Raw genomic sequence first — 141,911 nt, 5'->3', positions numbered from 1 at the left:
AATTCAGTGAAGTCTATTTGTATTTTGGCAAAAGGCCTGTGAGCTAATTCCCTTCCTCCCATTCAAATGCAAAATAATCCCTACTTTTCTCATCCAGGGGGCATGCCCAAAAGGCATCCTTTAGATCAATAACACTATACCATCGATTTTCAGGTCCCAGACAGCTTAACAAAGTATATGGATTTGCAACTACTGGAAACCGGGCCAAAGTCCTCTTATTTATTTCTCTTAAATCGTGCACCAATCTGTAGGACCCATCTGACTTTTTTACAGGCAGGATGGGAGTATTGAAGGGAGACATACAGGGCTCTAAAAGCCCTTTTTCCAATAACCTATCTATTTCAGGTTTTAGTCCTAATTTTCCCTCCCTAGGGATAGGGTATTGTTTTATTCTTACGGGTTTGCCAGGATCACTTATTTCCACTGAGAAAGGCTTAATCTGCAATTTCCCCACCGTTTCTGGGGTATACCACACCTCAGGATTAATTTTCTTTTCATCCTCCACCCTTAAAGGGCAGAGCTTTATCTGTAATTCTTTATTTATAACTTCTAAATTAATACCCAATTCTATTATCAGATCTCTCCCTAATAAATTGTAATCTGCTTCAGGTACCAGTAGTGAAGAACTTATACCAAATTTGGAATCAGTTTCTACCATCACATCCTTGATAACAGATACCTCAAAGGGCTCTCCTTTTGCCCCAATTACATGTACAGTGTCAGATGACTTTTTACATCCAAGCGGCAAGGCTTGCACCGTGGATCTTTCAGCCCCGGTATCCACTAAAAATTCCATCTCTTGTTGTTGGGGTCCCACTTTAAGCTTTACCGAGGGCTCCTTATGATGTTTCTTCCCCAACAAATAGAGCCCTTGACACCCCTAATCTTCCTTAAAGGCCTTCTCATCCGCTATCCGTTGTCTGCATCCCCTCTTCATATGTCCCTTCTTTCCACAGTAGAAGCAGACAATTTCACGACTTCTTCCTTTTCCTTCCCTAGAAATATAACTCTGCTCCCGATTCTCCCTTTGTTCTACATTCCTTGCACGGGAATTAGGGTTAGGCCCTTCCCGCACAACTGCAGCCATAATCCTCCTCCCTTCTCACAAAAACCTTCTGCGCTTCCCTCAAGAGCTCCTCTAATCCTCTAGTCTGCCGTGAACAAAATCCTTAGTATTGACTGTAACTCCTCCCATGTGTACACATTGGGCCCCAAAAATTGGTCCAACCGTTCTGCCACTCCTAGAGGATCGTCCAACAAATGTCCCATTTCCTTCTTAAAGTCCCTCACTTGCCCAGAGTCTAAAGGCACAGTTACATAGGCAACCCCTGCTATTTGGGGTGGCTGACCTTCCTGTCCCGCTTGGGGATTTGGGATCATACCAATGCTTTGTTCTCTTAGGGGAAACATCCCCAATTCCTGTTCCTTTTTCCTAGTCTGACTTCTAGTTACCCTACGATTGTTTTCCCTTGTTCCTCCACTCTCTGCCTCATCATCAGAGTCTGAAGGAGCCGTGGGGACCCTGGGGCCAACCGGGTCCGCAGGCAGCTGGGGATATATATTTTGACTAGCAGGGGGTGGGAGTGGAGGAATATATGGAGGAGGAACGTAGGGGGGCATATTATCTTCCTCCTTGTTTTTCTTGTTCTTTTCCCTGGCTGATAAAGCAAATAGTTTTGTCCTTGTCTCCCCAACTGTCCACAGGGAAGCATATTCGCTCTCTTCTGAATCAAAGGCTTCCTTTGAGTTAACATATATATTTAGAGCCTGACAAATCCAATCCTCAAAGGATCCGAATACCAGCCAATACAAATGGTCTCCCCTAATTTGTTTCCCCCCCGCACACTTCCATACAATAATGTATCATTTTAACTTTGTCTTTCCCTTTTCTAGATGGGAAAGCATCCCAATTAATTATCATCAAACCCAAGGGGCTATCCCTGGGAATCTGGGGAAGCTTAGCATGGGTCCCCTCTCCCATGGGACCAGAGGGCTTGCTTTTCCTCTGTCCCATCTTCCGGAGTGCACTCAATTTCTCACACACGTGCTCCCCTGGTTCGTGGCCCAGCCCCTCACGGGGAATGGAAAACGCACTAATACAGAGTCCGCACTCACTTGGTCTCCACGAGACCTCTCACACACAGCACTCCGGGAAAACCACCCCAAACCGAGCGGGAAACCGGCCTATACTCACGCGTCCTGCATCTTCGCTTGGTTCTTCGTGCACAAAGTTTACAGGGGTAACCGGTTCTCCTTTGCCCGTTACTCAATTTAGGTTTGTTGGTGGAGAGTGATCAGAAAGCCTGGGGCAGCCGGGCCGCCATAAGGGCGGGGCGCCTCCCGATCGTCCCGTAGCGACTGATCTACTTCTCCATCCGAGTCACGGCACCAAATTGTTATAAATTGTGACACGACAATTTGAAGTGTCTTAATTCAATAAAGCAATTTTATTTAAAATAGCAAGCGAGTAAGGCAGGCAAAGCACAGCGCTGGGCGGCCGGGGAGTCTCCTGCTCCACCAACGGCGCGCAAAAATGTTCTGTCCCAACCTTCCTTTTATCCCCCCCCTTCTCTTTGCAGGCGTGACTCTCCAGATGTAGTCTGAGTCTGGTCGTTGTGATAGCTTCTAAGTCTCTTCTTTTGAGATACAGCAAGCAGACCAGATACACACACCCAGGACTTTAATCTCAACCTCCTTATCACCTTGTAAGCAAATAAGCATTTCAAAGACACACCAGTACATTCTTATGCAAACCAAGGTAAGCAAGCATACCACAGTGAACAAATGATCTTCTACTTATCTCACAGCACAAATTCCAGCTCGGAGGAGGCTTCCCCAGAGAGGGCTCCAGCTCCTGTCTCAGCCCGAGTGTCCCTGCAGAGGAACAGGGCATCTTTCAGGCACTTCCACAAGCTCAGGGTTCCCATTTCATGGTGAATCTGGGATGCCAGGAGAGAACGCCGGGGCATGGCCGGCCCGGGGCGCTCGGGCAGCGCTCGGGGCCGCTCCTGGCCCGGGCCGAGCGCTGACAGCCGCGTCCCGCCTGCAGGGAAGGCGCAGGAGGCCTGGCAGGAGCGTCCCCGGAGGGGTTCGCTGCTGGGCAGCGGCGGCTGCGGCGGCGGCTGCGCGGCCATGCGGCTCTTGGACGGCGCCCGGGGAGCGGCGGGGCCGGCAGTGGGCACGGAGGAGGGGAAGGAGGAGGAGGAGGAGGGAGAGAAGGAGAAGGAGGAGAAGGCTGGGGCTGTGCGGGGCAGGCGGCGAGCTCAGCCCGCTGCTGCCGTCGGCTCGCGGGTGGCCATCAAAAGGGTGCCAGGGAACCGCGTCTGGCACTGGGGCGAGCTGGTGATGAGCGGGGCCAGCGGCAGAAGCCGGGCTGTGCCGGGCGGGGGTGAGCCGGGGCCCGGCAGGGTGGGAGCTGCCAGGACGCCTGGAGGGAGAGCGGGCGTGGGGCCAGCGCAGGGCGCAGAGCATCCCGGGCTGGCTGAGGGGTTCCCGACCCCCGGCACGGCATCAGCCCCACTGACGGCATCGTGCTCCTCCCGCAGCCCCACGGCACCAGCGCAGCCCTGGAGATCGCGCTGCTGGACAAGGTCTCCTCTGGCTGTGCTGGTGTCATTCAGCTCCAGGAGTGGCTTCAGCTCCCCGACAGCTTTGTGCTGGTGCTGGAGCATCCGGAGCGGTGCCAGGACCTGTCGGGTTTCCTGGCAGAGCGGGGGTTCCTGCCGGAGGAGGAGGCGCGGGGGCTGCTCCGCCAGGTGCTGGAGGCTGCAGCATCCCCCTGATGAACTCTGTCTGTGTTCCACAGGAACCCTGTCCTACAGCCCACCAGAGTGGATCCACCAGCAACGCTACCACGGTGAGGCAGCGACGATCTGCTCCCTGGACCTCCTGCTGCACCACCTGGTCATGGGGAAGCACCCATTCAGGAGGGGCCAGGAGATATCTGGGGGCAGATCTTGTTCCCAGGATGGCTCTCTCAAGGTGGATCCTCATCTCTGGGCAGAGGGGCAAAGCCAGTGCTGGGAGACAGCAGCAGCTCATGGGCGTCCTGCTCTGGCAGTTGCTGAGGAGGTGGCACATGTCCTGCTCTCCTGCTCTCCTCCAAACAGAGAATCCATGGGGAAGTTTAGGCCCAGCTCTGGGCACACCCAGCATGGCCTGGGAGTAGGGGGGCAACTTCTCCATCTGACTGGTGATTGCTGGTTTCCCTCCCCAGAGTGCCTGGATGTCATTAAGAGGGGTTTGTCCATGCAGCCCTTGAACAGGCCATCTATAGAAGAGCTTTTCCGTGATCCTTGGGTGCAGGGTGTTCCTCTGCCCTAGAAGGTGGGAGAGATCCATGTGCACAGTTGGATCCAGGAGCCAGGCAGGTAACAGCTCCATACATCTCTTGTCACTCAGTGGCAAAGCCAACCAGACAGGTTTTGTCCTGCCTGTAGCTCTGAGCAGGGGTCAGCAGAAGGGAACACAGCTCATGGGCTGGAGCTGAGCTGGAGACCTGGTGTGGCAAGCACTGGGGGCCACCATCCCCCTGGTTTTGCTTGCCATGGTTCATGGATGGCTGTGGCCCTGGGCAGAGCCATGACAGCCTGGTCTGGCCCAGGGAAGGAGAAAAAGCCCCTGGAGAAGCTGTCCCAGGTGGGGCTGCTCCTGCTGGGGACAGTGAAGATGATGTCAAGGATGACAACCTCTTGCTCCACCTGGTCTCTGGCATGCTGAAGATGATGGACTTTGATTCTGACACCTTCTCCAAAGCCAGGTTCCACAGGGAGTTTGCAGATGAGTCCACACGCAGGGGGATGCTCCCAGATTTGGGCATTGCACAGCCTGGCTGGGAACCAAAGGTTCCCCCTTTGCTGGGGCAGATGCAGCTGATCCTTCAGTCGGCTGCCAGGCTGCTTCTGGCAGGGCTGGGGGCATGGGCTGGGGTGGGTACGAAATGGGAGTGGGCTCCTGGCCCTGCCAACAGCCCCCAGCACCCACCGTACCCCGGGCTGGGGCTGGGCTGGGGCAGCCAGCCCGACACAAACAAACCCCCATGGTGGGAGCAGAGGTGGGACTCCAGACCCTGTGCAGGGGCTGCTTTGCTTTGCAGGCAAGGAAGGGCTTGGGCTGCTCCACTGCCCTTGTTTCCTTTGGGATCACCATGGGGGCCGTGCAAGGGAAGGGAGAAAGCCTGGGATTCCCTCACCCATGGTGGGTTTTTCCCTGTTATGCAGGGGTTGGGCCTTCCTTAAGGCCCTGACAGAGGTAAGATCTTTGACCTTTTTTCTTGTTCCCCTTTTTGTCTGTAACCTATTTTCCATAATTTGATATTTGTTTTTCTAGAGGAAGCGTTCCAGATGGGGTCCAGTCTGGATCAGGACGTGCTTGGGAGCAGCTGTGGCGTGGATGGGCCGTGCCCTTGGAGAATGCTGAGGGCATCGTTTGGGAGCAGCTTTTCTTCCAGCGGGGGATGGCGTGAGGTGGGTCCTGTCTGCTGGGGATGGTGGGATCAGAGCTCTGGGGAGATGGCAGCAAGCACAGGAGCGTCCTGCTCTGGGCAGCTGCTGAGGGCTGGAGGTGCCGTGGCTGGCTGCAGGCTGGGCACATGTCCTGCCCTCCTGCTCTGCTCCCAAAGGCAGCAGTGATGGGCAGCTCTGGGCACAGCTCTGGCACGGCCAGCATGGCCTGGGCACCACGGGCGGCTGGGACAAGGGGACAGGAGCCTTCAGCTGACGGGGCTTTCTGGTTTCTCTCCTTGCAGCCGGGCTCTGCGGGTGCTGAGGCTGCTCTGGGCTCTGCCAGGGCCCTGCTGGAGCTCAGCACGGGGCTGCAATCAGCCAAAGGAGAAATGGGGTGCCCTGCAGCACAGACTGGCTCGAGCATTTTAGCAATACAGCTCAAGAAAACATGCAGCCACCCAAAAAATAAACTTGTTCAATAACTTCTGAAATGAAATCAATCTGGGATGACCCCAAATGACTTTTTGCAGCTTGCTCAAGCAGTACCTCAGCCCTTCTCTGAATTGTTCTCTCCCCCACCTGCCTTTTACTTCCCAGTTGCTCCTTCTTTTTCCCCAGTGAGTTCCCAGCCCATTCCAGTCTCCATCACACTGTTGCGTTCCTTGGTGCCCCTCACCATGAGGAAGGCTGAGCCCTAAGCTTAGGGACTCATCCTGTCACTGGCTGAGGAGCAGCAATGTCTCAAGAGGTCTGGTGGGATTTTAGTGTCATTCAGAGCTGCTCTCCAGCCCCCAGCTCTCCTCACTGCTGAGTTCCCGCTCCCTTTTCCTCATCCTTGCAGCAGGATGAGCTCTGTGAATCCCCTTGAGCCTCCCCACTCTTCCCAACCCATGCACCCACCTCAGCTAGGTTGAAGCAGCAGCTTCTCTGTCTCCTCTGGCACACCAGTGCAGTCCCCTGTGAAGGGAGCCCCAGCCCCAGAGCACAGCACTCAGCAGTGCAGTTGGGGCTGGAGCAGATGCCCTGCAGCCCTGGCTTGGCTCTTTGTGGCAGGGAATGCTCCCTGTTTGCAGCTGTCCCTGCAGGATGGCCCCAGGGCAGAGCCCAGCCGGGCTCCCACTGCAGCCCCTGAAGCTTGGGGCAGACAGTGGTCCCAGAGCTGAGGTTCACGGGGAGCTCCCGGAGCTGTGCCTCGCACTCTGTTGCCGTGTCACCGTGCAGGCTGGCTTGTACGGGGTGAATGTACCAGCCCTGCTTTGACTGACAGGGGCTGGGCCCATCACATCTCTCCCAAGGCTGCAGGCATTGCCCAGGCCAAAATCTGAAGGGGCACAGAGATCAGAGCAGTGAAATCATCCAGACTGGGTATTTCAAAGGCCCTTTAGAAGGAAGGGCTTGAGAATAAACGTGCTCTGTTTGCCACATAAACATCAGGGTGAGTGGTCTCTTTGGCTCCAACCCACTTTCCTACCCGAGCCAAAGTTACCCACTCCCTCACACGTCCCCCCTGTGCCTTCCCACTGCCTTGTCCTGTCAGGGCTCCCACAGCCCCTCTTCCCTTCATGGCCCCGTCCCCTCAGGTTCTCCCCAGCCCGGCCAACCTGCCCGGCAGCAGCGCCGCAGCCCCACAGGAGCTCCAGAGGAGCCCCACCAAGAGGCACCTGGGAGCCCTCAGCAATCCAGCCAGGAACACGCGGGCAGGAGGACACGGATGGTGGTTCCTGCCTGGGACAGGGCTTGTGGCCATCTCCAGGCACTGCTCTCACAGAGATCCCCACAGCTCCAGCCCCTGCCCGTCTGCTCTGTGGGCAGCACAGAGGCTTCAGCAGAACCACCAAAGGCCAAGGGGCTTCTGGCCATTTTCCCTGCAACCCTGCATGCCTGGGCAGCTTGCTGAGCCCAGGAACCATTTTCTCCCTCTTCCCCTAGGCCCTGCAGAGCCTGGGCAGCAAAAGAAAGATCCTGGGAGTCTGTCTATAGCAACACATCCTATATTTCCACGCTAAAGAAAAACAAAAGAAAGAAAAGAACAATCTTAAAGAAACGAAACAGTCCTGCTGGCTCGGGTGGCCCTGCAGACAGAGCCTCTGGAATCAGCTCTGTGCAGAGCTCCAGCAGCGCAGCCAGCTGAGCCCCGACAGACGAGGCCGTCTCTTCCATGCCCTGCAGAGCCGATCACGCAGGTTGTCAAAGATGGAATATGGAGCTCTCTCTGCTTCCTGGAGAATGTACGATGTTTGAACTGCCAGGCTTGCGACGGCAACACGGATGTCATTTTCCATGCCTTCAAGGGCTGAAAGAGAGAGGAACAGAGCCATGGTCAGTTCCCACATGTGAGGGGACCCGAGGGGACTCTGTGCCAGGGCCATCCCAGCAGGCTCTGGCCATGGCCAGCAGGGAGCAGGGACCAGCTGGATCAGCCCAAAGCTGCTGGCCACGAATCCCCCAGGTGCCCTGAAAGATCTGTGTGCCCTGCCCACGCCGGCCCTGGTCCGCACAGGGAGCAGAGCCCTCCGCAGCCGGGGCAGGGCTCGCAGCTCCCCCGGCAGCCCCCGCTGGCAGCCCGCTGCCCTCACTCACCCTCAGAGAGGAGCTGGAGCTCTTCCTTCCTCCCCCTCAGGTGCTGCCCGGCCGTCCCTGGGAACACAGAGCCTGTCAGGCCCAGGGCACAGCTCCCTGCCAGCGGCGCCGCCAACCCTGTCCCCACACGCCCTCCTGGCCCGGCTTGTGGCTCACCCATGAACCTGACGGCCGCCTCTCGCAGGGGCTCCTGTGGGCTCTGCAGGTAGGACAGGGCCCGGCGCAGGTGCTCGGCCACGCTGCTGCTGTCCTCTGCCAGCTGGAGAGAGCGGCAGGAGGGAAGGGTTGGCCCCGCAGCCCCCCGGGCCGGGGCTCCACGGGCACCCGGCTGGGGCCGCAGGAGCCTGGAGCAGAGCCCGCGTGGCCTCGGGCTGCCGCAGCGGGCAGGGGCACAGCTGCCAGCCCGCACACCGAGCACCGCGCTCAGGGGCTGCTCCAGGCTGGGGCTGCGGCTTCCCGGCCCTCCTTACCAGGATCTCAATGAACTTCCACAGTTTCTCCTTCTTTACAGATTTTTCAAGATCTCTCCTGTTCAGGAATTTGGCCACACAAAGGAGAGTTTCCTGAGAAGCCTGGAGAGCAGTAGAGACACGGAAATCGCCCTACAGCCCAGGATCAGCATCCCTGTGCCAGGGCCAGGAGGAGGATCCAGCCTACTAGGTGCCAGGGCAGAAGGCAGCCAAGCCCCCTCCCAGGGGGACAGCAGCAGCCCGCGAGTCCTCACCTCTGCCACACACTGATTCTCATCATGGCAGTGGAAGAAGAGTGGGAGCAGGCTGTGACACACTTGTGTCATCAGGAGCTTTTTTCCTTCTTCTTCTACAGTAGACAGCAAGGTTCGAAATACAAACATGGAGATCCACTGCACATGCCTGTCATCCTGTGTAACAGGAAGGAAACAAGACCTTGGCATCAGCTGATTCTGGCCCACGTTGGTGCAGGCCTGCATCTCTACAGGGCACCAAGTGTCTGGGCAGCAGCCAGTGCCCATGGCTGAGGGCACAGAGCCTTACGTGTTCAAAGAGTGGCAGGAGCACCCTAGCCAGCTGCAGGGTGATGAGGCTGGGTATTGGGGCATCATTATCCAGGAACAAATCACTAACTAGAACAATGGCCATCCTGACCACATCACTGTCATTTTCCTGCAGGAGCTCCACGAGGCTTTCGGTCAGGCTCCACATTCTTTTGGCCTGTGCGGAGCAAAGGTGTGTGAAAGGCCACCCTGCTGCCACAGGGCCCAGAGGCCAAAGGCCTGTCCCGCAGCACTCGGGCAGCTGAAGTGGGAGGCAGGAGAGCTGGGAGCGGCTGCCCCAGTGCCTGAAGCCCAGCCAAGTTCCAGCGACTGCGTTCCCCAGCCCCACGCTGCCTGCACGGCTTCAGCTGCTGCCCCTCCTTACCAGCGAGGGATTATCCCTGAGCAAGAGGAGGGCCCTCAGAACCTGGCGGCGCATCTCTGTGCGCTCACTCAGCAAGTGCCTCGACAAGAGATCCATGATGCTGTCACTGCATGCACTCAAGTCCAGGCAATGGAGGACCTGGAAGGCACAGGACAGTGACAGGGGACCCGGCCGGCAGGAGCCCAGAACCGCACAGGGCGGGGACCAGGCAGCAGCACAGGGCATGGGCACCGTCCCAGGCAGCTGCGGCTACGAGAGGGCAGAGAGCTGGGAGGCAGCGCCGGCCTTCAGACTCACCTCCACAAGGAATGCCAGGGCAGGGAAGTTCCAGTATGGCATCTCTTTGCTGATCAACTCAAGGAGACAGCCTGAGATGCTTTTACACAAATCGATGGATTCATTGTGCATCTCCCTGGAAGGCGGAAAATGGCACTAAGATGTGGCAGCAGCTCTCTGGCCTCAGAGAGAAACAGACAACCTTCCCAGGCATCACCTGAGAAAGTCTGAGAAGATCAGAGGAAAGAATGAAAAAACATTCTTATCTTAACATGCTGCACCTGGTATTGTGAACATCCGAAAATATTACAGAGATTTGTCTACCTAAGCGTGATTTTTTAATTAACTAATGGTGATAATGTTTAGACTTGAAAACCCATTAAATCAATCTATATCATAACTATCTATAAGAACACTGGGTTTCTTAATAATAATAATTATTGATCGGACCTCTGAAATATATGGAGTTCAGTGATAATGATTACCCATCTGGGGGCCTGCTCCTACGACACTAAGACCCTGAGCCGGGGGGGGGAAGCCCCTCGCAGGACAGACTGATGCAGTTCTTGTCTTTACCCCCCACCCTGCAGGGGGACCTGGGCCCTTGGAGATGTGGCTGCTACTGGGCACCCTCCTCTCCCAGCCTTTCCCAGTCTGCTTGGCCGTCCCTCGTGCCTCTGGCCCACAGCCACAGGGACTGAGTGGAATACCCCAGACACAGAGCACAAATGCCGGGAGCAATGGGGAGAAGGGGGTCTCACCTGGCCAGCAGACCCACGGCATAAATGTGGGTGTCAGCACAGAGCAGCGTGTCCCAGCCACGCTTGCGTTCCATTGACAACACCACATCCTCATAGTCCATTTGGCACAGCAGGGACTTCAGGGTCCTCACTGCAAACCTGAGTGCAGAGCAAAGCCCGGGTCACACTGGGAGCACTGGCTCCTGCCATGGCCATGTGGCAGGGACAGAAGGACTGGGATAGAGCACCTGCTGGGGCTGGTGGCAAGGCCGTGTTCTTCCTGGCATCCCTTCCAGAAGGTATCCACCTCCTCTGGCATCTCTTTGGTGCTGAAGAACACTTGGAACAGCAGATGCACAAATAACTGCGGGAAATTCTCATCCACTATATCTGGGACACAGCACTCCTGGAGGATCTTCCATATTACCACAGTTGCCTGCAAAGGACGAAGCCCCCCAATACAGCGCTCAGTGCCGAGGTGTTCGTGTGACAGGGCCCGAGCGTGGCAGGGAGAGGGTCAGAGAGACACAGGGGGAGCAGCGGGCCTGGTGGCCCTGCAGCTGTCCCTAGGCCAGCTTTCAGGCCCTGAGGCAGGGAGATGCAGTGGGGGAAGGAGGATGGAGAGCTGCTGGACAGGTGACCTTGGGGCCAGCAAAGGCCACTGGCAGAAACTCACAGCCAGGACAAAGACACCCATTTTGTCCCCATCGGAGGTGCACGTGCTGTGCTCTGGCCAGCTCCCCAGCACATCCAGGAGTATCTGCTGTGCCAGCTCTGCAGTCCAGGGCGTGCACATGATGCTCTTCCACATGGCCATGGCAGCTCTGTGGGGTTAGAGATCTGTCTCAGGGGATCTCAGACACAGCACCGTGGCCTGGGCATCTCTAGGGGCCTGGGTTGACCGACGGCTCTGCCTCTGCCCACTGCCCCTCTCCAGCAGCAGCCAGGCAGCCCAGCCCTGTGGGGACAGGCCCCTGTGGGGCAGCGAGGGAGAATGGCAGCAGGCTCGGGGGCTGACGTGCCAGGGCTGGCAGAGGGAGCAGCCAGAAGGCCCTGGGACTCTCTGTGGGTCAGACACCTGGGACAGGCTGTGCAGGGTGATGGGTTGGGGTGATCCCTGAGCCCTCTGGGCAGGTGGGCCCCGTACCTGTCACAGGATGGGGCCACACGCAGGAGTGTCATTACTGTGTCATTTGGCTGCGCTTCTGTGAGATACAGCAGGGCGTTGTCCAGCCTGTGCTCTGCAGAATCATTGGCCATGAGCCACTGGTGGATGTACCTCACCATGGCAGGCACCTGGAGAAGGCACAGGGAGACTTGGAAAGCTGCCAGAGGGAGCAGTGTTCCCAGTGTCCCCAGAGAAGTGCTTCCTTTCCCACCACAATGTGATGGCCTCAAAGGCTCACAGGGCCCAGCACTGTGGCTTGGGAAGCCGTGTGACTCATGGGGGAATTGAAGCCTGGCCACAGCTGCCTACTTGCTCTGCTCTGGAAACACCCCTCTGCACAAGCAAATCCAGCAGGGCGGCACTGGTCTCATGTCCGAGGAGCTCTGAGTAGGCTCTGAGCCCAGGGCCCATGGCGCTGGTCTCTTCCTGCCGAATTCTCTTCATGAATTTGCAAACGAGCTGTAGGAGAAGGGCAAGAAGCCACGGAGTGCTGCAGGCGTGCTGCTGGGCTGAGCAGTGCCAGCAGGCCCAGCCCAGGTGGGGATGGCTGCAGGTACCTGCGCTGTTCTGCGGAAGCGGCCACGGGTGCGTTCCTGCTCTCGTGTGCGCTGCACGGCTGCACCTGGCAAAGAGCGAGCGCAGCCCGAGCTGAGGGGCTGCGGGAGAGGCCGGAGAACACAGCCCAGCCTTGCGCTGCCCAGACAGGGACAGCCCCACGACAGCCCAGGGCACGGAGCACGGCTGTGGGGTGTCTGCCCAGCCCCTATTCCATCCAGTCCATGGGCATGGCCCCAGGGGATGGCATGGCATGGCATGGCATGGCATGGCATGGCATGGCATGGCATGGCATGGCATGGGGCCAAGCTGGCTGCAGGCACCAGCCCTGTGGCCCAGCTCTGCCACTCACCCTTCTGCCGTGGCTGGAACTGCTCCACCTCTTCAGGCTGCTGTGCTGGGGCAGCTCCAGGGCCTTCTTTCTCCTCCTTCCCCCAGGCCAGCTTGGGCATGCTCGCAGGTCTGAGCTCTACGTCACTGCCTGGATTCATGGCTGCTTGCAGAAGGTGAAAAGGAAAAGGTCCGAGTCAGCAAGTGCTGCAGTCGTGCCTTGAGGGCACCTGCAAGAGTGAAGTCTTGGCAAGGCTACAGGACAGCAAGTCCTGCACTCTGGTCCTGGGGGCTCCAGCCACAAGGAAAGGAGACTCCTGTCAAGGATGGTGCAAATGCCACGGTCTGCCCTCGAGGGCAGCTGCAGAAGAGATGCCTCGCGAAGGCCAGGGGTCACCAAGTGCTCTGGTCTGGCCACGAGCTCACCTGCAGGAGTAATACCTTGGGAAAGCTCTGGGTCGGCCAGGAACGAGTGGCTGTGCGAGGGCTCCTCACAGCACCGCTCTCTTGCGTCCTCTCTCGTCGTGTGCACCGAGCACTGTGGAGTGTAACTGTAACTTGTAACTGCCAACACCTCTGCCAGAGCGTGTCACCAAGGGCCCTTGGAATCCCTGTCCTGTTCCATTCCACGGTGACCATGCTGCACCGTGTCACCAAGGGCCCTTGGATCCCCTGTCCCGTTCCATTCCACGGTGACCATGCTGCACCGTGTCACAAAGGGCCCTTGCACGCACTGCCACCTGCCCTGGGGCCACCCCCAGCCCCCCAGAGTGGCCCAGGGTGGAAGGAATGCCTTGCCCCAGGTGTGTCAGACAGCCCAACAGGATCTTTAGGAAGGGCTCAGCCCATCAGCAAATGCTGCCCTGCTCTGCGGGCTAAGAGCAGCAGGAGCCCCCGCAGCTGCCGACGCAGCCGCGGTGGGAAGGGCACGGGGCCTCCACAGAAGCTGGCACGGCCTCCTCGGGACACGTCCCACATGGTGGCCATCCTAAGCACGGCCGTGGGACACAGACCGGGAACGTGTGGGCCAGGGCAGAAATGCTGCTCTGAGCCCTGGGGCCCGGGCAGCGCTGACAGCAGCAGGTGAGGCACAGTCCTCGCCCAAGCAGAGTTCCCCCGAGCCCTGGCAGCACCGGTGCCCGTCTCCTGCCCAGAAACCTGTGCCCCAAAAGGGCTTCTCTGCCAGAGGGCAGCCAAAGCTGTTGTGCACTGGGGGCTGTGCTCTGTCCTACAGGGGCTATTGGGAACAGCACCTGGAGCATCTGGGGGCAACACTTGGTGCGTGTCAGATGTTGTTGCTCCTTCCTGGGATGATTTTTTCATGGAGGGGATTAGCAGCAGCACAGAAACACCAACAGCTACTGAACTTCACAGGACAAAGAGACACCACCGAAACACTGCCATGTTTCCTTGTGCTTTTGTGTCTTTCTTGCACTCTGAAAGAAAAGAATTGGCCCAAGCCCTGCTGTTCAAATCTCCAGCTGCTGTGTGTCTTCCTGTGGCAGCTCACTGCAAACACAACTGGCTGCCTGCTCAGCTGGGCAATGGACGGCCACAGACAGGGAGGGCCCTGGTGAACATCTCTTTGGTCTCGTGGGGCAGCGAGGGCACAGGAGACAAAGACTGCTCCTCCCGAGTTCATGGGGCAACAGAGAGATTTTATTTCCCAAGCCCCCCCTTACACAGGGCATTTGAAAGACCAGGCCTGGAAGCTCTCATTGGTTTGAGCTCCACGCCCCTTCAGGTTCTGGCCCGTGAGGTGCCTGCAGTTTTGGGAAATATTTGATTGGTCAAGACCCCTGTCAATCATGGTAACACCTCACCCTCCTTTTCTTTATAAAATTCTGTGTATTGTTCTCTGTCACCCATCTGCAAGGGCCCTTTGCCAACATGGTGACAGAGGACAGTGTGCATCTAATTTACACTGGAGCTGCAGCATTCCCCTCCAGGAACTGTTAGGGGACAACTCAGGCCACAGGCATAATGCTTCTTGGTTACAAATTGAACTTATCTCTAAAAGCAGAAAGCTATTTAACCCTGAGCCCATTTAACACTTAGAGAAAAACCCAATTTTAAAAAACAACCTTTAAGCACTTGATCCCTTGGGGAAAAACCAAACTTCCAGAAAACAATCTGTAAACAGAAAAACTGTTTGCAAACTTGAGAAATAATTTGTAAACAAATCAAATCCATCTATGAACTGTCCATGAGGCAGGTGATCATTTGTAATGCTGTCTGTGGTTTCCAGTGTCCATATTTTAGGCAGCTGTATTGTACTGTTGTAGGATTTATTGTAAAACATGAGAACAGACTCAGAGGGGAGGAGGGTGTACCCTCAATCCAACCCCTTTCCCCTTTTTTCTTTGTATAAAAATAATAATAGGAACAGAACATGGACTTTGAATACTATTAACTTATGCAACGTTTCATCCACATTTACTGAAAATATTTGTCTTTATCAGCCAGGTTCAGGGCGAAGAACTTGATTGGGAGATGTTTTGATCTGGGCAAGGAACTTGGTTGGGAGACATTTTCTGTATTTATATTTTATCTAGTGCAAACCATATACTTTTTTCCCTTTGTTAGAAGTTAGAAATTTTGTTATTGACTTTAATAGCTGACTTTTCACTTTTAAAATGATGACAAGTGGCAGAATGTCAGTGAAAATCTCTGCAACTGCAATTTGCTTATGATAAATCGATGTTCTATGTGTACCTCAGTGGATATTCTTTGAATCATACCAGTTTATCTTGAAGCAATGCAAGAATAATTACTCGAATATTAAGAAAAGACATGTTAATGCACATACTAGGACTTCTTTAGGACAATGATTTACTAAAATATGAATATCAATCTAATATCAATATCCAACTGAGATGCACAAAATCTCTCTACGGGTTTAAAGTTAGAAAGTGTATGTTTATTGAGTCAGCTGGGCAGTACCTGGGATAATTCCCTAATGCACACTGCAAAAATCACAGATATTACAAAGCTTTTTTATTTGCAGAAGTCTTGAATACACAAAATACGAATGCATATTCATATCCCTGTCACTTCCTCTGATCCGCTTCACATGCTAATTGGCAAAAAGGCAATTAAGCATGTGTAGTTCTGTTCCCTGAAAGGAGTCAGGGGTCCTTTTTGGGGAGGGGTCTCCAAAATGAGGAAGTAAAATAAGTCTTCCTCGTTGTGACCTTTCTGCCTTTCCCATGCACACATGACAAATGAATCCTTGCCGTTTTCCTGTGCTTAATGGATTCCTAAAGTATGGGAAGTCTGCAACTGTTTTTGTGTCCCTGAAATCTGTTTATCACATTCTGTTTCACATGATAAGCACAGCTACCCAAGCATAAAGCTGGCAAGCAATGAGTTAATAGATCCTGGATATCTTATCTAAGATCCAGCTACTGTTAACTATGAACAAAGCCCATTTATCTACTTCCGACAAGTCAGCAACATCTAATTTAACTATCATCTTAACTTTCCTAAAATTCTTAATTCTTCAAAATTAATGTCTCACCGGGATTGGGGACAGGGAATGGGAATGGGGACAGGGAATGGGAATGGGGACAGGGAATGGGGTATGGGAATGGAGACAGGGACTGGGAGTGGTGACAGAGACAGGGAATGGGGACAGGGACCAGGAATGGGGACAGGGACCAGGAATGGGGACAGGGACAGGGAATACGGTACAAGGATCAAGAATGGGGTCCAGATTGGGATGGGAGCAGGGTGGGAATGGGACAGGGGGGACACGGGAACAGGCAGGGGCAAGGGGAGTATGGAAGGGGAGTAAGGAATGGGGCAGCTGCTGCAGGTGTACGAGGCGTTTGGATGGGGGCACATGGGGACAGTTCCAGGGCAGGGGGTCCTTGACCAGCTGCCCAGAACCTCCACCAGGGTCTCCCAGGGCAACTGGAGCCGCTCAGCCTGGGGTGCCCAAAGCCCTGAGAAACTCCCAGGTCCCTCCCAGGAACCCCCAAGTCCTTCAAACCCAGCATCCCCCACATCCCCTGCAAGACCCCCCCATGTCCCCATCCTTGTCTTAGCTCAACATCTTTATTTTTACCTGCTTTTAAGAGTTTTGAAAGGGCAAAGAGAAATGAAAAGAAAATCCAGGCCACAGGGAGCCAGGAGGATGTGGAGCCCCTCCAGCTGGGTGTCTTCCCAACATGGATCAGCAGCACCACGGGTCACTGGGGCTCTGCCCACCGGGGCTCACTGGGGATCATCCAGCACGGATCCTCCCGAGGGGGATGGAGCTGGAGCAGTGCACAGAACTCTTCCCACACTGGGGCACTCGCAGGGCTGCCCTTCGTCTATTCTGGGCCAGGGGGACAGGTCGTGCCACCTGTCCCCTGCTGCTGGGCCAGGGAGACAGTCCGTGCCCCCTGTCCCCTGCTTCTGTGCCAGGGGTGTTATGGACAAATTCAATTGGGGAGGCTAATTATAGATAAATCAATTAACAAGAATTTATTAAGCAAGTGGTATTAAGCAAACGAACAGTGCTGGGCGGCTGGGGAGCCTCTGTTCTGCCACGGCACACCTTCCCCCTTTTACCTTTTTGTTTTTATAGTCCCTTTTTATTTCCTGTTGACGCATTTTCTCTCGATGCACTCTGCGTCGGTTCCTGGGGGGTCTTTTGTTCTGCCCTTGGTGGTCATAGGAATGAAGGCTCCTCATCTTCCTTGCAGATTGTCCTTGGCCTAAAAGTTAACTTGTATATAATTAGTTACACAGTCTTCTATGCTAATTGCATTCCCTACTCAGTTCAGATTCTTATCTCCTATATCGCTCGTTTTGATGAGCAAAACAATTTTTATTTATTACAATTCCCCCTTTTTCTCTTTACCAATTTGTTCATTAAAACGCTTTAACTCTTGGTAGCTTAAGACCAGGGTTTCATCTACTTCTAAGTCCCTGGGCAATGTTTCCTACCTATCTCTAATAAGTGTTAGATGAGCTGCCTCTAATCTTCCTTTTACAATGTCTATGATTTTATTAAAAATGTAAGGTCTGAAAGTTAAACTTAATAACAACAATATTACGGGACCTGCAATCTCCCTTATACAGAATTTCTCCTTGAGTGCCATACCCTGGAGTTTTGCACCCCTCAGGGTACCATGAGGTCTTTAAAAATTTACCTGGATGGGTGACAGCCAAGGCGGTTGCTATGGTTTCACAGCCCCAATACCCACACAGATATTCCCCGGGATAATGACAATATCCCCTCCAAGGATTGGAACTAGGACGCCAATAGGTAGCCCGGAGTTCAGGTTTACTCCATCTCCACATAGAGTCTGCCAAGTCTTTGTTAGTAACAAAAAAAATGGGAGCTACAGTGGTGGCATTATGCTTAACAACTTTCCCTTGGTCTATTTTGGTCAGAGTCCAATTAAATGGCTGGTGTGCATAGTCCCCTTGACCAGGCCAGGTACAACATATAACTAATATGCACAGAATTTGCCAGCAAGGGTGGAGACCAAACTACACCAGGGTTTGATTATCATTATCTCCCCATTCCCAGTGTTTGTTTTGACATGTTATTGCTGGGCTCACCTTTACCCTTGGGAGATCAGTATTCTTGAGGCAGTTCTTGAAATACTTTGAATTGTCCCAGTCTGAGGGCTCTTTCCTCCACCGCTTCTCATCCCTCTGCCTCACTCGCCGACTCGGTTGCTCCAAGCCGCGAGGCACACCATCTTCTCGGAGCAAGGATATTCTTCAGGAGGACCCAAACTCTGTTTTTGCTGCCTCTTTTTGAATGATTTCCAGTTTTTATTCTTCACATGTGGTGAGTCACACTGAATCCCAGGTAAAGTTTTCCAGCAATTCCCTTTTATAATTTGAACAATTAAGGGAATTGGTTCATTGGAGTGGAAACAATTTTCAGGTCTGGCCCCCTTAGTAAACACCTCCCATCACTCTTGGGATTCCCTTGGTAGGGTCCCGTTCTCTACTCCAATCCTGTAGTAGATAGGGACAGGCGAACGGAAGATTTCGGGATGTGACGGAAAGAAAGACCCCTTCCCCCTCTCACCCTGCAACATGTTATCCATTTACCCCAAAGAATGTAACCACACCTAACCCAGTAGTTTTCCACTCCTGACTAACCCTAGAGACCCTACCAACCCCCCCTGACGTAGCAGAGTCCCCCAAGACTATTTAAACCCATGAGATAAGATAATAAACGCTTTCGACTGTCCACCACATTGGTGTCCAGCGCGTGTTGTTAGCCCGAGTGGCCCAGGGGAGACTGGGCTGCCGTGCTGTTCCTTGAAACCAGGTCGCCTTGCCTTCCCCTGAAGGCAACATAACTGGTGCCAAAGCCCGGGAATAATTCGCTCGGGTAGCGGGTGTCACCTGGACAAGAGCAGCGGCCAGACCGGTGAGACCGTGTTCTCGGCGAGGGAGACGTCCTAGGAACCCGCGATCGTCATGGACGCCATCGCCAGGGTCGTAAGTGAGGTTCATAAGCAATGGGGAATTGAGTGTAAGCTCAAAGACTTTTATCTTGCTATATCAAGGCTGCTTGAGCTTGGGGCAATTGAACGCCCTGTGGATGTTTTGCATCCGGAGATATGGGAAAAATGCACAGCTGCGCTGGCCGAGGACACGAAATCCTCAGGCAGCGGCAAATGCCTTAAGGCATGGGGAAAAGTAGAGAAAGCCCTGCGCAGAGCAATAGAAGAGCAGGAGACATGGAGCGCAGCGCGTACGTGTTTATTAGTTACACCCAAGCTAGGGGTAGGAGCGGCAACGCAAACTACCCCTGAGGACGATCCGCTCGGGAGCGGGGATCCGGGGGGGCCCGGCGCGTCGCCCCCCTCCCCGGGCGGGGGCCCGGGACCCCCCGCGGAAACCTCCCAAAAATCCGCGGCTTCCCCATCCACCCCGCCACCGCCGGTCGATGACCCGGTACCGGAGGTGCAGCGGCGCGCAGAGTTCTTTTGGCAGGGACTGGCGGGGGAAGCCAGAGCCGCGGGAGCCGCGGCTCGGGAGGAGATCCTGCCCATGCTGCCACCGTACCCCCTTGAAAATGACACCGGCAGCCAAGGGGAGGGGCGGGGCGCGGGCAGTCTCGGCGCGAAGAGCCCAGAGGCGCGGAGTTCTGCTAATGCGCGTGTGCGGGAGAAAGAGGAGGAGAGCGGCAGAGGGCTCGGAGCTGATCGGCAGCCGCGCCTGACGCCGCTACCATGTAAGGGAGAAACCCACCCCTGCAGGAGGCAGGGCGAGCCCGGGGGGCGGCAGCGGCGCCACCCCCGGGGGGAGGAGCGGGGCCGGAGCTGCACAAAACGGCACCGAGCCCCGGAAGTGCGCTGGCATTCGACTTCCGACTCTGAGTCCAGCAGCAGCTCCGGCAGCTCGGAAGAGCTGCCAGGAGCCGGCTGGGACTCTGAGACGAAGAGAATAGAGCCAATGCAATTTATAACAAAACCAAGTAAAGCTTTAAGCCGCACCGAAAAGCAGCCACAATACGAACCAGCCCAGTTTACCGACTGGGGAGAAATAAAAATAGCCTGTGCCGAATGGTCCCCAGCGGCTACCGTACAAGCCTTCCCAGTGAGGATCACCGGCCCGGAAGGGAACCAGCAGAGGGTATATGCCCCGGTAAACCCAAAAGATGTACAGTCAATTGTCAAAGCCATTGCAGAAAAAGGAATCAATTCGGCCATGGTCTCCACATTAATCGATGGTCTTTTTAGTAATGACGACCTGCTTCCCTTTGATATCGAGCGAATAGGTCGCATGATACTTGATGGTGCGGGAATGATTGTGTTTAGACAAGAATGGGAGGATAATTGTACAAAGCTATTAGCCCAAGCATCTGGCGCGAGGCAGCCACTAAACAGATCGACTTTATCCAGGCTTATGGGAAAGCACGATGATATGATCACGCCTCAGCAACAAGCCACACAGATGCGGGCTGAGGAGGTCAGGGCGACCACTCGGGCTGCTAGGGAGGCTATTTGTGCAGCCTCCCGGGTCGTGGCCAAGCCGTCGCCGTGGTCCACCGTGAGGCAGGCAGAGAGCGAAAGCTTCACGCAGTTCGTAGATCACCTGCAGGCAGCAATAGACTCCTCTACCCTGCCGGCAGAGGCAAAGGACCCCGTGGTATCTGACTGCTTGCGCCAGCAGTGCAACTCTGTCACCAAAGATATCTTACGTTCCCTGCCAGCCGGAGCCAGCCTGGCTGACATGATCAGACATGTAGTGAGGGAAGAACACCTGACACCCATTCAGGCAGCCGTCCACACCCTGACCAGTGCCATGGCGTGTTTCAAGTGTGGTGAGGCAGGTCACATCGCGGTGAGCTGTCCCCAGCCGGCACGGCAGCCCGCCGCAGCGCCTCCACCCCAAGCACGCCCGAGAGGAGCCTGTTGGAGCTGCGGGAGGAAGGGGCACCTCGCTAAGGAATGCAGGTCCCAGCCCCAGGGAAACGGGAGAGGGAGGGGGCGTGCGGGCTGCACTCAGCCTCCTCCCGCTGCGAATGCAAGGCGGCCCATCTATGCCAACCCCCAGTGGGGCGGGGCGCCCTTATACCCCATACCCCCACGGGAGGCAGCCAGCTTCGTACCCTCACCAGCGAATTTCGCAACACAGCCTGCGGTACCTTCGTACCCACTACCGCTGCAAGCAGCGCCTGTGACGCAGGGTCAGCAGGGGACGCCCCAGAACGGGACCCCTGGGTGGCCCTGGCCATGAAAATAGGGAAGGAGCCCCTGGTGCTATGGGGGACGTGCCGCCTTTATGGCAGTCAGGACCCCCATGTCATAGGGCTTCAGTTTTGGGCAGACACAGGAGCAGACTGCTCGATTTTTCCCCAAGCGCTGTGGCCCCGACACTGGCAATGCAAAGAAGTCCCCCCAGTGAACGGAGTGGGAGGTCCGTCCCGAGCTTGGAAAAGCACCCAATTAGTAGCCATAACGCTTCATACAAAAAAGGGACCAGAACAAACAGTAGCAATCCACCCCTACATTTTGCAAAACTCTCCACCCCTGATAGGAAGGGACGTCCTTGCTATGTTAGGAGTCAGGATTACAAATTTATAATAAGGGCCACTGCCGTACACTCACTGCTGCCAATCAAACTGACTTGGAAATCACCAGACCCCATATGGGTCGAGCAGTGGCCCCTGTCAAAGCCTTGAATGGCAGCCTTGCTAGAACTAGTCAACCGCGAGCTGCAAAAGGGTCACATAGAACCCTCCACCAGCCCGTGGAACACCCCTGTGTTTATATACTAGAAGCTACCTTTCTAACCCTAAACAAAACCAAACCGAACCTGACTAACTCCTGTTGGCTTTGTTATGATGTTAAACCCCCTTTCTACGAAGGCATTGCATTAGACACCCCCTTCAGTTACTCCACAGCCAGTGCCCCCCACCAGTGCAGATGGGACACTCCCCGCAGAGGAATCACCCTGAGTCAAATCACAGGACAAGGCAAATGTTTTGGCAATGCAACTTTAGCAAAGCAGAAAGGCAACTTCTGCACTAAAGTTGTCAAGCCCAACAGAAAAACCAGTAAGTGGGTGGTCCCATCCGCATCTGGGATGTGGGTTTGCCAACGATCCGGAGTGAGTTCTTGTGTGTTCCTTGCCAAATTTAATGACTCTATTGACTTCTGTGTTTAAGTTCTGATTGTTCCTAGGGTCCTGTACGACTCAGATGAAGAAGTGTACCACCTTTTCGAAGAACCTGACAGACTCCACAAAAGAGAAATAATCACAGGTATAACTATCGCAATGCTGCTCGGCTTGGGAGCAGCTGGTACAGCCACTGGTGTCTCAGCCATCGCAACCCAACAGCACGGACTCTCTCAGCTGCAAATGACCATCGATGAAGACCTGCAGAGGATCGAGAAATCCATCTCCTATCTAGAAAAATCAGTCTCTTCGCTTTCAGAAGTAATTTTACAGAATAGGCGAGGACTGGACCTCTTGTTCATGCAACAAGGAGGACTGTGTGCAGCTTTGAAAGAGGAATGCTGCTTTTATGCAGATCATACGGGAGTCGTTAAAGACTCCATGGCAGAACTCCGAGATAGACTGGCTCAGAGAAAGAGAGACAGGGAAACCCAGCAGAGCTGGTTCGAATCCTGGTTCAATCAATCACCTTGGCTCACCACTTTAACTTCTGCCCTGGTAGGTCCACTGGCAATACTGCTTTTAGCTGTTACCATAGGACCATGCCTGCTGAACAAGCTAGTCTCATTTGTTCAGGCCCGTCTAGAACGGGCAAACATTCTGTTTGTGGGCCAGCAACAAATGCTGTAAACCAAAAACTGCGAACACAGTCAGCTGCAAAAGCCTTCGAAACTCACCTTGCGAGATTTACTCAGGTTTACCAAAACCCCTTTTTTCCTTACCAAGTTACAAGTTTGTACCTCACTCCAGTGCCTATATCTACGACTACCTCATGTTACTTATGAAAAGGAGGGGGGAGATGTAGTAGATAGGGACAGGCGAACGGAAGATTTCGGGATGTGACGGAAAGAAAGACCCCTTCCCCCTCTCACCCTGCAACATGTTATCCATTTACCCCAAAGAATGTAACCACACCTAACCCAGTAGTTTTCCACTCCTGACTAACCCTAGAGACCCTACCAACCCCCCCTGACGTAGCAGAGTCCCCCAAGACTATTTAAACCCATGAGGTAAGATAATAAACGCTTTCGACCGTCCACCACATTGGTGTCCAGCGCGTGTTGTTAGCCCGAGTGGCCCAGGGGAGACTGGGCTGCCGTGCTGTTCCTTGAAACCAGGTCGCCTTGCCTTCCCCATGAAGGCAACAAATCCTTAGGACTGACTTTGTCAGTTCTCTTTCTAACTGATAACACCTTTACAAATACCCCTAGGAGGAGTGCCTCTGTAACTATGGACCCACCACCGTTCCTGACAAATTTTACAAATATAGCATACAAAAGGGTAACAATTACAATCCTTATTTGTACAATATACTCTAAAATCATTAGTTATAGGATATCCATAGTCCAATATCTCACTCTACCAGCTGGTTCGTACAATTTTTACTGAGTCCATTCAGTCCATTTAAATGTGACCTTAAGGTCCCCGGGCTGGCTGGTTATTCTCCAGGGCTCTTTGGCAGCAGCAGGAATCGCTCCCTTTATTCAGCTCGCATGTGTCCACCCCTTCTCGGCGGTTCGGACTGCAGTTTCTATAGTGAGTAAAACAACATAGGGGGCTTCCCAATTTGGGGTTAGTGAGGTTTCTTTCTAGGTTTCTTATTAAAACCTTATCACCTGGATTTATATTGTGGATTGCTAGGTCTAAAGGAGGTTGTTGCACTAGTAACCTAGCTCTTCTAAGCCCTTCCTGAGCCTTCATAAGTTGCATGACATATTGGTTAATTTGTTGATTACTTATTTCAGGGTGATCTATAGGAGAATCCATGTCATAAGGCATCCCATAAAGCATTTCAAATGGAGAAATTCCAATATCGGTTCTGGGTAGAGTTCTTATATTTAACAAGGCTAAAGGTAAACATTTTACCCAAGATAACTGTGTTTTATACATCAATTTAGTTAGTTGTTTCGTAATTTTCCCATTTACCCTTTTCACTTTACCTGAGCTTTGTGGATGCTGGGGAGTATGATATTGCCACTTTGTTCCTAGAGCTGTAACTACTTCTTTAATTATTTTGGAGGCAAAGTGTGGCCCTCTGTCTGAGTCTAGTACTTCTGCTAGTCTGTAGCAAGGGATTATCTCTTCTAATAGTATTTTTACTACTGTTTGTGTACTTGCCCTGGAGGTAGGGAATGCCTCTACAAAGTGAGTCAAGTGATCTATTATCACCAATAAGTGTTTATACCTTCCTACTTCAGGCAAATCAGTAAAATCGATTTGAATGTGGGAAAACGGTCTATGTGCCAATTCCCGTCTCCCCCATTTCCCAAACCACTCAGGATTTCTCACACCTGGGTCTACTCCTGGGTCAGGGGTCTCTTCAGCCCTTCTAGAAATCTCAGCCCTCATTCTAGAGAGACTGCAGACTGTGTAGAGAAAGCTTACCAGATTAAGCACCAGGAAGATGGTCTCTTTAACAGTCAGGGGAAACGGAACATTCTCTAATAGGGAGCTAAGAGATTCTGAGGAGAAGAAGGAAAGCAAAGGCTGAAAAGCCTCATCCCCTGCTTCCCCTCTAACAAACTGGCTGCACAACCATGACTATGAGCCATGCATTCCTGGAACAGACTTCAGCACCTTTATAAACCCTCTGCAAGCCATTACACCCATGCCCAGCCCGATGGATATTCTGGTTAGTGCCCTTCTACTGCAAAATCTACGTATTAGGGACAATACCAGAGCTATTCCTGAATAAGAAAATAAACCTAGGGACCATAGAGGGATTAAGATCTCAAAAAAATTTAGGGACCAGAAACACATACAGGCCTCCACTCTAAAAGACACTCTGAATTCAATCAACAAAGCCAGTAACTGCTCCATACTAACACAAAGTAATTGGAACCAAAATATTATTAGAATGGGGTTTGTTTTTTCACTCTCTCCAGCCACGAAATGGGCAGCAAAATATTTGTCCTCGTTTAGGGCAAATCTGGGGAAAAACCTCTGGAAGGAGCCCCCAGAAAACAATCCCCCACAGCCCCTCCCCACTCACCTGAATCAGGAAGAATTTTCTTTGAGAGAAGTGGAAAATAACCTGTTTATTTAACAAACAAAACCCTTCCCAGCACTAAAAAAATTAACAACACCAGGTGACAACAGAATTCTTTCACCACTCTGCAGAGATGACAAATCCAGAAAGTCTCTCCTGGGAGTTGTCGCCCGGGTCTGGGCGCTGGGGATTGCTCTGGGCACTGGGGATGGCTGCTGCAGATCACAGAGCGCAGGCTCTCGGTGCTCCTCGGTGTTTAGAGGGTCCCAGTCCAGAGCAGGTTGGATGGTATTCAGGAAAGGGAAAGGAAACAGTCCAGGGAAAGAATTGGACTGCTTAGCTAAACTAATTTAAAAAGCAAAGGCAAAAGCAAAAGCAAGCAAAAAAGCAAAGCAAAGCAAGCAAAAGCCAGCAAGCAAAAGAAAGCAAGTCAGTCAACACTGGCCTCTTCTAGACAGCAGACCATGGGGGCAGGTGAGCCGGCCGATAACAAGGCAAAACAAACCTTCACTTTCTGAGTCAGTTCTGAAAGCAAAGAACAGAATATCAAACATAAACAGAACACACGATTGGAGATACAAACACCATAATGTCACCCTTGGACATTCCACCTCTTACCTCCATATCTTCAACATCATGTAAAAACTCCATCAAGTAAAAACTTCCATCTTTCACTTACTCATACGCATTTCCTTCTATTTCACTTGCTCAAATCTTTGAGCCTTACACATTTCCTTCTGTCTCATGTCTGTGTGTTTTCGTGTACAGACACTGGCAGTAACATCCAGCAAATAGTGATATTTGCACGAGTCTCACCCCACAGTCAGATCCCCCCTGAGGTACACATCGTGTTGCTCCATCTCTCTGCATTATCCACCATGTACAACCTGGTCCCTGAGCAAAGACAATCCCACAAATGGGTTTTTCTTACTTGAGGCAGAATTGATCCACACTGATTTCCCTAACAAACCTCTGACATGTGCCACTGGGACTTTATCTCCATCTACTATATTCAGGGGCTCAGACTGGGCAGGACCTGCTCAATTGGTGGAACCTCGGCTGTTAACTAACCAGGTGGCCTTTGCTAAATGCTGCTCCCAATTTTTGAAAGATCCCCCACCCAATGCTTTTAAGATTGTTTTTAACAGTCCATTGTACCTCTCCACTTTGCCTGCAGCTGGTGCATGGTTTGGGATGTGGTACGCCCACTCAATGCCATGTTCCCTAGCCCAGGTGTTGATAAGGCTGTTCTTGAAATGAGTCCCATGGTCTGACTCAATCCTCTCAGGGTACCATGCCTCCAAAGGACCTGCTTCTCCAGGCCCAGGATGGTGTTACGGGCTGTAGCATGAGACACAGGGTAGCTTTCCAACCATCCAGTGGTGGCTTCTACCATGGTCAGCACATAGCGCTTGCCTTGGCGTGTCTGGGGCAGTGTGATGTAGTCAATCTGCCAGGCCTCCCCATACTTGTCCTTGGACCACCGCCCACCATACCACAGAGGATTCACCCGCTTGGCCTGTTTGATGGCAGCGCACGTCTCACAGTCATGGATCACCTGAGAAATACTGTCCATGGTTAGAGCCACCCCTCGGTCTCGTGCCCACTTGTAGGTGGCATCTCTGCCCTGATGGCCTGAGGCATCTTGAGCCCATCGAGCCAGGAACAACTCCCCCTTATGGTGCCAGTCTAAGTCTATCTTTGACACCTCTATTCCTGCTGCCTGATCTACCTGCTCATTGTTTTGGTGCTCCTCATTAGCCCGACTTTTGGGGACATGGGCATCTACATGATGGACTTTCACTGTTAGTTTATCCACCCGAGAGGCAATGTCTTTCCATATATCAGCAGCCCAGATTGGCTTTCCTCTACGTTGCCAGTTGGCCTTTCTCCACCTTCCCAGCCAGATCCACAGAGCATTGGCTACCATCCACGAATCAGTATAAAGGTAGAGCTTTGGCCACTTCTCCCTTTCACCAATGTCTAGAGCCAGCTGAACGGCCTTGAGCTCAGCAAGTTGGCTCGATTCACTTTCTCCTTCAGTAGCTTGTGCAACTTGTCGTGTGGTGCTCCATATGTCTGCTTTCCACTTCCGGTTCATCCCTAAGATGCGACAGGAACCGTCAGTGAAAAGAGCGTAGCAGGTCTCCTCTGCTGATAGTTGGTTGTATGGTGGAGCTTCTTCAGCCTGTGTCACTTCTCCCTGCTCTTTTTTGTTAGTGAGGCCAAAGTTTTCACTTTCCGTCCAGTCTGTAATTATCTCCAAAATCCCAGGGTGATTCGGGTTTCCAATATGGCATGCTGTGTGATGAGAGCAATCCACTTGATCCATGTGGTGTCAGTGGCATGGTGAGTGGAGGGAACCTTTGCTTTGAACATCCACCCCAGCACCGGCAGTCAGGGTGCCAGGAGGAGTTGTGCTTCTGTGCCAATCACCTCCGAGGCAGCTTGAACTCCTTCATAGGAAGCCAAGATTCCCTTCTCTGTTGGGATGTAGCTGGCTTCAGACCATCTGTAACTTTGGATCCAGAATCCCAGTGGTCAGCCTCGAATCTGCCCAGGCACCTTCTGCCAAAGGCTCCAGTACAGACCATTGTTCCCAGATGCAGAGTAGAGCACATTCCTCAACTCTGGTCCTGTCCTGACTGGGCCAAGGGCCACAGCATGAGCGATCTCCTGCTTGATCTGGGTGAAGGCTTGTTGCTGCTCAAGGCCCCAGTGGAAATCATTCTTCTTTCTGGTAACCAGATAAAGAGGGCTCACAATCTGGCTATACTCGGGAATATGCATTCTCCAGAAACCTATGGCACCTAGGAAAGCTTGTGTTTCCTTTTTGCTGGTTGGTGGGGACATAGCCCTGATCTTGTTGATGACCTCAGTGGGAATCTGGTGCCATCCGTCATGCCATTTCAGTCCCAGGAACTGGATCTCTTCAGCAGGTCCATTGACTTTGCTTTTCTTGATGGCGAAGCTTCTAGTAGTATCTGGATGATCTTCTCACCTCTCTCAAACACTTCCATTGCTGTGTTCCCCCACACAATGATGCCATCGATGTACTGCAGGTGTTCTGGAGCCTCACCCTTTTCCAGTGCAGCCTGGATCAGTCCATGGCAGATGGTGGGGCTGTGCTTCCACACCTGGGGCAGTCGGTTCCAGGAGTACTGCACACCCTTCCGGGTGAAAGGAAACTGAGGCCTGCATTCTACTGCCAGAGGAATGGAGAAAAACGCGTTAGCAATGTCAGCAGGGGTGTACCACTTTGCTGCCTTGGACTCCAGCTCGTACTGGAGTTCCAGCATGTCCAGCACAGCAGTGCTCAGCGGTGGAGTCACTTCATTCAAGCCACAATAATCCACAGTCAATCTCCATTCTCCTTCAGACATGTGCACAGGCCAGATGGGGCTGTGAAAGGGTGAGTGGGCCTTACTGACCACCCCTTGGCTCTCTAGCTCACAGATCATTCTGTGGATGGGGATCAAAGCACCTTGATTTGTCTGATACTGCCGGTCGTGCACTGTTGAGGTGGCAATTGGTACTTGTTGCTCTTCCACCCTCAGGAGTCCTACTGCAGATGGGTTCTCTGACACTCCAGGCAAGGTGTTCGACTGCTTAATGTCCTCTGCCTCTGCAGCAGCTATGCCAAAAGCCCACCTGAGTCCCTTTGAGTCTCTGTAACATCCGTTCTGGAGGAAGTCTATGCCCAGAACACATGGGGCCTCTGGGCCGGTCACAATGGATGTTTCTGCCGCTCCTTCCCAGCCAGGCTCACCTCAGCTCCCAACAGGGTAAATTGCTGCGATCCCCCCGTCACCCCAGCAATGGAAACAGGTTCTGCCCCACATGTACCGATGGCATTGGGGTACACTGTGCACCAGTGTCAGCGAAGGCTTCATATTTCTGTGGCTCTGATGTGCCAGGCCATCGGATCCACACCATCCAGAAGATCCAGTTTTCCAGTGCTTCTCCCTGGCTAGAGACAGGGCCCCTCTAACCCTGGTTATTGTTTCTTTCCTAGGCATACATGGTAGAGGTATTTTAAAGGTGATCTGACAGATCATACCCGGCAGCTCGGTCATGGGAGGCTGAGGCTACCTTCACTTTACTGGAATTCCTTCGGTCAGTGCTTCCCTCCTTGAGCTGACGCGCCCACGGTGCCAGGACAGAAATGGGTTTCCCATCTCACCTTCCCATGTCTTCCCCATGGTCACACAGAAAGAACCCCAGGCCAGCCTGTGGGGCGTACCCTCTCTCTGGCTGGGGAACGTTGGGCTCTGACTTTGGGGCCTGTGACTCGCACTGGGGCAATGTGGGAACTGTTCTTCCTCACCTCCTCCCTCATCTCCCTCATCTCCTCTTTGAGTTCCTTGCCCACAGCAGAGCCATGAGCCTGCACTGGGCCATGGATCATACTCTCACAATTTCTCAGCTGTTGGCAGCAGAGCTCACTGTCTCTCGGCTGTTATCGGCATTAATCGTGGCAATGAAGGTGGTGTACTGAGATGGCCCCAGCCTTGCCAGACTCCACAGCATTTGCCCTGTGCCCCTGACCTTGTTGGGGTCATTATCATGCTGTCCATCCCTCCCAAAGAGTACCTCCAATGCTGCCACTTCTTTCAGCTGTTGGTCCCTTCCTCAAGGGTTTTCCATCATGTTCTGTGCTGGTGCTCCTGCATTCTCACCCTGTGGACAAACCTCTCTCTGGCACTCATTAAAAGCCGCTCTCAGAGGGAAAGGGACCCTGGCTCCCTTACAAAAATCTGATTCATACCTGAGCCTTGGGTCAAGGGTCCCAAATTCCTTGCCTCACCACCATCCAGCTGGACACCTGTACCCATGAGGTCTCAGACTTGAAGCAGTCAGGTTGTATAAGCCTCACGTCTCCATCATACAATGTCCTTGTGCAGGTTACGGAGACTTTTGTACATCAGGGACTCGGTGATGATCACAACCTCTGGCTCCCCTGTGGGTTGTGAGGGCCTTCCCTTATCTGGGTGCTCTGATTCCATCTTAGACCTCCTTGTTTCTACAGGGGCGACTGCTGCTGGCTGTGGCTGCCTTTGTGGCTCGGCTGGAACCTGGACAGTTGTAACATCTGTGGGTTCCACTGCTGCCCCATCAGACTCTCCTTTTTCGAGGCAGGGGGAGGGCTTCTCACCAGCTGGGGAATGCACTCCTTCAGCATCTCCTGCATCTCCCTCACCAGACCCCCACCCAGTCTGGGTGGTTCATATCTGGGGTGGCTGTGGGGCAGGGTCAGGCTCTGGGGCAGCAGCATCCCTGGTCTCTGGGGCCGTGTCAGGTTCTGGGCTGGGTGTCAGGGTGGTTATCCAGGTTAATCTTCCCTTGTCTCTCAGTGCCAAAGAGAACAGGGCTAACAGCAACACAGCCCCTGTATGATATCATTGGTATTTGGAGTGGATCTGAGCCCTTCACAAACTGGTGGGGCAGCCCCAAAGAGATGGTTAAAGGCTTGGGAGAAAATTTCCCCCGGTGTCATTTCCTCACAGTAGGTGCCATTATTAAAGTAACCCCAAAAGCACACAGTTAGTGTGTGATAGCTGTGAATCCATGTGCCTGCTTCCCAGAGGAAGTTAAAAATCCATGAATTCTTCCCCTTATTCACCCATAAAACAAACCAGAGAACAGCCACAGCAGCCTTGGCTGTAGGAGCCGTGTTTAGATCAGGGCCTGCAAATGGAGAAATGCAGCCATGGTTCCGTGTCACCCAAACCAGGGCAGGCTGGAGCACAGGGTGCCGCTGAACGAGGTTTCTGTAGCAGCACACAAAAATTGGATTACTCAAGAACTGTTATTCCCTTTTTTGTTCCTGTGCCCTCGAGCCGCACGTTGGGTGCCAAAATCTGTCTTGGTTTGCAAAGACAGGAGTCTGCTAAGGAAGGCAGGACCCTCCCTGAAATGGGAAAAAAATAAATGTAGACCCCCTCCCTGTAAATTGCTATAAATTTGAAGTTAAGGGCGACTCTCAGGCAAAAATATGGGAGCAGGAATAACAGTTCTTTATTAGGGAAGAAAATAAAAAGATAAAATAAACAATGCAGTGAACCAACCTCTAACAGATGGCAATTGAATACATCTTGCCTCGCAATCTAGGACAACAACTTATTCAGCATGAATCACATCCATTTACCACATGCCCCTTACCCACAGATATTGCCCACCTGAGACTGACATGCCAAAACATTTTTTAAAAATTGTGCATTTTTCTTCATAATTAAAATTAAGTGAATTTTTAATTAAATTAATTAAACTAATTGATTTTTGATAATAATAATTAAAATTTTATTTTGCTTATGCATAAAAATATTATTCTATATTTTAACATTTCCTCTTAATGCTTCTATAAAAAAATCTCTGTATGTTTTTTGCAACCAAAAACGTATTGGTCATTGGTTCTAAGTAACACAATTCCCTTCATTAATTCATTGACCACTATTGGCTATTGATTTTGCCCTCATTATTCTAATTTCCTTTATTTTTATTATCTTTGTCATAATTTTTTCTCATTTTCACAGACAGGGTAAAAGCGGCCACTTTGGGAAGCATGGAGACATTTCTGGGCACATTTGGGACAGTTTTGTGTCTGGGGAGGGAATTCAGAGAGAACTTGAGGGTCTGGGGACCACTGGGGGAGCCGGGCGGGCGCTTGGAGGGGCACTCAGGGATCCTGAGGGGCAGTTCGGGGTCCGGGGGAGCACTCGGGGGTCCGGGGCCCTGGAGGTCAGCGAGGGGAATTTGGGGCCCTTCGGGGTCCGGGGAACACTCGGGGGAGCTTGGGGAGATTTAACCGGGTTCCTCAGGGCGCAGGGCGCGGCAGGAATTTTAGGCGCAGAACTGTGTTCTGATGGGCTCTGGGGCCGCGGGGGATGAGAGGAGAGGAATTCCCAGAAGTGGCTGTACCGGGCATCTGTGGGGCTGGGAGCACTCAGGGGATCCGAGGACGGTTTTAGGGGGTCCCGAATGGGCGCTGAGGGCACTTGGGGATCCCGGAGGGTCTGGGGGGCACTTACAGGATAGATGGTGGTGGATATCGGGGGTTCTGTGGAGCGCGGGGCATGACGGGCGTTGTAGTCCCGGCCCCAATGGAGCTCTATGGGGCCACAGGGCATCATGGGAGTTGTAGGCAAAAGAAAAGATGGCGCTGAGTCCAGACACCGCCCCCAAAGCCATGATCCCTGGCGCTGATTGGTTGGAGGCAGTCATGATGGGCGGGAGTCTCGACCAATGGGAGTCGGCAGAGGCGGGACCAGCCCATTCAACCTCTCCAGTCCTTCCCAGTACAGCCCAGTTCATCCCAGTACAGCCCAGTAGAAACCAAGTTCCCCTGCAGTCCTTCTCAGTACAGCCCAGTCCCTCCCAATATACCTGAGTTCATTCCCAGGCCCTCCCAGTTCCTCCCAATGTCATCCCCAGTATGCCCCAGTGTTGCCCCAGTGTTCCCCGCAATGTCCCTAGTTTGTCCCGGTATCCCCCAGTTTCACTCCCAGTGTGTCCCAGTGTACACCCACAGTCCATCCCAGCCCACCCAGATTGCCCGTCAGCATTCCTCATGTTCCCAGGCTGTCCCAGCCCTCCACAGCATCACTCCCAGTATGTCCCAGTGTGTCCCACAGCATTCCCAGTGTTCCCCAGTATGTCCCAGTCCTCCCCAGTGTCTCCAAGGACAGTTTAATTTCTCAGGGCATCCACGGCAGCCAAACCCAGCAGTGGGGTCAGTGCAGTGCCCATGGCCACAGCCCCTTGCAGTGCCCAGTGCAGCTGGGGCTGATGATCCACCCTCACAGCTGGCCCAAGCCCGGTCTGGATGGTTTTGGTGGCACCTTGGGCTGGCACACACCTGAGGAGGGTGTCTGTTTTCATGGGGAAACTCAGGAGTTTTAGATTGCTCCAAACATAGAAAAAGGGAAAGCCCCTCTTAGGCTGGGTGCAGCCAGCTCTGCAGGCACAGCAGGTCCCAGGTGAGTGAGGAGAGACAGGATGGGCTGGGGCAATGTGGAGCAAGGTTGTCCACGCTGGGCCAGAGCTCAGGGCACAGCTTCTCTGAGCAGGCCAGAGCTCCTGAGGGGAGACCCTGGCTCAATATCAATCACAGAATGCTGCAATCGCCTCTGATCTAAAGAGAAATGTAATAAAACACACCCTTTAAAATAGGAATGTGTATTTCTTACAAGCACTTTGAAATATTTCTCCACAACTGGAAGAGGAAAACTTTAATGACCCTCTCAGGGCTTTGGTGTTGTTTACATCAGACTCAGTCCCTGAGCATGTCTTCAAAAAAACTTCTCAAGAACTCAAAGTTAAATTAAAACTCCAAAGTTTCTTGAAGTTTTAGTGGGTCCCACTGAGGGACACGACTGAGAAAGTGTCCCCAGGTTCCAGTCAGAGCAGAACACTGGAGGCACTGATGACAGCTGGGGACAAGCAAGGGAAAGGTGTCTCTGGTGCTGAGCAAACCTGGATGTGTTTCAGGAATGCAAAGGGCCCAGGCCTGAGCCCCAGCCCCTGGCAAGGCAGATCCTGTCCCTCCCTCATTGCTCAGGGCTCTTCCCGGGATGGGCACTGGCATGTGGGGATGTGCAGTGCCAAGGGCAGGACCATGGGGCGGCCCCTGCCAGGCTGCTGAGCAGGGACAAGGAGGCACTGAGGCCCCAGGGCTGCAAGGGTCACTTGTCCCCTCGTGGCCTCAGGCCCAGGGCCAGCAGCCATGGCCAAAGGGCTGCACAGGTTGGCTCTGTCAGGGCCTTGCAGCTGCTGCACATCCCTGAGCCCTCTGCAGCCCAGGCTGTCCCACGGTGTCCCTGCCCTGCGCCTCTGTCCCTGCAGGCTGTCGTCACCCCCGGCTGCCCCACCTCGCTGGCCCTTCCTTTGCTGGCAGCTCTGCCTCCTGCTGCCCCTGCCTGGCCACACAAAGCCTTGGGCTGCTCCAGGCTCCTGCTGGGGACGTGTTGCACCACAGCCCTGCCCTGGGAGGGAAACTCCTTTCTTCTGGTGTCCAGTCTGTGCCTCCCCAGCTGTCCTTGGTGCCATTATTTCTTTTTCTCACTGTTTTATACAAGGAAGAAAATCTGCATCCTCTCTGAAGTCACCCTTCAATCCCTCCCAGGCTACTCCTGTTCTGTCCTCAATCACCATATCACTGACCCCAGAGCCTGCAGCCTCTACCTGCTGGTTATGTGATGAGGCCTCCAAACCCCATCTTGGGAGATTTTTGGATCCTCTACGAGGTCTGTGAAAATGTAAAAACAGTCAAAGTTATTTTCTGCAAAATCTTGCAGTGACAGAACAAGGATCAATATCTTTAAACTGAATGAGGGTGGATTTACATTTGCTAGAAGGACGAAATATTTTATAATTATGAGAGTGGCACAAAATGGCAAATGTTTTTCCAGTGAGATGTATTCCCCATCCCAAGAATGCTCCAAAATCAGGGAGTGTCTGCAACCTGACCCAGTGAAATCCCCTCACCAAGGATGGAATTCCTGTTGTGTGGGTTCTCGGATGTGCTGGGTGCCCTCACAACAGTTCTGGCCACAATGTCTGCTGAGGGCAGCCAGGCTGCTACAGGGCAGTGACCTCACAGCCATCACCATGGCAGCCCTGTCCCCTGGGCCTAGCTCTCCCCTTTCCTCTGCCCCTGCCTTGTCTCTGCTGGCATGAAGAGTTTTGTTGTTTATATCTTGCCTCCAAGGTGCTGGGCCAATGGCTTCCCAGTCAGGCTCCTGGAGCAGAAGTGGCTTTTCAGAGCCCAGCCAGAAATGAGCCCTGAGGCAGCAGCTCTGCAGCGCTGGCCACCAGGCTGGGTTGCAAGGGAGGCTTCTGGCCATGCCTTGCAAGCAGCTGCTGCTGCCAAGGTGCCTTTGGTGCCTCGGGCTGTCCCTGGCACAGCTCCCAGCACGGCACTCTGCCCTTGTGCCCGAGGCCTTCCCTGTGCTGGGGCTGGCCTGGGGCTGTTCCTGCAGCGGGACCTGCCCTGCTCCTGGCACAGGAAAGGCAGTTCCTGCTGGAGCAGGAGGCTCTGCCTGCAATGGGCTCAAACCACTCCAGCAAGGCCCTGCTGACTTCAAAATTGCTTCCTAGAGCAGAATATCCTATAATTGTTATAGATTCTGGACTGTGGAGTAAATAACTCTGGTTAAGAGCTTATTGTCTAATCATTATCAGATTGTATTTATATAAATATATCTGGTATTACATCATTAATCCTGTATGAAAAATTGCATTGACAAATTGTTCAATTCTACCTGTCCAATCATTTATACATAAACCTTTGACAAATTCTGGGGCCGGTATTGCATCCAGTCACTCCCAGTCTCCTCTCTTAAAAGGAATTTTAGAAGTCTGGAGGCTCTGCAGGGCTTTTAGAACCCATGGTGGCTGCTGGGTGTCTCCATCTCATGACTCAGTAGGAGTTTCTCCAATAAAGCAATAAAGCTTTTGCCTGAAGCTCCCACCCTGCACATGACAGGAACCCCTGTGAGTACCTGTGACATCCTGGCTCTTTGACAGCCTGGGGATGTCACTGTGGAGCCCCCGTGAGTGCCTGTGACAGATCAGTGCCTCTGCAGCCCAAGGTGCCCTGGGATGTCACCATGGAATGGCTGTGACTGCCTCTGACCACATGGCTCTTTGCCATCCCCAGAAACCCTTGGGAGGTCTCCATGGAGCCACTGTCTCTGTGTGTGACACTCCAGCTCTTAAAAACAGCCTGGAGACTCTTGGAAAGTCCCCATGGAACCCCTCTGAGGGCCTATGACAAATCTCATCCTTACAAGGCAACCATCACCAGGAAACCCTGTTGCTATGGTCAGTTTCCATGGCAACCATCCCCAGCCCCTGTTGCTATGGTCAGTTTCCATGGCAACCATCCCCAGCCCCTGTTGCTATGGTCAGTTTCCATGGCAACCATCCCCAGCCCCTGTTGCTATGGTCAGTTTCCATGGCAACCATCCCCAGGCCCTGTTGCTATGGTCAGTCCCTGGGCAGCTCCATGGAGACCCCATGCCAGGGGTGGTTGCCATGGACACCAGCTCAGGCCTGGAGCCCGTTGCCATGGCAACCATTGGCACTCCCATCCCCAGGGTCATGGATCCAGAACCACAGAATTGGCTGAGCTGGGAGGGACCCATCAGGATCCTCGAGTCCAACTGCTGGCCCTGCACAGGACACCCCAACACTGCCAGCCTGGGCCTGGCAGCGCTGTCCAAACGCTGCTGGAGCTCAGAGAGCCCTGGAGCTGTGACCCTTCCCTGGGGAGCCTGGGCAGTGCCCCAGCAGCCTCTGGGCAAAAACCCTTTCCTGAGATCCAACCTAAGCCTGCCGCGACTCAGCTGCAGCCGCTCCCTCCACTCCTGTTCCTGGGCACCAGAGTGAAGAGGTTCCCTCAGCCCCAGCCAGGGACCCGCTCCCAAGGCTGCTGCTATGGCCACCAGGGCTGGCACCAGCTGGGATGCTCGGTTTCCACAGGCCGGGGCTCAGGAATGGGATTCCGCAATTTCCTACGCCCGCTAAAACCCTGCTGGTGCTCATTGCCCTCCCACCTTCAGTTGAAGGAAGAAAGGGAAAGATCCCTAGCTGGGATAAGAACAATTTATTTGGAACAGCAACAAGATAAGGAACAAAGAGAAACAGAAAAAATATTGACAACAGAAGGGATAAGAAAAACTATTTACAGGGAAAACTACATCACCATCAATTGTATCTTCCTGGCCACATGTTTCCTCCTGCAAGGAAAGGACACCCGTCTCCTCAGGGAAAGAGAGAGAGAGTCCCTTTCCTGCCCCTGGCAATGACCTGAGGTGGGAGTGAATGTAGTGACAGGGCCATGGCCAGACCCTCATGCCCTTCAATCCCATATCAGGCCATTGGTAGGGGCAGGAAAAGGGACAGGTGTCTTCCCAGCATGGATCACAGGGAACATGGGTCACCAAGGCTCTTCCCAACGTGGTCTTCCAATGGGGGATGAAACTGGAGCAGTGCACAAAGCTCTTCCTGCAGCTGGGGAACTTTCAGGATTTCCCTTACTGGTGCCTCCGTTGGTGTTTGGTCAAGTCAGAGCTCCAGGTGAAGCTCTTCCCACACTGGGGACACAAGTAGGGCCTCTCCCCAGTGTGGATGCGTTGGTGGCTGACAAGATGGGAGTTTTGCTTGAAGCCCTTGCCACAGTCAGGGCAGAGGAAATGCCTCTCCTCAGAGTGAATCCGCTCATGCCGGAGGAGATCTGAGCTGCTGTTAAACGTCTTCCCACAAGTGGAGCACATGTAGGGCCTCTCCCCGGTATGGATACGCTGGTGTGTGACGAGGGTGGAGTTGCGCTTGAAGCCCTTCCTGCAGTCAGGGCAGTGGAAGGGCCTCTCATCCGTGTGAATCCACTGGTGTTTGAGGAGACCAGAGCTGCTGTGAAACCTCTTCTGACACTCAGGACACTCATAGGGCCTCTCCCCAGTGTGGATGCGTTGGTGGATGATGAGGTCAGAGCTCCGTCTGAAGCCCTTCCCACATTCCCCACACCCGTAGGGCCATTCCCCGGTGTGGATGTGTTGGTGGCTGACAAGGTGAGAGTTGGAGCTGAATCCTTTCCCACACTCCGCACACTCGTAGGCCCATTCCCCGGTGTGGATCATCAGGTGGCATTTCAGACTGTTGCTCTCCCTGAAGCTCTTCCCACACTCCAAGCACTTGTAGGGCTTCTGCCCATCAGGAAGCTTCTCAGGGACCACCAGCTCTGAGCTCTGACTGAAGCTCTGCCCACCTTCCTGGCCCAGAGTGGGTCTTTCCTCCTCAGAGCATCCTGGGCTGGGCTTGCAGCCCCTCCTCCTGTGAGACCTCCAGGGATTTTCCTCCCTGTTGGATTCCTGCGCTGTGGAGTTGCTCAAAACGGCCTCTTCCATTAGGTTCTGCTGCAGGGATTTGTCCTTCCTGGTCTCCATCCTCAGCTCCTTGTCTGGAGGAGGAAGGACAAGGAGAGGATGGGATTTGCCTCCGTGCCACAGGGAAGGGCAAGCAGATCCCTCCAGTGCATCACCAGCAGGAGGGCACCGGCAGCGGGGCTGTCCTGCAGCTGGGGGCCAGGCTGGGCTGGGAGATGGAGCAGGAGAGAGGGGGAAAGGGGCACTGGCTTCCTCCTCACCTGCCTCGGTGTCCCAGGGAATCTTCCTCTTCCTCGCAACCTTCTCCATCTGGTGAACGTTTGGGTATGGGAAATCCTGTTTTTGGAGAAAAACAAGCGATGAGTACAGTGAGTTTTGTACTGGCTTCAAAGCAAACCAGGGGGAGAGTCTAAGCCAGAATGACAATTGAATAAGAAAATTAAGATCACAGCAACGATACAGAAACACTGGTTTAAACTCACAGAGTCAGGATATAACCTGACACCCCGTTGGTCAGGGTGATGGTAGCAGTCTGATGAAATGGTGACTGCAGTCCGGCTGGAGTGATGAACGTGATTCTGTCAAAGCAGTGATCCTGTAGAAGGGTCTGGTCTTCCTCTGAAGGTCCAGTGGTGGTTATGGAGCTCTTGTCCTCTGGGAATCCAGTAGGCAAGGTGGTTGTGGTGTTGCAAGGGTGAGATTATATCCCGGCAGGAATGCTTGGTTCCTCCCCCTGGGCGGAGCATCCCACAATGGGATGATGTAATTTTATCAGTCCTGCAGTGACACTCAATGGCCCATTAAGAAAAGATGGCCCCTGGAGAGCATTATCAGGGTTGAGCCATGGAAGAGATAAAGAACACTGCCCCACCTGTTGATAACAGTTTATGGAGATGGTGACTGAAAACACTTTTGGTTACATCTGACACTGTAACCTGAAACAGTGAGGCAATCCCTGCTCGGGGTGGGGGGTGAACACCACCCCCCTTACCCAAACTGGCTCAGGTGTAAAACCCCCACCCTGGGAAGGCCACACACACAGGGGACAATGTCACACTTGCCCTGCCCCAGGGGAGATCTCTGTCCTTGTCACTCCCTTGCTCTCCCCCCTTTTCTTTTTCTTTCCATGTCTCTCTACCTCACATTTACTGTTCAATAAAATCCACTTTGGATTTGGTCGCCTGAGCACCTTAATTGGGGCAGAGACATCTCTTTAACAATTTTATTACCCAGACTGCAATATTATTTTGCACAGTGGGTTCAGGGTTCTGTTGTGTGACCCCAAGGGTCTTTGACAACAGCCTGGTTCTCTCCTCTGTGGAGTTTGTGGCTCTTTCTGGAGGAACTCTTGGAAACTTGGATGCAGCTTCCTCTGAGCAGATTTTGGGAGAGCTTATGAGGAAAATGGCTGTTGTGGGTGGCCAGTGTAAAGAAAATATTTTCTTGTCCTACCTTGAAAAGTCTGTTAAAATCACTGGAAGAAAGGAACCAAATGATATCAGCAAGATTGACAAGGATCATTCACCCCAAGGTGAGAAATACAAGGCTACCAAAAGTCCTACAGGAAGCCCAGCTCAAGTAGCTAAATCTCAAATAACTTCTGAATTCAGAGGCGTGGGTGCTTTTCCAAATATGAGAATCATTATTTACTTTGTCTCTGTCACCTTTGTGACAGCTACACGACCTTTCCTTTTTTTTAATAATTTGTATTGGGCCAAATTTCCACTTTTCCTCTTTGGAGTCTGCCAGCATCTTTATTGGAGCTGTGCTGGAACTGACAGAATTTGGAATTGCCAGAGAATTGCTTCTGTTTATGGTTTATTCATGTGTGGGATTTATTTGGGTTTCCATCACAAGTGACTTTTGGGAAGAGCAAATCTTCCTCAAGACATTTTATAGAGGGTTAAGTTTGATTTCTGCTGAGTTTGTTTTGTCCAGTGTCCAGGGGATGCTCAAGGGGTCTCTGGTTTTGGTTTGGCCCTAATTTTCTACTGATTTGTCTTTATCACTTAAAAACACCTGAAAAAATATTAAAAATATTATTGACCAGAGATGTCAAAAGTCCCACCATTTAAGAAGTATTTGAGGTAGAATTTACTGTTTGGGAACATATTCTGGATGATTTGTGGGTTCTTGGAGGAGATATGGCAGTATTCTCCATATCTTTGCACTTCAAAATCCAAGGTGGATTGCTCTTTCATCTCAAAATGACTCAATCCCCCTGGAAGCTGCACAGTCTTACCCCAAACTGGCTACAACCCACCTCAAAATGGCTGGTTCCCACCTCACTCCCATGCCAAAATTAGTCACCTTCACAGCCTCCAGGTTGAGATGTAGTTGGAAGGAGATCAGAAGAAGTGAGATCCAAATTTGAGGGTGTGGGATTGGGACTGTGTGGGGCTGGGTGGGTGTGATTTATTTTTATAATAAATAAAACTATCAGAATTACTGATTTCTGTCCCATTCATTTTCTGTCAGTTCTGGTTTGCTTTTCAGAGTGCTGCCTTCTCAGCTGATTTTGTTTGTGTCTTCCTGTCCCAGACTGAAAAGCAAGATGTATTCTATTTGCCATCTGTATGGCAGTTGTCCTGTGTTAAGTCGGCAGTTTTTCCTTATCTCTTCCACAATCAATCCTCCCTCAGGGGAGACATCTGCTGATAATGGGCTATTGAATGTCACTGCATGACAGATGAGAACTGTAACATCCCATTGTGAGATGTTCCGCCCAGAGGGAGGAGCCAAGCATTCCTACCTGCATCTAGTTTTGAGATTCTGGCCCACCAGCACAGCTTTTTCTGGGCTGGATTTTTCAGAGGAACAACTGCCTCTTCCTCTTCAGAGGAAGACTCCCATTCCTACAGGATCACTTCTCCAACAGAACCACAGCTGACACTCCTGGAGGACTGCAGCCACAATTACAATTGGACTGCGGTCAACACCCTGTCCAACAGAGTGTCAAGTTGTATTCTGACTCTGTCAGTGTTCTAGTTTACTGCATTGTTTATTTTCTTCCCTAATAAAAACTGTTATTCCTGCTTCCATATTTTTACCTGACAGCCGCCCTTAATTTCAAATTTATAGCAATTCTTAAAGAAAGAGTCTTCATTTTTCCATTTCAGGGGAGGCTCCTGCCTTCCTTAGCAGACACCTGTCTTTCCAAACCAAAACACCTCCTTTCTCTCCTGCCTTCCTTTGCCTGCTCTGTTTCTCTCTCAGTGCCTCCTTTGACCCAGGGCAGCTCCCACCAAAGACCCTGTCCTGATTTCATTCCCAATCCATGAGCTATGACAACCACAGGTGAAGTTATGAAGGCTGGCAGTGAAATGTCACTGTAAGATCTTGCTCCACTTGGCTTTTGGCTCTTCCATAAGAGCTTTTCCTTCTAGGACAGGAACTTCTTTTCCTGGCTGGGAACTGGAATTCCAACCCCTGGGAGCATAGCCATGGATGCCAGAGGTGCATTCCAAGGCTCCCAGGGTGCTGCTCCTGCCGTGCCTCCCAAGGAGCTGTGCAGGGCAGGGGACAAGGTGCAGCAGCTGTGTTGGTTCTGCAGTGCCACCACGGCCCTTGGTTCCATGAATTTCTGCACTGCCAACAGCGTTTCCTGGGTTCCATGATGCCCTGCTGTGTCCCCATGGATATTTGGTGTCATGAAGTTCTTCAGTGTCGCAATGGCCACCTCGCTCCATGAGCTTCTGCAGTGTCCTTGGATGGGCAGTGTCACCATGGACCATTGGCTCCATGCAGCCCCGCTGGGTCACCATGGATTCCTTGGTTCCATGAGGTTCTGGGGGTGTCTCCATGGTCTCCTTGGATCCACAGTGTCACAATGGACCACTGGATCCACGTGGCCCTGCTGTGTCACCATGGCCCCTTGGTTCTGTGGGACCCCAGGGTCACAATTGACTCCTTGCTTCCACGTCACCCCCTCAGTGCCAAAATGGCCCCTTTGTTCCATGGGGAACACAAAAGATGTATAGAAGCATTGAGGAAATCCTGCTTTAAACACCAGGGAACATCTGCATTCCAAAGAGAGGTTAAAGGTGAGGATGGCACCAGCAGCTTCCATCTGCAACATGGATCTAGGGAAAGGACAGGGACAGAGAATTCAGCTAGGAGACTCAGAGAATTCTGCATCCAGAGATCATTTCTGGTCACACTGTCCCTTTAGAAAGGTGACACCATTCCAGGAAGCCTGTACTGAGCAGGTGGCTCCTGAGTGGGGTTTGTTGTTTAGGAAACCTGCTCAGGCTTTTCCATTCTTTCCTTCCCAAGAGGAAAACTTCTCCTGGGCCTGTGTGCAGGCAGAGCCCTGAGAAGAGCAGGTGTGACACGGTGCAATGGGCTGGGACATGGAGCTGCAGAGCTCAGGGACAAGGTTCTGCTGCAGGGCACAGGGATGTCAGTGCCAGGTGGGCGATGTCAGACATGATGAGGCTGGGGGTGAGGAGCAGCTTGTCCAAACAGGGTCAGCCCTCAGGGGGCTCATTCTTCTACATGCCCAGGCCTCCTAAGGAGAACTTCAGTGTCAAGATCACCTGGGGAATGCTTCTATTAGCTCTTCTCTGAACTGGGAAATAAAACTATACTCACTTGATTGAAGAAAAACGGTCATGAGGTGTACTTTGAAATCTTCCTCCTTAACAGAACTCCTGACTGACTCCAATCAGCTCTGCAAGGCCTGGGGAGCTGAAGACAATTGAAGGAAGAGAAAGAGCCTCCAAGGGCTTTGTGTATCTTGATTATCCCTACAGTTGATTTGGGCCCCTGTCCAGGATCCTGAGGCACTGAGAGAAGGCTGAAGAAGCTGCTCAAGGAGACAGAAGTAAAACTCCAAGTCCCTTGGAGCATCAGTGGGCCCCACTGAGGACAGGGACTGCCAAAGCCTCCCAGGGACTGGAGAGAGCAGATCCTTGAGGCCAGGATTGCAGGGAGCCCAAGGCTCAGAGCAGGGAACTGCAATGCTGAGCAAGGCCTGGGCTGGCTGGGGGAAGCAGAAAGGCCAAGCCCTGAGCCCAGCCTGGCACAGCAGGGCCTGTCCCTCACGGGTGGCTCGGGGCTGTTTGTGGGGCAGGGGGATGTGAGGGGCAGCAAGGACAAATGTCACAAACCTGTGTGACCCTGCAGATCCTCATGGAACCAAGGGGCCAGTTTGACACTGTGGGCCTCATGGACACAAGAGGCCATTGTGAGTCTGCAGGGCTGTAACACCCCAGAACACTTTGGGGTCACCAAAGGTTCCTTTACTTGAGTTTGGTGCACAAGAGAAACACCAACCAGATATTCTCAGCATGGCCAGATGCAAAGAATACTCTTGGTGGGAAGGGATCCATAAGGATCATCAAATCCAGCTCTTCATTGCATGGCCCACACAGACATTGAACCCACAGCCCCAATGATACCAGCCCCATGCTCTAACCAACTGAGCTAAGAGGTCAAAATGACACAAAATGTTACCTGCAAAATATATATAACCAAGGAATTTTGGCAAAGGGTTTCATACAACATCCTGTTCTACATAAAACTCTAATCATAGTATTAACTTCATTAACTTAGCCCACTTTACCTAAAAACCGCTAGCCCGCAAGATGTTAAATTACTCAAAAATCTTCCAGGTAAGCAGGATTAGAAGGAGAATAAATAGAGAACACCAGAAAGGCAGCAGATGTATAGAAAGACACACACAGGCACCAGCTGCTCAGGTTCCAGCGTCGCTAACAGAGGAACCCCAGGAGAAGGCAGGATCCTGACCAGGGGCTGGCCTCGTGCTCCGGCTTTTAACCCCCTGGGCCTCCATGGGCCCGCCCCTGGGGTGGGACTGCCAGGTGATTGCCCAATCAGAGTCAGGGTAGGCACCAGCTGCTAGTGTGTGATTGGTTGACAGCTCAGCCAATCAGCACCGCCCCTGCTGTGTGATTGACAGCTCTGCCAGGCCAGGCTGGGGGCGGGGCTCTGTCCCACCACAAACCAAGGCCTGACCCGTCCCCGGCCCCACACGGGCATTCTGAGCATCCCAAGGTGTCTCGGGACATGGATCTCATCCAGCCTCTGACAGCGACCACGGGGACACTGGGGAACCTCATGGAACCAAGGGGCCATGATGACACTGGGCTGCCTCAGGGAATCAAGAAGACCATTGTGAACTCAGTGACCCCTAGGAACCAAGGGTCCATGGTGACCTTGTGCAGCCGCAGTGTCACAGAGGAGCCGTTGTGACACAGCGAGGGCACACGGAGCCGAGGGGACATAGTGACACATCAGGGCTCTGTGGAACCACGAATCCATTGTGACACTGCAAGGCCTCATGGAAGCACGGGGCCATTGTGACACTGTGGGGTCCCACAGAACCAAGGGAACATGGAACAGGTCTGGCTGGCTGGGCCTCCTGGGGACCACCTGACAGGTCCGGCTGACCTTGGCATGTCGAGGGCTGCTTCTCATCTGCCTCTGTGTCCTGGGTTGTAAAATAAGCTTGTATTCTATTTGCCATCTGTTGAAGGCAAACCTGTTGGACAGGTTTTGTTATCTCTCTCAGAGACAATGGTTTGCCTAGTAGAGGCAATGGTTTGTTTATACACTATTGACTGACTCACTGCCGGGCTGGTAAATGTAACACCATCCTATTGTGAGGGGTCCCACCCAGAGGGGGAAGCCAAGAACTCTATTATTGTTTAAAGGGGTAGCTTTGGGGGAGAGAGGCAGCTGGCTCTCTCTCTTCACGGGATTCCCAGAGAAGCAGCTCTCTTCGGCGGCTCTCGCAGCGAAGCCGCCGGAGCGCGCTGAGGCGGTGGCGGCGGAGCTCGGAGGCAACCCCGACACAGAGGAAGACCGGCCCCACTGCCACCAGATCTTCAGAGGAAAACTATACCCATCTAAAGATCACCACTTCAGCTGCAATTCATCAACCATTGCAAGGGGAACAATTGTCCCAGCAGAACTGCTACTGGCACCCCGACTCCTCAGGTTCTGGACTTTTTCACTGGTTTTGTTTGTACCGATTGCATTTGCCTTTTTAAATTGTTGTCTAGTTTTCTCCTAGTAAAGAATTGTTACTCCCATTCCCACATCTTTGCCTGAGAGCCTTTTAATTTAAAGATCCTGGTAATTCAGAGGGAGGGGGGTTTGCCGTTCTCCATTGCACAGGAGGCTTTGCCCTCTTTCACAGACTCCTGTCTTGTCGAACCAAGACACTCTGAAGCACTGGGACTCTGGGCTTTCCTTCCTATGGGAGAGAACTGTCCTTTTCCTTCAGGGACCTATGGCCAAAATTTGGATTCCTCCAAATTTCCTTATATGCCAAGATTGTTCCCAGATGAAATCTGCCAGGTCTGAGACAGGTCTGGCTGCCTTGGCCACCCAGGGGCCACCTCTCATCTGCCTTTGAAACATTGGGACCATGTGCTTTTCTTTCTTATGGGAAAAATCATCCATTTTGACCAGGAGCCAAAGCCAAAATTGGGCATCTGCCTCCAGAATTCCTTATATCCAGTGATAGTTCCCAGAAAAATGATGCCAGGACTGACAAGTATGGATGGCCTTGGCTTCCTGAGGACTGGCACTCATGTGCCTCTGAAACACTGGGGCTGTGTGCTTTCCTTCCTAATGGAAAGAACTCATCTTCCTGTCCAGGCACCCACAGCCAAAATTGAGATTCCACCTCCAAAATGCCCTGTGTCCAAGGATAGCCCCTAGACGAAAGGTGCCAGGCGAAACAGCTCTGGCTGGCTTGGCCTAAGGGTGGCCACCTCTCATCTTCTTTCAGAACACTTGGATTTCACGCTTTTCTTACAGGAAAAAACTTTCATCTTGACCAGGCACTCATGGCCAAAACTGGGATTCCACCTCCGAAACTCCATAAATCCACGAATTGCTTGCAAGTGTAATCAGCCAGGACAGACAGGTCTGGCTGCCCTTGGCCTCTTGAGAGATGCATCTCATGTGCTTTTGAAACACTGGGACTTGGCGCTTTCTGTCCAATGTAAATAGTTGTCCTTCTCAAGGTGACCATGGTCAAAATTGAGATTCCTCCTCCCAAATTCCATGTATCCAAGAATTCCTCTATAACAAAAGCTGCCAGGACAAACAGCTCTGGCTGGCTTGGCCCCCCAGGAGCCAACTCTCTCCTCTTCTGCCTTTGAAACACTGTGGCTCTGTGCTTTCCTTCCTGTGGAAAACAACCATCCTTCTTGTCTTTGCAGAAATGGCCGAAGTTGGGGTTCCACCTCCCAGATTTCCTATATCCAAGGTTTGCCTTCAGACAAAAGCTACCGGGAGAGAGAGGTCTGGCTGGCTTAGGCTGCTGGTGGCTGCCTTTCATCTGCCCCTGAAACACCGGTGTTCTGTGCTTTCCTTCCTGTGGAAAAGAATTGTGTTTCTCCTCTGGGTGTCCATGAATGAAATTGGGATTCCATGTCTGAAATTCCCTATATCCAAGAGTTCCTCCCAGACAAAATCTGCCAGTACTGTCAAGCCTGGCTGGCCTTGGCCTCTGGTGGCTGCCCCTGCCACACTGGGGCTCGGTTCTTTCCTTCCCATGGAGATCACTGTGACACTGTGGGCACCTCATGGAACCAAGGGGATCATTGTGGCACCACTGGAGCCCATGGAACCAAGGGGCCATGGTGACACCGCAGGGCTTCATGGACCCAGAGACCATTATGACTCTGTGGGGCCTGATGGAACCATGGAGACCATTCCGACCCTTCAGGGGCTTGTGTCACCAGGGGGGGCATTGTGACACCTCAGGGCCTCCTGGAAGCAAGGGAAAATTGGGACACTGTGGGGCCCCATGGAAGCGAGGGAAACATGGAACAGGTCTGGCTGGCTTGGCCTGCCGGGGGCCACCTGACAGGTCTGGCTGATGTTGGGATGTCAAGGGCTGCCTCTCATCAGCTACTGGAGCACTGGGGATCTGTGCATTTCTTGCTATGGAAAAGAACTCTCTATCTTTTCAGATGCCCTTAGCCAATACTGACATTCTGCCTAAAACATGCCCTATATTCAAGGGCATCTCTCAGAATAAAATCTGGCAGCTTTGGCTGGCCTCGTCCTCTGGTGGTCACCTCTCATCTACCCCTAAAACATTGGGGCTTTGTTCCTTCATTCCTATGGAAAAGAACTGGACTTCATGTTCACGAACCATGGCCAAAATTAGAATTGGCTACTGAGCCCGGCTGGGCTCACGGAACCATCTGCAGGCCCCGGGGGGATACTAACCCTTCCAGTGCTGCAGGGTAAAGGTGAGCCCGGCAATAACATGTCAAAACAAACACTGGGAATCAGGAGATAATGATAATCAGATCCTGGGGCAGTCTGGACTCCACCCTTGCTGGCAAATTCTGTGCATATTAGTTATATGTTGTACCTGGCCTGGTCAAGGGGACTATGCACACCAGCCATTTAATTGGACTCCGACCAAAACAGACCAAGGGAAAGTTGTTAAGCATAATGCCACCACTGTAGCTCCCATTTTTTTTGTTACTAACAAAGACTTGGCAGACTCTATGTGGGAATGGAGTAAACATGAACTCCAGGCTACCTATTGGTGTCCTAGTTCCAATCCTGGGAGGGGATATTTTCATTATCCTGGGGAATATCTGTGTGGGTATTGGGGCTGTGAAACCATAGCAACCGCCTTGGCTGTCACCCATCCAGGTAAATGTTTAAAGGTCTCATGGTACCCTGAGGGGTGCAAAACTCTGGGGTATGGCACTCAAGGAGAAATTCTGTATAAGGGGGATTGCTGTCCCGTAATATTGTTGTTACTAAATTTAACTTTCAGACCTTACATTGGTAATAAAATCATAGACATTGTAAAAGGAAGACTAGAGGCAGCTCATCTAATGCTTATTAGAGATAGGTAGGAAACATTGCCCAGGGACTTAGAAGTAGATGAAACCCTGGTCTTAAGCTACCAAGAGTTAAAGCGTTTTAATGAACAAATTGGTAAAGAGAAAAAGGGGGGATTGTAATAAATAAAAAGGTCTTTGTTCATCAAAATGAGCGTTAAAGGAGATAAGAATTTGAACTGAATAGGGAATGCAACTAGCATAAAAGACTGTGTAACTAATTATATACAAGTTAACTTTTAGACCAAGGACAATCTGCAAGGAAGATGAGGAATCTTCATTCTTATGACCACCAAGGGCAGAAAAAAGTCCCCCAAGCAACCAATTGCACCGGCGCACAGTGCATTGAGAGAAAATACGTCAGCCGGAAAAAAAAAGGGACTATAAAAACAAAAAGGTCAAAGGGGGAAGGTGCGCCGTGGCAGAGCAGAGCCTCCCCAGATGCCCAGCGCTGTTCTTTTGCTTAATACCACTTGCTTAATAAATTCTTGTTAATTTATTTGTCTATAATTAGTCTCCCCAGTTGAATTTGTCCATAACAACCTGACATCCTGGTGTAGAACGTGTCCTGGAGGATCGTGCCGCACCTGAAGTCGATGAGCTTTGCCTCGCCCGTGACCAGGTTGATGAGGACTTTCTCAGCCTTGATGTCGCGGTGCAGGAGCCGCAGCTGGTGCAGCGCCGCATGGCCTCCAGCACCTGGCGGAACAGCCCCGCGCCACGGGCTCCGTCAGGAACCCCCGCTCGGCCAGCGAGTACCAGAGGTCCTGACAGCGCTGCAGACGCTCCGTGGCCAGCGCGGAGCCGTCGGGCAGCTCGAACCAGTCCAGGACCCGCACGACGCCGCGGGAGCCAGGGCACGACGTCATCCACAGCAGCGCTGGCTCCAGGGGCACAAGGGCGCCGCTGCGCTGCGGGGGGACCGCGATGCCTCAGCGGGGCCGATGCTGCGCCACGCCTCGGGCACCCCTGCCCGGCTCCAGCCCGCTCCCATTGCCTGGCCCGGGACGCTGTGGGCTCCGCTCGCTCCCCGCTCTCTCCCCTCGCAGCTCCGGCTGCCGCCCTGCCGGGCCTCGCCTCAGCCCCGCCCGGCACCCCCGCGGCTTCTCCCGCTGGCCCTGCTCACTCAGCAGCCGCGCCCGCTCCAAGATGCGGTCCCGGCACACTCGCTCATGGCCACCTGCAAGCCAAGGCCAGTGCCAGGCTGAGCTCGCCGCCCGCCGCCCGCCGCCCCCTCCGAGCGGGTCCCATCTCTTCCCGGGGCGCCGCCGGCGAGCTGGGTCCCGCAGTGAACGCTGCTGCAGCCGCCGCTGCCCAGCAGAGCCCTCCCCTCTGCGGGAGGGTCCCACGCATCCCTGGCCCAGCGCCGGGGCTCTGCCGGCAGCCAGCACCGGGACCCCAAAATTCTGCTGTCCCGGGGCCACCGAGCGGGCACCCGGCCCTTGACCCTGTTATAGATATATATTATAATATTGGCTTTTTGCAAATATTCCATTGGATTTTATATGTGTGGTGTTACAATAACTTTGTTATATAGTTTTTATTTCTGTTGTTCATTGATAAAGCTCAGACACAGTAGTGCCATAGCTGATAGAAGCATGCTTGTGTTAAAATGCCTGCTTGGATGGGATAACATCCAGTGAGCACAGGATGAGGACACCTGTACAGATCTGCCAACCATCAGCACTCACCGTCTGAAGGCAGTGTGGGCCGGGGCCAAAACTGAAGATGATGATAAAAAAGGACCAAAACCACAACCAAGGAATACACATGCCCTAAAAAGGTGGAACCGAGGAGGAGCCATGCTAAACAGTTCTTGGAATATGCAAACTAACTTGGGAAAAAGTTTACTATGCATAAGGGACTATGAATATGCAACCGGCTGGTGTAAGGGAAAAGGTATTCAAGGAGTATCTCCGGAGATAACTGTGTGCTCTTGGCTCAGTGCCGAGATGCACCTGGCCCTAACAACCTTTGCTCTATGGCCCTTGTCTCCTCTTGTCCTGTATTAAACTTTTTAAATGTTCCCAGGGGAGTGAAGGTGTTTTTCCCAGCCCCGAGCAGAGAGCTCTGCCCGGCGGCTCCCGGGAAAGGCGGCGGCGCTCGGCAGCGGCCCCGGCCCGCCCGGCCCGCGGGAATTCCCCGCAGCGGGACAAAATCCTGCCCCGAAGGAGCGCTCGGAACGCCGCCTGCGGCTCCTCCGCGCCCCGCAGGTGCCGCAGCTGCCCCGCTGCGGCAGGCGCGGCTCTGGAGCAGGGAGGCTCTGCGGGACCCCCGGGCTGTGCCCCCTCCCGGGCCGTGCCCCGGGGCTGATGCTCGGCCCGGGCTCTCTCGCTGTCCCGGCTCCCACAGGGTCCCGGCGGGAGCGGCACCGCCCGCCCGGCGCCGCAGGGCCGAGCCCTGCCCAGCAAAGGCTCCACGGCCGGGCCCTGCCGGGGCTGCGGCCGCTGCCCGGCCCGGCACAACCCGCAGCGCCCGGCGCGGCTCCCTCCAGCCGGGCACTGCGGCTCCAACCAGGCGGAATATTCAGCGCACGGAATCTCTGTCAGCGCTGCTCACATTGCAAAACCAGCTGCTGCCGAGGCAATCCCACCTCCCACTGAAGCCTTCCACCCAAAATGCTGCCTTCAGCTCGGACACACCGGTAAGAAACCCAAGAGCAAACTGAAAGCTAATTAGAGAATCTTGCACAATCACACCCAAGAACATTTTGTTATAAAATCACAAATATTAACAGAAGCTGAGAAAGTCAACAATGTTAGAAAACAAGCTTCCAACAATGCGACTCAAAGAGCTAAGGGCATGCGTTTGAATGGAATGAGCTTTCTCTTTCTGACATGTGAGCAATGCCATGGAATTTCCCAAACCAGAGAAATAGGGAGGCCTGGCAGCAGCAGCTTCACACACAGACACAGCAATGACACAGAACAGGGCAGGGCAAGAGGCTGACAAAACTCTAACTGCTACTTGCAATGAAGTACCTTTGTTTCCAGTTCTAATCTAGCCACTATTAATATAGAGTCCAAAAGACTAAAAATACTAGTAATAATAATAACAACTGTACCATTAATAGCAAAAATAGAGGTAATAGAAATAATAAGAATTAATAGTGGTAATAAAAACCATACCATACTTATACCAGGTTTGCATGGCCAGGTTTTGGTAAGGGAGGGGCTCTAGGAGCAGCTTCTGTGAGAGCAGCTGTTCCTCCATGTCCCACAGAGTCAATTCCAGCGGGCTCCAGGACAGACTGGCTGCTGGACAAGGCTGGCCCTGTTAAAAATGATAACGCCTTTGGGATAAGAGATTTAAGGAAATGGGTGATCCTGGAGTTGTGACTGTGAGCAGGGAGGAGCAGGGTGAGGACCTGTGAGGGGAACAGCTCTGCACACCCCCAGGGCAGGGCAGGGCAGGAGGGGCAGGAGCTGCTCCAGCTGTTGGAGCTGATTGCCCTGAGATTCCCTGGTCAGTCCCTGGGGAGGCAGCTGGGCCCTGCAGCCCGTGGAGGGCACGGAGGGCAGAGATGCACCTGCAGCGCCTGGAGGAGCCCATGCTGGAGCAGGGGGATGCCTGAGCAGAGGCTGCGACCCCATGAGAAACCTGTGCTGGAGCAGGGACCTGGCAGGGACCTGCAAACCCACTGGAGAGGAGCCCATGCTGGAGCAGGGCCCTGCCAGGACTTGTGAGCCCATGGAGGAGCGAGCCACGCTGCAGCAGCTTGTGGAGAACTGCTGTCCGCGGGATGAACTCACCGTGGAGAAGTTCATGGAGAAGTGTCTCCAGAAGGGACCCCTGGCACAGCAGGGCAATGACTCCTCCCCCCGAGCAGCAGGAGAAACAACAGGGGATGAACTGACCAGAGCCCCCATTCCCTGTCTCCCTGCACCCACTGTGGGGGGAGGTAGAGATGGGAAGGAGGGAGGGAAGGGCAGAAGGTGTTTTTAAAGCTTGGTTTTACTTCTCACTATCCTGCCCTGATCCAGATAGCAAAAATTCCATTAATATCTCCAATTTTGAATATTTTTTGCCCATGATGGCATTTGCTGAGTGATCTGTCCCAGACCTTAGCTCTACCCATGAAGCCTTCATTCGGTTTTCTCCCTCCTGTCCATCTCTGGAGGGGAATGAGAGAGCAGCTTTGGTGGGTGCCTGACATCCAGCCAGGGTGAACAGACAACACTTCCTTTCCTTCATTCATTCTTTCTTTCCAAAGGTCACTGTGAAGGGGTTGGGTGGGGCTTTGACGGAGGGAGTGAAGGTGGTGGGGAATGGTGGAGACAGGAGCCACAGGGACAAGGGACAGGCATCAGAGGGGCCTGGGCAGCTGGCAGGGGGCACGGCCTGTCCCCTGGCCCAGCAGCAGGGGACAGGGGGCACGGCCTGTCCCCCTGGCCCAGCAGCAGCCCCGTGCCCTGCCCAAGGCGCTCCCAGCAGGGGCTGGGCCCCAGAGGCAGGGGGAGACCCCAGTCCCGGGGCAGCATTTCTGCCCCATCCCCTGTCCAGCCCAGTCTGCCCCATGTGCGCAGTGACCGCTGGCACGGGCTGCCCTGGACACTGTGACCTGCTGGGGACACTGAGAGCTGCCCCGCTGTGACACTGCCCTTGGGATTGCACAGGCACCAAACAAACCCCAGCCAGCACCGCCCCTTGTCATGTCCCAGGCACCGGAGAGCATCAGAGCCAGCACCGCCCCTGGTGATGTCCCAGGCGCCAGGGCACATCCCAGCCCCGCTCCTGGTGATGTCCCAGGCACCAGGGCACATCCCAGCCCCGCTCCTGGTGATGTCCCAGGCACCAGAGCACATCCCAGCCCCGCTCCTGGTGATGTCCCAGGCCCTACGAGTGTCCCAGGTGTGGGAAGAGCTCATCACACAGCTCAGCCTTGACCCAAAACCAGCAGAGGCACCATGAAGTGCAGCCCTGCAAGTGCCCCAGTGTGGGAGGAGCTCCGTGCGCTTCTCCAGCTCCATCCCCCACGGGAGGATCCGTGCTGGATGATCCCCAGTGAGCCCCAGTGGGCAGAGCCCTGGTGACCCATGGTGCTGCTGATCCATGTTGGGAAGACACCCGGCTGAGGGGCTCCACATCCACCTGGCTCCCCATGGCTTGGATTTTCTTTTCGTTTCTCTTTGCCCTTTCAAAACTCTTAAAAGCAGGTAAAAATAAAGATGTTGAGCTAAGACAAGGATGGGGACATGGGGAGGGTCTTGCAGGGGATGTGGGGGATGCTGGGTTTGAGGGACTTGGGGGTTCCTGGAAGGGACCTGGGAGTTTCTCAGGGCTTTGGGCACCCCAGGCTGAGCGGCTCCAGTTGCCCTGGGAGACCCTGGTGGAGGTTCTGGGCAGCTGGTCAAGGATCCCCTGCCCTGGAACTGTCCCCATGTGCCCCATCCCAACACCTCGTCCCCCTGCAGCGGCTGCCCCATTCCTTACTCCCCTTCCATACTCCCCTGGCCCCTGCCTGTTCCCATGTCCCCCCTGTCTCATTCCCGTCCTGCTCCCATCCCAATCTGGACCCCATTCTTGATCCCTGTACAATATTCCCTGTCCCTGTCCCCATTCCCAGTCCTATTCCCTGTCCCCATTCCTGGTCCCTGTCGCCATTCCCTGTCTCTATCACCACTCCCAGTCCCTGTCTCCATTCCCATTCCCCATTCCCTGTCCCCATTCCCATTCCTATTCCCTGTCCCCATTCCCGGTGAGACATTAATTTTGAAGAATTAAGAATTTTAGGAAAGTTAAGATGATAGTTAAATTGGATGTTGCTGACTTATCGGAAGTAGATAAATCGGCTTTGTTCATAGTTAACAGTAGCTGGATCTTAGATAAGATATCCAGGATCTATTAACTCATTGCTTGCCAGCATTATGTTTGGGTAGCTGTGCTTATCATGATAAACAGAATGTGATAAACAGATTTCAGGGACACAAAAACAGTTGCAGACTTCCCATACTTTAGGGATCCATTAAGCACAGGAAAACGGCAAGGATTCATTTGTCACGTATGCATGGGAAAGGCAGAAAGGTCAGAACGAGGAAGACTTATTTTACTTCCTCATTTTGGAGACCCCTCCCCAAAATGGACCCCTGACTCATTTCAGGAAACAGAACTACACATGCTTAATTGCCTTTTTGCCAATTAGCGCATGAAGCAGAGCAGAAGAAGTGACAGGGATATGAATATGCATTCATATTTTGTGTATTCAAGACTTCTGCAAATAAAAAAGCTTTGTAATACCTGTGATTTTTGCAGTGTGCATTAGGGAATTATCCCATGTACTGTCCGTCTGTCTCAATAAACATACATTTTCTAACTTTAAACTCCTAGAGAGTTTTTGTCCATCTCAGTTGGATATCGATATTAGATTGATATTCATATTTTAGTAAATCATTGTCTTAAAGAAGTCCTAGTATGTGCATTAACATGTCTTTTCTTAATATTCTAGTAATTATTCTTGCATTGCTTCAAGATAAACTGGTATGATTCAAAGAATATCCACTGAGGTACACATAGAACATCAATCTGTCATAAGCAAATTGCAGTTGCAAAGATTTTCACTGAAATTCTGCCACTTGTCATCATTTTAAAAGTGAAAAGTCAGCTTTTATTAAAGTAAATAAAAAATTTCTAACTTCTAACAAAGGGACAAAAGTATATGGTTTGCACTAGATAAAATATAAATACAGAAAATGTCTCCCAACCGAGTTCCTTGCCCGTATCAAAACATGTCCCAATCAAGTACTTTGCCGTGAACCTGGCTGGTAAAGAAAAATATTATCAGTAAACCTAGATGAAACTTTGCATAAGTTAATAGTATTCAAAATCCATGTTCTAATCCTGTTATTATTTCTTAGACAAAGAAATAAAAGGGGTTAATAATAAAAGGGGTTGGATTGAGGGTACACCCTCCTCCCCTCTGAGTCTGTTCTCATGTTTTACAATAAATCCTACAACAGTACAATGCAGCTGCCTAAAATATGGACACTGGAAACCACAGACAGCATTACAAATGATCACCTGCCTCATGGACAGTTCATAGAAGGATTTGATTTGTTTACAAATTATTTCTCATGTTTGCAAACAGTTTTTCTGTTTACAGATTGCTTTTCTGGGAGTTTGGTTTTTCTCCAAGGGATCAAGTGCTGAAAGGTTGTTTTTTAAAATTGGGTTTTTCTCCAAGTGTTAAATGGGCTCAGGGTTAAATAGCTTTCTGCTTTTAGAGATAAGTTCAATTTGTAACCAAGAAGCATTATGCCTGTGGCCTGAGTTCTCCCCTAACAGTTCCTGGAGGGGAATGCTGCAGCTCCAGTGTAAATTAGATGCACGCTGTCCTCTGTCCCCATGTTGGCAAAGGGCCCTTGCAGATGGGTGACAGAGAACAGTACACAGAATTTTATAAAGAAAAGAAGGGTGAAGTGTTACCATGATTGACAGGGGTCTTGACCAATCAAATATCTCCCAAAACTGCAGGCACCTCACAGGCCAGAACCTGAAGGGGCATGGAGCTCAAACCAATGAGAGCTTCCAGGCCTGGTCTTTCAAATGCCCTGTGTAAGGGGGGGCTTGGGAAATAAAATCTCTCTGTTGCCCCATGAACTCGGGAGGAGCAGTCTTTGTCTCCTGTGCCCTCACTGCCCCACGAGACCAAAGAGATGTTCACCAGGGCCCTCCCTGTTTGTGGCCGTCCATTGCCCAGCTGAGCAGGCAGCCAGTTGTGTTTGCAGTGAGCTGCCACAGGAAGACACACAACAGCTGGAGATTTGAACAGCAGGGCTTGGGCCAATTCTTTTTCTTTCAGAGTGCAAGAAAGACACAAAAGCACAAGGAAACATGGCAGTGTTTCAGTGGAGTCTCTTTGTCCTGTGAAGTTCAGTAGCTGTTGGTGTTTCTGTGCTGCTGCTAATCCCTTCCATGAAAAAATCATTCTGGGAAGGAGCAACAACATCTGACACGCACCAAATGTTGCCCCCAGTTGCTCCAGGTGCTGCTCCCAATAGCCCCTGTAGGACGGAGCACAGCCCCCAGTGCACACCAGCTTTGGCTGCCCTCTGGCAGAGAAGCCCTTTTGGGGCACAGGTTTCTGGGGCAGGAGACGGGCACCGGTGCTGCCAGGGCTCGGGGAAACTCTGCTTGGGCGGGGACTGTTCCTCACCTGCTGCTGTCAGCGCTGCCCGGGCCCCAGGGCTCAGAGCAGCATTTCTGCCCTGGCCCACACGTTCCTGGTCTGTGTCCCACGGCCGTGCTTAGGATGGCCACCATGTGGGACGTGTCCCGAGGAGGCCGTGCCAGCTTCTGTGGAGGCACCGTGCCCTTCCCGCCGTGGCTGCGTCGGCAGCTGCGGGGGCTCCTGCTGCTCTGAGCCCGCAGAGCAGGGCAGCATTTGCTGATGGGCTGAGCCCTTCCTAAAGATCCTGTTGGGCTGTCTGACACACCTGGGGCAAGGCATTCCTTCCACCCTGGGCCACTCTGGGGGGCTGGGGGTGGCCCCAGGGCAGGTGGCAGTGCGTGCAAGGGCCCTTGGTGACACGGTGCAGCATGGTCACCGTGGAATGGAACGGGACAGGGGATCCAAGGGCCCTTGGTGACACGCTCTGGCAGAGGTGTTGGCAGTTACAAGTTACAGTTACACTCCACAGTGCTCGGTGCACACGACGAGAGAGGACGCGAGAGAGCGGTGCTGTGAGGAGCCCTCGCATAGCCACTCATTCCTTGCTGACCCGGAGCTTTCCCGAGGTATTACTGCTGCAGGTGAGCTCGTGGCCAGACCAGAGCACTTGGTGACCCCTGGCCTTCCCGAGGCATCTCTTCTGCAGATGCCCTCGAGGGCAGACTGTGGCATTTGCTTTGCACCATCCTTGACAGGAGTCTCCTTTCCTTGTGGCTGGAGCCCCCAGGACCAGAGTGCAGGACTTGCTGTCCTGGTGCCTTGCCAAGACTTCACTCTTGCAGGTGCCCTCAAGGCACGACTGCAGCACTTGCTGACTCAGACCTTTTCCTTTTCACCTTCTGCAAGCAGCCATGAATCCAGGCAGTGTCGTAGAGCACAGACCGGCGAGCATGCCCAAGCTGGCCTGGGGGAAGGAGGAGAAAGAAGGCCCTGGATCTGCCTCAGCACAGCAGCCTAAAGAGCTGGAGCAGTTCCAGCCACGGCAGAAGGGTGAGTGGCAGAGCTGGGCCACAGGGCTGGTGCCTGCAGCCAGCTTGGCCCCATGCCATGCCATGCCATGCCATGCCATGCCATGCCATGCCATGCCATGCCATGCCATGCCATGCCATGCCATGCCATGCCATGCCATGCCATGCCATCCCCTGGGGCCATGCCCATGGACAGGATGGAATAGGGGCCGGGCAGACACCCCACAGCCGTGCTCCATGCCCTGGGCCGTCGCGGGGCTGTCCCTGCCTGGGCAGCGCAGGGCTGGGCTGTGTTCTCCGGCCTCTCCCGCAGCCCCTCAACTCGGGCTGCGCTCGCTCTTTGCCAGGTGCAGCCGTGCAGCGCACACGAGAGCAGGAACGCACCCGTGGCCGCGTCCGCAGAACAGCGCAGGTACCTGCAGCCATCCCCACCTGGGCTGGGCCTGCTGGCACTGCTCAGCCCAGCACTGTGCTCGGAGCACTCCATGCAGCATCCTGGGCTTCTTGCCCTTCTGCTGCAGATGGTTTGCAAATTCATGAAGAGGATTTGGGAGGAAGAGACCAGCGCCATGGGCACCGTGCTCAGAGCGTACTCTCCCATCTTCAAAACCAAGACCAGCGCTGCCCTGCTGGATATGCTTGTGGAGGAGGGTCTTTCCAGCCCAAAGCAAGTAAGCAGTCTGTGGCCTGGCTTTTCTCCTCCCAGCAATTGCTTGGCCTCCCAAGCCACGCCTGCTGCTCCCTGGGAGCCTTTGAGGCCATGGCAGTGTGGTGGCAAGGGAAGCATTTCTCTGGGGTAGCTGGGCACTTTCCTCCCTCTGGCAGCTTTCCAAGTCTCCCCTGCCTTCTCCAGGTGCCCGCCATGGTGAGGTTCATCCACCAGTGGCTCGTGGCCAATGAGTTTCCTGAGTACAATCTGTACAGGCCCCTTCTGGATCTGACAGAGGCACAGCCCTCTGATGTGGTGATGGCTCTCCTGCGTGTGGCCCCATCCTGTGACAGGTATGGGGCCCACCTGCCCAGAGGGCTCAGGGCTCAGCAGCCCTTCCCCCTGTGCAGCCTGTCCCAGGTGTCTGACACAGAGAATTCCAGGGCCCTCTGGCTGCTCCCTTTGCCAGCCCTGGCCCCTGCCAGCCCCCCAGCCTGCTGCCATGCTTCCCCCCTGCCCCTCAGGGGCCAGTCCCCACAGGGCTGGGCTGCCTGCGTGCTGCCAGTGAGGGGCAGTGGGCAGAGGCAGGGCTGGCAGAGCAGCTCAGCTCCCCGCTGCCGCCCAGGCCACGCTGCTGTGTCCCAGATTCCTCTGAGACAGAGCTCTGACCCCACAGAGCTGCTCTGGCCATGTGGAAGAGCATCATGTGCTCGCTCAGGACTGCAGAGCCGGCCATGCTCGTACTCCTGGATGTGCTGGGGAGCTGGCCAGAGCACAGCATGTGCACCTCCGATGGGGACCACACGGCTGTCCTTGCCCTGGCTGTGAGTTTCTGCCTTTGCTGGCCCCAAGGCCACCTCTCCAGCAGCTCTCCATCCTCCGTCTCCCTGCCTCAGGCGCTGGGCTGAAACCTGGCCTCGGGGCAGCTCCAGGGCCACCAGGCCTGGTGCTCCCCCTGTGGCTCTCCGGGCATCTCCCTCCTGTGCTCGGGTCCTGCCACACGGACACCTCGGCACTGAGCGCTGTCTCGGGCTACTCTGTCCTTTGCAGGCAACCGTGGTGATGTGGAAGATCCTCCAGCTGCCCTGTGTGCCACATGTAGTGACCGTGAATTTCCCCGGCCTCATTGTGCATCTGCTCTTCCAAGTGCTCTTCAGCACTCTGGATGTGCCAGAGGAGGTCGATACCTTCTGGAAGGGATGCCAGCAGCAACACGGCCTTGCCACCAGCCCCAGAAGGTGCTCCATGCCAGTCCTCCTGTCCTTGCCATGTGCCCAGGGCAGGGGCCAGTGCTCCCAGCGTGACCTGGGCTTTGCTCTGCACACAGCTTTGCAGAGCAGACCCTGAAGGCCCTGCTCTGCCGACTGCACTATGAGGATGTGGTGGTGGCCATGGAAGACAAGCGTCGCTGGGACACCCTGCTCTGTGCTGACACCCACCACTGTGCTGTGGGTGTGCTGGCCAGGTGAGACCCCCTGCTCCCCAGCTGTCCCCAGCATGTGTGCCCTGTGCCCGGGGTGTCCCACACAGTCCCCGTGGCCATGGGCCAGAAGGCCTTGTCACCAAGGGATGGCCAAGGAGGCTGCAAAAGGCTGGGAGAGGAGCGTGCCCAAGAGCAGCAACCTCCCAGAGGGCTCAGCTGCCCCTTGCAGGGTGGTGGAGAAAGGCCAGACCTCTGTGAGGCAGTCCTGGGAGAGGTTTTCCCCCGCTGGCTGAGGGCTTTGACTCGTGTTTCCTCCTGTCAGAGAAATGCACCGCGCATCCGAAGCTGCATGTTCCGCGATTGCGTTCCACCTGCTCGGGCTGCTCAGCAAGGACACGCCGTGCCGGGATTTGGCCGCCCTGGCATTCCTTGTGGAGGTGAGCCTGAAGGCCGGCGCTGCCTTGCTGAGCTGCCTCCCGGCTCTCTGCCCTCTCTTGGCCGCAGTGCCTGGGACGGAGCCCGCGCCCTGTGCTGCTGCCTGGGCCCGGCCCTGGGCGGTTCTGGGCTCCCGCCGGCCGCTCCCCGTCACCGGCCTGTGCCTTTCAGATCCTGGAGCGCCTGAACGTGAGTGAGTGCCGTGACAGCATCCTGCAGTTCTTGTCCAAGCACCTGCAGAGCGAGTGCAGGGGGAGGCGTCGCTTGGCACTCCGAGGCCTCGTGGCGCTCGGCACTACCAGTGTCTCGGTGAGAAGAGCACAGGGGCTGAAGCCGTGCTGCCAGCGTGGGGCTGGGGAAGGCAGTCCCTGGGGCTTGGCTGGCCTTGGGGCACTGGGGTAGCTGCTGCCAGCTCTCCTGCCTCCTGCTGCAGCTGCCCCAGGGCTTTGGCACAGGCCTTTGGCCCCTGGGCTCTGTGGCAGCAGGATGGTGTTTCACACACTTGTGTTCCACAAGTAGATGGCCATAAGGATGTGGAGCCTGCATGAAAGGCTCGTGGAGCTCCTGCAGGAAGATGAAAGCACCATGCTCAGGATGACCACGGTTCTCCTCAGGGGTTTGTTCCTGTGCAATGGTGCCCCAATAACCAGCGCCCTCGCCCTGCAGCTGGCTGAGGCGCTCCTGCCATTCTTTGACAACGTAAGGCTCTGCGCCTCCAGCCATGGCCAGCGGGTGCTGCCCGCACACTTTGTGCCCTGTGCACTCATAGGCTGTGCCCAGGTGGGCCTGAAGCAGCTGACGCTGAGGCCTTTCTTCCTCCCATCCATACAGGAGGACAGCGAGGTGCAGTTGTGCTCCATGTTTATCTTCAAGGAGATGCTGGATGTTTTTCCAGAACAGGAAAAAAAGGTCCTGAAGGCACATGTGCACCAGAGCCTGGTGCCACTCTCCTTGCACTGCCACGATGAGAACCAGCGAGTGGCAGAGGTGAGGACTCGGCAGCTGCCGCTGGCCCCTGGCAGGGGCTGGGCTGGCCCTGCCCTGGCGCCTCGCAGGCTGCAGCTCCTGCTGGCCTTGGCACAGGGACTGGGTCCTGCGCCCTGGGCTCTGGGGCCATCTCCGCGTCTCTGCTGCTCTCCAGGCTTCTCAGGAACGCTGCTCTGTGCGTCCGAGTTCCTCAAGAGGAGGGATTTTGGACAGCTGGTGCAGAACCAGAAGCTGTGGCAGTTCCCCGAGTGCCTGGTAAGGAGGGCCGGGAAGCCGCAGCCCCAGCCTGGAGCAGCCCCTGAGCGCGGTGCTCGGTGTGCGGGCTGGCAGCTGTGCCCCTGCCCGCTGCTGCCCGAGGCCGCGCGGGCTCTGCTCCAGGCTCCTGCGGCCCCAGCCGGGTGCCCATGGAGCCCCGGCCCGGGGGGCTGCGGGGCCAACCCTTCCCTCCTGCCGCTCTCTCCAGCTGGCAGAGGACAGCAGCAGCGTGGCCGAGCACCTGCGCCGGGCCCTGCCCTACCTGCAGAGCCCACAGGAGCCCCTGCGAGAGGCGGCCGTCAGGTTCATGGGTGAGCCACGAGCCGGGCCAGGAGGGCGTGTGGGCACAGGGCTGGCGGTGCCGCTGGCAGGGAGCTGTGCCCTGGGCCTGACAGGCTCTGTGTTCCCAGGGACGGCCGGGCAGCACCTGAGGGGGAGGAAGGAAGAGCTCCAGCTCCTCTCTGAGGGTGAGCGAGGGCAGCGGGCTGCCAGCGGGGGCTGCCAGGGGAGCTGCGAGCCCTGCCCCGGCTGCGGAGGGCTCTGCTCCCTGTGCGGACCAGGGCCGGCGTGGGCAGAGCACACAGAGCTTTCAGGGCACCTAGGGGATTCGTGGCCAGCAGCTTCAGGCTGATCCAGCTGGTCCCTGCTCCCTGCTGGCCATGGCCAGAGCTGGCTGGGATGGCCCTGGCACAGAGTCCCCTCGGGTCCCCTCAGATGTGGGAACTGACCATGGCTCTGTTCCTCTCTCTTTCAGCCCTTGAAGGCCTGACCAATGACATCAGTGACGCCGTCAGAAGCCTGGCAGTTCAGACACTGTACATCCTCCAGGAAGCAGAGAGAGCTCCATATTCCATCTTCAATAACCTGCGTGATCGGCTCTGCAGGGCATGGGGGAGACGGCCTCGTCTGTCAGGGCTCAGCTGGCTGCGCTGCTGGAGCTCTGCACAGAGCTGATTCCAGAGGCTCTGTCTGCTGGGGCCACCTGAGCCAGCAGGAATGTTTTATTTCTTTAACATTGTTCTTTTCTTCTTTTGTTTTTCTTTAGCATGTTAATATAGGATGTGTTGTAATAGACAGACTCCCAGCATCTTTCTTTTGCTGCCCAGGCTCTGCAGGGCCTAGGGGAAGAGGGAGAAAAGGGTTCCTGGGCTCAGCAAGCTGCCCAGGCTTGCAGGGTTGCAGGGAAAATCGCCAGAAGCCCCTTGGCCTTTGGTGGTTCTGCTGAAGCCTCTGTGCTGCCCACAGAGCAGATGGGCAGGGGCTGGAGCTGTGGGGATCTCTGTGAGAGCGGTGCCTGGAGATGGCCACAAGCCCTGTCCCAGCCAGGAAGCGCCATCCGTGTCCTCCTGCCCGTGTGTTCCTGGCTGGATTGCTGAGGGCTCCCAGGTGCCTCTTGGTGGGGCTCCTCTGGAGCTCCTGTGGGGCTGCGGTGCTGCTGCTGGGCAGGATGGCCGGGCTGGGGAGACCCTGAGGGGACGAGGCCACGAAGGGATGAGGGGCTGCGGAAGCCCTGACAGGACAAGGCAGTGGGAAGGCACAGGGGGGACGTGTGAGGGAGTGGGTAACGTTGGCTCGGGTAGGAAAGTGGGTTGGAGCCAAAGAGACCACTCACCTCGATGTTTGTGTGGCAAACAGAGCACATTTATTCTCAAGCCCTTCCTTCTAAAGGGCCTCTGAAAACCCAGTCTGGATGATTTCACTGGTCTGATCTCTGTGCCCCTTCAGATTCTGGCCTAGGGAATGCCTGCAGCCTTGGGACAGCTGCAAACAGGGAGCATTCCCTGCCACAAAGAGCCAAGGTGGGGCTGCAGGGCAGCTGCTCCAGCCCCGACTGCACTGCTGAGTGCTGTGCTCTGGGGCTAGGTCTCCCTGCACAGGGGACTGCACTGGTGTGCCAGAGGAGACAGAGAAGCTGCAGCTTCAGCATTACCGAGGTGGGTTTGTGGGCTGGGAAGAGTGGGGAGGCTCCAGGGGATTCACAGAGCTCATCCTGCTGCAAGGACGAGGAAAAGGGAGCGGGAACTCAGCAGTGAGGAGAGCTGGGGGCTGGAGAGCAGCTCTGAATGACACTAAAATCCCTCCAGACCTCTGAGACATTGCTGCTCCTCAGCAGTGAGAGGATGAGTCCCTAAGCCTGGGGGCTCGGCCTTCCTCATGGTGAGGGGCACCAGGGAAGGCAACAGTGTGATGGAGACTGGAATGGGCTGGGAACTCACTGGGGGAAAAGAGGGAGCAGTTGGGAAGTAAAAGGCAGGTGGGGGAGAGAACTGGTCAGAGAAGTGCTGAGCTACTGCTTGAGCAAGCTGCAAAAAGTCATTTGGGGTCATCCCAGATTGATTCAATTTCAGAAGTTATTGAACAAGCTTATTTTTTGGGTGGTGGCATGTTTTCCCTTGGAGGTGTACACTCTGAAAACTTGAGCTGTGTTGCTGAAATGCTCAAGCCAGTCTGTGCTGCAGGGCACCCCATTTCTCCTTTGGCTAATTGCAGCCCGGTGCTGAGCTCCAGCAGGGCCCTGGCAGAGCCCAGAGCAGCCTCAGCACCCGCAGAGCCCGGCTGCAAGGAGAGAAACCAGAAAGCCCCATCAGCTGAAGGCTCCTGTCCCCTTGTCCCAGCCGACTGCGGTGCCCAGGCCATGCTGGCCGTGCCAGAGCTGTGCCCAGAGCTGCCCATCACTGCTGCCTTTGGGAGCAGAGCAGGAGGGCAGGACATGTGCCCAGCCTGCAGCCAGCCACGGCACCTCCAGCCCTCAGCAGCTGCCCAGAGCAGGACGCTCCTGTGCTCGCTGCCATCTCCCCAGAGCTCTGATCCCACCATCCCCAGCAGACAGGACCCACCTCACGCCATCCCCCACTGGAAGAAAAGCTGCTCCCAAATGATGCCCTCAGCATTCTCCAAGGGCACGGCCCATCCACACCACAGCTGCTCCCAAGCACTTCCTGATCCAGACCGGACCCCACCTGGAACGCTTCCTCTAGAAAAACAAACATCAAATTATTGAAAATAGATTACAGACAAAAAAGGGGAACACGAAAAAAGGTCAAAGATCTTATCTCTGTCAGGGCCTTAAGGAAGGCCCAACCCCTGCATAACAGGGAAAAACCCACCATGGGTGAGGGAATCCCAGGCTTTCTCCCTTCCCTTGCACGGCCCCCATGGTGATCCCAAAGGAAACAAGGGCAGTGGAGCAGCCCAAGCCCTTCCTTGTCTGCAAAGCAAAGCAGCCCCTGCACAGGGTCTGGAGTCCCACCTCTGCTCCCACGATGGGGGTTTGTTTGTGTTGGGCTGGGGCAGCCAGCCCAGCCCCAGCCCGGGGCACGGTGGGTGCTGGGGGCTGTTGGCAGGGCCAGGAGCCCACTCCCATTTCGTACCCACCCCAGCCCATGCCCCCAGCCCTGCCAAAAGCAGCCTGGCAGCCGACTGAAGGATCAGCTGCATCCGCCCCAGCAAAGGGGGAACCTTTGGTTCCCAGCCAGGCTGTGCAATGCCCAAATCTGGGAGCATCCCCCTGCGTGTGGACTCATCTGCAAATTCCCTGTGGAACCTGGCTTTGAAGGTGTCAGAATCAAAGTCCACCATCTTCAGCCTACAAGAGACCAGGTGGAGCAATAGGTTGTCATCCTTGACATCATCCTCGCTTTCCCCAGCAGCAGCAGCCCCACCTGGGACAGCTTCTCCAGGGGCTCCTTCTTCCCTGGGCCAGACCAGGCTGTCAGGGCTCTGCCCAGGGCCCCAGCATCCATGAACCATGGCAAGCAAAACCAGGGGGATGGTGGCCCCCAGCGCTTGCCACACCAAGTCTCCAGCTCAGCTCCAACCCATGAGCTGCGTCTTCCCTTCTGCTGACCCCTGCTCAGAGCTACAGGCAGAACAAAACCTGTCTGGTTGTCTTTGCCACTGAGTGCCAAGAGATGTATGGAGCTGTTACCTGCCAGGTCCCTGGATCCAACTGTGCACTTAGATCTCTCCCATCTTCTAGGGCAGAGGAACACCCTGCACCCAAGGATCACAGAAAATCTCTTCTAAGGATGGCCTGTCCAAGTGCTGTATGGACAAACACCTCTTAATGACATCCAGGCACTCTGGGGAGAGAAACCAGCAATCACCAGTCAGTTGGAGAAGTTGCCCCCTGTTCCCATGCCCAGGCCATGCTGGGTGTGCCCAGAGCTGGGCCTAAACTTCCCCATGGATTCTCTGTTTGGAGGAGAGCAGGAGAACAAGACATGTGCCACCTCCTCAGCAGCTGCCAGAGCAGAATGCCCATGAGCTGCTGCTGTCTCCCAGCACTGGTATTGCCCCCGAGGCCAGAGATGAGTATCCACCTTGAGAGAGCCGTCGTGGGAACAAGATCCGTCCCCAGATATCTCCTGGCCCCTCCTGAATGGGTGCTTCCCCATGACCAGGTGGTGCAGCAGGAGGCCCAGGGACTAGATCGTCACTGCCTCGCCGTGGTAGCATTGCTGGTGGATCCCCTCTGGTGGGCTGTAGGACAGGGTTCCTGTGGAACACTGACAGAGTTCATCAGGGGGATGCTGCAGCCTCCAGCACCTGGAGGAGCAGCCCCCGCGCCTCCTCCTCCGGCAGGAACCCCCGCTCCGCCAGGAAACCCGACAGGTCCTGTCACCCCTCTGGATGCTCCAGCACCAGCACAAAGCTGTCGGGGAGCTGAGGCCACTCCAGGAGCTGAATGACACCAGCACAGCCAGAGGAGACCTTGTCCAGCAGCGCGATCTCCAGGGCTGCGCTGGTGCCGTGGGGCTGCGGGAGGAGCACGATGCCGTCAGTGGGGCTGATGCCGTGCCGGGGGTCGGGAACCCCTCAGCCAGCCCGGGATGCTCTGCGCCCTGCGCTGGCCCCATGCCCGCTCTCCCTCCAGGCGTCCTGGCAGCTCCCACCCTGCCGGGCCCCGGCTCAGCCCCGCCCGGCACGGCCCGGCTTCTGCCGCTGGCCCGGCCCATCACCAGCTCGCCCCGGTGCTGGATGCTTTCGCTGCTTTCGCTGCCTCTGCTGCCGCTGCAGCTGAAGCTCTGTGTCCATGTGTCCCCGTGTCCGTCTGTCCCGTGTCCGTGTGTCCCCGTGTCCGTGTGTCCCCGTGTCCGTCTGTCCCGTGTCCATGTGTCCCCATGCCATATGTCCCCGTGTCCATTGGTCCCCGTGTCCATTGCTCCCCGTGTCTGTGTGTCCTCACGTCCGTGTGTCCCTGTGTCCGTGTGTCCCCGTGTCCCTGTGTCCCCGTGTCCGTGTGTCCCCATGTCCATGTGTCCGCTGTCCACTCGCCCCCGCGCCCAGCCCTGCGCTCCCCGGGGCAGCCCCTGAGCCTGTCCAAACACGGGAACTTTGCCGTGTCCAGCCCAGACCCAGAGCCTGGACTCCTGCTCAGGGGCACAGGAATCCCCTCGGTCACTGCTGTTCATTGTCCCTGCTGAGGGTCAAACACTCTTGGAGCACATTCCCTCAATGCTGAATTTGTACCTGACCCAAGAACTGCACTTAGTCCCCAGCACTGATCTCCAAAAAAAAAAACCAAAAACAAAAAACAAAACAAAACAGGGGAAGGCAAACTGTGTGTAGCTGATGGTATTTTACACTGTCTAAAACTTGCCACGTCGTGGATCATAGAAGTGAGGTCCACTTGCAATTAGTGGGAAGGAGAAGTAGTGAAAGATAGAAAAGGGTAGCATAAAAATAAACAGAGAAAAACATCTTAGATTGTTTCTTTCCATTTTCATTTCATTTCTTAAAAGCTGTTTCCGTTTTCCTAGAATCTTATCCACAGTCCTGTTTGCTGTTTCCAAGAACCTTGGCTGGAGAACGAGGAAGCTTTGAGCAGCTTCTGTCACAAGATGTGCCACCAGCTGCAGCTTCTCTTGGCTTTCCACACCGTGTGTGCAGCTCGACTCTTGCAGAAAAGCGGGACAAATAGTTGAAGAACTTTACAATTTGTTCTTCTTTTCCTTGTGGGCTAGGCAGTTGTGCCATTGGTGAGATTTTCACTGTTATTGTTCTGCCCTAAGAAACCATGATGCGCTCCCAGGAATTGTCAGGGAATGCAAGCCTGACTGAATGCAGAGAAAGAATCTCCAGAGCCTGCAGCCAGAAATGGGGAGCTGTGTGATAATCATTCCAACACCCCTATGGACAGCTTGAAAGTGATGTAGAAGATGAAAATGGGCTGACAGAGGGAGTTTGTTTCTGTGTTCATTTTAGAAGCTTCCACATCTCATGCACTGATATATATCAAGAGTTCAATCAGTTCATGAAAAGCACCAGAACAATCTGGACTTTCAGGAGATGACTGTAAGAATCTGAAAAGGAGACATGCAGGCAATAACTTGGTGAACTTTGTCTGGAAGAAGGGTCACTTTTTCCAAATAATTTCTAATCCATCTCCTCTGCATTTGTCTTTCTGAAAAAGGCCATTTTCATCCCAGATTTGCCATGAAATGGGAACCCTGAGCTTGTGGAAGTGCCTGAAGGATGCCCTGTTCCTCTGCAGGGACACTCGGGCTGAGAAAGGAGCTGGAGCCCTCTCTGGGGGAGCCTCCTCCGAGCTGGAATTTGTGCCGTGCTGGGAGAGGAGTAGGGGAGAAGGCTGGGCACTGTGTGGCAGGAGCAGGAGGTTTGGGCCGCAGGACATTCCGTCTGCGCCGCTGCCCTGCAATGGGCAGGAACGCTGTGGGGAAGACTGGGGGACACTGGAGCGGGATATGGATGGCACTGGGGGGACTGAGAGGGCCTGGGAATGAACTCAGGTGTATTGGGAGGGACTGGGCTATACTGGGAGGGACTGGAGGGGCACTGGGGCTGTACTGGGCTGTACTGGGGATGAACTGGGCTGTGCTGGGAGGGACTGGAGGGGCACTGAGGCTGTACTGGGGATGAACTGGGCTGTACTGGGAGGGACTGGAGGGGTTGAATAGCTGTTACCGCCCTCACTGCCTCCCATTGGCCGAGCCTCCCGCCCATCACGGCTCCAACCAATCAGCGCCATGGATCATGGCTTTGGGGGCGGAGCCTGGGGCCTGCGCCATCTTTTCTTTTGCCTACAACTCCCGTCATGCTCTGCGGCCCCATGGAGCCCCATTAGAGCCGGGACTACAACGCCCGTCATGCCTCGCGCTCCACAGAACCCCGGTACCGCCCCCATCTGTCCCATCAGTGTCCCCCAGACCCTCCGGGACCCCCAAGTGCCCTCAGCGCCCATTCAGGACCCCCAAAATTTTACTGGCAAAATACAAAAGAACAAGGAACTTTGTAAAAGCGTTTAATACCAATCCAATCCAACTTAAATCACTTGTCACAGCTGTAACTTCATTCCCTCAGCCCATTTAGCCTGCAAAGCCCTAAACACTGAAGTTGTTCAGGTACCCAAAACTGTTCCATATAAAGAGCATTAGAAGGAGAGGAAAGAGAGAGAGAGACAGGAAGACAGAAGCTCCACAGAAAGACACACATGTGGCTCCCAGCTCCTGGGGCTCCAGTGTGGGCGAGACACAAACCCCAGGAGAAGGCAGAGTCCATACCAGGGGCTGACCTTGTGCTCCTTGGTTTTAAGCCCCTGGGCCTTTGTGGGCCTCCCCCCAGCTGGACTTCTGATATCTCAGGTGTTCAGAGCTGGGTCAGCGCTGTCCCAGCAGAGTGACTGATCGACAGCTCAGCCCAAGGTGTCTCGAGACATTGATCTCATCCAGCCTCTGACAGCGACCACAGTGACACAGGAACCTCATGGAGCCTCATGGAGCCATGGGTCAGTTGTGACAAGGCAGGTCCAAGGATACCCTGGTGACACTGGGGAACCTCATGGAACCATGGGTCAGTTGTGACAAGGCAGGTCCAAGGACACCCTGGTGACACTGGGGAACCTCATGGGACCATGGGTCAGTTGTGACACTGTGGGGACCTCGTGGAATCAGAGGGGACCATTGGTAAACTCCCATGGAACCAAGGGCCCAGGGTGACACTGTGCAGCCCAGAGTGTCACGAGGAGCCATTGTGACACTGGGTGTCCCCATGGAACCAAGGGAACATGGGAGAGGCTGATGCCTTAAGTTTTAGCTTTCATATTTTCCAGATTCTGTCCTGTATCAGTCTGTAACTCTGAACTTCATACAGAGTGTCAGCAAGTTCTCTTCACAGTGTAGTCAGACAAAACAATCCTTTTACAGCCTGAGAACCAAGGACACCGCTGCAGCTTCTGGCCCAGAAAGTGAAAACACCAGCGAATTGAGGAGAGCAGACTGGGAGGGTGGGGCTGCATAATCTGAAGGTGTAATTGGACAATTAACCCCAATATGTAAATGAACCAAAACTTATAAAAGTGTGAAAACATTGTCATGGTTTGACACTGGCACAATGCCAGCACCCTCATGAAATGCAACCTCTCAATTGAATGCTGAGAAGTGCGATCGGCAAAAGAGCAAAGCAGGCCCAAGCTTAATAACAAGGGAAAAAAACTTATTAAGCTACTACTACTACACTACTATAAAAGGAAATCAGAAGGAAAACACACACAAAATCCAAAATGAAAACCTTACAAAATGGCAGGTCCAAGGGACAATTGTGACACTGTGGGGCCTGTGAAACCAAGGGACCATTGTGACACTGTGTGACTCCATGGAATGTAGGGATCATTGTGACACTGAGAGGCCCCATCAAACCAAGGGTCCATTGTGACACCGTGGGGCCTCAGGGAACTGTGGAGACCATTATGACACTTTGGGGTGTCATGGGACCAAGGGACGATTGTGACACGGTGAGACCCCAGGGAGCCAAAGGTCCATTGTGACATTGCAAGGCCTCATGGAATCATAGAGACACCATTAAGAGACTTCACAGCCTCATGGAACCAAGGGGCCATTGTGACACTGTGGGGCACCATGGAACAAAGGAGATCATTGTGACACTGAGGGGACTCATGGGATCATGGAGACCTTTCGGACACTATGAGGCCCTACAGAATAAGCAAAGCATTGTGACACTGTGAGGCCTCATGGCACCAGTGAGACCATTGTGACCCCGGGGGTCCCCACAGAACCAAGAGGACCATTGTGACACTGTGGGGCCTCATGAAACCAAGAGGCCTTTGTGGCACTGCAGGGCTGCAGGGAACCAAAGGTCCATTGTGACACTGCAGGGCCTCGTGTCATCAGTGCTCCATTGTGACCCTGTGGAGCACAAAGGAGACCATTGTGACATTGCAAACCCCCAGGGTCCAAAGGTCCATTGTGACATTGTGGCCTCATGGAACAGAGGAGTCCCGTGACATTGTGGGGCCTGAGGAACCAGAGAGACCATTGGGACACTGTGGGGCCCCAAGGAACCAAGGGAACACGGAACAGGTCTGGCTGGTTTGGCCTCCAGGGGCTGCCTGACAGCTTGGCACCTGCAGGGTCTCTTCTCATCTGCTATTGAAACACTGGGGCACGAGGCTTTCCTTCCCATGGAAAAGAACTCTCCTTCTCCTCTAGGCACACATGGCCAGAATTGGGATTTCACCTCCATTTCCTTATATCCAGGGATTGTTCCCATGGACATATTGCCAGGACAAATCTGCCAGGCAGTCATTTGGTAAGGGTCACTGCTTATCTGCCTCCAAAACACAGGGGAAGGCTCCACGCTTTCCTTCCTTTGGGAAAGAACTGTCCTGCTTCTCCAGGTGCTCATGGCCAAAATTGAGATTGTCTCCAAAATTCCCTATCTCCAAAGATTGCCCCCAGACAAAATCTGCCTCTCCTGAAAAGTCTGGCTGGCCTTGGCCTAATGAGGCTCTCACCTGCCTTCCAAACAGTGGGAGTCTGTGCTTTCCTTCCTATGGAAAAGAACTGTCCTTCTCCTGCACGTGCCAATGGCCATATTGGGATTTCACCTCCAATGTTGACTGTTGTGACAGACTGGAGGAGATTGTTGGCTGGAAACATTTCATGTGTGGGGGAGGAAGGGGCAGGTCCAGCCTTGCCCTGCCCTGGAACCCCAGCACTGCCCTGCCCGGGAACCCCAATCCCCCCAGAGCCTCTATCCCAGCCCAGCAGTGTCTGCCAGTCCCTGGCACAGCACAGGCAATGCTCCACAGCCACCTGTGGAGCCCCAGCCCAGCTCCTGAGTGACCAAATGACCCCAGGTCCCACCTGGGGGAAGAGCCCAGGAAGACCAAGGGGTATTTAAGGCTGACCACAAGGCAAGCACACATCTTGACCCTACCTCCTCTTGGAATTTCCATCTGAATATTGCTGGAATCCAGGAGTCGGTAGCTGTGTGTATGCTTCTCTGTATCTCACTTTTCTCTCTTTCTGTATCTATTTCTTCTATTTCTGTATTCTTGCAAATATTGATTAACATAAAATTGAACAGGCTAAGAGTTTGTGAAGTTGAGTGGGCCAAGTTAATGCTTTGAGTTTCTTTGGTTGTTTGAATGCCATATTAAAATGTTTGCCAAAGTTTCACTGATTTTTCTAAATTTCCCAGTAAAGGCAGTTTTGTTGTTTAGAGCTCCTGAGAAACTCTTGATAGTATTGCTCCAGTGCATCCAACTCAGAGGACACAAATTATTATCATTCCTTTCAAATGTCTCCTTGAGAGAGTTTTTTTAATGGATGGGGGTCAGGGCTTGTGTGTCCTGCTTGGCACAGCCCAGGCAGGGCTTTCACAGCCCCATCCCACACTCTTTCCCAGCTGGAGCCGCTGGTGCCTCTGAGTTCTGCTGCCACAGCCCCAGGGACGCTCTCCTTGTCTGCCCATTCCCCCAGGGTCTCTGGACAGGGATGGCCTCAGTGGGGGCTGTGACATCCTCAGCAACTTGGAGGCTGCTGCTGAATTTTACTGCTCCAGAGGCTTCTTCAGCCTTCAGGAATTCATTTCAGGAATTCAGTGCCCCAGGGCTCATTAACATTCAGAACACCTTAACAAGCTAAGCCTCTGGAAATAATTTGATTTAAGCTTTCAAATCCTTTGTGGTTGGTTAGGCGGATTCCATTAGTGTAGTTGAAATGAATGAATTTTATTTACACAGGGAGAGAGAAACCATTTTTAGGTCCCGTTTTGATTTTTTAGTTAATACATTGATATGTGCCATCTCCAATTGACACTGAATCCAAGTACCTCCTCCTGCAGTTTGAATAGATATGAAAATCAAGACCCTTTATGGCTGACAATCCATCAGATTCTGTCCCTACCCCCACCCCACCATTTCCCCCATCCAAGCCCTGGCACTCAGAGCAGTCTGTGCAAATCTGAGCTCCCTCCAGCCCAGGCTGCACCTGCTGGTTTCAGCTCCTTGGCTCCAGCTCCCACCTGCTTTCCTTGGAGAAGGAGCTGCCCCAGACACAGAGGGATGTTCATTTATTGCCAGCCAACAAAGCCAAGGGAAGGCACAGCTCCATCCAATGCAAAAGTCATTCCTCTGCTGGATATTAAATCCATTGTGCACAGCAGACAGTCTCAGAGCAATGGAAAACACCTTCTGTGCCCAGCACAGATCCCAAAGTCCCCCTAAACCCTCCCTGCCCCAATTCTGCCCAGATTTGCTCTTTGCACACACAAGTCACAGGCTGAAGGCAGGAGCTGCCTCCATGCCCAGAGGGAGGAAAAGAGGGAAAGTGGATGAAGAGCTCTCCTGTGCAGAGCCAAGGTCCAAGTGCCCCTGCGCTGGGAACCACAACTCATCAGGTTTGTGTCCTTTGGGCTCAGGGACTGGTGACACTCAGAGGCACAGAAAGGTTTCTTGTCAGCTAACACAAGTTGAACATTTGAACAATTTAATAATCATCACAACTCTTCCCTCAGCTCTCTGGGATGTCCCAGCAGCATCTGACATGTTCCCCGTCCCCAAGGGATTTCTATACAGGGACAGTTTTAGACAAAGACATAAGAAAAGGCAATTCTGTGATGGACAAAAACACAATTACAATGTTGACTAATGTGATATTTATTTGAACTTCTGAAAGAGTGGACAACTCCCTGAAGCTCAAAGCATGAAACCAGTCAGTGGAGAGGCACTTGAATGACCTGAGAGCACCTAGATGAGGAAATCTGGGAGCACCAGGAAGGACATAGATCCAGTTGGTCTAGTGAAGAGATGTCCTTAGACATACCCATTTCAACAGAAGACTTGGAAAATCCTGAAGGAAGAGGGAGGCGATATAATAAATTGAATATTGGTGATGCAAATAGAAGGCAAGATCAGTATTTCTCCTCATGCCATCAGTACACTTCCAGGAAATTCCTGATCCTTGTGGGAAAACTTTGCCATTTCTTAACCATTCTCAAGTGACCCAGAAAAAAAAAAAAACCATTTGTAATATGAAATGTACAAGTAATAACATCTGTGGCCCTTTTCCAGGCAGACATCAGTTGTGTGCCCATGACCAGGCAGTGCCACTTGTGCCCTGAGGTGCCGAGCTGGGATTGGATCTCTCAGAGAGGAGCTGAGGGAGAGCAGAGCACCTTGCAAGCTGCAGGTCCCTGCCAGCCCCGCAGGGCTCCTGTGCCATCAACATCTGCTCTGCTCCAGTCTGGAACAGGGCCCAGCACGGTGCCGGGACCATCAGAGAGCTGAGGTGTGTGCTGGAATCCCATGGCCTCCCCATGGCTCAGCAGCCCTGCATTTCCCTGCTCCAGCCTTGGTCTCCAGCACAGCCATGGACACTGATGGTTTCTGTGCCAGGCTCTCCCAGCCCAGCCCAGCTCCCTGCCAGCTCTGCCAGCTGCCCTGAGCTCTGGGCAGCACCAAGGGCCTCTCCCCAGCACAGCCCAGCCGGCTCTGGCCCCACAGCTCTGCTCAGCCCAGGCTGCTCTGGGCACTGCCCCACGGCCTCAGCCCCTGCCAAGGGCACAGCAGCAGCTGCAGCTCAGCCAGGACTCAGCCCCACCATGGGGGAAGGGGCTTGGCCAAGGCCAAAGGAGCTCCCTGGCTGCCCTGCTCCCCTCTGCCTGAGGTGCTGAGAGCTCTGCAGCCCCTCCTGCCATCCCATCTGCCCAGGCCAGCACAAGAGCCCCGGCCCTGGGGCCCTCCAGAGCTGCTCCTGCTCCAGGCCCAGGGCCCATCCCAGAGCTGGGGCAGCCACAGAGCTGTGCCCATTTATGCTCATTGCTGCTCTGATGGGGATGGATCCTCAGCCCCTTGGGGGTTGATGATGAATTTTACTGCTCCAGAGGCCTCTTCTTTCTTGAGCTCTTCAGTTCAGGAATTCAGTGACAAAAGGCTTCTAAACATTTGTTCAAAGTGCCATAACAATGAAAAACCCATGGGAATAATTCAAGTCCTCAATTCTTCAGTGGTTAATTAGACAGATTTCAGAAATGTGTACAAAGGGAATATACTATATTGAAAACAGGGCAGAGAGAATTGTTATTTTCCTGTTAATAGACTGATATCAGCAATGTCCAATTTATATTTAGCCCCAGCACCTTTTAACGCTGTCTGAACATATATGAAACTCAAGACCCTTCATGACTGACAATCAGTAACAGTTTGTCCCCACCCCTCCCCACCAATTCCCCCATCCACCCCCTGGCACAAGAGCAGCTGAGGAATGGCATCACATCCAGGGGTGTCCCCAGGGCTCAGGACTGGGGCCAGGTCAGTGAAATCTCTTTATTGCTGATCTGGACGAGGCCATCGAGGGCACCCTCAGGCAGTTCCAGGTGAGCCCAGGCTGGGTGGGAGTGTGGCTGTGCTGGAGGGCAGGAAGCTCTGCAGAGGGATCTGGACAGGCTGGAGCCATGGGCCCAGGACAATGGGATGAGGTTCACCAAGGCCAAGGGCTGGGTCCTGCCCTGGGCTCACAACCACCCCAAATGCCTGGCCGTGCCCTGCCCCTGATCCCCACAGCCTGTTTCCTTCATCCCTGCATTACCAGGGACTTTCTGGGACAAGGGAGCTCTGCTCTGGGGATGGAGGGAGGGCCCAGTGCCACCACTGGAGTGGGAACCACAACTCATCAGGTTTGTGTCCTTTGGGGGTCAGGAACTCGTGAGACTCAGAGGCACAGAAAGTTTCTCTTCATGGCCAACAGACCATGGTTGAACTATGTGCATGATTCCAGCAGTGTCTGATGAGTCCACCATCCACAAGTGTTTTTCATGCTAGAATGAATTTCTGACAAATGTGGTTCTGTGATAGATATAAACACAGTTAGGTTCTTGTATCAGGATGCTCATGCTGAAGTGGGGGCAAAACAGCTCAAATAATTCCTGATGTGCAAAGCTGTCAGTGGTGGATGGAGAAGGGAGGTCAGGCTGCTTTTGGTGCTGAGGAAATGCTGAAACCACCCTGACTCATTTCATCTCCTCCTGGCCTGGCTGATCTCCCCTCTTTCCCCTTACACCCATTGGCTTTTGTCTCCCACCAGGCCACCGGTGAAGAGCCTGGCTCTGTGTTCTCCATCCCCTCCTCGCTGGCACTGCCAGGCTGGGATGAGGAGCCCCTCAGCCTTCCCTGCTCTGGGCTGGACAAGCCCAGGTCCCTCAGCCTCTGCTCACAGCCCAAGGGCTCCAGCCCCACTTTGGAGGCCCTTCCCTAAGCCTGCTCCAACTGCCAGACATCTTTCCTGCCCTGGGGAACGCAACCCAGGCCACAGGCACCTGGATAATCCACGTCCTTGATGTCCTGGTCACACAGCCCTGGCCCCTTGTCCCCATGTCAGGCTCTTTGGTAGATCCTGTGGAACATCCTTTGGTGGAGGCTGTGGCTCCAGGGGGACTGGGGGGATACCGGGGGACAGGGATCCTGCTGGGCATGAACAGCATTGGACTTGTTGGGAGAAACTGTGAGGGGGACCTGGGGCGGAGTGACCAACCCAGTGACCTCACAGAGCCCTCCTGGGATGTCACACAGCCCCTCTGGGATGTCACAGGGCCTCTCTGAGATGTCACAGCCCATTCTGTAATGTCACACAGCTGGTCTCTGATGTCACAGCCAACTCTGTGATGTCACAGTCTGCTCTGCAATTTCAGAGCTCTGTCCTGTGATCTCTAAGCCTGCTCTGTGATGTCACAGAGATGGCCTATGATGTCATAACTTCTTGATGACACCACATTAACCACTCTGTGATGTCATGGACCATTCTGTCACAGATCACTCATATGATGTCATAGACCACTCTTTGACCTCATGTAACCAGATGATAAATTGTCTCCAGCAGGTGAACTAACACCTGGAGCTTGTTCTCCAAAACCCCTGGCCTATGGAGACCACACAATGCCCATTGTGGGACAAGGGGAACTGGAAGTTCACCAGCCTCAGTCTCCTGCCAGCTCAGCCAGGCCCACGGGAACATTGGGGTCCACGACCACCAGGGACCACCAGAGAGACCCCCAGGACAGAAGGACACATGGGTAAAGGGGAGGGGAAATATGTTAATGAGTCTGGGGAAATGATTATCAGATGTGAGTTTAGTCCAGCACAATCAATTAATATGTGTATGTACAGAAGATGAACAGAAACTTTCCTGTACTCAGCATGCTCGGCTTTGGGAGGAGCTATCCCCCGTGCATCCCCCTGAATAAAGAATGCTGCTTCTTAATGCTGCACTGGTGTTAAGGAGTTTTCTGTTTTAGCGATTTTTTGGTAACACTCCACTCCCAAGGAAAGCTCTGTCTGCTGCTGCTCACAAACAGAGAAGGGCTGGTGGCAGATGTGGGGGTTGGAGGCTGCCTGGGGAACAGTGACCATAAAATAATCAAGTTTTCAATGATCTGTGAAAGAAGGAGGGGCAGCAACAAAACTTCCACACTGGAATGAGGAAGGGCAGACTTTGGCCTACTTAGGATGCAGATTTGGGGAGTACCAAATCAGGTACTGATTTTTTTAATGGGAAACAGCCCTTAAAAACCAAGGGGTCCAGGGAGGATGGACACAGTTCAAGACAGTAATCTTAAGGGGGAAGGAGCAGCCTGTCCTAGTGTGGCAAAAGATGAGGTGGTGAGGAAAATGACTGTCCTGGTTGCCCATGGAGCTTTTGTGGGAACTCAAGGGAAGGAAGAAGGTGTATTAACTTATGACAGAAGATCAGGCAGCTTAGGAATTGTTTAAGAATGTTGTTAGGTCATGCAGGAAAATAAAGGAAAGAGGTAAAAATCTCAATAAGAGATTAACCTGGCCACTTCTGTGAAAAATAATAAAAAGTGTGTCTATGAATAAATTCATAAGAAAACGTGGAATAAGAAGAACCTCTACCCTTTTTTGGATGCATTGGAAAATAGAGTAACTAAAGATAAGGAAAAGGTTGAGCTACTTAAGACCTTGTTTGTCTCAGTTTTCAATATTTGGACAGGTTGTCCTCAGGACAAGAGTTCTCCTGAGCTGGTAGATGGGCACAGGGAGCAGAACAGGCCCCTGTAATCCAGGAGGAAGCAGCTGCTGACCTGCTGAGCCACTCAGATGCTCACAGGTGGATGGGATGGGATGGGATCCATCCTAGGGGGATGAGGGAGCTGGTGGATGAGCTCCCCAAGCTGCTCCCCATCATTTGCCATCAGTCCTGGCTCACCAGGGAGGTCCCAGAGCACTGGAGGTGCCAGTGTGAGCTCATCCCCAAGAAGGGCTGGAAGGAGGATCTGGAGAACTCCAGACCTGTCAGCCTGACCTCGGTGCCCGGCAAGGTTATGGAACAGATCACCTTGAGAGCCACCACAGGGCACCCACAGGATGGCCGAGGGGTCAGAGCCAGCCAGCGTGGATTTAAGAGGGGCAGGTCCTGCCTGAGCAACCTGATCTCCTTTTATAACCAGGTGACCCACCTGTGGATGTGGGAAAGGCTGTGGATGTGTCCATCTGGACTTCAGAAAAGCCTTGGACACTGTCTCTGACAGCATTCCCTGGAAAAGCTGCAGCCCACGGCTTGGGCAGGTTCCCTCCTGGCTGGGAGATGGAAGAGCTGGCTGGAGGCTGGGCCCAGAGAGGGGTGGGGATGGTGCTGCACCCAGCTGGTGTCCAGTCCCTGGTGCTGTCCCCAGGGATCTGTGTTGGGCCCAGTCCTGTTTAACATCTTCACCGATGATCTGGGGGAGGGGATCGAGCCCACCATCCCCAGATTTGCAGGTGACACCAAACTGGGTGTGAGTGTGGATCTGCTGGAGGGCAGGACAAGAAGACACAGCCTCCAGCTGCACCAGAGGAGGTTTAGGCTGGACAAGAGGAAGAAGTTCTTCACAGAAAGGGTGAGTGGGCATTGGAATGGCAAGCCAGGGGGCAGGTGGCAGAGTCACTGTCCCTCTCCAGTGGCACTCAGTGGCATGGTCTGGGTGACAAGGCGGTATTAGGGCATTGGTTGGACTTGGTGATCCCAAAGGTCTTTTCCAGCCTATTTTATTCTGTCAGTCTGTGATGACTGGGACACTCTGGGGCCATTGTGACCCCGCAGGGCCTCGTGGAACTAAGAGGACCATGGTGACACTGTGCAGCCCCATAGAACCAGGGCTCCATTGTTGTGCTTTGGGGCCAAATGGAACCAGGGAGTCCTTGTGACACTGGGTCCTGGTGGAACCACAGAGGCCATGGTGACACTGCGGGGCCTCGTGTGACTGAGGCGTTTCACCACTGTGACACTGCCAAACCAAGGAGAGCATTGGGAGAGTCCAGGGCCCAGTGGAACCAAGGGGACATTGTGACACTGAAGGGACTTGTAGAAGCACAGAGAGCATTGTGACAGTGTGGAACCTCATGTGACCATGGGGCCTTTGTGACACCCTGGGGCCCCATGGAACCAAGGGGCCACTGTGAAACTGTGGCACCAACGAGAACATTGTGACACTGTGGAGCTCCATGGAACCAAGGAGTCCATTGTCAAATTTTGGAGCTCCACGGAACCAAGGAGACCAGTGTGACAGTGCAGGGCCTGGTGTAACCAAAGGGACATTGTGACACTGAGGGGCCCATGGAACCAAGGACAGCTTTGCAGATGACACCAAACTGGGTGTGAGTGTAGATCTGCTGGAGGGTAGGAGGGCTCTGCACAGGGACCTGGACAGGCTGGATCCAGGGCCCAAATCCAACAAGGTGAGGTTTAACAAGTCCAAGTGCCGGGTCCTGCACTTTGGCCACAACAACCCCTGCAGTGCTATAGGCTGGGGACAGAGTGGCTGGACAGCAGCCAGGCAGAAAGGGACCTGCAGGGACTGATGGACAGCAGGCTGGACATGAGCCAGCCGTGTGCCCAGGTAGGCAAGAAGGCCAATGGCTCCTGACCTGGATCAGGAATGGTGTGGCCAGCAGGACCAGAGGTGCTGTGCCAGCACTGATCTGCCCCAGCTCTGCACACAGACATTGCTGCTGCAGCTCCAGAGAAGGCAACAAAAGGGCATCTCTACAGAAAACTTTGCTGACAGATCCTTTAGTATCTTGAAACCCACCAAGAGCGCAACCCGTCATTGAAACAATCTGTGGCCACAGGGAAGAGTGAGAGAAACAAAATGAGAAATGGCTCAAAAAATTTCATTTATTGTGGACAAGATGAAAAAACTAAAACAAATAATAAGAATCTGCAAAATGAAGCCAACAAGAAATATCAAAGACAACTTTTATTATACGTGATTTGAAAAAAATGTCCAGCAGTTTAATGTTTCTGAAATGGCAAAGTCATCAGTCTCCACACTGCAGCCTTGAGCTCCTGGTTCCTCAAGCTATAGATGAGGGGGTTCAGGGTTGGAGGCACCACCGAGTACAGAACTGACACTGACAGATCCAGGGATGGGGAGGAGATGGAGGGGGGCTTCAGGTAGGCAAACATTACAGTGCTGATAAACAGGGAGAGCACAGCCAGGTGAGGGAGGCAGGTGGAAAAGGCTTTGTGCTGTCCCTGCTCAGAGGGGATCCTGAGCACAGCCCTGAAGATCTGCACATAGGAAAAAACAATGAACACAAAACATCCGACTCCTAAAGACATACTAACAGCAAGAAGCCCAAGTTCCCTGAGTTTAGAATATGAGCAGGAGAGCTTGAGAATCTGTGGGATTTCACAGAAGAACTGGCCCAGGGCATTGCCATGGCACAGGGGCAGGGAAAATGTATTGGCTGTGTGCAGCATTGAATAGAGAAAGGCACTGGCCCAGGCAGCTGCTGCCATGTGGGCACAAGCTCTGCTGCCCAGGAGGGTCCCGTAGTGCAGGGGTTTGCAGATGGACACGTAGCGGTCATAGCACATGATGGTCAGGAGATAAAACTCTGTGGTAGTGCAAAACACAAAAAAAAAGAGCTGGGCAGCACATCCTGTGTAGGAGATGTTTCTGGTGTCCCAGAGGGAATTGTGCATGGCTTTGGGGACAGTGGTGCAGATGGAGCCCAGGTCGCTGAGGGCCAGGTTGAGCAGGAAGAAGAACATGGGCGTGTGCAGGTGGTGGCCACAGGCTACGGCGCTGATGATGAGGCCGTTGCCCAGGAGGGCAGCCAGGGAGATGCCCAGGAAGAGGCAGAAGTGCAGGAGCTGCAGCTGCCGCGTGTCTGCCAGGGCCAGCAGGAGGAAGTGGCTGATGGAGCTGCTGTTGGACATTTGCTGTGGCTGCACATGGGCACCTGTTCATGGAGAAAGGACAGTGAAGAGAAAAAGGAGATTCCTTCAACCAAAATCAAAGGCATTTCACATACACCTCTTTTATCTATGACACACATGGACATATTTTTGTGTTCAAGAGTCCTGCGGATTACTTTTTAAGCTCCCTCCATGTCTCTCCTGGTGTTCTTGGAATCAGAAACCTTTAGCGTTTCTGCTTCCCCCAGGGTGAACAAAGCAATTTCTGTGAGGCAAAATGATAAGTGGAGAGTAAGGGGAGATGGCCTGTCGTTCTCACCTCTTCAGATTTCTCTGGGCTTTAACCACTCTCAGTTAGAGGATGATCACGTTCCCATGCTTCCCTAAAATGTCACCAGGCACGGCTGAGAGCAGATGGATCCACAACAGCTCAGCTCCACATTTGGATCCAAGGACTCACTTTGCTCATTTCACCCACCCAGCAGCATTTTCAGTGTCACAACACCTCTACCTTTCCCCATCAATCTTATAAATTAGAGATGCTCTAGGACATGTTTGAAGCTCCCCGCTTGGACTGAAATCTCAAGGAGACTTCCAAGTGTCCTTCTGATGGCACTGGATGAAGGGAGGTGCAGCTCCTTCCCTGGCTGCACTGCCAGCATTGCCCAGAGCCGGGCACTGGGGACAGCTGTGTCACCCTGAGCCAGTTGTGCCCCCTGCCAGAGCCCCCAGTGCCGGGCAGCTGCTCCCAGCCCTGTGCTCTGCAGAGGGAACTGGGCCCGGGGCTGCAGAGCTGCCCCACGGCTCTGCTGCAGCTCTGCCTGCACAGGAGGGGCTGCACGCCTTGGAGCCCCGGCCCTGAGGGCAGAGGCTTGGCTGGGGCACAGGAGGGAGGGGGCTTGTTCAGAGGGAGGGGCTGCACTGGAGGGGATCCTCTGGGCATCTCTAAACTCTCCCTGCCTCAGCATTTCTGGGTTTTCTTTTCTCTCCTTCCCTGATCTTCTCTCTGCTTCCTGGAGATTTTCCTCCTGCAGGTGTCTCCCTGTGCCTGATCTCTCCGTGCCAGCACTCCCAGACCCCAAATCTCTGTGCACTCTCCTTGGCCTGACAGAACCCTGCCAGTTTGCAGGGCACTGGCTGGGGACAGGTTCTGTTTGCAGCTTGGAGAAAGGACAGCTCAGACTGAGCCTGGTGGCTCCAGCAAAGGTGATGCTGGTGCTGTCCATGGGCAGAGTGGCTGCAAGCACATTAGGGATCTCCTGTGAACCTACTGATCACTAAAAGTAACAGTTCAGATTTCTCAGGCACTTCTCAAAATACAGAATCAACTGCTGATATTTATTCCTCCCTCCCTGCCATTCTGCAATGGTAGGAAACTGAATACAAACTTTTTGGGAATTTCTTAATTTTTATCAATATCCTTGTCTTGGAAATATTCTGTGACTGATCAGAAACCCTCAGCATGTCAGAACACCATGAGCATTTCACCTACCCTACACCAGAACACTCAGAGTTGTACGCACAGGGTCTGTGGGCATTGGGATGTTCCAGCTTTAGGAGATCTCTCCAGGAGCTGCAGCTGCATTGTCCTGCAGCCAGAGGTTCCTGTGCCAAGGGCTGGCAGTGATTCTGCCCCAGGCACTTCTCAGCCCCTTCCCAGCCCTGACTGATTGAAGCTCTCTGTGCCTCTGTACTGTGCTCGGGCTGGCTGCAGGCAATGCCCCAGCCCTGCTGGGCTGGCAGAAGAGCTGCTCAGCAAGAGAAATGTGCTTTTGAAGCTCTGCTTGGTTACCAGGATCACCCTCTGTGCCAGGAGCCCGGCCCAGCTCAGCTGCACAGACATAGCACAAGGACTTTAATGACCCTCTCAGGGATTGCTGTTGTTTTCATTAGTCTCATTCCCAGAGAGTGTGCTCAAAAAACTTCTCAAGAACTCAAAGTGTGATTGAAACACTGAAGTTTCTTGGACTTTTAATGGGTCCCACTGAGGGAAACGACTGAGAAAGTGTCCCCAAGTAGAGCATAATGCTGGAGCAGAGATGACAGCAAGGGACAAGCAAGGGGAAGGTGGCTCTGGTGCTGAGCAAACCTGGATGTGTTTCAGGAATGCAAAGGGCCGAGGCCTGAGCCCCAGCCCCTGGCAAGGCAGATCCTGTCCCTCCCTCATTGCTCAGGGCTCTTCCCGGGATGGGCACTGGCATGTGGGGATGTGCAGTGCCAAGGGCAGGACCATGGGGCGGCCCCTGCCAGGCTGCTGAGCAGGGACAAGGAGGCACTGAGACCCCAGGGCTGCAAGGGTCACTTGTCCCCTGGTGGCCTCAGGCCCAGGGCCAGCAGCCATGGCCAAAGGGCTGCACAGGTTGGCTCTGTCAGGGCCTTGCAGCTGCTGCACATCCCTGATCCCTCTGCAGCCCAGGCTGTCCCACGGTGTCCCTGCCCTGCGCCTCTGTCCCTGTAGGCTGTTGTCACTCCCGGCTGCCCCACCTCGCTGGCCCTTCCTTTGCTGGCAGCTCTGCCTCCTGCTGCCCCTGCCTGGCCACACAAGGCCTTGGGCTGCTCCAGGCTCCTGCTGGGAATGTGTAGCACCACAGCCCTGCCCTGGGAGGGAAATTCCTTTCTCCTGGTGTCCAGTCTGGGCCTCCCCAGCTGTCCTTCGTGCCATTATTTCTTTCTCTCACTGTTTTATACAAGGAAGAAAATCTGCATCCTCTCTGAAACCACCCTTCAATCCCTCCCAGGCTACTCCTGTTCTGTCCTCAATCACCATATCACTGAGACAAGAGCCTGCAGCCTCTACCTGCTGGTTATGTGATGAGGCCTCCAAACCCCATCTTGGGAGTTTTTTGGGTCCTCTACGAAGTCTGTGAAAATGGAAAAACAGTCAAAGTTATTTTTTCCGAAATCTTGCATTGACAGAACAAGGATCAGTATCTTTAAACTGAATGAGGGTGGATTTACATTTGTTAGAAGGACAAAATATATTATAATTATGAGAGTGACACAAAATGGCAACTGTTTTTTCCAGAGAGATGTATTCCCCATCCCAGGAATGCTCCAAAATCAGGGAGTGTGTGCAACCTGACCCAGTGAAATCCCCTCCCCAAGGATGGAATTCCTGTTGTGTGGGTTCTCGGATGGGCTGGGTACCCTCACAACAATTCTGGCCAGAATGTCTGCTGAGGGCAGCCAGGCTGCTGCAGGGCAGTGACCTCACAGCCATCACCATGGCAGCCCTGTCCCCTGGGCCTGGCTCTCCCCTTTCCTCTGCCCCTGCCTTGTCTCTGCTGGCATGAAGAGTTTTGTTGATAATATCTTGTCCCCAAGGTGCTGGGCCAATGGCTTCCCAGTCAGGCTCCTGGAGCAGAAGTGGCTTTTCAGAGCCCAGCCAGAAATGAGCCCCGAGGCAGCAGCTCTGCAGCGCTGGCACCAGGCCGCGTTGCAAGGGAGGCTTCTGGCCATGCCTTGCAAGCAGCTGCTGTTGCCAAGGTGCCTTTGGTACCTCGGGCTGTCCCTGGCACAGCTCCCAGCATGGCACTCTGCCCTTGTGCCCGAGGCCTTCCCTGTGCTGGGGCTGGCCTGGGGCTGTTCCTGCAGCGGGACCTGCCCTGCTCCTGGCACAGGAAAGGCAGTTCCTGCTGGAGCAGGAGGCTCTGCCTGCAATGGGCTCAAACCACTCCAGCAAGGCCCTGCTGACTTCAAAATTGCTTCCTAGAGCAGAATATCCTAGAATTGTTATAGATTCTGGACTGTGGAGTAAATAACTCTGGTTAAGAGCTTATTGTCTAATCATGATCTGATTGTATTTATATAAATATATCTGGTATTACATCATTAATCCTGTATGAAAAATTGCATTGACAAATTGTTCAATTCTACCTGTCCAATAGTTTATATTCTGGGGCCAGGATTGGATCCAGTCACTCCCAGTCTCTTCTCTTAGAAGGAATTGTAGAAGTCTGGGGGCCCTGCAGGGGTTTGAGGATCCATGGTGGCTGTTGGGTGTCATTTTTCCATCTCATGACTCAGCAGGAGTTTCTCCAATAAAGAAATAAAGGTTTTGCCTGAAGCTCCCACTCTGCACATGACAGGAGTGTGTGTGACATCCCAGCTCTTTGGCAGCCTGGGGACTCCTGGGATGTCACTGTGGAGCCCCCGTGAGTGCCTGTGATAGATCAGTGCCTTTGCAGCCCAAGGTGCCCTGGGAAGTCACCATGGAATGGCTGTGAATGCCTCTGACCACACGGCTCTTTGCCATCCCCAGAAACCCTTGGGAGGGCTCCATGGAGCACCTGTCTCTGTGTGTGACATTCCAGCTCTTGAACAGCCTGGAGACTCTTGGAAAGTCCCCATGGAACCCCTCTGAGGGCCTGTAACAAATCTGATCCTTAGAAGGCAACCATCATCAGTTTCTATGGTCAGTATCCATGGCAACCATCCCCATCCCCTGTTGCTCTGGTCAGTTTCCATGGCAACCATACCAGCCCCTGTTGCTCTGGTCAGTTCCCATGGCAACCATCACCAGGAAACCCTGTTGCTATGGTCAGTTTCCATGGCAACCATCCCCAGCCCCTGTTGCTATGGTCAGTCCCTGGGCAGCTCCATGGAGACCCCATGCCAGGGGTGGTTGCCATGGACACCAGCTCAGGCCTGGAGCCCGTTGCCATGGCAACCATTGGCACTCCCATCCCCAGGCTCATGGGATCCCAGAACCACAGAATTGGCTGAGCTGGGAGGGACCCATCAGGATCCTCAAGTCCAACTGCTGGCCCTGCACAGGACACCCCAACACTGCCAGCCTGCGCCTGGCAGCGCTGTCCAAACGCTGCTGGAGCTCAGAGAGCCCTGGAGCTGTGACCCTTCCCTGGGGAGCCTGGGCAGCGCCCCAGCAGCCTCTGGGCAAAAACCATTTCCTGAGATCCAACCTCAGCCTGCCCCGACTCAGCTGCAGCCGCTCCCTCCACTCCTGTCCCTGGGCACCAGAGTGAAGAGGTTCCCTCAGCCCCAGCCAGGGACCCGCTCCCAAAGCTGCTGCCATGGCCACCAGGGCTGGCACCAGCTGGGATGCTCGGTTTCCACAGGCCAGGGTTCAGGAATGGGATTCCCCAATTTCCTGCTCTCACTAAAACCCTGCTGGCGCTCGTTGCCTTCCCACCATCCATTGAAGGAAAAAAGGGAAAGATCCCAGGCTAGGATAAGAACAATTTACTGGGAACAGCAATGAGATAAGGAACAAACAGAAACAGAAAAAATATTGGCAACAGAAGGGGTAAGAAAAACTATTTACAGACAAAACCACATCACCATCAATTGTATCTTCCTGGCCACGTTTTTCCTCCTGCATGGAAAGGACACCCGTCTCCTCAGGGAAAGAGAAAGAGAGAGTCCCTTTCCTGCCCTGGCAATGACCTGAGGTGGGAGTGAATGTAGTGACAGGGCCATGGCCAGACCCTCATGTTCTTCAATCCCACATCAGGTCATTGGCAGTATCGGGGCGCGGCTCTCCGGTACGGAGGCTCCGCCGATACGGTGGTAATAAGAATGCGTACACCACGGCAGGTCGTCTCTCAGACGCTGCTTTATTCGCTGAGGGCTGGGTGTCAGGGAGGATCCGCGACCCGTCCGCTCGGCAAGGGAGCAGGCTCCGAGAGCCCCGAATAAGGGGCGGGGTGGGGCTTATAACAGGTGGCAAATAGGAGGGACAGGGTACAAAGGGTCCAGTAGGAATGGGGTTCGGAGGAGGAGTTGGGATGGAATAATTGGGGTACAGCAAATGGGGATGAGGGAAGGGGGCGATAACCGGGGAAGAGCCAATTACAGACAGAGAACTTAGGAACATTCTGGAACTAAAGGCAAGTACAAAAAATGATTGACATAAAGATGGACATAACTGACAGTTACATAACATAAGGGGGGTGGTAGATTCGATGGGCAGCTTGGAGGCGGGAATTTATACAACAGCCTCTTCCCAAGGCATATTCGGGGGGGCTTTTCCCAAGTCCCCTACTGCAATTGGCAGGGGCAGGAAAAGGGACAGGTGTCTTCCCAGCATGGATCACAGGGAACATGGATCACCAGGGCTCTTCCCAACATGGTCCTCCAATGGTGGATGAAGCTGGAGCAGTGCACAAAGCTCTTCCTGCAGCTGGGGAATTTGCAGGGCCTCCTTTACTGGTGGCTCCGTTGGTGTTTGGTGAAGTGAGAGCTTTGGGTGAAGCTCTTCCCACACTGGGGACACAAGTAGGGCCTCTCCCTAGTGTGGATGCGTTGGTGGCTGACAAGGTTGCACTTGTGCTTGAAGCCCTTGCCACAGTCGGGGCAGAGGAAGCGCCTCTCCTCGGTGTGAATCTGCTCATGGAGGAGGAGATTTGAGCTGCTCTGAAACCTCTTCCCACAAGTGGGGCACATGTAGGACCTCTCCCCAGTGTGGATGCGCTGGCGTGTGATGAGGTCGCAGTTACGCTTGAAGCCCTTCCCGCAGTCAGGGCAGCGGAAGGGCCTTTCATCCGTGTGAATCCGATGATGTACAAAGAGATTGGAGCTGGTCTGAAACCTCTTCTGACACTCGGGACACTCATATGGCCTCTCCCCAGTGTGGATGCGTTGGTGCTTGATAAGGGCAGAGCTGTAGCTGAATCCCTTCCCACACTCCCCACACTCGTAGGGCCATTCCCCGGTGTGGATCATCATGTGCAGTTTCAGACTGTTGCTCTTCCTGAAGCTCTTCCCACACTCCAAGCACTTGTAGGGCTTCTCCCCATCAGGAAGCCTCACAGGGACGACCAGCTCCGAGCTCTGGCTGAAGCTCTGCCCACCTTCCTGGCCCAGAGTGGGTCTTTCCTCCTCAGAGCATCCTGGACTGGGCTTGCAGCCCCTCCTCCTGTGAGATCTCCAGGGATTTTCCTCCCTGTTGGATTCCTGCGCTGTGGAGTTGCTCAAAATTGCCTCTTCCATGAGGTTCTGCCGTGGGGATTTCTCCTTCCTGCTCTCCATCCTCAGCTCCTTGTCTGGAGGAGGAAGGACAAGGAGAGGATGGGATTTGCCTCCATGCCACAGGGAAGGGCAAGGAGATCCCCCCAGTGCGTCCCCGGCAGGAGGGCACCGGCAGCGGGGCTGTCCTGCAGCTGGGGGCCAGGCTGGGCTGGGAGATGGAGCAGGAGAGAGGGGGAAAGGGGCACTGACTTCCTCCTCACCTGCCTCGGTGTCCCAGGGCATCTTCCTCTTCCTTGCAACCTTCTCCATCTGGTGAATGTTTGGGTATGGGAAATCCTGTTTTGGGAGGAAAACAAGTGATGAGCACAGTGAGTTTTGTACTGGTTTGAAGGCAAACCAGGGAGAGAGTCTAAGCCAGAATGACAATTGAGTAAGAAAATTAAGATCAAGGCAATGATACAGAAACACTGCCTTAAACTCACAGAGTGAGGATATAACCTGACACCCCGTTGCTCAGGGTGGTGGTAGCAGTCTGATGAAATGGTGGCTGCAGTCCAGCTGGAGTGATGAACGTGATTCTGTCAAAGCAGTGATCCTGTAGAAGGGTCTGGTCTTCCTCTGAAGGTCCAGTGGTGGTTATGGAGCTCTTGTCCTCTGGGAATCCAGTAGGCAAGGTGGTTGTGGTGTTGCAAATGGTGAGATTATATCCCGGCAGGAATGCTTGGTTCCTCCCCCTGGGCGGAGCATCCCACAATGGGATGATATAATTTTATCAGTGCTGCAGTGACACTCAATGGCCCATTAACAGAAGATGGCCCCTGGAGGGCATTATCAGGGCTGAGCCATGGAAGAGATAAAGAACACTGCCCCACCTGTTGATAACAGTTTATGGAGATGGGGACTGAAAACACTTTTGGTTACATCTGACACTGTAACCTGAAACAGTGAGGCAATCCCTGCTCGGGGTGGGGGGTGAACACCACCCCCCTTACCCAAACTGGCTCAGGTGTAAAACCCCCACCCTGGGAAGGCCACGCACACAGGGGACAATGTCACACTTGCCCTGCTTCAGGGGAGATCTCTGTCCTTGTCACTCCCTTGCTCTCCCCCCTTTTCTCTTTCTTTGCATCTCTCTCTACCTCACATTTACTGTTCAATAAAATCCACTTTGGATTTGGTCTTGTGAGCACCTTAATTGGGGCAGAGGCATCTCTTTAACAATTTTATTACCCAGATTGCAATATTATTTTGCACAGTGAGTTCAGGGCACTGTTGTCTGACCCCAAGCGTGTTTGACAACAGCCTGGTTCCCTCCTCTGAGGAGGTTCTGCCTCTTTCTGGAGGAACTCTTGGAAACTTGGATGCAGCTTCCTCTGAGCAAATTTTGGGAGAACTTATGAGGAAAATGGCTGTTATGGGTGGCCAGTGTAAAGGAAATATTTTCTTGTCATACCTTGAAAAGTCTGTTAAAATCACTGGAAGAAAGGAGCCAAATAATACCAGCAAGACTGACAAGGATCATTCACCCCAAGGTGAGAAATACAAGGCTACCAAAAGTCCTACAGGAAGCCCAGCTCAAGTAAGTAAATCTCAAATAACTTCTGAATTCAGAGGCGTGGGTGCTTTTCCAAATATGAGAATCATTATTTACTTTGTCTCTGTCACCTTTGTGACAGCTACACGACCTTTACTTTTTTTTAATAATTTGTATTGGGCCAAATTTCCACTTTTCCTCTTTGGAGTCTGCCAGCATCTGAATTGGAGCTCTGCTGGAACTGATGAAATTTGGAATTGCCACAGAATTGCTTCTGTTTATGGTTTATTCATGTGTGGGATTTGTTTGGGTTTCCATCACAAGTGACTTTTGGGAAGAGCAAATCTTCCTCAAGGCATTTTATAGAGGGTTAAGTTTCATTTCTGCTGAGTTTGTTTTGTCCAGTGCCCGAGGGATGCTCAAGGGGTCTCTTGTTTTGGTTTGGCCCTAATTTTGTACTGATTTGTCTTTATCACTTAAAAACACCTGAAAAATTACTAAAAAGAGTATTGACCAGAGATGTCAAAAGTCCCACCAATTAAGAGGTATTTGAGGTGGAATTTATGGTTTGGAAATGTATTCTGGAGGATTTGTGTGTTCTTGGAGGATATATGGCAGTATTCTCCATATCTTTGCACTCCAAAATCCAAGGTGGATTGCTCTTTCACCTCAAAATGACTCAATCCCCCTGGAAGCCCCACAGTCTTACCCCAAACTGGCTACAACCCACCTCAAAATGGCTGGTTCCCACCTCACTCCCATGCCAAAATTACATGATTCCACAGCCTCCAGGATGAGATGTAGTTGGAAGGAGATCAGAAGAAGTGAGATCCAAATTTGAGGGTGTGGGATCAGGATTGTGTGGGGACGGGTGGGTGTGATTTATTTTGATAGTAAATAAAACTATCAGAATTATTGATTTCTGTCCCATTCATTTTCTGTCAGTTCTGGTTTGCTTTTCAGAGTGCTGCCTTCTCAGCTGATTTTTTTTGTGTCCTCCTGTCCCAGACTGAAAAGCAAGATGTGTTCTATTTGCCATCTGTATGGCAGTTGTCCTGTGTTAAGTGGGCAGTTTTTCCTTATCTCTTCCACAATCAATCCTCCCTCAGGGGAGACATCTGCTGATAATGGGCTATTGTCACTGCATGACTGATAAGAACTGTAACATCCCATTGTGAGATGCTCTGCCCAGAGGGAGGAGCCAAGCATTCCTACCTGCATCTAGTCTTGAGATTCTGGCCCACCAACACAGCTTTTTCTGGGCTGGATTTCTCAGAGGAACAGCTGCCTCTTCCTCTTTAGAAGAAGATTCCCATTCCTACAGGATCACTTCTCCAACAGAACCACACCTGACACTCCTGGAGGACCGCACCCACAGTTCCAATTAGACTGTGGCCAACACCCTGTCCAACAGGGTGTGAGGTTGCATTCTGACTTTGTCAGTGTTGTTTTAGTTAACTGAAATGTTTATCCTTTTATTTTCTTCCTAATAAAAAACTCTTATTCCTGCTCCCATATTTTTACCCAACAGCCCCCCTTAATTTCCAATTTATTGCAAATTCAGAAAGAGTCTACATTTTTCCATTTCAGGGGAGTCCCCTGCCTTCCTTAGCAGACACCTGTCATTCCAAACTAAAACACCTCCTTTCTCTCCTGCCTCTCTTTGCCTGCTCTGTTTCTCTCTCAGTGTCTCCTTTGAACCAGGGCAGCTCCCACCAAAGGCCCTGCCCTGATTTAATTCCCAATCCATGAGCTGCAACAACTACGGGTGAAATTATGAAGGCTGGCAGTAAAATGTCACTGGCTTTTGGCTCTTCCACAGGAGCTTTGCCTTCAAGGGCAGGAACATCTTTTCCTGGCTGGGAACTGGAATTCCAGCCCCTGGGAGTGTGTGCCATGGATTTTAGAGGGGCATTCCTGAGGGTCCCAGGGTGCTGCTCCTGCCGTGCCTCCCAAGGAGCTGTGCAGGGCAGGGGACAAGATGCAGCAGCTGTGTTGGTGCTGCAGTGCCACAACAGTCCCTGGTTCCAGGAGTTTTCGCACTGCCAACAGCGGTTCCTGGGTTCCATGATGCCCTGCTATGTCCCCATGGATATTTGGTGTCATGAAGTTCTTTGGTGTCACAATGGCCACCTCGCTCCATGAGCTTCCACAGTGTCCAAATGGCCTCCTTGGATGGGCAGTGTCAGCATGGACCATTGGCTCCATGCAGCCCCGCTGGGTCACCATGGACTCCTTGGTTCCATGAGGTTCTGGGGGTGTCTCCATGGTCTCCTTGGATCCACAGTGTCACAATGGACCACTGGATCCACGTGGCCCTGCTGTGTCACTTTGGCCCCTTGGTTCCATGGGACCCCAGGGTCACAATTGACTCCTTGCTTCCATGTCACCCCCTCAGTTCCAAAATGGCCCCTTCATTCCATGGGGAACACAAAAGATTTATAGAAACATTGAGCAAATCCTGCTTAACAGACCTGGGAACATCTGTTTGCATTCCAAAGACGGTTAAAGGTGAGGGTGGCACCACCAGCTTCCATCTGCAACAGAGATCCAGGGAAAGGGCCCGGACAGAGAATTCAGCTGGGAGACTCCAAGAATTCTGCTTCCAGAGATCATTTCTAGTCACACTGTCCCTTGTAGAAAGGTGACACCATTCCAGGCAGCCTGTACTAAACAGGTGGCTACTGAGTGGGGTTTGTTGTTTAGGAAACCTGCTCAGGCTTTTCCATTCTTTATTTCCCAAAAGGAAAACTTCTCCTGGGCCTGTGTGCAGGCAGAGCCCTGAGGAGAGCAGGTGGGACACGGTGCAATGGGCTGGGACATGGAGCTGCAGAGCTCAGCAACAAGGTTCTGCTGCAGGGCACAGGGATGTCAGTGCCAGGTGGGCGATGTCAGACATGGTGAGGCTGGGGGTGAGGAGCAGCTTGTCCAAACAGGGTCAGCCCTCAAGCGGCTCATTCTTCTACATGCCCAGACCTCCTAAGGAGACACTGAGCATCAAGGTCACCAGGGGAATGCTTCTATCAGCTCTTCTCTGAACTGGAAACTAAGAATACTCACTTGATTAAAGAAAAAAATTCAGGAGGTGCACTTGGAAATATTCCTCCTTACAAGGACTCCAAACTGACTCCAATCAGCTGCACAAGCCCTGGAGATTTGCAGACAATTGAATGAAGACAAAGCGGCCCTGAAGGATTCCTGCATTTTGATGATCCCCATGGTGGATTTGGGGCTGAGTCCAGAACCCTCAGGCACTGAGAGAAGGCTGAAGAAGCTGCTCAAGGAGTCAGGGGCAAAACTCCAAGTCCTTTGGAGCATCACTGGGCCCCACTGAGGGCAGGGACTTCCAAAGGCTCCCAGGGACTGGTGAGAGCAGATCCTTGAGGCCAGGATTGCAGGGAGCCCAAGGCTCAGAGCAGGGAACTGCAATGCTGAGCAAGGCCTGGGCTGGCTGGGGGAAGCAGAAAGGCCAAGCCCTGAGCCCAGCCTGGCACAGCAGGGCCTGTCCCTCACGGGTGGCTCGGGGCTGTTTGTGGGTAAGGGGGATGTGAGGGGCAGCAAGGACAAATGTCACAAACCTGTGTGACCCTGCAGATCCTCATGGAGCCAAGGGGCCGGTGTGACACTGTGGGAAGTTGTGGATCCAAGGGAATCACTGAGGCACTGTAGGGCCCGTGGAACCAAGGGGATCATTGTGGCACTGTTGGGCCCATGGATCGAAGGGGCCAGTGTTAGGAAAATAAGGCCTTTTTGTTCATATAGAGTCTCTCATATTCACAAAATAGAGTTTTAATTAGAGCTTTTACTTGTCTGAACATGTTCTCATCTTGTCAGGCATTCTAGTGTTTATTTCATGCATTCCAGTGACTATCTTTCAAGGTTGACTTCGTTACGAAGTTTTTAGGGAGTTAGAACTGTTTTGAAAAGGCTGCTACTAGGCACCCAAACACCTAAGCAAATAGATATGTTTCAAGGATAGTTTCGTTACAGACTTGGCAAAACATGTAAACGTGCCTCGAGATAACATTTCTTGTTTTTGAGGGAATTTCCAGGTCGCAGAGACAACCTTAAAGAAGACCACTGGCGCCATCAAGAGGCAGAGAACAACCACCTAACAACAGGGTGCGCCTGCGCAGAAGAGACACTGGAGCGTCACCAGAGCGTCACACACCCGGAAGAGACAACCCAATAAGTGGGGGGGAAACGGGGAGCTAGGCGCGGTAGTTAGAACGACTGCCGCCCAGCGCGCGCTGGTTTGCTTTCGCTTTCTGCTATTAATAAATCCTTTTAATTGGATTTGACAGCTATTGTGCTCGTTTATAACAATTTGGTGCCGTGACTCGGATCGGGATCTGGGGAACCTCTCTCTGAGAGGGGCGCCACGATTCCGCTCCCTTGAGCGGACTCAGACCGGGGTTTTTTTACCCTCATCCCGACCGACGAACCTAAAAGCCTAGAGAGCGAAAGCAAAGAAAGGGAAGCGGGCCCAGGGTACCCCGTAATTTTTGTGCACAAAAGTCCGGACGAAGACGCAAGACGCGTGAGTATAAAGGGGATCCGTTCGGGCGGGGTTCGAGATCCCAGAGTACGGCGAGTGTGTGTGTGTGTGAAAGAAGGACTGGCAGCCGAATTCTCCAAGCGAGTGTGGACCCTCAGTAGTGCGTTTTCCAGAGCCCGCGAGGGCCTGGGCCACAAACCAAGGGAAGCAATTGTACTGTCGTGAGTGACTGAAGGTACTCCAGAGGACATGGAGCAAGGGAGAAGCAAAGATAAATCCCCCTCCCCGGTGGGGGTAAAACTTCCCCCAATTCCTAAAGAGAGTCCCTTAGGATTTATGCTAACAAATTGAGAGCACTTTCCAGGAGCACCTGGAAAGGATAAGGCAAAGATGATACACTATTGCATAGAAATATGAAGAAAACAAGAAATTTCTAAAGGAGTGTTTTAGCCCGTCTTTAGATCCTCAGAGGACTGGGTAAAGCAACTGTTGAATAGTTGGGTACACGCTAAACAACCTTCTAACCTTGAAGAGAGTGCCTATGCCCAAGTCTGGATAGAAAAGCCGAAAGTGCTCGTGTTTAAACTCTCGAAGGCTTCAGGGAGAAAAAAAAAAAAGGGGCGAGCGAAAGAAATAATCATTGCACCCCCGCCCTATATTCCCCCTGCACCAAATGCACCCCCTCCTCCTCCACAATCAGATGAAGAAAAATCAGACTCAGACTCTGATCAACCCTCAAGCTCGCGTAGTCCTCTTACCCAAAATAAAACGCAAGGCAAACTATTTCCCTTAAGGGAAATGCCGATGGGGAGACCAGAGCCAGGAATTAAATTTATTTCGGTGCCTTTAAGTTCGGGAGATGTTAGAGACTTTAAGAAGAAGATGAGAAATTTGCTAGAAGACCCCTTGGGCATGGCAAAGCGGGTAGATCAATTTCTAAGTCCTAATATATACACCTGGGAGGAATTACAAGCTATACTTAACATTTTATTCACGGCCGAGGAAAAGAACATGATAAGAGTTGCTGGAATGCAAGCCTGGGATGCCCTGCCCGCGCATGCCCAGCAGCCGGCCAATACCAAATGGCCTCTCCAAAATCCTAATTAAAATAACCAGGATGAAGCCCATAGAGCTAACATGCAGGACTTTCAGACCATATTAATTGATGGCATAAGAGAGTCCGTTCCTAGGGGCCAGAATATAAATAAAACATTTAACGACCGACAAAAGAAAAATGAAACCCCCACTAAATGGTTAGAAAAGTTAAGGAAAAGTTTCCAGCTGTACTCGGGATTAGACCCGAATAACCCAATGGGACAGGCAATTCTCAAAGTCCAGTTTGTCTCGAAATCTTGGGATGATATCAAGAGAAAAATACAGAAAATAGATGATTGGCAAGACAGGGATTTAGCAGAATTATTGCGAGAAGCGCAGAAAGTTTATGTCCGCAGAGAAGATGAAAGTCAAAAAAAACAGGTGAAAATGATAGTTGCTGCAGTGAGGGAAAGCAGGCGGGTAGAAGAAAAACAAAAGAGAGTTACCCGGAAAGGGGGGGGTGACAAGGGAAAGGTAAGAAAAAAAATATGCTATTATTGCAGTAAGAAGGGACATTTCAAGAGAAAGTGCAGGAAAAGGCTAAGGAACGAGAAAAAGTTCAAAATCGAATAGGGGAGTCAGGGGCTCTATTTTATGGAGACCAAGAAACATCAGAAAGAACCCTTGATAAAATTGAAGGTGGGTCCCCAAAGCCAGGAAATAGATTTCCTGGTCGATACAGGAGCAGAAAAATCTACTATTCAATTTCTGCCTCAGGGCTGTAATTTGTCAAAACAGACAGCCACAGTAATAAGAGCTAAGGGGGAACCTTTTGAAGTACAAATTATCAAAGGGGTAGTGGTGAAATCGAGAACTAAAGTGGAGTTAAGTGACTTCCTATTAGTTCCTGAAGCGGATTACAATTTGTTAAGAAGAGACCTAATTGTTAAATTGGGAGTTCAAATTGAGGTGATAGAAAAGGAATTAAAGATCAGACTTTGTTCCCTCCGTTTAGAAGATGAAGAGAAAATAAACCCCGAAGTGTAGTATAATCCAGAGACTGTGGGCAAATTAAATATAACCCCATTTACAGTGAAAATCAGAAATCCTGAAATCCCGGTAAGAATAAAACAATATCCAATTTCACTAGAAGGGAAGAAAGGGTTAAAACCTGAAGTTAAAAAGCTGTTAAACCAAAAACTGCTAGAGCCTTGCATGTCGCCTTTTAACACCCCTATACTCCCGGTAAAAAAAGCAGACAGATCCTATCGGCTGGTGCACGACCTTAGGAAAATTAATAAGCGAACCGTGGCCCAATTCCCAATAGTGGCAAATCCCTATACTCTTTTAAGCAAACTAAGACCTAAAAATAAGTGGTATAGTGTAATAGACCTGAAAGATGCCTTTTGGGCTTGCCCTCTAAACAAATCCAGCCGAGATTATTTTGCCTTTGAATGAGAGGACCCTGACACGGGGAGGCAACAGCAACTCAGGTGGGCGGTACTTCCACAAGGCTTTACGAAATCACCTAATTTATTCGGGCAAACCCTGGAACAAATTTTACAAGACTATAAAACAGACCCAGAGATAAAGCTAGTTCAATATATGGATAATTTGTTAATAGCAGGTAAAGAAGAAGACAAAATCCAAAAAGAAAGTATTAAACTATTAAATTTCCTAAGACTAAAAGAATTAAAAGTCTCTAAAGCAAAACTACAATTTGTAGAAGAAAAAGTTAGGTACCTGGGACATTATTTGAAAAAGGGAAAAAAGAGAATTAATCCAGATAGAGTACAAGCAATCCTATCTCTGCCCCTACCGCAAAGTAAACGGCAAATTCATCAAGTATTAGAACTTACAAGATATTGTAAACAGTGAATTGAGAACTATAGTGGGAAAGCAAGATTTTTGTATCAAAAACTTACCCAAGACGGACACCTCAAGTGGACAGAAGAAGAAAAATCTAAATTCCAAGAATTAAAAAAAACTCTGGTCCATACTCCAGTCCTAAGCCTCCCAAATTTAAAGAAGCCCTTCTTTTTATTTGTTAATATCGCAGATGGAGTAACTTATGAAGTACTTACCCAAGACTGAGCGAGGAAAAAGAAACCTATTGCATATCTGTCTAAAATCTTAAACCCTGTAAGCAGGAGATGGCCAGGCTGTTTACAAATAATTGCAGACTGTGCAGAGTTAGTAAAAGAAGCAAGGAAGATCACCTTTAATGCCACTCTGAAGGTATTAACTCCACATAACATACGGAGTGTAATGCAACAAAAAGCAGACAAATAAATCTCCGACGCCAAGCTCCTAAAATATGAAGAAATCCTATTAGAAACCCCTAATTTCACTTTAAAAACCACCTCATTACAAAATCCAGCCTCCTTCCTCTTCGGAAAGCCCGAAACTGAATCACTGATACATGACTGTATAATTACTATAAAAGAACAAACCAAAATTAGACCTAACCTGGAAAAAGAAGAATTAAAAACTGGAGAAAAATTGTTTGTTGATGGGTCATCCAGAGTAGTTGAAGGGCAAAGGAAATCAGGATATGCCATAGTGGAAAAGGCTAATTTAAAAGTAATCGAATCTAGACCCCTAGACAAAACATGGTCAGCCCAAGCCTGCAAAATATACGCTATCCTGAAAACCTTGGAACTATTAAAAGGAAAAGAAGAGACCATCTATACAGATTCTAAATATAGATACGGAGTAGTGCACACTTTTAGAAAATTATGGGAAAAAAGAGGCCTCATAAATTCACAGGGAAAAGACTTAATCCATCAGAAACTAATAATAGCCCTCCTGAGGGCCTTGAGAAGCCCTACTAGGATAGCAGTAGTCCATTTAAAAAGACATCAACAGAGAATGGATTACCAGAGTAAGAGTAACAATGCAGCAAACTATGAAGCAAAGAAAGCTGCAATTATCAAGACATTAACCTTAAGTGAAGAAATTAGGAAAGACCTTGTAGATACCCCAAAGAACCCTGAGTCTACTACCCAAAATAAGCTTATATTTACAATAGAAGAACAAGAGAAGCTTACAAAATTGGAAATAAAAAAAAAATCAGGGAAATGGCTGTTAAAAAATGAGAGGGAAGTTTTACCTAGAGCCATAGCCCAGCGGATGCTCAGTAAATTACACCAAAGAACACACTGAAGCGCTCAAAGACTGGTGGATCACTTTGCCACCCATTATATGACAGTGGGCCTACATGACTTAGCGAAAGGAATTACTAGAAGCTGTCCAACCTATCTACGAATAAACAGAAAAAACCTAAAGAAACTACCCCTGGGTGGGAAGCCAATAGCAAAGAAGCCCTTTTCAAATTTACAAGTAAACTTTACTAAACTCCCCAAAATAAGGAGACTAAAATATCTTCTAATTATAGTAAACCATTTAACACATTATGTAAAAGCAATCCCCACTGCCAGAGAAACAGCTCGGACAATAACAAAAGCCTTGCTAGAAGAAATAATACCTAAATATGGAGTCCCAAAAACGATAGACTCTAATAAAAGCCCCCATTTCACTTCAAAAATAACACAGATGCTAACAAAAGCTCTGAACACAAAATGGAAACAACATACTCCCTGGCATCCACAGAGTTCGGGAAGAGTAAAAAGAATGAATAGAGAAATTAAAAAACAACTCACCAAATTAACACTAGAAACTAAATTATCCTGAATAAAATGTTTGCCGTTAGCATTATTAAATGTTCGAACTCAGCCACGAACTAATGTAAAACTATCCCCATTTGAAATGCTATATGGGATGCCCTATTCCCTAGAAAAAGTTCAAACCAATCCTAATATTACTAATCAAAGTATTAATAAATACTTAACCATTTTAATAAAATATAAAAAACAATTATGAGAAAAAGAGATGTGGGCCCAAAGACCACCCCTAGATCTTATGTTACACCAGGTACAACCCGGCGACTGAGTCCTCATCCAGAGCTAGAAAGAAGATTCAATCACCCCAAAGTGGGACAGACCATACCTGGTTTTAATCACCACTGACTCCGCAGTCCATACAGCAGAGAAGGGATGGACTCATGCTAGCAGAATAAAGGGGCCAGTGAATCCAACTCGATTTCATACAACTTCCAAAGAAGCGAGCTAGAAAATTAACGGGAAGCCAGGAAATTTAAAGCTAACAGTAAAGAGAACTTACAAATAATTTTCATGAGCTCTATCAGCTCTAAAGACATTTAAATTAGAAATAACTGGGAACTACAAGTACAACTAGTTGGAAAAACAAAACCTCCAAAATACTGTAAACGTCTAGAAAATTCAGCCCAGCAGCCCTTCTATCAGTTCATCCGACTTAAAAAAGAACAAAGACCTTGAAAAGGGGAGGGCCACGCTGAACATCAAAGTATTAGAGTAAAGTGTAATTGGTTAGATTGTCGTTGTTACCCTTTTGCCTGTTTTTCCTGCAAAATCTATAAAAGATTGTGGTGGGCTCACTGCAAAAAGGAGAAAGCTCCAAAAAGTGTATGTCAACGCTGCTGGCTGGAGCAGCACAAATTGACATCTGAAATATTAAATTACAAGGTTGCCACTCGAAAATTGACTAAAGAATCCCCTGAGTGGTAAGAAGTTTTCATAAAGAAAATCAACCCTGAATTCCACTGTTACCATTCCAACGAGCCCCTGAGTCCGTTTCTCACAAATATAGTCCAGATTAAGTGTCGCAAATTAGTTAAAAAACTCAGGTGCGACACTCCACAGTTGAATACAAAAAATTGGATCTCCCAGAAATCAAAGTGAGAAAGAGGGAACAATCCCACCCCTGAAAAATATCTCTGCTATCGAAAAGATGGCTTGCCCTGTAACTTGTAGCAACCAAGTTGACAGGCAAAACAGAGAGGTAAATAGTGGAGATGAGAAGCCCTCCCAAACCTTGAAAGAGAACATAAATCATCATAAATATAAAAATAGTGACAACAGAATGAAAGAAAATGGAAATGTAAAACTGAACATGATAAGTAACATCCTCCCCTGCAGTGCGTATCACTCAATCCTATGAGTTTTTATGTTTATATGGTTTCCCCTTCAAAGTGCTACAGCTAATTCACATAAACCCTTTAAATAGACCTTAAGCAGATGGAAGGATCACGATACCCATCATATTTTACAAACAATAACGAAACCTAGAGCACCGAGCTTCAAAGTTGAAATCTGTGATTTAACTCAAAATTTAAAATGCGGGCGACTGTTAAACTTAACAAGCTTCTATATGTGCCCCGCTTCAAACCCAAAGAAGCAATACTATAATTACCCCAAACATTATTACTGTGCCTATTAAAGCTGTAAAACAATAGCATCAGCGTGAGCTCCAAGTAGGAAATTAGACAAATATTTAAAAATAAGACATAAACCAGTAAGATATAAACAACCACGAGAGTAGCCTTAGACTGAGAAAAACTTACTTGAAAACTGCACCTTTCTTTACCTAAATATCACTCAACCAAGCAATTCTAAGTAGTTAATAAGCAAAACATGGAGGATTAGGCATTAGATAGAAAGACATGATCCAAGAAATCTGATTCAAATAAAAAAAGAAATAGCGCTGCACGACCCTAGCCCTATAGGCCCAAATCCAATAATAAGCAATAACTTAAAAAAAAGTAATAAAGCCAGAGATAATGTTATAGACAAAAGTAATCAAGAACCTCAGTTATTAGTGCAGAAGTATACAACTTTATGGAAAATCATACAAGCTACTTTTGGAGTTCTAAATCATACCCATCCTAACCTAACTAAAGGATGTTAGCTTTACTATATGATAAATCCACCCTTTTATGAAGCTATTGGGATTACATCCGAAACAAGAAAAATAAATGGTACAAATCCAAAGGAGTGTCTCTAAAAAAAAGAAAGAGATAATGTTCCAGGCATTACCTTGTCCCAAGTTAGTGAACAAAGAAGATGCATAAGAAAAATTCCTGCAAATATGCGACACCTCTGCAACACAACAATAAGCATTAACAAAACAGACAAACCTTTTAATTGACTTATGCCAACAGTCAATACTAAATGGGTATGTCAACAACTTAGAATTACACCCTGCCTATCAGTAAAAGCCTTTAATAATTCAAACTTCTACATTCAAGTTCTAATAATCCCCAGAATCGTATACCACCCAAAAGAATACGTGTTAGAACATCAACAAACCCCTGAACACTACTTGATTAAGAGAAAACCACTTACAGCACTAACGGTAGCAATCTTGCTCAACATAAGGGGAGCGGGAGTCGGAACAGGAGTCGCTTCCCTAATAAGTCAAACCCAAAATATAAAAGCTCTGCGCACATCTGTAGATGAAAATCTAAGTAGAATAGATAAAGCCATAAATAAACTAATTAAATCAATAAAATCCCTTTCTAAGGTAGTCCTCCAAAACCGAAGGAGATTAGATTTATTGTTCTTACAGCAAAAGAAACTATGTGTTGCTTTACAAGAAAAATGTTGCACTTATGTAGATCACACAGATATTATAAAAAATACAATGACTGAATTACACAAACAAATAAAACAACGAAAAAGAGAAAAAGAATCCCAGCAAAATTAATATGAATCCTGATTTACATATTCTCCCTGGCTGACCACTCTATTATCCACCCTTGCGGAACCAGTAATTTTACTAATTCTAATACTTACTTTTGAACCATGTATCCTTAGCAAACTTATTACCCTAATGAAAAATAAATTAGAAGCTGCACATTTAATGATAATAAAGCCAAAGTATAAGCCACTTAGCGAAGTAAAAACTAAAAAATATTTAGAATTAAACAAGAAAAAGTTAAAACGCTTTAATAAACAAAAAGGAAGTTAAAATAAAAAGGGGGGATATTGTTAGGAAAATAAGGCCTTTTTGTTCATATAGAGTCTCTCATATTCACAAAATAGAGTTTTAATTAGAGCTTTTACTTGTCTGAACATGTTCTCATCTTGTCAGGCATTCCAGTGTCTATCTCATGCATTCCAGTGACTATCTTTCAAGGTTGACTTCGTTACGAAGTTTTTAGGGAGTTAGAACTGTTTTGAAAAGGCTGCTACTAGGCACCCAAACACCTAAGCAAATAGATATGTTTCAAGGATAGTTCCGTTACAGACTTGGCAAAACATGTAAACGTGCCTCGAGATAACATTTCTTGTTTTTGAGGGAATTTCCAGGTCGCAGAGACAACCTTAAAGAAGACCACTGGCGCCATCAAGAGGCAGAGAACAACCACCTAACAACAGGGTGCGCCTGCGCAGAAGAGACACTGGAGCATCACCAGAGCATCACACACCCAGAAGAGACAACCCAATAAGTGGGAAGAAAACAGAGAGCTAGACGCGGTAGTTAGAACGACTGCCGCCCAGCGCGCGCTGGTTTGCTTTCGCTTTCTGCTACTAATAAATCCTTTTAATTAGATTTGACAGCTATTGTGCTCGTTTATAACACCAGGGTGACACTGTGGGGCCTCATGGAGACAAGAGGCCATTGTGAGTGTGCAGGGCTGTAACACCCCAGAACACTGAAATGCTGGGGGTCACCAAAGGTTCCTTTACTTGAGTTTGGTGCACAGGAGGAACACCAACCAGATAATCTCAACATAGCCAGATGCAAAGAATATTCTTGGTAGGAAGGGACCCACCAGGATTGTCAAGTCCAGCTCTTCATTGTACGGCCCACACATGGACTGAACCTACAGCCTCAGTGATACCAGCACCATGCTCTAATGAGCAGAGCTAAGAGCTCAAAATGGCACAAAATTTTATTGGCAAAATATAGACAGTCAAGGAAGTTTAGCAAAGACTTTAATACAACATCCACTTCAACATAAATCTCTTAATTTTGCATTAACTTCATTAACTTAAGCAATTTAACCTAAAAAGTTTAACCCTTAAGATGTTAATTTTTCCAAAAATGTTTCAGGTAAGTAGGATTAGAAGAAGAAACAGAGAACAGCAGAAAGGCAGGAGATCTAAGAAAGACACACACAGGCACCAACTGCTCGGGTTCCAGCATCGCTAACAGAGGAACCCCAGGAGAAGGCAGGATCCAGACCATGGGCTGGCCTCGTGCTCTGGCTTTTAACCCCCTGAGCCTCCATGGGCCCGCCCCTGGGGTGGGACTGCCAGGTGATTGACCAATCAGAGTCAGGGGAGGCACCAGCTGCTGGTGTGTGATTGATTGACAGCTCAGCCAATCAGCACCGGCCCTGGTGTGTGATTGACAGCTCGGCCAGGCCAGGCTGGGGGCGGGGCTCTGTCCCACCACAAACCAAGGCCTGACCCGGCCCCGGCCCCGCACGGGCATTCCGAGCATCCCAAGGTGTCTCGGGACATGGATCTCATCCAGCCTCTGACTGTTGTGGCACGGCATGCGCTCCTCGCCGCGGCACTCCGAGCCGTGCCAGGCTGGGCGGTGAGGGAAGAGAACGGGCGGCTGCTTTCCCCCGCAAGCTCTGCAGTTCAGTTCGTGGCGCGGGGACAGACGAAGGCGACACGGGACTTGGGGGGTGAACGGGATGGTTTTATTCCATGAGCCCCAAGACCCCGGCGGGCGGGGGGGCAAAGGTTTTATACAGAACTCAGGAGGACAGGTGTAGGAACAGTAACCAATGAGGGAATAGCAGGGGAGGAGTTTAGGGCAGAACTAACATCTGGAAGCTGAGGAGGGGGCTAGAATGAATGACAGGGAAGGTTCTAGGGAAAGGGGCAGGGAAAGGGGGGTTGGGGGGGGGGGAAACAGATATTAAACAAATATCAAATGAAAGAAAAACACACCACCGCATCTCCCTCTTTTCCTTTACAAAAAGAAGGAGAATTTTGTGGTTTAAGCAAATTAATAAAACATGCAAATAATATAAAATCATATGATAACATTGTAAATTACTTAAAGGACATGAAAGACACATTATTACATTTATAGGGCAGGAAGAGTAGTAACAGCCTAAATTAGACACAAGACTGCACAAAACTTGCTGTTTTGCTGCTCTGAGTAACAATCTAAAATAATGTAAATAATGTAAATAATTGAAATAGAATGAAATAATTGACAGAAATTAAACTAAAAAATTTAATTAGAATGATTAAAATTACAACTATCTAATTTGAATAAAATAATTAAATGGAATTATTGGAATTAAATATAATAAAAGATCAACTAAATATAACTAATAAATTTTTAAATTTCGCAGCAATGCAGCAAGCCTGAAGCGATATAGTAGCTGAGTGATTCCTGTAGCAATAATGGTTAAACACAGCCTTTAAGTTAAAAAATATCAGAAAAGACTGAATTAATTATAATTACAACAAAACAACTTAATATAAAATCAAATTGTAACATTACATATTATTAAAAAAACATAAATTGAAAGACATTAAAAAATGATAAACTAATTGTGATTACAACATATGAAACATATAAAAACTTTATCTGGAATATATAAAATTGTCCTAAATCAAAGTCCAAATTAAGGGTACAAAGCACAGCAGGATTTGTGACTTCATCTGATTTAGAATTTGCTTCGTCGCGGTGCTTGCGATGTTTAGCTTTTTAAATTCTTAAAGCAGAGTCAGCGGATAACGGCGCTTGTCTTAAAGTAGAGTTAGCAGATAGCGATGTGGTTTGTTCAATTTGAATGTCCGTTTGAGAGGTGGGCATAATATCTTGAGTATTAATTAACTGGGATGATTTTTTTTTCTATAAAATATAACTCAACAAACAGATTATTCAAAAATAATCAAAAGCAAAAAGAGGAATTCGTAGTTAAATAAAAAGGAGTATTGGGTAGGGTACATTAAGGAATAGGATAGGGGAATCAGACAATCACTTAATTAGTGATTGCCATGATTAACAGGGGGTATCGGTAAGGGGTGGACCGGGGCGCCGCCATTTTAGGGGGAAGACAAAATGACGGATCCCCAGTCCCGGGTTTCGGCTCCATTTCCTCGGGAGAAGATCCCTCCCGACCCTCCCCCCGGAGGACGAGCCCGAAGAAGGATGGGGGAATATCCAACCCCGCCTCCCCACAATAGGGACTAGCCTCGTGCAGGGACGGTGCAGGGCTATTGGGGGAGAAATGGGACTGGCGGGAAACCAGGGGCGGAAAAGAAGGGTCAAGGCGGGAAATGGGTCCCGAGCGGCGTGGCCAGCGCCATCTTGGGAGGGGGTGCCAGATACACTGCACTTGGCCTGAGCAGTGTCCGGCAGGGCACTTGGGGCGGCTCGGCCACAGCAATCCCCAAGGGAGGATAGGAAAGGGTTTTAGGAAAGTCCGACGGGATGGGGGCATAGGGAGCTTCACAGAAGCAAAAAGGGGAAATTTATGGGGGGGGGGGGGGGCCGCCCGACGCAGCTGGATGTCGGCGCAATGCGTGGGTGTAAAGGGCCCCTTTTAACAACTCTCCTATAGCTAACGTGTCGCCCTCTTAGCTGATCCCTACTGGTGTCTTTTCTACCCCCTCCGTCCAGCCCAGAATGGGGAGGGGAGGATAGAGAAGACAACTTTTTCGAGGAGAAGAAAAAGCGATCTAATCTAGGTCCCCACAGAAGACTAGGCGAAGGATAGCACTCAGTGCTAGCTTCCCCCAGAAAAAGAAAACCCACCCGCTTGCCAGGGACATGCACGGCTACAGCCCCAGTCTGGGCGCAGACGGGGGTTAAAACGCGAGAAAAAAAAAAAGTGGCAGACCCAGCCGCCCGTCGGGGCGATCCCCACCCCGTGTAGCCCACCTTACCTTGCAGGCTCGGACGGAGATGACTTGAATCTTCTCCTCGACTCGATGGAAAAGTCGCGCTAAAAACTGGGGATGTTCCTTCTCTTTCGGTTTGGCCCTTCCGGAAGCCTGGGTGTTCCCGTTAAACCAAGACTCGTCCCCGAAGCTTTGGTTTCGGCCACTATCAGCCTCCGGTGGTCTCACTGCAGATGCTGACCGAGGAACTAACCTCTTCTCGATCAGCCTTTCTTCAGGCTCTCCCGAGCCGCTGCCAAAACCGCTCTCTGTGTCCTCGGGTAAGTCTGCCCGCCAAAAAGCTCTGCAGCCCGGCTGCCCGTGCAGCGCGGCTGCTCCCGGGCGGGAAGATGGCGAGAACAAAGAGGGTCCCGGAGCGTCAGTTTTTCGCTCGGCGCTCAGCTCCTCTTAGCATCAGGCAGAGCTTTTACGGCCGTAGATGTTCCTCTTCCCTCCTTCTTCTTCTGTGAGGCGGGCGCCCCCACGAATCTGCCCGGTTTTTTTACAAGACGAAGGAGGGAACCATCCTCTCGCTACCATATGTTGTGGCGCGGCATGCGCTCCTCGCCGCGGCACTCCGAGCCGTGCCAGGCTGGGTGGTGAGGGAAGAGAACGGGCGGCCGCTTTCCCCCGCAAGCTCTGCAGTTCAGTTCGTGGCACGGGGACAGACGAAGGCGACACGGGACTTGGGGGGTGAACGGGATGGTTTTATTCCATGAGCCCCAAGACCCCGGCGGGCGGGGGGGCAAAGGTTTTATACAGAACTCAGGAGGACGGGTGTAGGAACAGTAACCAATGAGGGAATAGCAGGGGAGGAGTTTAGGGCAGAACTAACATCTGGAAGCTGAGGAGGGGGCTAGAATGAATGACAGGGAAGGTTCTAGGGAAAGGGGCAGGGAAAGGGGGGTTGGGGGGGGGAAACAGATATTAAACAAATATCAAATGAAAGAAAAACACACCACCGCATCTGACAGCGACCACGGTGACACTGGGGAACCTCATGGAACCAAGGGGCCATGGTGACACTGTGCTGCCTCATGGAATCAAGGAGACCATTGTGAACTCAGAGACCCCAAAGAACCAAGGGTCCATGGTGACCTTGTGCAGCCGCAGTGTCACAGAGGAGCCGTTGTGACACAGCGAGGGCACACGGAGCCAAGGGGCCATTGTGACACATCAGGGCTTTGTGGAACCACGAAGCCATTGTGACACTGCAAGGAAGCACGGGGGTCATTGTGACACTGCAGAAGCAAGGGGAACATCGTGACACTCCATGGCCTGATGGAACCAAGGAGACCATTGTAACACTGTGGGGTCCCATGGAACCAAGGGCACATGGAACAGGTCTGGCTGGCTGGGCCTCCTGGGGACCACCTGACAGGTCCGGCTGACTTTGGCATGTCAAGAGCTGCTTCTCATCTGCCCCTGAAGCCCTGGGGCTCTGGGCTTTCCTTCCTATGGGAGAGAACTGTCCTCTCCTTCAGGGACCCAGGGACAAAACTGGGATTCCTTCTCCAAATTTCCTTATATTGCAAAGATTGTTCCCAGATGAAATCTGCCAGGAGAAACAACTCTGGGTGCCTTGGCCACCCAGGGAGCCACCTCTTTTCTGCCTTTGAAACTCTTGGACCATGTGCTTTTCTTTCTTATGAGATGAAATCATCCATCTCAACTATGCACCCATGGCCAAAATTTGGCATCTGCCTGTTGGAGGGTGCCGCGGGAGACAAGACTCATGATATCATGATCATCAAGTCTCAGTTTATTGTGACATATTACACAGTTTATATATGTTCGTTAATTAGCTCATACATATTGCAAAAGCCGAGCTCATGATTGGATGCTATGTGACTTGTACTATTATCTTAAAAGTATCTTTGTGAATGATACTTGCCTGTCCAGCTGGCCTTGCAGTTAGAACAGCTTAGTACTTCTTTGTTCTTCTCTATCTACTTCTACATACCAAGCAGTTTCAATATCCTGCTTTCTGCACACCATCTACTCTTCAGGGTCATGCAAACTTTGCAGCAGTCACATAGCCCTCCCTATTTGGATTAATTTTACAGTATCATGTCCCCTGTTGTACAACCATTCCTCTGTCAGGCTCTCTTCATCTGCCTCCAGAATTTCCTATATCCAAGGATAGCTCCCAGACAAAAGCAGCTAAGATAGGTCAGAGACATGTCTGGCTGGCCTTGGCTTCTGAGGGCTGGCACTCATGTGCCTCTGAAACACTGAGGCTCTGTGCTTTCCTTCCTTATGAAAAGAACTCTTCTTCCTGTCCAGGTGCCCACAGCCAAAATTGAGATTTGCCCTCCAAAATGCCCTGTGTCCAAGGATAGCTCCTAGATGAAAGGTGCCAAGGTCTGGCTGGCTTGGCCTAAGGGGGGCGACCTCTCATCTTCTTCCAGGACACTTGGATTTCACACTTCTTTTTCTTATAGGAAAAATAAATTCATCTGGTCTAGGTGCCCATGGCCAAAACTGGGATTCCATGTCCAAAACTCTGTACATCCAAGGATGCCCCAAGTGAAAGCAGCCAGGACAGAAAGGTCTGGCTGCCCTTGGTCTCTTCTGAAACACACGGGCTGCCTCTCATCTGCTTTTGAAACATTGGGGCTCTGTGCTTTCCTTCCTATGGAAAAGAACCGTCCTTCTTATCTACACAGAAATGGCCGTACTTGCGGTTCTACCTCCCAAATTCCATATATCCAAGAGTTGCTTTCAGACAAAAGCTACCAGAACAGAGAGGTCTGGCTGCCTTAGGGCTCTGGTGGCCACCTTTCATCTGCTCCTCAAACACCGGTGTTCTGTGCTTTTCTTCCCATGCAAAGAACAGCTGTTCCCCTCTGAGTGTCCATGTCTGAATTTGGGATTCCACCTCTAAAATTCCCTATATCCAAGGGTTACTCCCAGGCAAAATCTGTCAGTACCATCAAGGCTGTCTGGCCTTGGCCTCTGGTGGCTGCCCCCACCACACTGGGGCTCGGTTCTTTCCTTCCCATGGAGATCACTGTGACACTGTGGGCACCTCATGGAACCGAGGGGATCATTGTGGCACCACTGGAGCCCATGGAACCAAGGGGCCATGGTGACACCATGGGGCTTCATGGACCCAGAGACCATTATGACTCGGTGGGGCCTGATGGAACCATGGAGACCATTCTGACCCTGCAGGGCCTGGTGTCACCAAGGGGACATTGTGACACCTCAGGGCCTCCTGGAAGCAAGGGACCATTGGGACACTGTGGGGCCCCATGGAAGTGAGGGAACATGGAACAGGTCTGGCTGGGTTGGCCTGCCAGGGGCCGCCTGACAGGTCTGGCTGATCTTGGGATGTCAAGGGCTGCCTCTCATCAGCTCCTGGAGCACTGGGGATCTGCACATTCCTTGCTATGGAAAAGAACTCTCCATCTTTTCAGATGCCCATAGCCAATACTGACATTCTCCCTAAAACATGCCCTATAATCAAGAGGCATGCCTGAGAATAAAATCTGGCAGCTCTGGCTGCCCTTGTCCTCTGGTGGTCAGGCCTCTTCTGCCCCTAAAACAGTGGGGCTCTGTTCCTTCATTCCTATGGAAAAGAACTGGTCTTCATGTGCAGGGTCCATGGCCAAAATTAGAATTGGCCACTGAGCCCAGCCGGGCTCACGGAACCATCTGCAGCCCCGGGCAGATATTGATTCTGCCAATGCTGCCATCCTCCCTCCAGTGAGAGAAAAGGACACAGGGCAGGCACACAGAGGAGCAACATGAACACACCGAGGTCACCGGAGAGGAAGTTGAGTCCCAGATGGGAGGGATGAGGAGATGCCTTGATCTTGGGGCTGAAATCCTCTGCTAAAGCTATGGAGAAGGATGTCATTGATACATCAGACTCTCTTTTTCCCTGTAAGGCATTGAAAACATGGAGAGATGACTTGTTTCAGCAAAGGCCTCTGTGCTAAAGTAAGCAAATGTTGAAATAGCTGCGATCCCATGAGAGGTTTGAACACTGAAAGAGAGAAGAGTGATGAGACCCTGTGTCCTCAGGGAGAGAAGACCTCTGTTCCCAGAGATGAAGATGATTTCAGAAAGAGATGAAGAGAACTGTTGCTCTTAAACAGCAAATCTCAAAACTAATACCCCATAACTTGGCATGGCCCATAAGCACAGCTGTGGGAAAAGATGGGAAAAGATGGGAGGGAGTTAACAATTGCAGATTTTTCCAGTCAGCTGCTATTAGTGGAAATAAAAAGCCATGAGATAACTGTTTTGTTGTGGAGAAGTCTCCATAACATTAACAAGAAGAACTTCTCTCCCTAAGTGAAGTGAAGAAAGACTATTTTAGAGGTGGCAAACTGATTGAAAATTTTAGGTTTTGTTTCTTTACATTGTCAGATTGTATGGAGAGAGGAAGTGTTCTGAAAGTTTTGTTCTAATTCTTATTACTCGTTCTTTAGTTATGGTTAATACAATTTTATTTATACCCTTTTAAAATTCTGTGACTACTTTGCCTTTCTCCTAATCCTATTTCACAGCGGGAAATGAGTAAGTATATTCTAGTGAGTGCACTGGTAATTAGCCAACACTGAACCCACCACACTCATTGAAGCATTGGCCGAGAAATCTCAAAATGGTGAACCAAAACCACTACAGAAACTTCCTGACAAACTGCATGAGAGCAGAGAGAAATTGAGGCAGAGCCATGGTTTGTCAGGACTTGCTTGATCCTAATGAGCCCCGTGGTGCATTTGGAGCTGAGACCTGGAACCTCAGGGCCTGAGAGGAGATAGCACAAACCTGTCCCGGAGTCAAAGTCAGAGGAAAACCCCAAAGTGGTTGGAGTCTAAAGTATTAATGGGAACCACAAAGGTGCATCTATACCACAGGCTCTTCATGGAGTCCTTGGAGGAGAGAACTGGAGGCCAGGATGGCACAAACACCTCTCAGAGACTGAAAATGGCACAAAGAACTCTCAATGTGGAAAGGAAAACCCAAAGTACCTTACAAAAGTTAAGAATCTCAAAGTATTCATGAGCCCCACTGAGTGTCAGTACAAAGATCCAAAGGGACTCATTAAAGCAGATAATTGGAGCCATGATTGCACAAACCTCTCACAGAGTGGATCAAAAGGCAAACAGCAAGTACCTTAATAAAACTGAAGTACCTTGAAGCATTAATGGGCCCCACTGAGTGTTGTTCCTGACAAAGGCTCTCCAGGGACTAATTACAGCAGAATATTGGAGGCCATGATTGCACAAAGCTCTCAGAGACTGCAAGGTAAAAGGAAAAGTCAAAGTCCGTTGAAAAACCTGCAGTCCCTGGGAGCATGAAGGAGCCCCCAGGGCCATTCCTGACCAAGGCTCCCCAGGGACTCCTTCCAGCAGATCCTTGAGGCCACTTGGATGTGGGCATGGGGGGGATGCTGAGGGCAGGAGCAGGGGCTGACAGTGCCCAGCCTGACTGGGGCTGTGCCAGGAGGCCCCAGGGCCTCCGGACAAGGTGTCTCCTCACAGCCCTTGGTGGCACAGACCCTGCTGTGCCCCAGGGCACCAAGACTTGGCTCCTCTTTGTCCCCACCTGGCACCAGTGCCTCCAGTTCTTTGCTCTGCCTGGGACCTGGGGACACTTTCTCAGTCGTGTCCCTCAGTGGGACCCATTAAAAGTCCAAGAAACTTTGGAGCTGGATTCTGACTGGAGTTCTGGAGAGGTTTCTGCAGCTCCCTCTCAGGGCCTGATGTTCAGGGCCTGAGCACAAAGCCCCAGAGGGTCATTAAAGTCCTTGTGCTGTGTCTGTGCTGCTGAGCTGGGCCGGGCTCCTGGCACAGAGGGTGATCCTGGTAACCAAGCAGAGCTTCAAAAGCACATTTCTCTTGCTGAGCAGCTCTTCTGCTAGCCCAGCAGGGCTGGGGCACTGCCTGCAGCCAGCCCGGGCACAGCACAGAGACACAGAGAGCTTCAATCAGTCAGGGCTGGGAAGGGGCTGAGAAGTGCCTGGGGCAGAATCACTGCCAGCCCTTGGCACAGGAACCTCTGGCTGCAGGACAATGCAGCTGCAGCTCCTGGAGAGATCTCCTAAAGCTGGAACATCCCAATGCCCACAGAGCCTGTGAGTGCATTCTCTGCTCATCTCCTGTGCAGAGCAGCCAGGGGTGCCCAGGGCTGTCCTGCAGAGCAGGGTCCTGCAGCCCAGGGCGCTGTGCTGGGCCAGGGACTCTGCTGCCTGCCAGGGACAGCTCTCAGCCGGCCCTGGAGCTGCTCCCAGCGCTGGCCAGGAGCTGTGGGGGGAAGGAGCCACCCTGAGCAGGGCAGGTGCTGCTGCTGAGAGGGGCTGGCTGGGGCAGGGCTGCTCCCAGCTCCAGACCAGACTGGGGGCAGCTCCGGAGAACAATTCCCAAAGAAGGTAAGCCTGGGATTGCTGTAAAGTTCAGGAGCTTTCCTGAGAGTGTTTCTATTTCCTGCTTGGAGCAGGATGGGAAAGTCAGGATTTTTGCTTTTTATATATTTTTCACATATTTGTAGTTCTGGAATTTACTATTAAATAGTTTTAAAACTATAATTCTTACCTAACTCTATTAAACTCTTAATGAACTCTAACAACTTTTATATAGATAATATAATAATAATCCTTAAATAACTATAGTACATTTCCTTACCTTTCTTCAAGATTTAAGAACAATAAGCTGATTTTCTAAATACATTTTTAAAATACTACATAGTCTTACTATCAGGAAATGGACCTATAAGAAGAACATTTTGGATTTAGAATGTGAGCAGTGATAACAAAAAGCTGGGCAAAGAAGTCGTTGGACCTACTCCAATGGGTTCAACCAGGGATGTGTAACTGGTGCAATTGAATCTCTTATTGGATGTTCCTATTAAATATCCTAATTAATCAACCATAATAAATTGTTTAAATCGGAGTTTGAATGGTCCTCATCCCCCCTGGGATACCTGGAAACTTCCAATAAAGGTCTGGTTTTTACTTTACTCCTCTAACACTGTTGCAAGGATCCTTTTTATCTGTTTTGATTATAGACAACAGGGGGATGAGAGAAGCAGAACAGGAATTGTAATCCCAGAATGACAGAACATTCTGGGTTTAAAGGGACACACAGCATCATCAAAGGAATGTTTGAACATTTACAAAGACTCCAGAACTGTGACTTTGACTGGTCAGTCTCTCTGCTGGGAGCCTCCCAAAGGGCCTTCAGCCACTCCTCAGCCCTGGGCAGCAGCAGCATCACCTCTGCAGGGCCCAGCAGGGCTCTCCTGAGCTGCCCTTGCCCAGCTGCACACAGAGCCTGCCCCAGCCAGGGCCCTGCACACAGGCAGGTTTCTGTAGGGTCAGGCCGAGGGCACACAGGGTGGGATGGGCTCTGTGAGCGCTGGCAGGGACAAGGCACCTCTCAGGAGGGGATGTCCAGGCCCAGGGAGATGCTTCAGGGAAGCAGAGGGGGCTGAATAGAGCAGTGCTGGGGGAACAAGCCCATCCAGCCCCTCACCTTCTCTCAGCCACAGGGAATCCTTTGCCTCTCACATCTCTCAGTGGCAAACACTGAGTGCAGCAGGAATTCTGGGGATTTCTGACCTCAAAGAGACAGGAATCGTGTATGGGTAGGAAATCAATTCCTAAATCCAACCCCTGCCATCAATTTCTCTTAGAAGTGTAAGTGCAGATGGTAGCAAGACTTGCTGCAGTAGGAGTGATTCCCCTGACAGATCCTGAATATCCACCCTTGTCCCTCTGCCACATGGCCACAATCCCAGGGCAGCAGGGCAGGGATGGCTCCTCCAGAGCCCCCACATACAACCCTTGCTGCTCCTGGCACACTCAGCCAGGACAACTGGAGCTCAGGCAGGGACCTGGGTGAAGGTTTTCCCAGAGCAGGAACAAAGGTGGGTGAGTCCCAGCAGGACAGGCTGCAGGGAATGGCCCAGGTTTGGCTCCAAGCAGCCTCTCCTGACTTGTCCCTGTCCTTTCTCCATGAACAGGTGCCCATGTGCAGCCACAGCAAATGTCCAACAGCAGCTCAATCAGCCACTTCCTCCTGCTGGCACTGGCAGACACGCGGCAGCTGCAGCTCCTGCACTTCTGCCTCTTCCTGGGCATCTCCCTGGCTGCCCTCCTGGGCAACGGCCTCATCATCAGCGCCGTAGCCTGCGGCCACCACCTGCACACACCCATGTTCTTCTTCCTGCTCAACCTGGCACTCAGCGACCTGGGCTCCATCTGCACCACTGTCCCCAAAGCCATGCACAATTCCCTCTGGGACACCAGGAACATCTCCTACACAGGATGTGCTGCTCAGGTCTTTTTCCTTCTGTTCTTCCTTGGAACAGAGCTTTCCCTCCTGACCATCATGTGCTACGACCGCTACGTGTCCATCTGCAAACCCCTGCACTACGGGACCCTCCTGGGCAGCAGAGCTTGTGCCCACATGGCAGCAGCTGCCTGGGCCAGTGCCTTTCTCTATTCAATGCTGCACACAGCCAATACATTTTCCCTGCCCCTGTGCCATGGCAATGCCCTGGGCCAGTTCATCTGTGATATCCCACAGATCCTCAAGCTCTTCTGCTCCAATTCCCACCTCAGGGAACTTGGGCTTCTTGTGGTTACTAGCAGTTTATCATTTTGTTGTTTTGTGTTCATTGTTTTCTCCTATGTACAGATCGTCAGGGCTGTGCTGAGGATCCCCTCTGAGCAGGGATGGCACAAAGCCTTTTCCACCTGCCTCCCTCACCTGGCTGTAGTCTCTCTCTTTGTCAGCACTGCAGAATTTGCTCACCTGAAGCCTGCCTCGATGTCCTCCCCATCCCTGGATCTAGCCCTGTCAGTTCTGCGCGATGAAATCCTGCTCAGCGTGGGCAACTGAGCCCTTGAAGGACTTAGTGTCAGGTCAAGGCTTCCTTTCCCTCCCAAAGCCTTCCCTTGGCAGCCTTGGGCAGGGGATTCATCCTCCCTCCCACCTCCTTCCCACAGACCTGCTCGGAACCACTCTGTGGGCACTTTCCATTCTCTGTGTCCGTCCTCAAGTGCAGTGCCAACCTGGGACAGTCCTGGCCCTGTCCTGAGGTCCCAGGAGCTCCCAGGCTGAGATGGAAATGCTCAGCCACACCAGGGCCCTGCCCCTGCCAGCAGCACCCCCACAAGCAGCAGCAGCAGCAGCAGCAGCAGCAGCTGCAGCAGCAGCTGCAGTCGCCTCTCAGCTGTTGGTGCCCCTGCACTGCAGCCCCTCCCGCTGGCACCAACGTTCCCTTGTGGCCTTGGAGACAGTCCTGAATCCATCCATGGGGTCACAGAGCCATGGAATCCCAAATTTCCAGGTTCCTGGAATCCTAGAGTCATTGAATCCTGAGAACCACACTCAGAGGAGGAGGAAGAGGAGGAGGAGGAGGAGGAGGAGGAGGAGAGGGAGGAGGAAGACGAGGAGGAGGAGGAGGAGGAGGAGGAGGAGGAGGAGGACGAGGACGAGGAGGACGAGGAGGAGGAGGATAAGGAGGAGGAAAATAAGGAGGAAGAGGAGGAGGAGGAGGAAGAGAAGGAGGAAGAGGAGGAGGAGGAGAAGAAGGAGGAGGAGGAGGAGGAGGAGGACGAGGATGAGGACGAGGAGGATGAGGAGGAGGACGAGGAAAAGGATGAGGAGGAGGACGAGGAGGAGGACGAGGAGGAGGAGGACGAGGAGGAGGAGGAGGACGAGGACGAAGAGCACGAGGATGAGGAGGACGAGTAGGTGGAGGACGAGGAGGAGGAGGATAAGGAGAATGAGGATGAGGACGAGGACGACAAGGACGAGGAGGATGAGGAGGACGAGGAGGAGGAGGAGGAGGATGAGGAGGAGGACGAGAAGAAGAACGAGGAGGAGGAGGAGGAGGACGAGGAGGATGAGGAGGACGAGGAGGAGGACGAGGAGGACGAGGAGGAGGACGAGGAGGAGGATGAGGAGGAGGAAGAGGAGGAGGAGGAGGAGGATGAGGAGGACGAGGAGGACGAGGAGGAGGACGAGGAGGAGGATGAGGAGGAGGACGACGATGAGGACGACGACCACAACGATGACGACGAAGAGGAGGTGGAAGATGAGGAGGAGGAATAGGAGGAGGAAGAGAGAGAACAAGGACAAAGAGGATGATGATGAGGAGGAGGAGAACGAGGAGGAAGAGGAGAATGAGGATGAGGAGGAGGAGAAGGAGGACAATGACAAGGAGGATGAGGAGGGGGAGGAGAAAGAGGAGGAGCAGGAGGAGGAAAAGGAGGAGGAGGAAGACGACAAGGACTAGGGCAAGCACAAGGAAGATGAGGAGGAGGAGGAGGACAAGGAAGAGGAGGAGGCAGAGAAGCATGAAGAGGAGGAATAGGAGGAGGAAGAGAGAGGACAAGGACAAGGAGGATGATGAGGATGAGGAGGAGGAGGACAATGAAGATGAGGAGGAAAAGAAGAAGGATGAGGACGAGGACGAGGGGGAGAAGGATGAGGATGATGAAAACGATGAAGATGTAGAGGACAAGTAGGAGGAGGAGGAGGAGGAGGAAAAGGAAGATGAACAGGAGGAGGAGGACAAGGTGGAGAATAAAGAGGAGGAGAACAAGCATGACGAGGACCAGGAGGAGAAGGAAGAGGAGGATGATGATGAGCAGGATGGGGAGGACGAGGAGGAGGAATAGGCGGAGGATGAGGAGGAGGAGAATGAGGAGAATGAGGATGAGGAGGACAATGAGGAGGATGAGGAGGATAAGGATGCGGAGGATAAGGAGGAGGAGAATGAGGAGTAGGACAAGGATGAGGAAAAGGAGGAGGATGAGGAGGATAAGGAGGACGAGGAGGAAAAGGAGGACAAGGAGGAGGAGGATGAGGAAACGAGGAGGAGGAGGAGGAGGACGAGGAGGAGGACGAGGAGGACAAGGAGGACGAGGAGGAGGACGAGGAGGAAGACGAGGAGCAGGATGAGGAGGACGAGGAGGAGGACGAAGAGGACGAGGAGGACAAGGAGGAAGACGAGGAGGAGGACAACGATGAGAACGATGACGAAGAGGAGGTGGAAGATGAGGAGGACGAATAGGAGGAGGAAGAAAGAGAACGAGGACAAGGAGGATGATGAGAAGGAGGAGGAGAACGAGGAGGAAGAGGAGAATGAGGATGAGGAAAAGGAGGAGGAGGAGGAGAATGACAAGGAGGATGAAAAGAGGGAGGAGGAGGAGGAGGAGGACGAGGACGAGGATGAGGATGAGGAGGAGGATGAGGAGGATGAGGAGGACCAGGAGGAGGAGGAGGAAGATGAGGATGAGCAGGATGGGGAGGACGAGGAGGAGGAAGAGGAGGAAGATGAGGAGGAGGAGAAGGAGGAGAATGAGGATGAGGAGGACAATAAGGAGGATGAGGAGGATAAGGATGCGGAGGATAAGGAGGAGGAGGATGAGGAGGAGGACAAGGATGAAGAAAAGGACGAGGATGAGGAAAAGGACGAGGATGAGGAGGATGAGGAGGACAAGGAGGACGAGGAGGACAAGGAGGACAAGGAGGAGGAGGACGAGGAAGACGAGGAGGAGGAGGAGGAATAGGAGGATAAGGAGGATGAGAATGAGAATGTGGAGGAGGACAATGAGGAGGAGGAGGAGGAGCAGGAGGAGGAGGAGGACGAGGACGAGGATGAGGAAAAGGATGAAGATGCAGAGGACAAGGAGGATGAGGAGGAGGAGGAGGAGAAGGACGAGGAGGATGAGTATGAGCAGAATGCGGAGGACAAGGAGGAAGAGGAGGAAGATGAGGAGGAGGACAAGGATGAGGAAAAGGACGAGGATGAGGAGGACAAGGCGGACTGGGAGGACAAGGAGGACAAAGAGGAGGAGGACGAGGAAGACAAGGAGGAGGAGGAGGAATAGGAGGATAAATAGGATGAGAATGAGGATGTGGAGGAGGACAAGGAGGAGGACGAGAAGGAGGTGGAGGACAACGACGAAGACGAGGACGAGGAGGATGAGGAGGAGAAGAAGCATGAGGACGAGGACGAGGACGAGAAGGATGAGGATGAGGAAAAGGATGAAGATGCAGAGGACAAGGAGGATGAGGAGGAGGAGGAGGAAGAGGAGAAGGAGGACGAGGACGAGGATGAGGATGAGGAGGAGGAGGACGAGGAGGAGGACGAGGAGGAGTACAAGGACGAGAATGAGAACGAGGAGGACGAGGAGAATGAGGAGGGGGAGGAGGACGAGGAGGAGGACGAGGACGAGGAAGTCCTCCTTGTACTCTGCATCTTCATCCTTTTCCTCATCCTCATCCTTCTCCCACTCGTCCTTATCCTCATCCTTCTTCTCCTCCTCCTCTTCCTTGTCCTCCTCCTCTTCATCCTCATCATCCTCCTTGTCCTTGTCCTCTCTCTTCCTCCTCCTATTCCTCCTCTTCATGCTTCTCTGCCTCCTCCTTTTCCTTGCCTTCCTCCTCCTCCTCATGTTCCTTTTGCTTGCCCTAGTCCTTGTCGTCCTCCTCCTCCTCCTCTTCCTCCTCCTGCTCCTCCTCTTTCTCCTCCCCCTCCTCATCCTCCTTGTCATTGTCCTCCTCCTCCTCCTCCTTCTCATCCTCATTCTCCTTGTCCTGGTTCTCTCTCTTCCTCCTCCTATTCGTCCTCCACATCTTCCACCTCCTCTTCGTCATCGTCGTTGTCGTCGTCGTTGTCGTCGTCGTTGTCGTCGTCATCCTCCTCGTCCTCCTCGTCCTCCTCGTCCTCCTCCTCGTCCTCCTGCTCGTCCTCCTCCTCGTCCTCCTCGTCCTCCTCCTTGTCCTCCTCCTCCTCCTCCTTGTCCTTGTCCTCGTCCGCGTCCTCCTCCTCCTCGTCCTCCTCCTCCTCCTCCTCCTCGACCTCCTCGTCCTCCTTGTCCTCTGCATCTTCATCCTTTTCCTCATCTTCATCCTTCTCCTCCACGTCCTCGTCCTCATCCTTCTTCTCCTCCTCCTCCTCGTTGTCCTCATCCTCCTCATCCTCCTCATCCTCCTTGTCCTTGTCTTCTCTCTTCCTCCTCCTATTCCTCCTCTTCATGCTTCTCTGCCTCCTCCTCTTCCTTGTCCTCCTCCTCCTCCTTATTTTCCTTGTGCTTGCCCTAGTCCTTTTCGTCTTCCTCCTCCTCCTCCTCCTCATTTTCCATGTGCTTGCCCTAGTCCTTTTCATCTTCCTCCTCCTCCTCGTCCTCCTCCTGCTCCTCCTCCTCCTCCTCCTCCTCTGTGTGTGGTTGTCAAGATTCAATGACTCTAGGATTCCAGGAACCTGGAACTCTGGGATTCCATGGCTCTGTAACCCCATGGATGGATTCAGGACTGTCTCCAGGGCCACAAGGGAACGTTGGTGCCAGTGGGAGGGGCTGCAGTGCAGGGGCACCAACAGCTGAGAGGCGACTGAGCTGCTGCTGCTGCTGCTGCTGCTGCTGCTGCTGCTGCTGCTGCTGCTGCTACTGCTGCTGCTTGTGGGGGTGGCAGGTGGAAAAGGCTTTCTGCCGTCCCTGCTCAGAGGGGATCCTCAGCACAGCCCTGATGATCTGTACATAGGAGAAAACAATGAACACAAAACAACAAAATGATAAACTGCTAGTAACCACAAGAAGCCCAAGTTCCCTGAGGTGGGAATTGGAGCAGAAGAGCTTGAGGATCTGTGGGATATCACAGAAGAGCTGGCCCAGGGCATTGCCATGGCACAGGGGCAGGGAAAATGTATTGGCTGTGTGCAGCATTGAATAGAGAAAGGCACTGGCCCAGGCAGCTGCTGCCATCTGGGCACAAGCTCTGCTGCCCAGGAGGGTCCCGTAGTTCAGGGGTTTGCAGATGGACACGTAGCGGTCATAGCACATGATGGTCAGGAGGGAATACTCTGCTCCAAGGAAGAACAGAAGGAAAAAGAGCTGTGCAGCACATCCCTTGTAGGAGATGTTCCTGGTGTCCCAGAGGGAATTGTGCATGGCTTTGGGGACAGTGGTGCAGATGGAGCCCAGGTCGCTGAAGGCCAGGTTGAGCAGGAAGAAGAACATGGGTGTGTGCAGGTGGTGGCCGCAGGCTACGGCGCTGATGATGAGGCCGTTGCCCAGGAGGGCAGCCAGGGAGATGCCCAGGAAGAGGCAGAAGTGCAGGAGCTGCAGCTGCCGCGTGTCTGCCAGTGCCAGCAGGAGGAAGTGGCTGATTGAGCTGCTGTTGGACATTTGCTGTGGCTGCACATGGGCACCTGTTCATGGAGAAAGGACAGGGACAAGTCAGGAGAGGCTGCTTGGAGCCAAACCTGGGCCATTCCCTGCAGCCTGTCCTGCTGGGACTCACCCACCTTTGTTCCTGCTCTGGGAAAACCTTCACCCAGGTCCCTGCCTGAGCTCCAGCTGTGCTGGCTGAGTGTGCCTGGAGCAACCAGGGCAGTGTGTGGGGGCTCTCAAGGAGCCATCCCTGCCCCGCTGCCCTGGGTTTGTGGCCATGGGGCAGAGGGACAAGGGTGAATATTCAGGATTTTTCAGGGGAATCACTCCTACTGCAGCAAGTCTTGCTACCATCTGCACTTACACTTCTAAGAGAAATCAATGGCATGGGTTGGATTTAGGAATTGATTTACTACCCACACACGATTCCTGTCTCTTTGAGGTCAGAAATCCCCAGAATTCCTGCTGCACTCAGAGTTTGCCACTGAGAGATGTGAGAGGCAAAGTATTCCCTGTGGCTGAGAGAAGGTGAGTGGCTGGATGGGCTTGTTCCCCCAGCACTGCTCTATTCAGCCCCCTCTGCTTCCCTGAAGCATCTCCCTGGGCCTGGACATCCCCTCCTGAGAGGTGCCTTGTCCCTGCCAGTGCTCACAGAGCCCATCCCACCCTGTGTGCCCTTGGCCTGACCCTACAGAAACCTGCCTGTGTGCAGGGCCCTGGCTGGGGCAGGCTCTGTGTGCAGCTGGGCAAGGGCAGCTCAGGAGAGTCTTGCTGGGTCCTGCAGAGGTGATGCTGCTGCTGCCCAGGGCTGAGGAGTGGCTGAAGGCCCTTTGGGAGGCTCCCAGCAGAGAGACTGACCAGTCAAAGTCACAGTTCTGGAGTCTTTGTAAATGTTCAAACATTCCTTTGATGATGCTGTGTGTCCCTTTCAACTCAGAATGTTCTGTCACTCTGGGATTACAATTCCTGTTCTGCTTCTCTCATCCCCCTGTTGTCTACAATCAAAAGAGAAAAAAAAGAACCCTTGCAACAGTGTTAGAACAGTGAAATTAAAACCAGAACTTCACTGGAAGCTTCCAGGTGTCCCAGTGGGGATGAGGCACACCCAGCCCCTGATTTCAACAATTTGTTAATGTTGATTATTTAGGATATTTAACAGGAACATCCAATGGGAGATTCAGTACCCAGTTACACACCCCTGGCTCAACCCACTGGAATAAGTCCAGGGCCTTCTTTGTCCCAGTTTTTCTTAACACTGCTCACATTCAAAACCAAAAATACTCTTCTTGTGGGTTCTTTCTCTGATAAAAAGATTATATAGCACTTTAAAAATGTATTTAGACAGGTTATAGTTCTAAAATCTAAGAGAAGGTAAGGAAACATACTAGAGTTAATTAAGGAACATAAATACATTAAATATATAATAGTAGTTAAAAGGAGTTATTTAAGAGTTTAATAGAGTTAGTTAAGGATTATAATTTTAAAACTACGTAACAGTAATTTACAGAACTATGAATATATGAAAAATATATAAAAAGCAAAAATATTTTTATCATCATCACAACTTCATCATCCTTCTTCAAGAAGAAAATTGAAAACACTCTCAGGAAAGCTCCTGACCTTTACAGCAAACCCAGGCTTACCTTCTTTGGGAAGTGCCCTCTGGAGCTGGTCTGGAGCTGGGAGCAGCCCTGCCCCAGCCAGCCCCTCTCAGCAGCAGCACCTGCCCTGCTCAGGGTGGCTCCTTCCCCCCACAGCTCCTGGCCAGCGCTGGGAGCAGCTCCAGGGCCGGCTGAGAGCTGTCCCTGGCAGGCAGCAGAGTCCCTGGCCCAGCACAGCGCCCTGGGCTGCAGGACCCTGCTCTGCAGGACAGCCTTGGGCACCCCTGGCTGCTCTGCACAGGAGATGAGCAGAGAATGCACTCACAGGGTCTGTGGGCATTGGCATGTTCCAGCTTTAGGAGATCTCTCCAGGAGCTGCAGCTGCATTGTCCTGCAGCCAGAGGTTCCTGTGCCAAGGGCTGGCAGTGATTCTGCCCCAGGCACTTCTCAGCCCCTTCCCAGCCCTGACTGATTGAAGCTCTCTGTGCCTCTGTGCTGTGCCCGCGCTGGCTGCAGGCAATGCCCCAACCCTGCTGGGCTGGCAGAAGAGCTGCTCAGCAAGAGAAATGTGCTTTTGAAGCTCTGCTTGGTTACCAGGATCACCCTCTGTGCCAGGAGCCTGGCCCAGCTCAGCAGCACAGACACAGCACAAGGACTTTAATGACCCTCTGGGGCTTTGTGCTCAGGCCCTGAACATCAGGCCCTGAGAGGGAGCTGCAGAAACCTCTCCAGAACTCCAAGTCACAATCCAACTCCAAAGTTTCTTGGACTTTTAATGGGTCCCACTGAGGGACATGACTGAGAAATTGTCCCCACACCCCAGGCAGATCAGAGAACTGGAGGCACTGATGACAGGTGGGGACAAAGAGAAGCCAAGTCTTGGTGCCCTGGGGCACAGCAGGGTCTGTGCCACCAAGGGCTGTGAGGAGACACCTTTTCCTGAGGCCCTGGGGCCTCCTGGCACAGCCCCAGCCAGGCTGGGCACTGTCAGCCCCTGGTCCTGCCCTCAGCATCCCCCCCATGCCCACATCCCAGTGGCCTCAAGGATCTCCTGGAAGGAGTCCCTGGGGAGCCCTGGTCAGGAATGGCTCCTTCATGCTCCCAGAACGTCAGTTCTTTGCAGGTAATTGATATTTCTCATTTCATATAGACTCTGTGAGAGGTCTGGGCAATCATGGGCCCAATTATCCGCTTTAACAAGTCCCTTGAGAGTTTTGTACTGACACTTAGTGGGGCTCATTAATGCTTTGAGATATTCAACTTTATTAAGGTATTTTGGATTGTCCTTTCAAAACTGAGGGGTTTTTGTGCCGTTTTGAGTCTCTGAGAGGTTTTTGTGCAATCCTGGACTCCAATTCTCTCCTCCAAGGAGTCCATGAGGAGCCTGTGTTGGGGATGAACCTCAGTGGGTCCCATTAATGGCTGGAGATACTTTGGGGTTTTCTTCTGACTTAGACTCCGGGAAAAGTTTGTGCAATCTCCTCTCAGGCCCTGAGGTTCCAGGGCTCAGCTCCAAAGGCACCACGGGGCTCATTAAGATCAAGCAAGTCCTGACAAACCATGGCTCTGCTTTGATATCCCACTTGTTTGGGGCAGTTCATCAGGAAGTTTCTGTAGTGGTTTTGGTCCACCAATTTGAGATTTCTCGGCCAATGCATTAATTAGTGTAGTGGGTTCAGTGTTGGCTAATTACCAGTGCACTCACTAGAATATACTTACTAATTTCCTGCTATGAGATAGGATTAGGAGAAAGGCATAGTAGGCTCAAACTTTAACAGTATAAGGAAAATTTTGTTAAAAAAACTAAAAGAAAGAATGATAAGGATCAGAACAAAACTTTCAGAACACCTCCCCTCTCCATACAACCTTTTCTTACATACTGATTATATAAAAAGACAAACCAAAAAATTTTCAATCACTTTACCACCTCTAGAATAGTCTTTCTTTAGTTCACTTAGGGAGTGGAGTCTCTCTTTCTTGCTATGGAGACTTCTCCACAAGAAAACAGTGCTCTTGCGGCTCTCAATTTCCACAAAGAGCAGCTGCCTGGAGAAATCTGCAATTTCGAAGTCCCTCACATTTTTTCACAGCTTTTCCCAAGGCTGTGTTTATGGGTCGTATCAGCGTATGAGGTATTGGTTTAAAGATGAGCTGTTTAAGAGCAACAGTTCTCTTAATCTCTTTCTGAAATCATCGTCATCTGTGGGAAGAGAGGTCTTCTCTCCCTGGGGCACAGGGTCTCATCACTATGCTCTCTTTCTCTGTTGAAACATCTCATGAGATCACAGCTATTGCAATATTTGCTTAATTTAGCATGGAGACCATTAATGAAACAAGTCATCTCCCCATAGTTTTCAATGTGTTATAGGGAAAAATAGAATCTGATGTATCAATGACATCCTTCTCCACAGCTTTAGCAGAGGATTTCAGCCCCAAGATCAAGGCATCTCCTCATCCCTCCCATCTGGGACTCAACTTCTCCTTCCCTGCCCTCGGTGTGTTCATGCTGCTCCTCTGTGTGCCTGCCCTATGTCCTTTTCTCTCACTGGAGGGAGGATGGCAGCACTGCAGAGTCAATATCTCCCGGGGCTGCAGATGGTTCCGTGATCCCGGCCGGGCTCGGTGCTTGCGGCCGGAGCTGTTTTGCCATGGAGGTTTCTGCAGCGGCTGCGCTGGGGCTGTGTCAGGCTGGGCCGCGCTGGGGCAGGGCCAGGATCTCAGCAGCCAGGCCAGAGCCCAGCAGCAGCACGGGCGGGGCCGATGGCTTCTCCTGCCCTGCCCGCCGGCTGCGGGCGAAGCCCAAGGGCGGCAGAGCCTTGGCCGAGCCGGCCCGGCCCGGGGCTGCTCCTGGGGCCCGGTGGATCCTGGCCGGGCCCGGGCTGGCGGCGGGCCAGGGCTCGGCAGGGCCAGATGTCAGCACCCGCAGCCACGGCCCGGCCTCGGCCCCGTGGCCTCCCCTGCCCTGCCCGGCAGCCGATGGCGCCTGGCGGCTCCCTGGGAAGGGGCCCGGCCCCACGGCAGGAGCCGCCCGGCCCCACGGCCGAGACGGGGCTGGGCCGGCCTTGGCACCTCTGTGGGGCCAGAAGGGAGAGAGATCCAGCCAGGCTTTCTCATCTACAACTTGTCCATATGTAGCGGTCATGTGCTTGAGCCCCCAAAACCTCTCATTGGGAGATCTCTGGGTCCTCTCCAAGGTATTTTCTAATAAAAATATTAAGCTCATGGTCTGTGAAAATTACCAGAGGACAGGGCTAACCCATCCTGTCTGTCCTGGCTACTTTTGTCTGGGGGCAATCCTTGGATATACGGACTTTAGGAGGCCACATTCTAAATTTGGCCATGGACCATGGACAAGAAGACCATTTCTTTTCCACAGGAATGAAGGAACAGAGCCCCAGTGTTTCAGAGGCAGATGAAAGGTGACCACCACAGTGCAAGGACAGCCAGAGCTGGCTGTTTTTTCCTAAGACATAGCCTTGCATACAGGAAATTGTTTAGGAAGAATACCAGTTTTGGCAATGGGCATCTGAACACAGACAGTTCTTTTCTATAGCAAGGAAAGCACATAGCCCCTTTGCTCCAGGAGCTGATGAGAAGCAGCCCTTGACATCCCAAGATCAGCCAGACCTGTCAGGTGGCCCCTGGCAGGCCAACCCAGCCAGACCTGTTCCATGTTCCCCTCATTCCATGGAGCCCCACAGTGTCCCAATGGTCCCTTGCTTCCAGGAGGCCCTGAGGTGTCACAATGCCCCCTTGGTGACACCAGGCCCTGAAGGGTTGGAATGGTCTCCATGGTTCCATCAGGTCCCACAGAGTCATAATGGTCTCTGGGTCCATGAAGCCCCACGGTGTCACCATGGCCCCTTGGTTCCATGGGCTCCAGTGGTGCCACAATGATCCCCTTGGTTCCATGAGGTGCCCACAGTGTCACAGGGATCTCCATGGGAAGGAAAGGACCAAGCCCCAGTGTGGCAGGGGCAGCCACCAGAGGCCAAGGCCAGAAAGATTTGATGGTACTGGCAGATTTTGTCTGGGAGCAGCCCTTGAATATAGGGAATTTTAGAGGTGGAATCCCAGTTTCAGACATGGACAGTTGAAGGAGGATGGTTCTTTCCATAGGAAGGAAAAGATGGAACACCAGTGTTTGAGGGGCAGATGAAAGGCAGCCATCAGAGGCCAATGGCAGCCAGACCTCTCTTTCCTGGTAGCTTTTGTCTGAAAGTAACCCTTGGATGTAGGGAATTTGGGAGGTGGAAGCCAAATTTCAGCCATTTCTGCATAGATAAGGATGGTTCTTTTCCATATGGAGGAAAGCACTGTTGTGTTCCGCCACAGCAAAGGGCACAACAACTGCCCCAGGACCCAGAGTCTCAGACATCAGGCAGACACCAATAACCAACAGCATAAGGAAGGCAACAGGACAGGTCTTGGTTTAAAAAAAACGAGGATTCTTCATTTTCCCACAGACCAACACAAGAAACAAGGTGGTAGGGTCAAGATTTTCTATTACAGGGTAGGGGTGGAGTTTAGGATCAAGGTCCAATATTAAGAGGAGCAGGAGACTGCAAAGGGGTGGATCGAGGAGGACAATCAATGGAAAAAACTACAGTGGTGACATTGCAGCAAAATTGAAACCAATAAGGGTACAGAAAAAGAATATTCTGGGGCCTTTCCTCATTTGATCAGATAGGGTGGAGTGTCTTTTCCCAGGCTTTCAGGGGCACACCCCACAGCGTGGAGGGGTGGAATCTTCTTTAAGTCATGCTCTCACCGGATGCTGTGTCTGGGTAGAATTCCTACCTCATTGGGCAGGGGCACTCTACACCTTTGGTGCCATTATTTCTTTCTCTGGCTGTTTTATACAATGAAATGAAACTCCAGCATTTGTGGAACCACCCTTCAATCCCTCCGAGGCTACTCCTGTTCTGTCCTCAGTCTGCACACAACTGAGCCCAGAGCCTGCAGCCTCTACCTGCTCGTTATGTGATGCAGCCTTCAAACCCCATCTTGGGAGATATTTGGGTCCTCCCCAAGATCTGTGAAAATGGAAAAATAGTTATCAAAATTATTTTCTCCCAAGTCTAGCAGTGGTCAATATTTCTAAAGTGAATGAGAGTGGATTTAAATTTGTTAGAAGGAGGAAATATTTTACAGTGATGAGAGTGTCACAAAATGGCAAATGTTTTTCCAGAGAAGTGGATTTTCCATCCCAGGAATGCTCAAAAATCAGGGCATGTGTGCAACCTGACCCAGTGAAATCCCCTCCCAAAGGATGGAATTCCTGTTGTGTGGGTTCTCGGATGTGCTGGGTGCCCTCACAACTCTTCTGACCAGAATGTCTGCTGAGGGCAGCCAGGCTGCTGCAGGGCAGTGATCTTACAGCCATCACCATGGCAGCCCTGTCCCCTGGGCCTGGCTCTCCCCTTTCCTCTGCCCCTGCCTTGTCTCTGCTGGCATGAAGAGTTTTGTTGATAATATCTTGTCCCCAAGGTGCTGGGCCAATGGCTTCCCCGTCAGGCTCCTGGAGCAGAAGTGGCTTTTCAGAGCCCAGCCAGAAATGAGCCCTGAGGCAGCAGCTCTGCAGCGCTGGCCACCAGGCTGGGTTGCAAGGGAGGCTTCTGGCCATGCCCTGCAAGCAGCTGCTGCTGCCAAGGTGCCTTTGGTGCCTCGGGCTGTCCCTGGCACAGCTCCCAGCACGGCACTCTGCCCTTGTGCCCGAGGCCTTCCCTGTGCTGGGGCTGGCCTGGGGCTGTTCCTGCAGCGGGACCTGCCCTGCTCCTGGCACAGGAAAGGCAGTTCCTGCTGGAGCAGGAGGCTCTGCCTGCAATGGGCTCAAACCACTCCAGCAAGGACCTCTTGACTTCAAAATTGCTTCCTAGAGCAGAATATCCTAGAATTGTTATAGATTCTGGACTGTGGAGTAAATAATTCTGATTAAGAGCTTACTGTCTAGTCATGATCTGATTGTATTTATATAAATATATCTGGTATTCCATTAATCCTGTAGGAAAAATTGCATTGACAGATTGTTCAATTCTACCTGTCCAATCATTTGTACATAAACCTTTGACAAGTTCTGGGGCTGGGTGTGGTTTCAGTCACTCCCAGTCTCCTCTCTTAAAAGGAATTTTAGAAGTCTGTAGGCCCTGCAGGGGTCTGAGGATCCATGGTGGCTGTTGGGTGTCATTTTTCCATCTCATGACTCAGCAGGAGTTTCTCCAATAATGAAATAAAGGTTTTGCCTGAAGCTCCCACTCTGCACATGACAGGAGTGTGTGTGACATCCTGGATCTTTGGCAGCCTGGGGACTCCTGGGATGTCACTGTGGAGCCCCCGTGAGTGCCTGTAACAGATCGGTGCCTTTGCAGCCCAAGGTGCCCTGGGAAGTCACCATGGAATGGCTGTGACTGCCTCTGACCACACGGCTCTTTGCCATCCCCAGAAACCCTTGGGAGGTCTCCATGGAGCCCCTGGCTCTGTGTGTTACATTCCAGCTCTTGAACAGCCTGGAGACTCTTGGAAAGTCCCCATGGAACCCCTCTGAGGTCCAGTGACAAATCTCATCCTAAGGAGGCAACCATCACCAGGAAACCCTGTTGCTATGGTCAGTTTCCATGGCAACCATCCCCAGCCCCTGTTGCTATGGTCAGTCCCTGGGCAGCTCCATGGATACCCCATGCCAGGGGTGGTTGCCATGGACAGCAGCTCAGGCCTGGAGCCAGAATCTGTTGCCATGGCAACCATTGGCACTCCCATCCCCAGGCTCATGGGATCCCAGAACCACAGAATTGGCTGAGCTAAGAGGGACCCATCAGGATCCTCGAGTCCAACTGCTGGCCCTGCACAGGACACCCCAACACTGCCAGACTGGGCCTGGTAGCGCTGTCCAAACGCTGCTGGAGCTCAGAGAGCCCTGGAGCTGTGACCCTTCCCTGGGGAGCCTGGGCAGTGCCCTGTAGTAGATAGGGACAGACAAACGGAAGATTTCGGGATGTGACGGAAAGAAAGACCCCTTCCCCCTCTCACCCTGCAACATGTTATCCATTACCCCAAAGAATGTAACCACACCTAACCCAGTAGTTTTCCACTCCTGACTAACCCTAGAGACCCTACCAACCCCTCCTGACGTAGCAGAGTCCCCCAAGACTATTTAAACCCATGAGATAAGATAATAAACGCTTTTGACCGTCCACCACATTGGTGTCCAGCGCGTGTTGTTAGCCCGAGTGGCCCAGGGGAGACTGGGCTGCCGTGCTGTTCCTTGAAACCAGGTCGCCTTGCCTTCCCCTGAAGGCAACATAACTGGTGCCGAAGCCCAGGAATAATTCGCTCGGGTAGCGGGTGTCGCCTGGACAAGAGCAGCGGCCAGACCGGTGAGACCGTGTTCTCAGCAAGGGAGACGTCCCAGGACCCGCGATCATCATGGATGCCATCGCCAGGGTTGTAAGAGAGGTTCATAAGCAATGGGGAATTGAGTGTAAGCTCAAAGACTTTTATCTTGCTATAGCAAGGCTGCTTGAGCTTGCGGCAATTGAACGCCCTTTGGATGTTTTGCATCCGGAGATATGGGAAAAATGCACAGCCGCACTGGCCGAGGACACGAAATCCTCAGGCAGCGGCAAATGCCTTAAGGCGTGGGGAAAAGTAGAGAAAGCCCTGCGCAGAGCAATAGAAGAGCAAGAGACATGGAGCGCAGCGCGTACGTGTTTATTAGTTACACCCAAGCTAGGGGTAGGAGCGGCAACGCAAACTACCCCTGAGGGCGATCCACCCGGGAGCGGGGATCCGGGGGGGCCCGGCGTGTCGCCCCCCTCCCCGGGCCGGGGCCCAGGACCCCCCGCGGAAACCTCCCAAAAATCCGCGACTTCCCCATCCGCCCCACCACCGCCAGGCAGTGACCCGGTACCAGAGGTGCAGCAGCGTGCAGAGCTCTGTCGGCGGGGACTGTCGGGGGAAGCCAGAGCCGCGGGAGCCGCGGCTCGGGAGGAGATCCTGCCCACGCCGCCTCCATACTCCTTTGAAAATGGCGCCGGCAGCCAAGGGGAGGGGCGGGGCGCGGGCAGTCTCGGCGCGAAGAGCCCAGAGGCGCGGAGTTTCGCTAATGCGCGTGTGCGGGAGAAAGAGGAGGAGAGCGGCAGAGGGCTCGGAGCCGATCGGCAGCTGCGCCTGACACCGCTACCATGTAAGGGAGAAACCCACCCCTGCAGGAGGCAGGGCGAGCCCGGGGGGCGGCAGCGGCGCCACCCCCGGGGGGAGGAGCGGGGTCGGAGCCAGACAAAACGGCACCGAGCCCCGGAAGTGCGCTGGCATTCGACTTCCGACTCTGAGTCCAGCAGCAGCTCCGGCAGCTCGGAAGAGCTTCCAGGAGCCGGCTGGGACTCTAAGACGAAGGGAACAGAGCTAACGCAATTTAAAACAAAACCAAGTAAAGCTTTAAGCCGCACCGAAAAGCAGCCACAATACGAACCAGCCCAGTTTACCGACTGGGGAGAAATAAAAGGGAAAAACACAACCCACCCCAAAACCTTGCCCCCAAAAGTCACCGACACCCCGGCTGGCCATGCAGATGTATTCCAGATAAGCCGCACAGCCGAGTCCGATCCAAACCCAATTTTTCGTATGCTAGAAGCTACCTTTCTAACCCTAAACGAAACCAAACCGAACCTGACTAACTCCTGTTGGCTTTGTTATGATGTTAAACCCCCTTTCTACAAAGGCATTGCTTTAGACACCCCCTTCAGTTACTCCACAGCCAGTGCCCCCCAGCAGTGCAGATGGGATACTCCCCGCAGAGGAATCACCCTGAGACAAATCACAGGACAAGGCAAATGTTTTGGCAATGCAACTTTAGCAAAGCAGAAAGGCAACTTCTGCACTAAAGTTGTCAAGCCCAACAGAAAGACCAATAAGTGGGTGGTCCCATCCGCATCTGGGATGTGGGTTTGCCAGGGATCTGGAGTGAGTCCTTGTGTGTTCCTTGCCAAATTTAATGACTCTATTGACTTCTGTGTTTAAGTTCTGATTGTTCCTAGGGTCCTGTACGACTCAGATGAAGAAGTGTACCACCTTTTCGAAGAACCTGACAGACTCCACAAAAGAGAAATAATCACAGGTATAACTATCGCAATGCTGCTCGGCTTGGGAGCAGCTGGTACAGCCACTGGTGTCTCAGCCATCGCAACCCAACAGCACGGACTCTCTCAGCTGCAAATGACCATCGATGAAGACCTGCAGAGGATCGAGAAATCCATCTCCTTTCTAGAGAAATCAGTCTCTTCGCTTTCAGAAGTAGTTTTACAGAATAGGCGAGGACTGGACCTCTTGTTCATGCAACAAGGAGGACTGTGTGCAGCTTTGAAAGAGGAATGCTGCTTTTATGCAGATCATACGGGAGTCGTTAAAGACTCCATGGCAGAACTCCGAGATAGACTGGCTCAGAGAAAGAGAGACAAGGAAACCCAGCAGAGCTGGTTCGAATCCTGGTTCAATCAATCACCTTGGCTCACCACTTTAATTTCTGCCCTGGTAGGTCCACTGGCAATACTGCTTTTAGCTGTCACCATAGGACCATGCCTGCTGAACAAGCTAGTCTCGTTTGTTCAGGCCCGTCTAGAACGTGCGAACATTCTGTTCGTGGGCCAGCAACAAATGCTGTAAACCAAAAACTGTGAACACAGTCAGTTGCAAAAGCCTTCAAAACTCACCTTGCGAGAATTACTCAGGTTTACCAAAAACCCTTTTTTCCTTACCAAGTTACAAGTTTGTACCTCACTCCAGTGCCTATATCTACGACTACCTCATGTTACTTATGAAAAGGAGGGGGGAGATGTAGTAGATAGGGACAGGCGAACGGAAGATTTCGGGATGTGACGGAAAGAAAGACCCCTTCCCCCTCTCACCCTGCAACATGTTATCCATTACCCCAAAGAATGTAACCACACCTAACCCAGTAGTTTTCCACTCCTGACTAACCCTAGAGACCCTGCCAACCCCCCCTGACGTAGCAGAGTCCCCCAAGACTATTTAAACCCATGAGATAAGATAATAAACGCTTTTGACCGTCCACCACATTGGTGTCCAGTGCGTGTTGTTAGCCCGAGTGGCCCAGGGGAGACTGGGCTGCCGTGCTGTTCCTTGAAACCAGGTCGCCTTGCCTTCCCCTGAAGGCAACAGTGCCCCAGCAGCCTCTGGGCAAAAACCTTTTCCTGAGATCCAACCTAAGCCTGCCTCGACTCGGCTGCAGCCGGTCCCTCCACTCCTGTCCCTAGGCACCAGAGTGAAGAGGTTCCCTCAGCCCCAGCCAGGGACCCGCTCCCAAGGCTGCTGCCATGGCCACCAGGCCTGGCACCAGCTGGGATGTTCGGTTTCCACAGGCCAGGATTCAGGAATGGGATTCCCCAATTTCCTACTCCCGCTAAAACCCTGCTGGCACTCATTGCCCTCCCACCTACCACTGAAGGAAAAAAGGGAAAGATCCCAGACTGGGATAAGAACAATTTACTGGGAACAGCAATGAGATAAGGAACAAACAGAAACAGAAAAAATATTGAAAACAGAAGGGGTAAGAAAAACTATTTACAGGGTAAACTCCATCACCATCAATTGTATCTTTTTGGCTACATGTTTCCTCCTGCATGGAAAGGACACCCTTCTCCTCAGGGAAAGAGAGAGTCCCTTTCCTGCCCCTGGCAATAACCTGAGGTGGGAGCGAATGTAGTGACAGGGCCATGGCCAGACCCTCATGTTCTTCAATCCCATATCAGGCCATTGGTAGGGGCAGGAAAAGGAACAGGTGTCTTCTCAGCATGGATCACAGGGAACATGGATCACCAGGGCTCTTCCCAATGTGGTCTTCCAATGGGGGATGAAGCTGGAGCAGTGCACAAAGCTCTTCCTGCAGCTGGGGAATTTTCAGGACTTCCCTTACCGGTGGCTCCGTTGGTGTTTGGTCAATTCAGAGCTCCGGGTAAAGGCCTTCCCACACAGGGGACACAAGTAGGGCCTCTCCCTGGTGTGGATGCGCCGGTGCCTGACAAGGTTGCACTTGTGCTTGAAGCCTTTGCCACAGTCGGGGCAGAGGAAACGCCTCTCCTTGGTGTGAATCCGCTCATGGAGGAGGAGATTTGAGCTGCTGTGAAACCCCTTCCCACAGGTGGGGCACATGTAGGGCTTCTCCCTGGTGTGGATGCGCTGGTGCATGATGAGGTGGGAGTTTTGCTTGAAGAGTTCCTGCAGACAGGACAGCTGAAAGGCCTCTCATCCGTGTGAATCCGCTGGTGTCTGAGGAGACCGGAGATGCTGTGAAACCTATTCTGACACTCAGGACACTCGTAGGGCCTGTCCTCAGTGTGGATGCGTTGGTGGATGATGAGGTCAGAGCTCCGTCTGAAGCCCTTCCCACATTCCCCACACTCATAGAGCCATTCCCCGGTGCGGATGTGTTGGTGTCTGACAAGGTGAGAGTTGGAGCTGAATCCCTTCCCACACTCCCCACACTTGTAGGGCCTCTCCCCAGTGTGGATGTGTAAGTGGCTGACAAGGTGGGAGTTGCAGGTGAAGCCCTTCCCACACTCCCCACACTCGTAGGGCCATTCCCGAGTGTGGATCATCAGGTGTTGTTTCAGATTGTTGCTCCGCCTGAAGCTCTTCCCACACTCCAAGCACTTGTAGGGCTTGTCCCCATCAGAAGGCTGCTCAGGGACCACCAGCTCCGAGCTCTGGCTGAAGCTCTGCCCACCTTCCTGGCCCAGAGTGGGTCTTTCCTCCTCAGAGCATCCTGGGCTGGGCTTGCAGCCCCTCCTCCTGTGAGATCTCCAGGGATTTTCCTCCCTGTTGGATTCCTGCGCTGTGGAGTTGCTCAAAATCGCTTCTTCCATGAGGTTCTGCTGCAGGGATTTGTCCTTCCTGGTCTCCATCCTCAGCTCCTGCTCTGGGGGAGGAAGGACAAGGAGAGGATGGGATTTGCCTCTGTGCCAGAGGGAAGGGCAAGCAGATCCCCCCAGTGTGTCCCTGGCAGGAGGGCACCGGCAGCGGGGCTGTCCTGCAGCCAGGGGCCAGGCTGGGCTGGGAGATGGAGCAGGAGAGAGGGGGAAAGGGGCACTGACTTCCTCCTCACCTGCCTCGGTGTCCCAGGGCATCTTCCTCGCAGCCTCCTCCTCCATCCAGCCAAAGTTTGGGAATGGAAAATCCTGTTTTGGAAGGAATACAAAGGATGAGCACAGTGAGTTTTGTACTGGCTTCAAAGCAAACTAGGGAGAGAGTCTAAGCCAGAATGACAATTGAATAAGAAAATTAAGATCAAAGCAATGATACAGAAACACTGGTTTAAACTCACAGAGTCAGGATATAACTTGACGCCCCGTTTCTCAGGGTAATGGTAGCAGTCTGATGAACTGGTGGCTGCAGTCCGGCTGGAGTGATGAACGTTATTCTTTCAAAGCTGTGATCCTGTAGAAGGGTCTGGTCTTCCTCTGAAGGTCCAGTGATGCTTATGGAGCTCTTGTCCTCTGGGAATCCAGTAGCCAAGGTGGTCATGGTGTTGCAAGGGTGATATTATATCCAGGCAGGAATGCTTGGTTCCTCCCCCTGGGCGGAGCATCCCACAATGGGATGATGTAATTTTATCAGTGCTGCAGTGACACTCAATGGCCCATTAAGAGAAGATGGCCCCTGGAGGGCGTTATCAGGGCTGAGGCATGGAAGAGATAAAGAACACTGCCCCACCTGTTGATAACAGTTTATGGAGATGGGGACTGAAAACACTTTTGGTTACATCTGACACTGTAACCGGAAACAGTGAGGCAATCCCTGCTCGGGGTGGGAGGTGAACACCACCCCCCTTACCCAAACTGGCTCAGGTGTAAAACCCCCACCCTGGGAAGGCCACGCACACAGGGGACAATGTCACACTTGCCCTGCCCCAGGGGAGATCTCTGTCCCTGTCACCCCCTTGCTTTCCCCCCTTTTCTCTTTCCTTCCATCTCTCTCTCTACCTCACATTTACTGTTCAATAAAATCCACTTTGGATTTGGTCTCCTTAGCACCTGAATTGGGGCAGAGGCATATCTCTAACAATTTTATTATCTGGATTGCAACATTATTTTTGCACAATGAGTTCAGGGCACTGTTGACTGACCCCAGGTGTCTTTGACAACAGTCTAGTTCCCTCTTCTGCGGAGCATGTGGCTCTTTCTGGAGGAACTCTTGGAAACTTGGATGCAGCTTCCTCTGAGTGACTTTTGGGAGAAATTGTGAGGAAAATGGCTGTTCTGGGTGGCCAGTGTAAAGAAAATATTTTGTTTTCCTTCCTTGAAAAGTTTGTTAAAACCACTGGAGGAAAGGGAACAAATGATACCAGAGAGACTGATAAGGATCATTCACCCCACAGTGAGGAACACAAGGCTACTTAAATCCTACGATTTAAGTTACGATTTTAGCTACCTAGCTCAGGTAGCTAAATTCCCAAGTAGCTCCTGAATTCACAATCTTGTGGGCTTTTCCAAATATGAGAATCATTATTTCTTCATCCCTGTCCTTTGTGACACCTACACAGACCTTTCCCTTCCTTTTATAATCTGTATTGGGCCAAATTTCCACATTTCTCTTTTTGGAACCTGCCAGCATCTGAGTTGGAGCTCTGCTGGAACTGATGAAATTTGGAATTGCCACAGAATTGCTTCTGTTGTTGGTTTATTAATGTTTGGGATTTATTTGCATTTCCATCACAAGTGACTTGTGGGACGAGCAAATATTCCTCAAGGCTTTTTATGGAGTGATAAGTTTAATTTCTGATGAGTTTGTTTTCTCTAGTGCCCAGGGCATGTTCAAGGGGTTTTTGGTTTTCATTTGGCCCTAATTTTCTTCTGATTTGTATTTTTCACTTAAAAACACCTGAAAAATGACTAAAATTATTATTGCTAGAGATGTCAAAAGTCCCACCATTTAAGAGGTATTTGAGGTGGAATTTATTCTTTGGGAACATATTCTGGGGGATCTGTTGGTTCTTGGGGGATATCTGGTAGTATTTTCCATATCTTTGCACTCCAAAAGCCAAGGTGGATTTGTCTGTCACCTCAAAATGACTCAATCCCACTCGAAACCCCAAAATCTTTCCCCAAAATAGGTGAACCCTACCTCAAAATGGTTGGTTCCCACCTCAGTCCCATGCCAAAATTACTCACTTCCACAGCCTCCAGGGTGATATGGGGTTGGAAGGAGATCAGGAGAAGTGAGATCCAAATTTGAGGGTGTGGGGTCAGGATTGTGTGGGGCTGGGTGGGTGTGATTTATTTTGATAATAAGTAAAACTATCAGAATTATTGATTTCTGTCCCATTCATTTTCTGTCAGTTCTGATTTGATTTTCAGAGTGCCGCCTTCTCAGCTGATTTTTTTTGTGTCCTCCTGTCCCAGACTGCAAAGCAAGATGTGTTCTATTTGCCATCTGTATGGCAGTTGTCCTGTGTTAAGTGGGCAGTTTTTCCTTATCTCTTCCACAATCAATCCTCCCTCAGGGGAGACATCTGCTTCAACAGATAATGAATCATTGAATGTCACTGCATGACTGATAAGAACTGTAACATCCCATTGTGAGATGTTCTGCCCAGAGGGAGGAGCCAAGCATTCCTACCTGCATCTAGTCTTGAGATTCTGGCCTACCAACACAGCTTTTCCTGTGCTGGATTTCCCAGAGGAACAGCTGCATCTTCCTCTTCAGAAGAAGACTCCCTTTTCTACATGATCACTTCTCCAACAGAACCACACCTGACACTCCTGGAGGGCTGCAGCTACAATTCCAATTGGACTGCGGCCAACACCCTGTCCAACAGAGTGTCAGGATGTATTCTGACTCTGTCAGTGTTGTTTTAGTTCACTTCATTGTTTCTTTTATATTTTTATTTTCTTCCCTAATAAAAAACTGTTATTCCTGCTTCCATATTTTTACCTGACAGCTGCCCTTAATTCCAAATTTGTAACAATTCTGAAAGAAAGGGTCTACATTTTTCCAATTCAGTGGAGGCCCGTGCCTTTCTTAGCAGACACCTGTGTTTCCAAACCAAAACACCTCCTTTCTCTCCTGCCTTCCTTTGCCTGCTATGTTTCTCTCTCAGTGCCTCCTTTGACCCAGGGCAGCTCCCACCAAAGACCCTGTCCTGATTTCATTCCCAATCCACGAGCTACAACAACCATGGGTGAATTTATGAAGGCTGGCAGTGAAATGTCACTGTAGGATCTTGGTCCACTTGGCTTTTGGCTCTTCCATATGAGCTTTGCCTTCAAGGGCAGGTACATCTTTTCCTGGCTGGGAACTGGAATTCCAGCCCCTGGGAGCGTGTGCCATGGATCCCAGAGGGGCATTCCCGAGGCTTCCAGGGTGCTGCTCCTGCTGTGCCTCCCAAGGAGCTGTGCAGGGCAGGGGACAAGGTGCAGCAGCTGTGTTGGTTCTGCAGTGTCACAACAACCACTGGTTCCAGGAGTATCTGCACTTCCAACAGCGGTTCCTGGGTTCCATGATGCCCTGCTGTGTCCCCATGGATATTTGGTGTCATGAAGTTCTTCAGTGTCACAATGGCCACCTCGCTCCATGAGCTTCTGCAGTGTCCAAATGGCCTCCTTGGATGGGCAGTGTTACCATGGACCATTGGCTCCATGCAGCCCTGCTGGGTCACCATGGACTCCTTGGTTCCATGAGATTCTGGGGGTGTCTCCATGGTTTCCTTGGATCCACAGTGTCACAATGGACCGCTGGATCCACATGGCCCTGCTGTGTCACCATGGCCCCTTGGTTCCATGGGACCCCAGGGTCACAATTGACTCCTTGCTTCCATGTCACACCCTCAGTGCCAAAATGGCCCTTTCGTTCCATTGGTGACAGAAAAGATTTATAGAAACATTGAGCAAATCCTGCTTAACATATCTGGGAAAATCTGTTTGCATTCCAAAGAGAGGTAAAAGGTGAGGTTGGCACCAGCAGCTTCCATCTGCATCAGAGATTCAGGGAAATGACAGGGACAGAGAATTCGGCTAGGAGACTCAGAGAATTCTGCTTCCAGAGATCATTTCTGGTCACACTGTCCCTTGTAGAAAGGTGACACCACTCCAGGCAGCCTGTACTAAACAGGTGGTTCCTGAGTGGGGTTCGTTGTTTAGGAAACCTGCTCAGGCTTTTCCATTCTTTCCTTCCCCAGAGACAAACTTCTCCTGGGCCTGTGTGCAGGCAGAGCCCTGAGGAGAGCAGGTGGGACACGGTGCAATGGGCTGGGACATGGAGCTGCAGAGCTCAGCAACAAGGTTCTGCTGCAGGGCACAGGGATGTCAGTGCCAGGTGGGTGATGTCAGACATGGTGAGGCTGGAGGTGAGGAGCAGCTTGTCCAAACAGGGTCAGCCCTCAAGGGGCTCATCCTTCTAGAAGCCTAGACCTCCTAAGGAGACACTGAGCATCAAGATCACCTGGGGAATGCTTCTATCAGCTCTTCTCTAAACTGGAAAACAAAAAAATATTGCCTTTATAAAAGAAAAAAATTCAGGAGGTGCACTTGGAAATCTTCCTCCTTACAAGAACTCCAAACTGGCTGCAATAGCTGCACAAGCCCTGGAGATTTGCAGACCATTGAAGGAATACAAAGTGCCCCTGAGGGCTTTCTGTATTTTATGATCCCTATGGTGGATTTGGGGCTGAGTCCAGGAGCCTCAGGCACTGAGAGAAGGCTGAAGAAGCTGCTCAAGGAGTCAGAAGCAAAACTCCAAGTCCCTTCGAGCATCACTGGGTCCCACTGAGGGCAGGGACTGCCAAAGGCTCCCAGGGACTGGTGAGAGCAGATCCTTGAGGCCAGGATTGCAGGGAGCCCAAGGCTCAGAGCAAGGAACTGCAATGCTGAGCAAGGCCTGGGCTGGCTGGGGGAAGCAGAAAGGCCAAGCCCTGAGCCCAGCCTGGCACAGCAGGGCCTGTCCCTCACGGGTGGCTTGGGGCTGTTTGTGGGTCAGGGGGATGTGAGGGGCAGCAAGGACAAATGCCATAAACCTGCAACCCCTGCCATCCTCCTTAGGGAGGGGCAAGGGAGAACCAAAGTGCAGCCCCACCAAGGAAAGTTCCTTCTGTGGGGCCTCCAGAGGTGCTGCCTGAGCCTAGTGACAAAGGCCTGGGTGCCTCTGTCCCTGCCCAGCCCTGCCCAGCCCTGCCCATCTCTCCTATGGGCTGTGCCCCCTGTGCGCGCTGCTCCTCTGCCCTGGCTGGCTGCACTCGCCCATCTCTCTGTGCCCCAGCATTTCTCACCCAGCGTTTCTGTGCCCTCCCTGGGCTCCCTGCACTCAGCGCTGCCGGCTCCTGGCACACAGAGCCAGGCCAGGAGCCCACCCTGCCAAGGGTTTTTGGAGCAGGGCGGTGGCTGCGATGGCTTCTGAGCTCAGCAGCTGCTCCTGGGATGGCTCCATGGAGACCCGGCACAGCAACGCTGCTGTGCATTGTCCTGCTGAGGGTCACACACCGGCGGGGCACATTCCCTGGCTGCAGGACTTGTGCCCGACCCAAGCACTGCTCTTATGGCTCCAGCACTGCTTTCCAGCAGGCACAGGGGAAGGCAAACTGTGTGTAGCTCATGGTATGTTAGAGTGTCTAAAACTTGCTAAGTCACCAGTCTTAGAGGTGACATGCATTTGGAATTTATGAGATGGAGAACAAGATGGAAAAGGGGAGCATAGAAATAAATAGGGGAAAACATTTCAGATTGTTTCTTTTCATTTCCATTTCACTTCTGGAAAGCTGTTTTAGTTTTTCAGGAATCTTCTCCACAGTCCTGTTTGCTCTTCTCAAGAACCCTTCCTGGAAAATGAGGTTGAGCTCCTGTCAAAGGATGTGCCACCAACTGCAGCTTCTCTTGGCTTTCCACACCCTGTGTGCTGCAGGATTCTTGCAGCAGAGCAGGACAAAGGTTTGGAGAAGTTGACAGCTTGTCCTTTCTTTAACTGGTGGACTGGGAAGTTGTGCTGGGGGTAAGGTTTTCATTGTTACTGTTCTAGGCTAAGAAAACAGGAGGTGGTACCAGGAATTTTTAGGAAATACAAACCTGGCTGAATTCAGAGAAAGAATCTCCACAGCCTGCAGCCCAAAGTTTAGAGTTGTGTAATAATAATAATTCCAGCCTGTCAGTGGACATCTTGAAAATTATCTGGAATGTGAAAATGCTCTGATAGAGGGAGTTTGTTTCTGAGTTCAGTGTAGATGATTCCACATCTGGTGCATTGATGCATAAATCAAGAGTACAATCAGTTCCTGATAAGCACTAGAACAAGCTGGACCTCTCAGAGTAGCCGACTGAAAGAATCTGAAAAGGAGAAATGCAGGCAATGACTCGGTGAACCTTGCCTGGAAGAAAGGTGTTTTTCTTCTAATAATTACTAGTCCATTCCCATGGCTTTTGGCTTTATAAACAAGCACATTTCCATCCCGGATTCACCATGAAATGAGAAGCCTGAGCTTGTGGAAGTGCCTGAAAGATGCCCTGTTCCTCTGCAGGGACACTCAGGCTGGAGCAGGAGCCAGAGCCCACTCTGGGGAAGCCTCCTCCGAGCTGGGATTTGTGTCGTGCTGGGAGAGGAGGAGGAGGGGAGAAGGCTGGCACTGTGTGGCAGGAGCAGGAGGTTTGGGCCGCAGGACATTCCGTCTGCGCCGCTGCCCCGCAATGGGCGGCCGTGCCCGGGGCTCTGGGCCTGGCCCCGCGTGCGCTGAGCTCCCTGGGCTGGGCTCAGGCTCCCACTAGGACTGGGCACAGGCTGGGCTCTCACTGTGCTCACCAGCAGGGAAAACACCTCTGGGCATTGACATTTCCTGCTGCTGGGAAGAATAAATGAAGCAAATTGAGAAGTTCTGGTTTCTGTTTCTTTTGGTGGATGTTTAAATTTAGTTCCACACTGCAGAGGCAATTTCTGTAATGGCCTCTGTCAGTTTATTCTATTTCATCAGCACCAGCAACAGGGCTGTGTTCGAGTACTGCAAATGTGACCTGTGTGGCTTTAATTCCCCTCACCTTAGTGCTCAGGAACTGGTGGGCATTCCAGTATCTGCTGATCTTTATGCCTGCAAAAAAAATACTGACTTTGCTGTCATGAAAGCACTGTGGGTAGCACCAACTGAAAGAGGCACTTGCAGTTTTATGGATAAAATTCAGGTGTTAAGTAGCAGGGCAAGAGCAGCTGTGATCTGCAATTCCCAAGGCAAAGGCAGCAGCAGCCTCCTGCTGTCAGCTCAGGGTGAGTAAAACAGCGCTGAAAACAGCGCTGGAACTCGATCCTTCCTTTCCCTGAGGGCTGGCTCGGGGCAGCACAGGCGGGCCCTGGGGAGCCAGGGCTGTGTGCGGGTGCTTGTTGCTCTGCTCCAGAATCCAGCTGGAAAAGCCCTCGGCAGCCGAGGCAGGAGCAGGAGGGAAGGGGCCGGCACTGCTGCTGCTCCTGCCCGGGAGCCGGGCAGGATCGGGACAGGGACGGACACGGCACAGCAAAGGCCGGGGCTGCAGGTGTGTTGGTGCTCAGCGAGCGCCAGCACAGAGCTTCAGCCCGCAGCCAGCCCAGAGCGAAAGGCTGGGAAAGGCTCCATTCCAGCCTTTCTTTGCTCGGCATGGGGAAGGGACTGAAATTAAAGAACAGCAGGGCCCGACCCCTTCTCCTTTGGGAGGAGCCCCACGGCTGGGGCTGTGAGGGGCCATGAGGGGCTGTGAGGGGCCATGAGGGGCCATGAGGGTCTGTGAGGGGCTGTGAGGGGCCAGGCACCTCATGGAACCAAGGGTCCATTGTGACACTGCAAAACCAAGGAGATCATTGCTGACAGTACTGAACCTCATGGAACCAAGGGGCCATTGGCACAGCAAGGCCCTGTGGAACCAAAGGGACCATGGTGGCACTATGGAACCTCATGGTACCACAGGTCCATTGTTACACAGCAGCCACAGCAGGGCCGCAGAACCAAGGAGATCATTGTGACACCACACAACCTCATGGAATCAGGGTGTCCATGTTATGCTACTGAACCTGATGGAACCAAGGGTCCATTGTGACACTGTGGAACCAAGGAGCCTGTTGTTGGCAGTACAAAAGCTCATGGAACCAAAAGTTCATTGTGGGGACTCATGGAACCATGGAGACCATTATGTGACGTGGGCGGTGGGGAAAAAGGCACACAATCAATATGATTGATAGCAAGCTCCAACTTTAATCAAAAAGCCACTTAGCTTATATAGGTATTCTACAAGCATAATCAGCAGTAAGCTCTCATTAGTTAATTTACAAAGGTCTTTGTTTTATTTCTCCTATGTGCAGTTACAACTGCAGCTAAGTTTCTCAAGGTAAATTCTCATCTCTAAGTCACATCTTCCAAGGACATTTCATCTTTGTTGAACATGTCTTACAGCCTGTTCTTGTACAAGCATATCTTCAAGGCTATGCCTGTCCTTATTATCTCATTCCTAGACCTTGTACAGAATGCGGTTTCCCAGGCCTAGACACAGAACCTGGTTCCCAAGCTCTGTTCCCGGGTCAGACACAGCCTGATTCTGGAGTCTTAAACAGAGGTTTTTCGAAACAAGTATTCCATAGACTCATGGCCTTGTTCCAACAACCATTCTCCAAAAATTATGACATTTCATGACTCACTAGAACCAAAGGGGCCATTGTGATACTGTATAACCGAGGGGTCATTGTAGCATGGCATGGTCTCATGGAATCAAGGGGATCACAGTGACAATGTGGGGCTCCATAAGGGGCCATGGGGCTCCATAAGGGGCTGTGGGGCACCATGAGACCACGGGGCCATTCTGACTGTGGAACCAAGGACACCATTGTTACACTATGGGGCATCATGGTACCAAGGACATTGTGAACCAGTGGGTGAACCCACAGAGACTATGGTGACACTTTAAGGGCCATTGTGGAACTGCAGGGCCTCATGGAACCAATGAGACCATTGCGACATGGCCCAGCCTCATGGGAGCAGGGGGCATTGTGACACTGTGGGGCCTTGCAGAACTGAGGGGCCGTGGTGACCCTGTGTGGCACCATGGAACCCAGGAGAGCTCTGTGACACCTCTCCCTTGCTTGTCCCTTGCTTTCATCTCTGCCTTGAGCATTATGCTCTACTTGGGGACACTTTCTCAGTAGTTTTCCTCAGTGGGACCCATTAAAAGTCCATGAAACTTCAATGTTTCAATCTCAATTTGAGTTCTTGAGAAGTTTTTTGAA

At 52.1% G+C, this 141,911-nt stretch overlaps 3 protein-coding genes across 3 annotated transcripts in view; all 3 read right to left on the bottom strand.

Annotated features, from left to right (window-relative positions):
• Positions 1 to 37,128: 37,128 nt before the first annotated feature.
• LOC110484529 (uncharacterized) lies at positions 37,129 to 48,728 on the bottom strand. Its single transcript, XM_077787703.1, has 6 exons — positions 48,632 to 48,728; positions 48,447 to 48,558; positions 42,021 to 42,093; positions 38,272 to 38,347; positions 37,783 to 38,085; positions 37,129 to 37,716 (listed from the first exon to the last, which is right to left on the bottom strand). The coding sequence occupies exons 1-6, from the start codon at positions 48,726 to 48,728 to the stop codon at positions 37,163 to 37,165; spliced, it is 1,215 nt and encodes a 404-aa protein (XP_077643829.1). The 3' UTR covers positions 37,129 to 37,162.
• A 63-nt stretch (positions 48,729 to 48,791) lies between these two features.
• Positions 48,792 to 87,442, bottom strand: LOC110483898 (uncharacterized). The gene is made up of 4 exons (XM_077787702.1): positions 87,394 to 87,442; positions 86,373 to 87,207; positions 85,672 to 86,046; positions 48,792 to 49,233 (listed from the first exon to the last, which is right to left on the bottom strand). The coding sequence occupies exons 1-4, from the start codon at positions 87,440 to 87,442 to the stop codon at positions 48,792 to 48,794; spliced, it is 1,701 nt and encodes a 566-aa protein (XP_077643828.1).
• Positions 87,443 to 131,609: 44,167 nt separating this feature from the next.
• LOC110483729 (uncharacterized) overlaps positions 131,610 to 141,911 on the bottom strand; it is a 24,754-nt gene continuing 14,452 nt past the window's right edge. Inside the window, 2 exon segments of the mRNA XM_077787701.1 lie at positions 131,610 to 131,917; positions 131,920 to 132,371. Of these exon segments, the coding sequence (XP_077643827.1) occupies positions 131,610 to 131,917; positions 131,920 to 132,371 (760 nt within the window).

Source organism: Lonchura striata, chromosome 21, assembly GCF_046129695.1.
Source record: "Lonchura striata isolate bLonStr1 chromosome 21, bLonStr1.mat, whole genome shotgun sequence".
NCBI lineage: Eukaryota > Metazoa > Chordata > Aves > Passeriformes > Estrildidae > Lonchura > Lonchura striata.
Note: the sequence above shows the minus strand (reverse complement) of the source record. Positions and strands in the feature narration are given on the sequence as shown.

Bases quoted from the DNA above. Each gene is read 5' to 3' on its own strand.
- LOC110484529 (XM_077787703.1), bottom strand. From the start codon at position 48,728: ATGACGTCGTGCCCTGGCTCCCGCGGCGTCGTGCGGGTCCTGGACTGG. The intron at 48,559-48,631 runs GTCAGGACCTCT...CTGTTCCGCCAG, and splicing joins CACGGAGCGTCTGCAGCGCT to GTGCTGGAGGCCATGCGGCG. The intron at 38,348-42,020 runs GTGTTTAAAGCA...CTCCAAAAACAG, and splicing joins TGGAATGCAGATGTTCCCTG to GATTTCCCATACCCAAACGT.
- LOC110483898 (XM_077787702.1), bottom strand. From the start codon at position 87,442: ATGGAGAAGGTTGCAAGGAAGAGGAAGATGCCCTGGGACACCGAGGCA. The intron at 86,047-86,372 runs GTAAAGGAGGCC...ACTTGCCTTTAG, and splicing joins AAACACCAACGGAGCCACCA to TTCCAGAATGTTCCTAAGTT. The intron at 49,234-85,671 runs GTGGGATTGAAG...GGCTGCCGGCAG, and splicing joins GATACTGCCAATGACCTGAT to AGCCCCGGCGCTGGGCCAGG.